Source organism: Rhipicephalus sanguineus, chromosome 5 (assembly GCF_013339695.2).
Source record: "Rhipicephalus sanguineus isolate Rsan-2018 chromosome 5, BIME_Rsan_1.4, whole genome shotgun sequence".
Taxonomy (NCBI): Eukaryota; Metazoa; Arthropoda; class Arachnida; order Ixodida; family Ixodidae; genus Rhipicephalus; species Rhipicephalus sanguineus.
Window position 1 is genome coordinate 16,962,542 of NC_051180.1, and position 122,209 is coordinate 17,084,750.

At 44.6% G+C, this 122,209-nt stretch overlaps 4 protein-coding genes and 1 non-coding gene across 8 annotated transcripts; 2 read left to right on the plus strand and 3 right to left on the minus strand.

Annotated features, from left to right (window-relative positions):
- Positions 1–3,377: 3,377 nt before the first annotated feature.
- Positions 3,378–6,996, minus strand: LOC119393409 (prostatic acid phosphatase). The gene is made up of 2 exons (XM_037660408.1): positions 6,676–6,996; positions 3,378–4,328 (listed from the first exon to the last, which is right to left on the minus strand). Exons 1-2 carry the CDS (start codon positions 6,994–6,996, stop codon positions 3,378–3,380), a joined length of 1,272 nt encoding a protein of 423 aa, XP_037516336.1.
- A 4,856-nt stretch (positions 6,997–11,852) lies between these two features.
- On the plus strand, positions 11,853–21,906 carry LOC119393293 (cyclin-dependent kinases regulatory subunit). The gene is made up of 4 exons (XM_037660230.2): positions 11,853–11,986; positions 12,363–12,432; positions 14,082–14,209; positions 21,814–21,906. Exons 1-4 carry the CDS (start codon positions 11,890–11,892, stop codon positions 21,855–21,857), a joined length of 339 nt encoding a protein of 112 aa, XP_037516158.1. The 5' UTR covers positions 11,853–11,889; the 3' UTR covers positions 21,858–21,906.
- A 3,427-nt stretch (positions 21,907–25,333) lies between these two features.
- Positions 25,334–105,000, plus strand: LOC119393292 (protein capicua homolog). 4 transcript variants are annotated; one of them, XM_037660228.2, is made up of 21 exons: positions 25,334–25,449; positions 28,274–30,507; positions 42,858–43,007; positions 43,701–43,837; positions 46,605–46,790; positions 47,900–48,071; positions 48,668–48,717; positions 50,463–50,595; positions 51,740–52,047; positions 54,553–54,850; positions 62,264–62,357; positions 65,068–65,223; positions 66,504–66,568; positions 67,788–67,946; positions 73,924–74,079; positions 75,619–75,707; positions 83,178–83,764; positions 85,141–85,277; positions 86,625–86,786; positions 88,590–88,736; positions 95,292–105,000. In XM_037660228.2, exons 2-21 carry the CDS (start codon positions 28,506–28,508, stop codon positions 95,531–95,533), a joined length of 5,430 nt encoding a protein of 1,809 aa, XP_037516156.1. In that variant the 5' UTR covers positions 25,334–25,449; positions 28,274–28,505; the 3' UTR covers positions 95,534–105,000. The 4 variants fall into 4 exon arrangements, with proteins under 4 accessions (XP_037516156.1, XP_049272151.1, XP_037516155.1 ...); XM_049416194.1 differs by lacking the exon at positions 25,334–25,449 and adding an exon at positions 25,512–25,714; XM_037660227.2 differs by lacking the exon at positions 25,334–25,449 and adding an exon at positions 25,602–25,841.
- On the minus strand, positions 37,744–37,816 carry Trnat-ugu (transfer RNA threonine (anticodon UGU)). Its single transcript has one exon. It is a non-coding gene; the product is annotated as a tRNA-Thr (tRNA).
- Positions 105,001–109,380: 4,380 nt separating the features above from the next.
- On the minus strand, positions 109,381–111,799 carry LOC119393295 (uncharacterized). The gene is made up of 3 exons (XM_037660234.1): positions 111,574–111,799; positions 111,080–111,135; positions 109,381–109,807 (listed from the first exon to the last, which is right to left on the minus strand). The coding sequence occupies exons 1-3, from the start codon at positions 111,782–111,784 to the stop codon at positions 109,661–109,663; spliced, it is 414 nt and encodes a 137-aa protein (XP_037516162.1). The 5' UTR covers positions 111,785–111,799; the 3' UTR covers positions 109,381–109,660.
- Positions 111,800–122,209: the final 10,410 nt, after the last annotated feature.

Genomic DNA, 122,209 nt, shown 5'->3' on the forward strand with positions numbered 1-122,209 from the left:
GCATCGGCGCGAGCCGCCGCCGCTAGCGATATGCCAAAAGGGCGCCCGCTTTTGGTAACATTATTGTCAACTAGTTTGTTTTCTGGCGAGTATTTGAGAAGCATTACGACGAGCGCACGTGTCCAAGTAACCACCTGGCTTTAACGAACGTGGGCCGATTATTCACGACACCCAGGTTGTCGCGCGAAAAAGAAAAAAAAAGGTGCGGTTGTCATAACGCTACCTTAGTTATCGTCACAATATTGTCAAGTCGAGAAAGAACGTGCTCTCGACGAAACGTTCGAGACGCGTACCTGCGCCAAAGCACACATGTCATGCAGGCCTTTCTGTTATGTAGACTGGAAAGTGCTAATTCGATAACCTCGAAATTGCACGCACAAAGATGGAACATTTTCCAGCCGCAGGCATTGTAAATCATGTGCTGTAGCATAGATATCAGAGAGGTTGATGTTATGAGAAAACAACTGTTGGCCAAACATTTTGTTTATTAATCGTCAGCCTTGACATTGGTTCTCTTTGGTGCAGATGATAAAGTGTACCAGCACCCAAGCACAATCACAAGCTGGTGTGATGACTTGAAAATGTGGCCATAAGTGAAGACACCACATATAATACACTATTTGCGGGAGAAGGCGTGCGACCTGAGAAAAGCCAAGTCATTTAAAAGCATTGTGCACTTCGCATGCCTTGGCTGCCAGTCTTTCAGGCTTCCGTTGCTGTTGCCGCAGCCAAACACAGCGCAGTGGTAGCTTGTCGACTTGTTCTCGTCCGACATTTCGATTTGCGGCAGCACAATTGCTTCAGCGCGTCGAAAAATGGAAACACGCTGACCTCTCACGCTCCACGCAGTGCAAAACTCGGGAATCCGCACACACCAGCGGCAGCGGTCGGCCGAGGTGGAGAGAGAGAAAGCGGTGAAAATACACCGGTTCGAGGCTGCGCTCCTCCTCTCCGTGAAAACGGTCTATAGGTGGCGCGCCGTGCTTTTCAAGATGGCGCCAGGAGGAGGGTCAACTAGTTTGTTAGCATAGGAACAGATAGGACGTGCGGACGTACGGCCCGTGCCGCTTTCACCGGATGAAGTCATGAGCCGTGCTGAATTGGATATGAGACTAAACTACTTTCCCAAACCATTGAAAGTGCTAAGTACTCGCCGCCTAATTATTTGCTGTGGTGTGAAAGGTTATATTTCAGCTCCCTTACCGTGCATAATGATGCTTTGCGAAATCCTGTGCGTGCTACGTAAAACTGCATGAACTAAAATTGACGTATGAGCAGAACGGCACTCCGAGGTAGTACGTACCGAGCCAACGTTTTACCGAGCCTGCCTTACGGATTGCCGCAGTAGTAGGCCGCCAGCGAGTAGCGTCATCGCTGCTGCACGGGACCGCACGCTTAACGTGGTGATGGTTTGCAAACATAATACGCCGTCGTCATTACTTGTGCAGCCGTGTGCAATTCACTTCACTCGCATGTTGCAGGCTCGATCAGCACGATCGAAACACGAATATCGAAAAGAATGCACACGTATCCTTTTCGCAACGTCGAAGAAGTTAGCCGAGAGGCGTGGATTGTGGCTGTGACTGCACGTTCCAACGCTCTAACCATTTCGCTTCTCTGGTCGAGCTCGAGCGTGTTGGCGGCATGCGGCGCTTCATAATATCCACAATAATTGATACATGCAATGCACAAGAGGAACTATGCTTTTATTTTGATCTCACTCAAGGATATTAGACATTAAATACAATCAAAGTGACTTACGAGCGTGAAAGAACATTAACGCACGAGGGGACGTGAAGTGCAACTCGCTCCTCGTTAGTTAGCAGCTGATCGTTCACCGTCGCTGTCACTCTCGGTGCCTTCACAGTCTTCTACGTCCAGTGAAAAATCCTCGTCGTCAAGATGGTTTCTTTCAACATCACTGCTGAAAGCAATCTGAAGAATTTCCTCCGCCGAACAACGCGGAGAACATTTCGCTCTCAGATCGGTCAACGAGCAAATCGCTTGCAGTGTGCTGCCACCTATCAACAAACGTACAAAAATAAGCGGCGCAGCGCTGGCTATGAAACCAACACACTGGCGAAGGACGGCGTGGAAAGCGTTCGCTCCACGAAGGGCGTGGAGCAGACGCGTCCTCGAATGATTGAAACGTCGCTCGCACGATTAGTAACAGCGCTTTGCTGACAAAGGATAGAGGCATATTTTATTGTATCGACAACTTGAGATCGCTCAGTTTTACAAGAGCACATCGCGAGCCGGCGCGACCTCCCGCGTACAGTGTTATGGGATTCATGCACTACAAGAAACACTGACCAATGCTATATACAAGTAAAACAGGGTGAGCTTCAACTGAATATGTCAGACGATAACATTTAACTAACCTACGTGGCTACAGAAAGCCTAGCGAAGCTGATAGTTGCGTACGCTGTGGGCTAGCATTGAAAGCGCAAGTTGCGCAAGTCGCCACGTATTTTCACGAAAACTTCGCGCCTCGCAAGTCACGGAGGGCCCGGTTTGTTCACTGATGCAGGGAATATGCCAAGTCGTAGTGTTCCTTCCTTGCCAACGCGTTAACACTGAGGTTAGCACAGCCGAACAAGGGAGCGACTGCGTAGTGCTGCCATTTTGTCGTCTACTAACCCTCCTCGAGAGGACGCTCCTGAATTCCGCTTGGCGGCGCGACAGTCTATGGGCATTGCGAATAGAATAGTATAGCAAGGGAGTAGGAAAGGGAATTGAGGGTGAGAAGGACAGATGTGAGGGTAAAGAGGAAGGAAAGGAGGAGGGATGACAGTAAAGCAAAGCATATAAAGAATGGGAAAGAGAGAAATAGAGAGAATGAAAGTAAGAAAAAGAAAGAAAGACAGAAAGAATCAAAGAGAGAGAGAGAAAGAAATAGAGAGAGGGAAAAAGATCGAAATAAATTGAAAGCAAGCGAGAAATCGAGATAGAGAAAGAAAAGGAAGAAAGAGAAAAAAAGATAGAAAGAGCAAGAGAGAGAGAAAGTGATGGCGACAAACAAAGAAGAGAGTGAGAAAGGGTAGTGAGGGTGAGGACATGGAAAAGGAGGAGAGGAAATAGCAAAGCATAGCGCAGACAGAATGAGCAAAAGAGAAATAGGGAGAAACAAGTGTAGAAAGAGAAAGAGAGTAAAAGAGAATCAAAGGAAGAAAGAGAGAGAGGGACAAGATAGAAAGAGGAAACGTGACAGACAGAAAGAGAGAGAGAAAGGGAAGAAATGGGAATAAAGAACGAATAAATAGAAATAAAGAGAGGAAAAAAGACAGGAAAAACGGAAAAAGAGAAAAAGATAAAAAATTTAGAATTTCCTACATTTCTCGTAAGCGTGCCAATGTCCATATGTTCCGTTATAAAGCTCACAAAAGAGGCTGGTGCTCGCTCCAACCACACTGCGCCCTTGTCACTGGCTTGAATTTGCGCTCAAGGATCTCGTTGAACTTCTGCAGAGGACAGGGGTCGGCGCAGCCCTCAACGGGAATGTTAGTTGCATGTTGGTCACCCGCCTTGTACAAAAGCCTGACGAATTTGTCGGCGGCGGTGTCAGAAGCGCCGCTGCGAGCAAACACTTCGAGTATGATGGCGGCTCCGCACGAAGGCCTGCCACTCAGCGTGCCATTCAAGCCCACAAGGGCGCCGGCGACGTTCATGTCGTGGTAGGAGTAGAGCGTCACCTTGGGAGCCTTGTTGGTTTCGTCTTGTCCCTGCGTGAGCATCACGCCTCCGCCAGCATGTCCGGGTTTCATGCTTGCTACGAAGTCCTTGAGCAGGGCGCCCGCCATGTTGTCCTTCTGGTACTTTCCGATAAGCTCTACCAGCATCTCGTTGAGCCAAATGAGCTGTCGAATGTGCTTCGCGCCCCACTCAGGCAGTGGCAGGCCGTTCTCGCGGATCACGAGTAGGGCATCTACGATGCGAGCAATGGCCATGAATCGCGCCACACCGGGCTTGTCGGTGACGTTGGCCGCAGTTGCCACGAACTCCAATATGTTGCTTGCGGTAGCGAAGCTTCGCGGTCCCGCTGTCGCCGGATCGGGTTCTGCGCGAGGCGATGGCGGTCTAGCTGCCTGCTCGCCAACCAAGGACAAAGGCACTTCGGTGGCGTACAGCGCGCTCAGGCTCTCTAGGAAGCGCGGCAGACAGGGCGTGGCGTACTTGTCCGTACCATCTGGCACACTCGTGATGGGCACCGGCTGCCAGTCCTGGCCATGCTTCCATTGTCTTTCCTTGTCGACGGCTGGGTACAGGCCGTACAAGAGGATCGCCACACTGTCGAAGCATCGAGGTACAGGACTACTTCTGGCACTGACCTGCGCGAATCGAAGATCCTCAGTGCATCTTGATAGGAGGGCTGATTGTTAATGCGACAAAGGGGTTGTTAACATTCTCAGAAGACTTGACAGCGGAGCTACAAGAAAGGAAGGAGCGGAAATTTAAGTACATCTGTAATGAAAATAGCAGGGCTGGGCAAAGATACTTTGAAATTGTATCGCGATACGATACAAGATACACGGACACCAAGTATTTGAGATGCAGATACAAGATACTACCACAATTATTGTACCCGATACGATACTTTCCAAATATACATTAACGTACATTTCATACATTCGCAAACTTGTTATTACAAATCTATACGTATGCACACGTGAATGCCCAAAAATATCTGCTTGAAAATGTCTTAACTGCGACCAACTTTGTTTCATTTGAATTAAATGTCTGTTAGTATCTCAAAGGTTTTGCATTTCTTACTCAAAGTATTTCTGTTTCATTCCGACTCAGCTTATTGGGGTTGATTTGGCTGCTTAACATGAGAGCTCTTCACACTGTGGTGTCAGCGTCTTTTTAGTAAGTGATGGGAGCCGCTGCTCTGCTTACCGACCCGCTAGCGGGTTGCGATCTAAATACAAAAAACTTCAAGGAGAAGCCTTCGAATGATCACTCGAATACCTGTGTGCAGCTTTACCTTGTCCGTAAATGCCCTCCCGTTTATGCAACACTGGATCACCGGACAGGTGTATACAGCAGCAACAACGCCGGCAGCGACATCTTTTGTGATGCATCGTGTATATGTGGAGGACGAAAAACTGCAATGGCTTTTCATATTCTACTTATCTGCTAGCGTAAAGAGTTCATTACCGACGTACTCACTGTGGGGATTCAACCCCCCCCGAAATTTTTCAGTTTTGCTTGCGTATATAGGCACGCACACATACAAACGCACGCACGAACATACACAAATTATGGTTGAACCCCCCCCCCCCCCCCCCGAAAAAAATTTCTGGCTACGCCCCTGTACCCTGCGAAAGTGGACACGCACGTATTCCCATTTGCAGTACATACAAACGGAAGACGACCATCAAGAGACCATTTGAGGATTGGTAATAAAACACTCCAATGCACAGGAAGCGAGAGATTAATTAAGGGTGAATGCAACTGAAAAGGTGAAAATCGCCGGAGTTCGCCCCTGATGAACCGAGTTTTGTACCACTGATCGTAAGATGCATAGCTAAGTAAATTGATCGTGTATGTAGGTACTTTATCGCTGTGACATACGTATATACCCGATTTTAACGCATTTAGGCTCTAGAGAACGGATGTCGGAGGGCTTGCCTCGAACTCGGTGTCGTGTGATACTCGTTTGTACTTGCGAGTTGCAGCGCGCGGGAATAACTAAAACTTATTTTGCATTGTAATCGCAGTTCGCTTTGATCAGCTTCCTTTGTTTCTGAAGCGTGGATTGGCGGAAGAAGCTTTCCAGGTCCTTGATTTTCAGGAAACCGCGCCTCGACACCAACGAAAGAGGAGGGTTATATTGCGGCCTATGCACATTCGCTTGCGGGCGGCTCTCTTTGCACTACCCAGTTAGTGCAAGGGCTACGATGAGGGCGCTGGTGGCGGTGTTTTTCGCAGCGCCGCCTGGGCAGAGTCTGACGTCTATTGCGCGGGTTTTTCGCCTATTTCTGCCATCCTCATGTCCGATCATGTCGCTCCCCTCCTCCGCCGTCCTACGGCGCTGGGCGAGCGGGGGTGACGTTAAACCCCCTCACCCCGGCGCCGGATCGCGACGGTGGCGCCACGTTCGAGTCTCGCGTGCTCGCGTCTCGCGAGACGTTGCGCGCGGCGGGGGAGTGAGACCCTCTCTGGACCTCGTAGGGTAAGCACGCATTTTCTTTCCTGTCCGTCGGCTCCTTTGTTTGGGCTCGCTCGGACGGAGTTCGCCAACGGTGCCTTGCGCCAGCGGCGAGCGCTTACCTTACGTTGTCCTTTCCGAACGCTAGGCCGAAGAGCGGTGCGGTGCATTCGTGCGTGGTCATACTACGCCGAAACCGTACCTATCGAAGCCAACGCGAGCGGAGTTGCCCTTGCTCGAGCGATCGGGCCCTGTTTTGGTCGCTGATCGTGAGAGCACGCAGCATAGTCGCGAGGGAACGTTTCTCTCAGCGGCGTGTCCCCGTGAGCCCTTTTGCCCGCGGAGACGTGCTCGCGGCACCCTTTGTGTTGTACTTTCGCCCGTGGCGTGGTTAAGCCTGTTTTGCTTCTCCCGCCGCCTTTGGGAGCGGGCGTTGTACTGTGCGCATGCCTATGGGTACACCAACCGACCCTCTAGCCAGGTCTTAGAACAATGCGAGGAATAGAAGTTGTCAAGACCCTCACCTCTCGCACGTCACTGGTGAGGAAGTGCGCGTACCGCGCTCGCAGCCATTTTCCGAGAGCCCACATGGTCTGGCGACCCCTGTTGGTGAGCTGCCCGTGTCCCATGGGCCACGTGTAGTGCCGGTTGGGGTCTCCGGAAAACGACGTAAGCGGCGCGCGTTCCCCGTGACGGAACAGTACGGCCACATGCACTAGACGCAGCTGGGAACCGCTCCCGCCGACGTGGGAGGCCGTGGCCCATTCTGGAGTCGTTTCAGCTAGTGCGATCGGCAAGACATGAAGCGACGACAGCAGCAGCAGCAGTGGCATGCGAGCGTTCATGTTTCGAGCGCTGTCACAAAAGTGTCAGACCGGTTGTCCTTGAAGATACTCTGCGACGGTGGACAGCTATACTTGCAGTATTACACCGTGCGAGTTCTTTTCTGTGCGTGTCCTGGTAGAAATGCGCAATGACGAGGGCTTGACGAAGGAATGCAACCATAGCCAATTTTGATTATGATGATGATGATGACGATCCTTCACATATGGCTCGTAATCACACTGTGGGAGATTGGCCAAGAAAATTTCATATGAAATTTTATCTGTGGAGTATTAAATAATGATTAAACAGTAAAGAAAAGCAAACATATACAGGAAAGAGTGCAATCATTATTTACCTGCGCATTCAGACCAGACAGCTGAATGGTTATCTTAAAGATAAATTAGAATAATTTGCTTGGTTGGTTGGTTGGTTGGTTGATCCTTAGTAAACTGGCGCGACCCACCGCGGGGGATCGGCCAGGAAACAGGCGGTGCCTTGTGATATAAATGAAATCGTTTTTGTTATAAATATGTTTAGAAATAGATAGCTTTTGAAATATCTCATTAGCTTAAATAAGGAAAAGAAAAGCCGAAAAAAAATAGGAAAAGATAAAGTAATATAATGTCTGCTTCCTCTTCTTCTCAGTAAGAGTGGCTCATACCCAGTACAGGGGATTGTCTGCCCTTTCCTTTTTTTCATCAGGCGGTCGCAATAGATCGTGTTGTTCTTCATGGTCAGCTATGCCGTTGATTCCGGCTATTATTCCTTGTGTTCAGGCTGGGGGAGACACCCCTTGCAAGTGTCCCCCCTTGAGATTTATCTTTCAAACGCCATATACTTGAACTGCTTCATCGTTAAGTATTGTGCAATCAAGTTTTTTGTTTATGGCTGTTTATTTTGTAGTGTGTAGGCGTGTGTTCAATACCTCTCAGCTGTGTGAGACTATTGAAATTGCAACTGCCGCGCGACCGCTTCCGGAGAAGACTCAATAAAACAACGCAATTATATGAGCTCAGCTGGGAACCCATGCTCGTTTTTGGCCACCATGGCAAAATGGCCACCATGGCAAGATGTGTGTCCCCCCTTGTGATTTTACTGGATTTATGCCACTGGTTGGCGAGGCAGGCGGGTACATGCAATGGTCTATGCTCTTTGGTTATCTCTCGGGGAATTATAAAATTAATACAACTGAGCAGTTCAGAGCAGGATATTATACCGTGAAAAAGCTTGAAAAGAAATAGCAGATCAGGGCGATTTCGTGATGATAATACTCCAATAGTATTAGAAGAAGATCCAGAGTCATTTTTAGCAAAGCGATGGTTATATATGCTTGCTGGACTAGCTCAGTGGTGTTGCTGCCAGAATTAGCAATGCCATTCCAGATCACAGACGCATATTCAAGTTGTAGAACACATAGTGTGGTGTACAATTCGTGGAAGGGTGCAGGAGAACGGAATTCTCTAGATATTCTGCAAACACAGCCGAGAGAACGAACACCCCGCATGCAACATGCTTAGTGCGAACACAAAAGTGTAAGGTGCTATCAAAGAGAACTCTGAGATCATGACTGATTTCACAAACCTTACATAACGACACAGAATTAACAGAGTATGAAAATGGCACGGAAAGCTAGAAGTTTTGCGAGTGAAACTCGTGATCGACTTTGGCCGTCGCAGTATTCAGGGAGAGGATATAGTTCTGGCACCATTCAGGAAAGCAAAACAAATCTGACTGCAGCAAAAATAATAATAATAAAATAATAATAATAATAATAATAATAATAATAATAATAATAATAATAATAATAATTTGAAGGCAAATAAAGCGACATTGTTATAGTAAATGGTTATTAAATGCAGTTAAACAAGTGGCAGTAATAGAGATAGGCGTGCAGTCACGTAGTAGAATAAAAAAAAAAAGAAGTAGAAATTAATAGATAGTGATGCCGGTAATACAATGACTGCAATATGACCACACGTGTCTTGTATTCACAGGCGCAAGCGTCAGTTGATCACTCTTCATGGTTTTTATTTTTAATCGTGCAGGGTAGGTAGTGTTCCGAGGTACTATTTGAGTATTGATAAGGCAATTGTTTAGTATCGGAAAGGTGTCGCCACATTGTATGTCTGATTAATCGCATCAGACTAATAAGACGATTCATAGAGGCGATATATCATGTGATGGGAGAATGTTCTTTTGCTTTCTCTCTCCTTGTCATCGTGTCCTACTGCGCAACCCTTGACTCAAAAATATCGAGCAAAGAATGAAAGAGATCTGTCACCACGATTATTCAAAAACGAAAATAGACAATGTTTTCCTGGGTTCAATTATCGGGACAGCCCTGCTGGCGCCTGTCTTCGAACGGTCCTGTGTGTACACGTGTTTAAATACCCGACCGGTTGGGTTGTTCCAAAAATCTCGAAAGTACGAGATGCGAGGCGCGTGCTTCCACTTACGACTGTCATGCAATGCGCACCAGCTAGAATCCCTGCTACAATTACGAACACGGGAGAAAGTTGTTTTTTGCATGTGTGCGGCATTGAAGGCGCGCACTGCAAAAAAATGCATGTGTGCGGCATTGAAGGCTCGCACTGCGAAATTGCAGGCAGAGTTTTCGTTGCATATTACGACATTTGTTGGCGCTTAACAGCCTTTAACTTTCACAGTGATGCATTCCTTCTCTCGTTCGTCCTTCCTTCTCTCGTGCGCAAGCGGAGCTCATCCGCAGTCGAAGCGGCACTCATGTAAGCGCCCGCAGCATCGAGCGGTCGCTGCTGCGGGTTTGTCAAGCGGCTGATCGCGCAACAAAGCTTCCTGAACCATGACACCTGGCGGCGCATTTGTTGATGTGGAGCTGTTGATTTGTGATTGTGTCATGTACAAGTACTTTGAACAACGTATATCCGAGTTGCAGCACATAACGAACGATGCGGCCGCTAGGCTGACTTGGTCACATTTCACGCATTATAACTTGTTAGCAACCAAAATAATGCAATGTTTATGCAGAATGATAGACGACGTCCTTGACTTCAATCAGAGGGATTAAAAAAAAATTAAAAATGGCCTTTTTGAGAAAAACTATTTTCAAAGTTCGCCGTTTTTGGTAAATCACTTACGTTTCAGCCCAATTATCGAGTAAAAGAGAGCGCGATAAAACCACGAAAATTATTTTTAAAAAGAGCGAAAGTATCAAAGTTAATATATGTACCGATTTTTATTATACTCACTTAAACGTGTTTGCAGCAATAAATTCCTCAAACACAGGTAATTTGTGTGATTTGCCAAGTTTGTGATGTTTTTCTTCAAAAGTGCTTCGACAAGCAAGGAAAATAATAGACTCACAAGATTGTATTTCACTTGTTCTTTGAGGGGAATAATTATTGTGACCAAGAAGTGCGCCGTTTTTTCCCTAGGTGCGCTCAAAATTCAGAAATCGCGAAATTGGCGGAAAAGTATGTTTTGCAGCCGAAATTTGTAATTTTTTTTTTCAGGCAAACGAAATTTTTTTATCGCGAAACTAACTTCGAAACCATTGTTCTGGGTGTAATGTCTAGACGTACAGCAAGTTTCATCAAAATCGGAAATGGTGACCGGGACCTCGTGTTCGATCTTATCTGGACACACCCTACAGTGTGCCCAATCTGGCAATCTCATTGGCCTTAATTATTTCACGCGTTAGTTGGGTTCTGCGTATTCAGACCGACAGGTACAGCTTATTTTATTTATTTATTTTTATTTATTTATAGGATACTGCAGGCCCATTGAGCGGCCCAAGCAGGAGTGGTTACATATGCATTCAAGTGAACATTATACATTGTACACAGTTAGATCCGTGCAACAACAACAAAAAGGCAAAACAAATCGCCATGCATTGTAATACACACAACAAAGGCAGAATGTATATGCACACATACAGTAATCATAAAATACAGTAGGTAAGGTAACATGCAGTAAATACAGCAGGTATGGTTACATCAAAACAGAACGACATACTACTACGTCTATTTAAAGCGCCCGTCCTGCCTTGTGTTTCTTCTTCTGTGTAAATGTGAATTTGGCGCGAAGTTGACTATATAATTCAGACATGTACCAACTAGCCCGAGAGCGAGTTCTACTAGTCTATTTAATAATTTGCTCTATTAGTTCAGCACTATACAACCATGTCAATGGAAGGGCATTCCACTCGTTTATCGTACGATCGTTTATCGTACCGGCCCAACGCTGTTGCGCGCGCACTACCAAGACAGGGATAAGCAGAACGCTCATACCCTTGCACGTGATGTGTTCTGCTATGTTTGTGTCGCTTCGCTCGCTGCAGCGGCCCCGTTTCCTTACGCCAGCGTTTTGTTGAGTTACGCCAGGTCGGATGCTAAAAGAGTTTGCTGCCGCGGAATATTTCCATGACGTCTGCTGCGCGAGGGGATCATCGTTTTTATCTTCTTTATCATTAGCCCACGCTTTCGCAAATACGAAGTGAGCGCATGAAGTGCGCGCTCACTTCGTTTTCTTTCTTTTTTTTACGATTTCGAGTTGACGCCGCCTTTTCGCAAGCGACATAAGCGACATAGGGCTTCCGCAAACTGTATGAAAGGTGGTGTCGGTGTGGCACGGGATCGTGAGATCACACGATAAAGCGTGATGATCACTGCCGAAACATGTGAATAAGAATAAAAGTTCTGGTCAATTATTATTGTTCACAAAGAACCAATCAGTCATACTGTGTGTGAGGGAACAGTTATATCCTTGTTATGTAAACATGTCGTTTGGTGAAAACTTGTCCGTCGCCTTCGAACCGGCACGAACGTTGTTACATCGTTTTCCGTGTTTTCCACTGATCTCCACTCAGCATCAGCTCAGCATCAGGTCAGTGGTGTTTTCCGCCGCTCGAAGTTGGCCACACTGCTGTCCCTGTAATGAAGCCAAGACGAGCCCAAGTTCAGCCGAAGTCGCATGGGGCAATTCAAAATAGCCGCACTTATTTGAATAGCGCGTTTTCTACGGAAAGCAACGGTAATGTGCTCTCTACTTGACGTCAAATACTTATATTTAGCGCTACGCATCGCATTTATATAGTTGAGAAAGCTAAAGGGAAGACTCGAAGCGTTTTATTCGCGGAAATTGCTGTTCAGGCACTTCTAATCAGTAAAAGGCGGTTTTGTGGCCTACGTCCGATAGCCACATATCACGCATATAAAGCGCTGCGAATATACACATTTTCTTTCTACGTTGTACTTTGGTTCTATCTTAGTGCAATGTGCTATTGCTGAAAATATTGTTTGCTGACCCGCATTTCTTGTGGAATTTGGAATTGTACTGGGCTCCCGTAGAGGCGTAACTGGCGGTTAGAACCACTGACCCCGCAACGAATGTTGATTTGGTCGTTCAGGTCGTCTTGGGATGCCGGAGACCGCCATCCAGTACTCCGACAAGTACTACGATAACAAGTACGAATACAGGTGAGAACGCTTGTCGGGTGCCCTTGTTACAGGTGCCACGTCAACCGAGCGCATCAGGCTTAAGCAAGATCATAGTTCAACAAGTAAAATTACTGAATGCCACCAATTTCGCGATTAGTAAAAGTACTCACAGCATGAATTCTATGTTTGTGGCATGTGACAGTGGTCTAGTTAATTTGTACTCAGGTTGCCTTATTTATATCAAGAATAAACGCCACCTTCTTTGCCCGCGAGAAAGTTAACGCGTAGGTCGGGCCCGATTGGGATTGTCTCGTTCGATCGAATCGCGATTGAAGGATTAATAACAAGATCAAAAGTAGCGGTATGTAGTGGCTGTTAAATCGCTCGAGCACATGCGACCACCTAGGAGTGCAGGTCGTGTGGGAGTTAGTGAAGCCGTAGTCTCTGAGATAAAACCCGACACAGTGCATCGGATTCCGAACAGTCATGAAGCATGGGGGAACGTATGCCGAGAAGGGTGCTAAGAAAATTGCCGATCGCTGCCAGAATTGGTGAGCTGCTTTAGGGGCAGGTTTGTGCCCGGATGATATGAGGCTGACCAGACTGTTTGTCGACAGGTTCGTTTGTTTGCTCTACGTGCGTGGTATGGTAAATCGTCCGTCACCGGGCCGGTTTGTGTTATCTAAGAATTTTATAAACCACCACGAGCGATCGTGTTTGCTGATGTCTCAAATCATAATTAAGTGATACACCTGATTGTACGTCGTGCTGGTCACATCATTACATCTGTGCCCACAAAGCCCAAACGCCATTTGCATTTTGCATGATGGAGACTCGCAACTTGATTACCCTTATTTCTGGACATAGAGACCACATTTATACACCCCCCCCTCCAAAAAAAAAGAAAAGCAATAAAATGATCCTTAAATAAAAATAATTAATGTAGTAAATAACTTTCCAGAATGCTGAAGATGTTACTGTGGCCTCTGCATTAAGTTTACTGCAGTTAACTCATAATTCTGATGTATGAAACAGCATGATGACACATTGGGCTTTGTGGGGTTAACTAAATTCATATCTGGGAAACAACAACTTAACTTTGTCTCTATGTAGGGATGCAAGCACGTTTTAATTTAGCTGCTGTTATGGATACAGTTACAGTTGTTCACATCATTATGTTATCATTACTAGTGTTTTTCTTATTAGACTGGGAATGAGTAGAAATGGGGATCATAAGCATTCTATTTATCAGTTCTTTATAAATTGCTTCCTTTCTTGTAATAAACTGCACATGACTGTCAGTGCTGTGTGTTGCCTCGTCCATTTCTTAGTCCCTGTCTAGTTGCGCTGCTGCGGCCATGAACCTTTACCAACTTGCCAAATTTTTAGTCTTTTTCATTAATTCTATGTACTGCAGTTACCTCCTCTCTGCATATACCTGCCACGGTGGTCTAGTGGTTGTGGCGCTCGACTGCTGACCGAAAGGTTGCAGTACCGTATCCCGGCCGTGGCAGTCGCATTTCGATGAAGGTGAAATGCTAGGGGCCCATGTACTTAGATATATGTGGACATTAAAGAACACGAGACGGTCAAAATTTCCAGAGCCCTCCACTTCGGCGTCCCTCATAATCATATCATGGTTTTGCCTCTCTGCATATTACAATCCCCTTTTTCCCAACAACCCGTAGACATGTGATCCTGCCACCTGAGATGGCTCAGTCTGTGCCCAAGAATCACCTGATGACTGAGACCGAGTGGCGCAACCTGGGGGTGCAGCAGTCTCTTGGCTGGGAGCACTACATGCTTCACTTACCCGGTGAGTTGTCCTTATTTGTTAGCCCGCAATTAGCAGCCACTTAAAGGCAAGCGCCAATTAATGATTAAGATAGTAGCCGGTGTACCAACACGTAGGCATCGCTTTTATTGTGGACAATACTTTCAGAAGTAGCAAATTGACTTAAACCCATGATGAGATGCAGAACCAACTTCTGATGACATCTCATGACCTGATTTTGCTTGACCACTGATCGAGCACTGCACGGGCCGCAATTTTTGACCCAGCCTGCGCCCGGCAGTCGTTGAAGTTTAGCTGATGAACTCTGCAAATACAGATCGGAATCGTCATGAGCATTTTGTAGCAGATATTGTAGCAAGGAAAGTGATTTGCATCATGACTTCAGTTTCAATAGGGAGCGCAATAAAAACAGAGCCACGCTCTGTTCCCTTTCTGTTTTTATTGCGCTCTCTATTGAACGTTAAAGCATGCTCTACCGACAAAACCAATGGTACACTTTTCTGGATATGTAGCACCTGTCTTCAGCATAGTAGCACCTTGCTAGAGCAAGAAAAATACAGGAAAACAGCCAAATTTAATACCTTTGTTGTAAATATGTTAACTGAGATAAAGATTATAACAAACCACATGCACTGCGTGTACTTTTCAAAAAACGTATGGACCGCCGGAAAGCAAGAAATACTATTTGTGATGCCATTCGTTTCACGTATCACAACACTGCTAGTGTTTAGACTATAGGTTCTTTTGTGGCATAGTTCACAGTTTATTTCCTCACATGTCATTGTGCAAAAAAGCAAATTATCAAGAGATTCCAGCTTTAAGCATGCCCTATGCTATTGCATCACATATTCTGCCACGCTAAAGTTTCTCTCACTGATTGCGCTAGCCGCAGGGGTGCACAAAATCAGCCCTGCGAGGTGTGAAGGCGTTGGCACTCATTTTTTTAGGCTTCACCATTGGAGCAAATTTCAGGCGTCTTTGCGGACCTTTACAGAATGAGTATAGCTCATTCCCAAACACCGTGCTACTCTTCAATATCACCCATAGAACTCCTCTTTGTGGGCTTCTCGTCGCAGGATTCAGTTGTGCACGGATTGTGCCATGCTCTTTTTTCGCTATTATAATGGTGTGTGCCTTCATAACAATGTTGTACCAGTAGAAGGTGGCTATTGTACTACGTGGGTAGGAATGACAGGAGGTAGAGGAAGAGATTTTGATTTATTTTTCGGCTTCATTCCAATTTGGTGATGAAGGGGTGAATAAGCTTCTCGACCCTTACTCATTGGGTGCATTTAGTTCAGGGTAAGGGGACGTCACCCGGCACAGAATTTGTAATCGTCTTTTTTTTTTCTTCTTACAAGCCAGATATTTCGTCCAGTGAATATACTTTGCCCCACACCTTGTTTGTGTGAATATTGCTTTTTTTTTCTTTTCTTTTCCTCATACTTTTTGAGATGTTCAAGGTGTTATTACTTGCGTGCTTTGCTGTACAAATTAGACACTGTCTTTTGTTTTTGTTTTTCCTTTCAATGCACTGTGTGTAAATGTGTCTATGTATTGCCTTTATGAGTACACTTTTGCCCCTCCTGCTAGGGCCCAAGACGGGCCTGCAGTATCTTGTAAATAAAATAAATAAAATAATAAACTTATGCTATTCCTGCATATTTCAACGCTGTTGCTGCAGTATCATGTAGCTCACACACCATATAGCGGAACAAAACGAAAGCTCAGATGTTAACAGTGTGGACACACAAAGCAGGCTGTGCAGGTCCATCTCACATCACATCACATGACCACTGGGAGCCGTGACGGAGCCACAGAAAAAGAATGCTTCTCTATAGTGACTCTATATAACGAGACTCTGCACAGACCTCTTGTTTAAGTGGATTGCTGAAACTTCCAAGAACGTTCCCCTGCTCTGGAGCTCTGTAATCGCTCTTGTGATGATGAGTTATAGGTATAAATTCATTTATTACATTTAGTACTGCGATTACAAAATAACATTTGGGATATAAAATGATAATGAATGCAAATAAAGCACATATCAACGAGATGTTAACTATATAAGCGTCTGGTCTATTTACTTTTAGCTCGCCTGTTTCACATCGATCAACTAGCTCCATGCAATAACCAAGAGAAGTTCAGTATTTGTCCCTCATAAAACTTCTCTAAATAGCTTGGCACATGTAAAAATAGTGTTTTTTTAGACAAAATGAGAACTGAGCAAAGTCCAAGCCCGGCCTGACTTGAGCCAGCCACCTCAAACCCAGGCCCCACCTTAACCCCGGAGCTTCAGGCCCAAGCCTGCCCTGGGCCCGCCATTAAAACTACTATACCCAGCCTGGCCCACGGGTAAGGCCCAGGTTTTCAGGTAGGCACGAGCCCGTGCAGCGCTCTTGTCGGTGACTGAACAAAAAAAGAAAAGAAATAAAGAAAAAACGTACAACTAACTACCTATAAATATAGATTAAAACATGGAATACAATAAATACAGGCAACTTCATTAGTTTTCCTTTGTGAGAAAGTCACTTGTGCTACCTCTTTACGTCTTTCTGGTAATGCTGTTTGCAGTACTGTGGCACCATCTTTGTGTAGCCTCTTGACAAACAATGGTCAGTTTCAAGCAATGGAGCATGTTCTCCAAGAGTGCTGCCACAACTCGATTCCTGCGTTGTGCTGATGTGTTGATGTATTCCTCTTGCTTTCACAAGCAGTCTAAGGCAGCACTTCTTAGGAGAAGACTTGTCTAAAAACTACTGTAGATTTATGAAGCGTTGTCCAGCTTTATAGGACCCTGCCAAAGCTAACAAGATTGCATGGTTTTTCCATTGCCAGCCGCATCTTGCAACAAAACTGAGATGGAATCTTTTGCAAGCTTCTGCCATGGTTATAGTGATCATCAGAGAAGTAGAATAAACTTTTAACAAGCTGAGATACACATGGAAAGCTTATGTCATCCTGCTACATCCAGTAGTGTTGCATCAGAGGCATGCTTGATTAAGAACCAACTCCAAAGCATATGTTAGTGTCAGCCACATGCTAAGAACACAGTACACAGTGGCAGAAATTAAGAATATTTAGATCCTGGAAGGTCATTGTGTCAACACCAACTAGAAAAAGAAGTGACTTAATTTGCTCACTTCTTTCAGCTCTACTTGGCCAAACTACTACCATACATGTGGACATCATATTGATGTGATATTGCAACGTAAAGAACCTGAGTAACAGCATCACATTTGAAAGGAAATGTTTATGACTCTAGATGTGTCACTGCTATATGATGAAGAAATGTACTAATATCCGAATGAAAGTGCGGGGCCTTCCAGAAGAAGTAAACGAATTGCTTGACGAGGCTGGCAATAGTTTTAGGGCCCAGCACTAATGTGAAGCATTGCACCCATTTGATTTAAGAAAGACTTGTTATAATCACTGATGTCCCATTGCAATTTCGTTGAAACAGCGCATTACTAGACGAGAGACAAGAAGAGGAGTGCATAGGACACGCGCTGTAATGCGCTGTTTCAATGAAATGAATTTCAACCAACTCACCCACTGTACCATCTTGATTAATTGTCCCATTACAGGTCGCAATTTCGCATTAGAATTTCTAAAGATGTTGTGTTTCTGCATTATTTCTCAAGAGTTACAGAAGAAACAACACCATAATATTTCTTACACTTGTCTTGAGGTTCTTCCATGACACCTTAATGATAGTGGCATTCTGCTGCTAAGCAGAAAACTCGTGGTCTCAGATTACATTTCTAGCTATGGCAAGCATGTTTTGAAGGTGATGAAACGAAAAATTCTTGTGTACTTAATTTAGGTGCACATGAAAGGCCAGCTGCATTGAAAAGTCGGGCTGTGTTAAAAGCCTAGTTTCAGTTATTGTAGATATACCCTCTGTGTAAAAACTCTATGCTTGAAATATGAGTAGATGTGTCCCAAAAGGCTCACAAAAGCAGATATTTCTTGGTACTGAAACGAGCATGACTTGCAATGCGCAGCTCCTCAGCAAATCCTCCTAGATTAGGCACCGCCTACAGCGTGCTGAAAAAAATCAGAGACGATGTGCTAGATCTTGTGCCATAACTGCTAAATAACAGGAGTGCGATCATGTATGCGTTCTGTAATAGACTGTTCATTCTCACCACACACAATAGACCGATCTCACCAGACCATCTGTGCATGCGCGAGTTTCCGACAGTGGCACTGCCGCCATCTTAGTTGTAGTCCTCTGAGCGCTGCTGGTGGGGCTGCTTGCTGCGTGTTTCAGGTATATTGCCGTTTTGCACCAATCCTTGACACGCAAGACGATTGAATGCAGTGGAAAACGGTGTCCTCACCTCCAATGTATGTTATCTTATTTCAGGTTAACTGCATCCTAGTGCTAAAAGAAAAAAAAGAACAATTGATAGTGCTTACATGTGACGAGGTCGTCTCGTCGGGTTGATGCGCTTGCGTTGTTTTGCTGAATAACTATTAGTAATAAAAAAAAAAAAAAGAAATCACGTTCCCGTCGTCATGAGAGCAAATATCTTCTTCAGTGAACGCAACCACGCAAGCGACACAACCTACAGTATCCGGAAAATAACTTGCCCAAACTGCGTAGAGCTCTCTGCTATGCGACAACAGGAGGGAAAAAAAATCTGAAGGGAGGAAAAAAATAAGCTTATTGCGCTTTTTTTTTTGTCGAGGCGACACTTTCCATGTGGACTGTGTTGTCAATGCAGGACTTCAATCACAGTAATAAGTTAAACATGAATGAAGATAAAACGGTCGCCGTGAAGCAGGTTAGAGGTGCGTCCGCTGAACGGTGACTGGCCGCTCATGCCGTTTGCCAAAGGTTAACATCACAAAAATCTCGTGAATGGCATAATATTTCCTGCTGTACAAGGGATCGATGAGTCAGTAAGAGATTTTGGCGACACACGCAATGCGGCGGATAAGCAGTAGCTCGCTCCGGCTGGCGGTGGCGGCCTCAGCTGATGGCTCGGCGCCGGTATCGTCGCTAGGCCTACCGCTTCGAAACAGCTGTGTACTAATAGCCTGCACTCATAAAGAAGTTCAGCTTTGCTACCGCTGTTGCCCGCTTTATGATGCGTTCACAATAATATCGCATATTGAAAGGAATAGGGAAATCCCGGCGGCAGAGTTGGCTGCGATGCCGGCACGGCCGAGTTTTCGCCGTGCGCTCCATGGCGCGAGCTGTACACAGCATGCAGTTATAATCTTGGCTTGTGTTACAGGTCTCGTTCATAGGTCGGTTTAGGTCTCCCTATATATTAAAGCGATCTCTGTTGAGCCCGGAAAGGACGTTGTATCCAATCTGTCGCCACTGGCGGCGATCGCCCCAGCAAGGGGATCGAGCTCTCGTTATATGAACTTTTTGCTGTCGCTGATCGGTCCATTGTTCGCGCAGCAAGGTTGTTATGACGCAATAGGGCACTGCTAAACCACGATGCATCACGCACAGGGAGTTCACAAACACGTTGAACAAGAAAGTGCGCGGTAGTTGCCTCTCTGTCTGACTTCGTTGACTGTCGCACACATTCCTGTCAGAGCTTGAAATCCTTTGAGGACAAGTAAAACCCGAGTCGTTTTGCTTCAGGCTCGTGTTGTAGCATCCCCGCACACAGCACGTCAACCCAACCATCACAATTTATTCAAATAAGGCCACTAAAGCTCGTTAATGCAGCTGGCCAATGCACCAGCTGTAGGCAGCTGAACGTACTGAGTACTACAAGTACCGGCATGCACTGCGGCAGCGGTGGCGTAGGGCAACTCGCGGTGAGATCGGTCTATTGGTCAGCGGTCACGCATATGTCCCCCATTCGTAATGGTTACTTGAGCCTCGACCAATCGCGTGCAGCGAGGACGAACATTGTATTATAGAATGCATGCAAGGTTGTGCCCCAGGTGTACTATGCCATACTGCCAACAATCTTCAATTTTCAGTAATGTTTATGGATTTGGACTCATTCCTTGATTTCGTGATTGTTGTGTCAAGTTTTATGAGAACTGAATCTGTTTGCAAAAAACATTTGTATGGTGCTGAAAGAAGGGGCGACAAACCTTTGGAAGCCTACTGGTGATGAAAGTGGGCCAGTCACTTCAAGTATGGTTATTCGGACAAGTTAACAAAGCAAATGAAATTGGTCACAGCGAGGTCCCTGAAGTGAAAAGGGCACTATGATCAAAAACAAGTGTTGTTTCTCAGCCTCTACCTCCTGAGCTGATGTGGTCATTTACTTCATAATACTATTAGCTTAATTATTGGAATACAAGGTATTGCATCTTAACACCAATGTCAGTAAGTCAATGTGATGTCACATAGTTCAAAGTAGTATTTCATATTTTGGCCTCATTAACTCAACAAAAATTTTCAACACTTATGATGTTTAGCCTTCTGCTCTTCCAGAATACGATGTGGTAATCCAATTTTACCGTTAAAAAATTAGCTAGGCCTTGTAGACATCGTCAAAATCCACAACTTCTTAGCGTGCTTGTCTTTACGGTTGTGGCACCACCAGGTGTTCCTTTTTGTGCCGCTGTTGGGTTATCAAGTGTTTTCCTGTGGTAAAAGGAGTGTCTTTAGAATCTGCTAATACAGGTGAAATGATTTCTTTAGTGCCCCTAAGGTGAACGGTCTTGTTTTTCTTTTCCTCTTTTTTTATTGCATGGTGCCTGCTATATACAACAGAAAAAACTGGAGGATCCTCAAGCTTCACTTTTAAGAGTGGGAAGCGATATTTTTTGAAACATGGGCTTTATAATGCACTATCATGGGAGGGCGGTGGCTTCTTGCCGTAACGTACGTAAACACAATTTCCACTGCTCGTGAAGCCCACTAGAAGCTGTGCTGATGTCAGCGCAAGCCCTGAGGTCACAAAGCGCCGGAGCGTGCACTTATTTGCTACATCCCCCTTCATTCAGCTTCAGTCACTGAGCCTGTCGTGGCTGTTTGGGTAGCATGCTTGCCTCATGTCTGAAAGGCATGTGTTCGATTCCCATGCCAACCGAAATTTTCTTTTCAGCTCAATTACTTTACTTTGTTTTGCGGGAGCTCCCCCAAGAAACATGGCTTCTATCCGAATATGCTTTGACTTATTTTTTTCTTTGCATCCAACGAGATTTTTCGCTCATGCCAGTGACACCAAATTTTCTGTGACAGGAGCTTGTTACCATGAATTTCTTACCAAAGGTAACTGCAAAACCACATGGGACACAGAAAGAGACAACACGAAGCGGTATCCCGTGTGGTTTTGTGGTTACTTTTGCTAGTCATGAATCACCAAGTGGCCTACACACGCACTCTTCTACGTTTCCTTAACGTGAAATTACCAGTTGTACATTGGCAGCATATGTTTCTGACAGCCTGTAGTTGTTATTTATGGTACGTTATACTGACATGCGCATGCACTGGAAATAATTTACAATGTACGGTATGACGGGGTTCGCTTCTTCTAACTAGCTGCTCACTGTGTGCATTAACTCAGTATATTTTATGCTATTGCTTGATTCATTGGATTAATTGTTGTTGCTCTTAGCTTTCCTTACTGGGTAAGGAGGCAAGAAGGAGCATAGTGAAAGTGCTGACAGGTGAACTTCTCTTTTATTTCTTTCAGAGCCCCATGTGCTTCTGTTTAGGAGGCCCACCAAAGAAATGTAGACCACGTCCACTGCAGTGCCACTTCTGGTGATACAAGGCAGCTGAGGACTACTATAGCGACATAAACATGAATTTGACCCCCTGGTTTTTTGTTTTTTATTTCTTGCACACATTTGAAAAATATGACGCATGTTGCCTCCTGTCACCTTAGCCTTGACGAGTTCCTTTCTGGTAGTTTCTGGAAGCTTTAGCTCTTGCATAATGCAGCGCAGAGCAATTTGGTTTTAGTGAGAAAGATCATTTTTTCTGTTTGTGACTACCAGGTATGGAATTCCAATAGTTTTTTTCTGCTTCTAATTAAGTGACACACTTGTGTCAGCAATATAGGGCCAACTCTGCAACTGGAAAAGCAATGTGTTTGAACAAGACGAAGGTATGAATGGCAGCTTGATCTAGTACTCGGATGAGCGTGCATTAGCCAATCATGACAGCTGTTGGCACGATCGCCTCTTCTGTGTCAGCATTATCCATTGCTTTAGCATTAGCAGAGTGGCCGAGCAGCAGATACCATGAACCACCTCTTGGTCGTACATTTGAATTCTCGCACTGCAGTAAGAATTTGTTTCTTTCATTGTAATTTTCCTGCAAGGCATTTGAGGACTTCTGCGATGGATAATGGGCATCAACAGGAGCCGAGAAGTGGGGCCATAATGGCTCTCGCTGTAAAACATGAACATGATCAAACAAAGTTTCACAAAAACTTTCTCAGAACTTTTTGAATTCGAAGCTTGTCCAGCTGGGCTTGGAAGCGCAATGTCTTTACCATTCATTCATGACACAAACATAGTTTGATGCTGCAAATCTTAGGTCTTTGCATGTCATTGCTCAGTGACCGATAGTAGCCTCTGTTCTAGTTAACCTCTGCCTTTCTCATCTCACCTGTCCCTCTCTATCAGTTGAACTAACTGGTAGCAGTGGCTCATACACTATAATGTGTGTGTAGGCACAATTCATGCTTCAATCACACATCTGTTAACCAATGACATTCTATTTATTAAAAAACACTAGTCCAATGGAGAAAGAGCACAACCTCTTAAAATGCCTGTTATGGCTCCCTTTGGTACACTCTGCATTGAAAGCACAAATGCCCGACGAAACCAGAGAAGTATTGCTGTACTACATATTACATTTACCCAGCAAAGAAGTGTTAATTTCAAGGGCTCGTTTTCTTTGTTATACACAATATTAATGAGAACTAACAGACAATAATGCCAAGGAAAGTATAGGGGATGTTTCTAGTAATAAATGTAAGGTAATTGTGAAGAAAGCAAAGAGGAGTGCAGCATTTGAGTGGATAAAAGAAAAAAATATATTACCTATGTTCCATGTTGCAGATTTCCAACAGTTACAGCAAAATGAAGAGGAAAGCTGTAGCGAATTGGAGGAAGCAAAACAACGGTAGATCCTCACATTGCTTTTGCTTACCCAGAGTAGAAATAAACCTGAATGCTTTACTAGCAGGCATTAGTGAGGAAAAGAAGGGAGCAAAATTAGAATGCTGTAATATTACCATGCTGTTTGCATACCTATGAAACCTTATATTAAGAACAAATTTGAGGCTGAAAAGAGGGAAAAAAAGAATGCTTTGCCACAGCTGATTCATCTCCATCTTATTTTCACTCGACTTCTGTGGCACCATTCGCAGCCATTCTTGAAATAAGTTGCCTTGGTTTTCATGTGCCTCTTATATTGTTTACGTGGTTTGTACAGGCATATACACATAAGTAGATGTAACCAAGATACAAGTGTATTGATGATGCTCCTGGTGTTGGTTAGAGATGCCGTACACCTCAGTGAATGAAAAGTCGCACATGGAACAGTCTTGGGTGCACACAGTGTTCATACAATATTTTGAGTACGAAGTGACTGCCTTGTTCAAAACCTTCGCTATACAATGCACAAAAAGTGCAGTTCACGCTTTCTCTTTAGCGTCAAAGCTGCCAATTTTTGGAGCAAAATTTTCTGCAGAAATATTGTTTACACTTGACTATCCTGCACGTCAATATATGATTGTACATAAATGTCAACATGCTGCCGCTGAAATGTTAGCATCAGGTCATTTTTATCTGGTATTTGGTCATGGGAAATCTTTTAAGAAATTCAGCAATGCTTGCTTCAGAGTCCACATGGTTTGCAGTGATAAACAATGCAGAAGATAAAAAGACACAAAAAAGGCATTTATCGAAGTGCTGCATGGATTTATTTACATGTGAAATGCTACATTGCTATAGTAAGCACCATTTCTTTGTTGTGTCACAGGTTGTGATGCAGTAATCTTCAATTTCTTCTCTTAACTTTATATTAGTTTCAACACACTCTGATGGGCCATATACATCTCTTTTATTTAATTGCTCGTATACAGAGAGTACGAATATTTCAATAATGGTGTGTATATTTCCATATTACTCCAGCACAAATTCCTTTATCATTATATTGTTCTGTGTTCCCTACACATCAGTGAAATTCGTTTCTGCATTTCTTTTCCCTTTCACGTTTCTTCTGTTTCGTCACATGGCAACTGCACCCAGTTAAAGAGAATAATCACTTGATATTTGAAGTTATATGTTACATTAGTAGATAAACACTACTGTTTTACTTTGGGCAGCATCTCAAGTAACATTGACTTCAGACGGTGTCAATGAAGATGTACTAAAGTTGTTACTCAGCCTGTACAGCTTTGTAGTATGCTCATCTCGTATGAAATTCAACTATTTTCAGCATGCAGCAAACAGCAACTGCAATAATGAGCTGTCCTAATAAGAACACAAGCTTACCTTACGTTACATAATTCTTAGCAGTTTTGGTAGCTAACTCTAGTGAAAACAACGTTTAATGGAAAATTTAGGTGTGACTGTGTAGCTGGGGTTTCAGTGAGGTGACGAATGTTTTCGAGAGCAAAAAAGCGAGGTTTTCAAAAAGAAAAAAAAAATGGAAACTGACCGTTTTACTGTAGGCAGCTACTGTGCTGCGAGACCGCCTCATCGGCTCCAAAGTGCAGCTAATACAAGGGAAATCAAACAGCACAGTTTTGCGAACAAATGTTGAACGATAGCCATCTCGGTTATTTCAGACGGTCTAGGCGCGCGCCGATCCTTCCGGCAAATACGTCCTCGAGTTTCCACCGCTTCTAAAGAAACAAGACTGGGGTGAAATGAAATCCCCTGCTCAGGTGAAACAATGCTGTCTTGCAGCGATCGTCGTCTGTCGGCTAGAGCTTTCAACCAAACAACACACATCTACCAAGATTGTTGCTGTGCGGGCACCGAGGTTTAAATTTAGCCTTTACATATGGACGAGCAGGCACATCGCTGACTGTCGGCGTTTGCAACACGCGGATGCGAGAAGCGAGCGTCGTCTACGTCACCACGGCCGTAGCGTCGTAGTAAACGAAACACTAAAGAGAAAAGGGCAATTGCTTTTACCCTTGGAAGGAAGTTCATGATATCATCAACGCAGACCACTCCGCAGCCAAATATCGCCCATATGGCATTACCTCTCTCCCATTGGCCGTAGTAGATGACGTCAGTGTTTCCTGTGTGCACAAGCTGTAAACGCACAGGCCCTGGGCTAGACGGACCTGCGAGCTACCAAGGTGAGTCGAATACGTGCTTTTAGTCGCTTGCCTGGGAGTCCAATGCACTTGCAACGTAATGCGAGCGGCGGCAACAATTTGTTGCACTTGCTTTAACGTTCGTAGCATTCGCGAGCACTGCACCTATTAAGGTTATTTTTCGGCCACCGAGAATAAACAATGTGAAAGACCCGTGGGTGCACGGCTCGCCAATCGGATGACAGAAATTCTTTCTATGGGTGGCACGTGACCTGTGTGAACCAATGGTGAGCCAGCACAGTACTAGGTAACCACTCATTCACCATTTTTACAGGGCTTGGTTATGCTGTGCACAATTGAAGTATTTTTGTTTCGTCCTGTTTTACTAGCACAGTGACATGCTTGGATACTAGCCTTCATTACTGTCCGCGAAGGTAAGCCTAGGCAATTTTTGCCAGCTCAAACGATTGTCATCCGGTGGTGGCCTGTGTGTCATTGTGCGTGGTTGCTACTTGTGATGACATTTGTGCTGTGTTTACGGCATTATATCTAATGGTAATTGCATTCGAATTATGCTGTTCACTGCTTGCGCAGCGGTTACTAGTTTAGTGATCTTGAATGTGCACTGGCAGTATTTGCATCCGCATCACGGCAAGCGTGCAATTGCGACTTGTTCTAGCGTGCCCCCTCTGCTCTCGCAGACTGCATGCAGCTCGGGAGAAACCCATATCGTAACGCGACAACTTTCGTGCCGTTCTGGCCACTTTCTTTGGTTGCATTCGTATGACATTATCGTGAGCTTCGTTAAGTGCTAATAAACAATGCTCTAATGTCACAGTACAGCGTGCAAGGCTGTTTTGTCAGCTCAGCTGGCAGTTCCTATCGCTGCTCGAGCCCTTGTTTTATTTGTTTGTTGCCTGCGTGCGGATATGGGCCCGTTGTATAACACCTTGTAGCGTAGACACAATGCCGCTTCTAGGAACGTCGCATCTGCTGTTTTTTCGCCGTGAATATTCAATCGGTGGACTAAGCAGTGATTTTCGCGCCCTCGTGCGCGTGGAAATAGGTGTACGCTGCAAATGAGTGCACGAGTAGTTTTTTTTTACTCGCGCACGCGCAACGATATCGTTAACCTGTAGAGCTGGTTCCCACTTTACACGAAACTCTCTTGAAGCTTTTACTCCTCTGATTTTTGTTTCCGTGAAAAAAAAGAAAACTTTTGCACGCGTTGGATTTCAGGAGAGCCTACAAGCGTAATTATGCGCCTGATAATGTACTCGGAGCTGGTGCGTCGGCCTTTTGGCGGTTGTAATCGTCATATTCCTGTTGCGTGATGTGTGCGCTTTATGGTGGACAGCAGTCGCTGACGTTTTACAGAATTGCTCATATTGCGGCTTGCATTGCAGCCGCAATACGAGTTTACTAGTGGAGTTTCGCTTACAGATTGCACGGTAGCAACTCGAAGGGTGCTTTTGATTATGCAATAATATTGTCTGTTAAATAAAATTCGTGAATGCGTGCATGTGATACGTCTTAGCAGGTGTGAAAAGCCTTAACAATAAGCTTGTTTTTGCAACGGTGAGCGGCAAAATAATGTAGATATAAATGTGGCGGTGTCTGGGCACTTGCGAATTCAAGCGAGCGCACCGCAAATTATAATGCGGTAATGTAGAACTTTCTTAGGTGGTTGTGCAATCGTTGTGGCAGTGTAGCTGTTGCTGTGATGTGCACCGTGGTTTCGGGACGTTAAACCCGAACAATTACGATGTCATGCACTTGCGCATTCAAGTGTGCGCACTTTAAATGTTCTTAAACGCACAGGTTGGTTGTAAGGATTATGGTTGTGGAGGTCTCGTTAAGAGCACACAGCCATGTCTTTATCACGAGACACGAATGGCTGTTTTTTTATTTCTCCTGCAGCAGGTGTGCTATCTTTTAATGTCGAGTTTACCAGTTGTGCATAAAAGGTGACTGTAGTATTGTATGTTCAAATGAGGGACTGTGAGCACACTTTGCACATGTGCCTGGCATTTACAACTTTTGCATGTGCGCACACACAGCAGTTATTTATGATAGCATTGCAACAGACGTTTCAAGACGATGCAAGTCGTCGTGTTGGTAGGGTTTGTTGGCACCTTGAAATAGTTATTGTAATGTGCCAGTTCCATGTTTACTCCTTAGCCATGAAGTAATGCTGGTCTTTGACAACAGTAATCATTATAAGCAGTATTTTCATGAGTGATGAAAATTTTTTTTTATTTGATATTCATAAATTTCCACTATTTTTGGCGTTAGGAAATTCTTGTGCCTTACTTTGCTGTTTCTCACACACGAAGCGCTAGAAGTGCAAACAAGCACACTATCATATATATCGACAGTGTTGAAGTATGCTTCCTTACATGACAAGGTCTCACAGGAAGCCTGAAGCTTTAAGTCACGAGCAGTGGTAGAACATTTCAGTATGCTGCTGGAGTCAGTGTTTTGACAAGAGGACCTGTCTTTGCCATGAAAGCAACTGCTTATGTTAACGCTTTTATAGAAATGCTGCTAAGAAAGGCAGTTGCTGCTCTGATAAAGAGAAGCCCGTTTGTTGAAATGAACGCATCATATGTTCTACCACTGCTCATCAAGTAGGCGTCCTTGTAACTTTAGACATGCAATGCTTTACAAATTAATGTGGCTCTCTCTCTGCCTTCTCTTTTTGAAGTTATTTTACATTGCACCACATCGTCTTAATTAGCTTTGCAGCAATTTGCCCAACATAACAGGTAACCTGTATAAACTAATTTCCCAGTTTTCTCTCTCTGCTATTGCTTATGCTGAAATGTGTTGTTTTTTTCTTAGTACTTACCATATTTTCATGCAGGTGAAAGCGGCCATGCCTCAAGAACTTCATGGCATCATCAGGAACTAAGCAGCCACCATGAAAGACCACCGGCTTGAGTGCAAGGTTTGCAGCCCTGGATCCCTTAAGGCTACTCAACTGTGTTCCTTCAAGTCTTTCAGGAGAAAGGTCATACTCCACATGGGAAAGCTTCCAGAGATGAGTGCAAATTGTATGGGCTCATTGTAATCAAGCGTCTAAAATCCCCGCAACCATGGAGAGAGACCTGAGTACTTACCAGGGCTCGCTTGACTTGAAGCGAAAGGCCGAAGAGAAGCTGCTTATGGAAGGTCCCACTGTGGTGCAAAATATTGACCCTTCATACTACCGCAAGAAGTCGGCAGAGTCTGGCTTTGATGAGGAAGAATCGAGGTTAGATGAAGAGTTGAAGAAGGCAGCCAGCAAACTGCCCAAGAAAAGGAAGTTTGACTTTGACTTCGGTGATGTGGACGCTGTGTTTGGTGGCAGAAACAGCAGCAGCACAGCAGAACCCGTGCCTGGTGTAGATCTTCGTGATTGGAAAGGCCACCGAGTTTTAGTGCGGCTCAATGACTTGTATGTGCCAGCTGTGATTAAGGATGTTGCTAGTGACCGTGATGTGGTTGTTCAACTGGACAGCAACCAGCATTCATTGTTTCGTGTTTGCGATGTGTTTGACACAGCACGACTTGATGTGATCGGTGACCACAGTCCCTCACCAGGTCAGGTGACCATGGGTATGCAGTTGTGTGTACGTGTGGAAGACAATGTGTATGCAGAAGGGGTTGTGGCAGAAGTCCGGTCACGCCCCCCTGTTCAGTACTATGTGCGCTTCATCAAGAGGCCCAGTGGTGTGTCGTGTGACGGCGTGTGGGTGGCGCGTGCGGGCTTACGACTTAGGCAACCTCCGTGGTGGGAGGACATGGAACTTGCCTCGTCTGTGTCGTCGTCTCCCATGTTTCAGCGAGAGCCAGTGCCTCTTCTCACATCACATCTGGTTGAGCCCAACATGCCATCTCTTCCACCGCAGCAGCCCATAATTCAGCCACACAGTGTGTCAGTCATCACAGATGGCATTCACAGGGCCATGCCAGTAAATCTGGCAGGTAACCTCGAGATGGACAGAGCACTTGACTCAGTGGGTACACCAAGGGCTCGTAAACTGACTGTGGGAAGCTCTCCCACTGCTGTTGGTGACGAGGACTCTTCGGATGATGACCTCAAGACGGGGCGTATCGAGTTCGATCCCAATCCCAGCCCTTCACGTCTTGGCTTCTGTCCGGACAACCTTACACCTCGTTCACGGCTGGCCACATCGTCTTCTACAGAGATGCGTGTGCTAACTCCACGTTCCCCTGCTGCACAGCAGAAATACAAGAAAGGAGACATTGTATCTACCCCCAATGGCATAAGGAAGAAATTCAATGGCAAGCAATGGAGACGTCTCTGCTCCAAGGAAGGATGCACAAAGGAGTCTCAGCGGCGTGGCTATTGCTCACGCCACCTCTCTTTGAAGGGCAAGTCTGGCACAGCCATGCGCAAAGGCAGTGCGCCAGCAGCAACTTCATCGAGTCAGCAGCCGTCTTTCCCCACTGGTGCAATGCGCACAGGCACAGGGAGGGAGTGGGAGGAATCGTCACGTGAAAGCATCAGCGGCAGTCCCGGCGACAGGGCAAGCAGGGTCCAAGGCCGTTTCGACCTGGACGAGACCGAGGCCGCAAACATGCTGGTTTCGCTTGGAAATTCGCGGTCGGCCACACCATCTTCCTCGGCAAGTCCGCCAGGCAGACCCGAGCTCTTTGCACCTATCCGTCATGCCGCTTGGCCCCCCGATTCCCATTCTCCCGAGGGTGTCTTCCGGCCAACCACAGTGGTGGTGCACAGGCCGAGGGTGGTGAAGACCTCGGAGCCTGTCTCTGTGATTCAGCACTCCCTGCCTCCTGAGAAGCTGATTGGTGAGCCTCAGACCACTGCAGCCCAGATGGTATTGCTCCAGCAAGCACTGCAGCAGGGCCGGAACTCGCTCAGTGAAGCACTGCCCACATACAGTGCCATACAGGTGGCACCGCCCAAGGACATGCATGCTGGCATCAATGGGCAGGTTGCAGTTGTCTTACAGACACCGCAACAGCAGCAGCAGCATCCAAGTCCAGCCCACCTCCTGCCTGTCATGCCTGTGGTAACCTCCAATGGAGAAGCACAAAAAGATGAACGTGCCTTGGATTCATCCGGAAGCAGTGAGTCTCAAATATTTTAAGACAATTATTTTGCAGCACTGTATGGTGTCATTAATAACCTTTACTGTTCCCTCCATTGTGAACTTTGAGCTATGTAAAGCAACAGCTAATTTTTTTCATGGTTAAACATCTAGCTGCTGCCAACAATGATAATGTCATCAACTGCCAAGGGCTGTCCTGCAAGTTGATGTTGTTTTGGCACGCTTGCACTTGTGGTCAAAGATGTTATTATTATTCGTAGTAGTGCCAAACTTTGCAAAGCCAGCCATGGCATTGAATGCTTGATTTCAACATCTCCTCCTCTCAAGAATTTTTAAGGACAAAGGTCAGGTAAAATGTTCTATGCTTACAGTTGAGAACCAGAATAGTGCAATGCCTATCTATTCAAGGTGTTTTGGTTCTCATTGTAACAACCATCCAATTGAATGTGAAAAGCATCTCCTCGTAATGGTTGTTACTAAAAATCAAACCTAAGCAGTAACTTTCAAGCACCAGTGATTACTGGAAGTTGTCAATTCTTCCACTTGTAGCCTGTTTGGAAGGAATTAGCATTGTTTAAAGACCATGTATGGTTAGAGGAAAAATTGGAGTCATCTTTGCTGCTGAGAAAATGCAGTCTTGTGCTCTGTTCTGGCTTCTCAATATGTGTAGCAATGAAAAATAAGGTGACGTATTCATGCACCACCATCATTCAGGCTCATCTTGTAAGACTGCGATATCTAGCCTAAAGGAATACTGACAGAAAACATTTACATCTTTTTTCTGTTTCACTAAGAAGCTGATGACCCACTCATCAAAGCTGGAAACCTTTTTTGCTCGAGCGTATGATGGTTAATTCTTTGGAGACATCTCTACGACACCCGGTTGCAGTTCAGGTTTCAGGAAGTGCCGGAAAAGGCAGGGCCTTTTTTTTTCTTTGTAAGTGTAACTGGCCACGTCACTACACAAAACAGTGCCATGTGTGGCAATGTGTGTGTGAGCGCCACATTGACAACCATGCAGAGAACACATGCAAGAAGTATGGCGGCCAAGACAGATTCGTGAATCAGGTAGTTGTTAATGTTTAATCTTAAAACCAAGGTGATGTCGATTGCAAGGTGCTCCATTTTGCACTCAGTTGCATGGCATACAATTTGAACTTAATTTTAAAAATGTTCTAAGCTATATTTGCTATTGATATGTTGTAGGTAATGTATGTGGGTCCACACAGATCTCTCACAGGTTATGTCCCCTTAAAAATTTTGTGTCAATTCCTTCAAAGGGGCCTTCAAACATGTTTGAACCACCCATTTTTTATTTGTTGTTTGCACAGACGGATCGCTGGGGATAATTTTAGCATACCGTAAGTTCCTGAGCAAGCGCCCCCTTCCCCTTTTTGGGAGATTTGAAATATGCGCCGATGATTGAGGAAGCGCCCCATTCCTTCCCTCCCGCTATTTTTCTTTTTTTTTCAACCTGTTCTCTGCTACAGAATCCTGCAGCAGCAGTTCTAGGAACCCAAGTTCTGGGAGTCTTTAGATATGTGCACGATTTCTTAGTACTTTACCATGTGGTGCATTCAGAGTTGTCACAGATTGTCTGTAGATTTGAAGAACGCCTTCACCCCTTGTCACAACGCACGAAATTTCACACGAGTATTCCCTCAGGTTCAGTAGAAACTGTAAATGCATGTGTATTCAATAAAGCATTTCATTAAAAGCACAGGTGCACATTCTTAGAGGCTGTTCTGCCACCATCTTGAATTTTGGTCCGCGACTTAGCAAGGACCAAGTATTGTCCAATTATCTTTCACTGCAGGGGCGGAGGGTCTTGCTCAGGATTTTACGGCAGGTCAGAGCAGCAATATCAAAAGATTTCATATTTTAATCATGCGATGAAGTCGCTACATTGCTGCCGACTGCATCAGCTCGTAGTGGCGCTCATCAAAACTACTGCAAGCGGAAATGACTGTAAAGAGCGCAGGCCTATGATTGCATAAATGTAATGTTAGAAGTGATCACAGCATTGCATTGAAAAAGAGATTATTATTGGGTTTTGTTTTTCTTTCGCATGTTCTATTGAATGCCAAATAGATGCTGTCACAACAATAAGATCACTACAACTAAAAAACACAGTAGAGATGCTTGCTGCTATTTCGCCTCTGGCTTTTTGCTTGCGTGGGTCGTACATCCATACGAAAGGCTTCTTTCACTTCCCTTCTCTTCTTGCTTGCGTGCGAAGTTTGAGTTTAGTATAGGCATTTCTTTTTTATTTTGACTTTTCATGGCTGAGTAACTTCGGACTCCTTGCCACTATTGCTGCATTAATCTGTCAATCCTTCAGTCTACGCAACGCACCAATAAAAAATGGGGACTTGAATAGTGTTAGAGGATTGACGAGAGCAAACAGCGCTAAACACAGGACGGAAAAGAACGACACACATCAGCGCTTGTGTCTGTTGTTCTTCTCCGTCCCGTGTTTAGCGCTGTTTGCTCTCGTCTTAATCATGTACCAACCAGCCCAGTTAAGCACACTCCTGCAGTGTTAGAGGACTTTTTTGTAACATGATGTTGGGAGTGTATGCTGTTGCATTCTGTAAAGTTTCCTGTGTGGAACATTTTCATGTGACATGGGCCCCATATCAGGACAGCTACGCACATGTTACAGTGGGTGTGCTTTATTAATATTCCTTTTAAGCACATTTGTACTTGTTAACTGAAAATCTAACTGGCCAGGTGCAGTCCGGATTGCTTTATATGAATGCGCTGACTCGTAAAAGACATTATTTTCAGAAGGGTTGACAACACTTATTTGGGGAAAGGAAAAGTGCGGTAAATATCATTATGCTAAGAAGTTAGCAGATTCCTTGACAGATGCATTGAATGTGAGCACAAGGCCCTTCATTCAGCCTTTATGCGCTATGCTCTTAACCTGGCTTCTTTGTGTCTTCGGAGGCCTAAAATGATATCATTTATCAAGCTGATTCATTTTGCACACTACACCTACCGACAGCAGAGCATGTGGGGGAAGAAGTTGGGTAGTTTACTCGGCCATTCAAGTCCATGCACATTGTTGCAGCAATTCATCTGGAAGCGTTGAAAAAATTCTATAAACAAAATTTTTATTGCCAAGCCTGCACATTGCTTGCACAAGAGCAATATTTTGAATCCCTTATTTGTGCTTATTCTGCGAAGGAATTCTACTTTTGTGTGGCCTCTATGTTACAAAGACTGTTCTACAACCTTTGTGGAAGATTACACAGGTTGAAGTTTTGCCAGCTACATTTCTTTCAATCGTTGGAGCTGTGTGGAATTGCAAGAGCATTACTATTCAGTCATGGCCATTCTTTCTGACATCTACACAGTTATGAATCCATTGCATCCTGCACCGAAGCATTAGTGCCAGGCATGTGCATGCATTATTGTTGTCACATTGTGCGTCTGCAAGGCTATTGCTAAGATGGTATGATCTTAATACCTGTGGTGCCTCAACCTTTTCTGCACTATGGTGCACATTTTTTTTTTTCCCAAAGCATCTTGTAATTATGCCCCTGGTGACACGGTCACTTTGCATAATGTTGTGTACCAGGTGATGGATGCTGTGTTTCAACAAAACCTTAAATCTGTACTAGTTTCTGTTAACTTGTGAGCACTAGGTAGTAACAAGAGATGTGGCTTTCTAGCATGTCAATTTCACTGCACAAACTGTGGTAGACCAAAAGCTCCCAGCACTGCCTGTTCATACTTTTTCTATTTGGACCATTTAGTAAGGCCAGTTGTAAAACAAGTACATTTAACTAGTCCAGCTGGCTTCTCTGATGCTTACCAGATCGTGCTGGCGGCAATGTGTAAGGGCATCATCTTTAGGGGTTTCTAGCAAGCCACTGATTGGCAGTGCACTTTCCAGCCGGTGTCTTTTGCTCTGCACGACTGTTTTCATTTATGTTTTTGTTGCAGGTTTTTTTCTGAACACTCCACACACAAGAAGTGTTACAGCAGCAAAATGAACATTTGCTGTTTGATGGTACATCTGCCATCTTTGGCACAATGCACGGAGATGTTTTCTTTTTTTTTTCCCTAAAGGTCTTATGACATGAAGTGGTCTTAAAAACTAGCATGTTGTGAGACGTTCTTTTTTGCTCTTTAATGAGAAATGTCACGGGCTTCCAGCAGGCACCTTTGCAAATGTGGCAGTTGATGCACACGTGTCGACATGTTTTGCTTCATCACCAATCGACACATCACTTCTTTTCACTGCATCGCTCATTGCTGCCTTTCTTGTATAGTACGGAGGTGACGCATTTGCAGTGTATCTAACATTTGCAGTTTGCCCATGCTTACTTGAGCTTGAAAGCATGTGTTCCGTGCACTGCGATGGCTGATTTTCTTTCCTCTTTTTTTTTTTCTCCAAAGCAGAGAATGCAAGCTGCTTTTGAGTTGCAGCCATTGCGTACACTGTTTCTTTGTGTGCACGGCTCGAGAAAGCCCTTTTGTTATAGCTGCCGTAAGTACGAGCAGTGACGCATGTTGGATCTGGTGTATTAGTTCCATTAATTCCATTTATTTGTCTAGTCTTTGAAAGTGCGCCGCCGTAGCTATGGCTGTCAAAGGGCAATCCATTTTCCAGAACACAATGAAAAGTGCGCTTGCGTCGTAGTCTCCGCTGCACTTGGGTTTTGGAGGCATCTTCTCTGCCTAGATTGCAGAGGAGGCCACTGCCTTTACAGACATAAATATCTAACTGCGTAGAGGGCTGTATTCATGCTTTCTAAGTGCGTTGCTTTAATGATTAGCTATGCTAGACTGCGTAGTGTGTGTAGAATTATTTTTAATGCATATCTGCCAACATGGTTTTATCAAAACATTTCTTTCTTCTTGTCCACCTTTCTCCTTTGTTTTTTATGTCGTGTGATGGTAACATGTTCAAGAAACAGGTGTCAGCGAAGTCTTAAAAAAGAAACAGGAAGTGGCTTTAACTTGTTTTTTTGTGTGGTTGTGTTCGTGTTGTGCACTTGTCTTAAAAGGAAAGCATGACTAAAGCACCCTTTGTGTTGCATTAAGGCATAATCTGCAGTTTTTTAGGCAATATTTTTGCAGCTGTGGCATGCTGAAAAGTTGAATTTCTAGGTACAGGTCTGTTTAATACTTTCTGAACTTGCTCTCAAGGCTGCCATGTATCGCGTCTCTTCCGAGTTCAGATTCTGTGAATGTAGTGCACCATTTGAGCGCTCTGTAGCCCTTGCAAATCAAGGAGAAGAAATGCAGCAATGAATGAGCCATGTTGCCTGCTCCAGAAGGTTGGGCTAAGCCTTTCTGACAAATTCGTGTGTCGTAGTGAGAATGGTTGTTTCTTTTTGTTATTGCAACAACCTCTCGCGTGGTAGTGCAACAGTGACAGTAAATCATGGGTGTAACACGTTTTTGTTCAATATTGCACATCTAAAGAACGTCATTAAAGCTATAGTGATTTATATTTAATGCATTAGGAGCTCACATGATTGATTACTCCTTACAGTAGGACTAATCAAACTTCTAAGTTGCTTCCTTATGACAAAGTGAATTGTAGCCAACCTGGAAGACTCCATCTGCAAACTGCTAATCAATAGCACTGTACTATGTCGTGTTATCAGATTGCCTGCATATCGGCTGCACTTCCAAAGTAGCAAATACAGGAAAATGTTGAACTGGGCTCCTACAAGATGTCAATTTTTCAGATAGTGCAGTTAAATCTGTAATGAAAGTGCTGCATTTCCTGAACTAATGCAAGTAGTACAGGCATACTGAAATATGTAATAATTATGTCTATAAATGCCTATATTTCTCTTCTTTTTGCCTGCATATATCCCCACTTTTTTAACCGACTCTTGAAAGCTCTCTTGGGGGCTCAGCAAATCTTACAACTCCGGTTTTTGTAGTTTGTAAGCATCAGATTGTGGATTGCAGACAAGGTATGAACAGGCAACCGTTTCCGCCATAAAAATCTGCTTGTCTACTTTAACTCAAAGCTTGAGAAACTCTCAACAGGGTGCAGTGTCTTGAATGTGTCATGCTCACTTCGTAATGCCTTTGAAGTACACCTCCAAAGCTGTGTTAAGTTCTGAAAGAGTCCTAGACTACTTACTTTGATTTATGCCAGGGCCCATTTTTAAAAAGGTCGGTCTGCTAAGTGATTGGAATTTTGCGAGCCTAGCGTTGTGTGTGAATTATAGCCGCAACACGGCAAACAATCTGTCTTTATGGCACATGCGTAAGAACTTCATGGTTGTCCTTTCCAAAGAATAAATTAGGATTTGTGAAGTAAGTGCATACAGTGAAGCTGACAGATAATTTCTGACAGAACATTCTTCTAATTAACTTACAAAAATACCATTGATTCAGAAGTTGAAGTGAAAGAATAGTTGAAAAAGCAGTTCATGCTGAGTTGAAAGGTACTATACATCCAAAGCATGGGTCAACGTTCTCCTTATAAACGGTCCAGAGAACGCTGAAATTAAAAGCAGGCCTGAAGCATTTGTGAGTTCCTACAAATGCCTGTGTTCTGTGAAACATCATCATTAACGTAAATGCCATGATATATTTGCCCTGGTTGAATGTGTTTCATGGTAGCATGAACAAGGTTCATTGGACGTGTGCAGACAAATGCAATTATTTGTCGAAGCAGTCTTCCGAGGATTGTATACGTGTAAAAGCTTTTCTTTATATGATCTTTGGTGTGTTTTGATGAGGCACCGAGAACAGTTATTCAACCTTTGGGTGTGCTATCACCCCCTGTGAAGTTGTTTGCGTGTCATGGCGCACGCACGTCTCACAGATTAGCCACAGTTAGTTTTAACAGCCGCCAGAAGAGAGGTGGCACTGTTATCGCGTGGTGTAAGGTGGCGCGGTGGTGCCGCCCTGTCGGCGAGGGTAGACCGGCGTACAGAAAACAGCAGCGGGTCTCTTTGGGGTTTGGCGGCGTGTGCAGGCGGACGTCTCCCGCAGTGGGTCCATGGGGACGATACTGCGGCTCGTTTCCTGTGGACCCCTCGTGGTGAGTCGAACGTCGGTGACGCCACATTCGCGGTACTTTGCACATGCCTTATGTTGCTTGTGTTTGTTATGAAGGAAAGAAGTGTTAATTTTAAGGGCTTGTTTTTCTTTGTTATACAGAATATTAATGAGCACTAACAGACAATAATGCCAAGGAAAGTATAGGGGATGTTATTAGCAGTAAATGTAAGGTAAATGTGAAGAAAGAAAAGTGGACGAAAAGATAACTTGCCGCGGGCAGGGACCGAACCTGCGACCTTCGAATAACACGTCCGATGCTCTACCAACTGAGCTACCGTGGCGGCCATCCCCCCGTCCACTTTATAGTGTATATATGTACATTTAAAAGTGGGAGCGTCAGTCAGTGCCACCAGCAGCCATGATGGCAAGTGTGGAACACTCTTTTTTCTGCCTGTTGGCGTCATGTAGCACGTGACGTTATGTTTGTTATGTTTTTATGTTATGTTATGTTTTTATGTGTTTGGTATGTTTTCTGTGTATTGTTTTGGCATTGTATAAGGTTACTTAGTGTGTTACTAGTTATGTTTTAGATTTGGCTGGCGAGCTCGTCGTTATGTAAAAGCAGGTTAATAAATGTGTGCACGTGTTGGTTTGCTCGACAGCGTCTACTTGTCCATGTGCTCCGAGAGCGGCTCATATTCAAACCCCCCACAAACCATATGCAATCTTTCTGAAGCTTTAAAAACATTGCGTACTAATTGTTACTATCTGAAATATGCTGAATGTCATCAGCACACTGGTAATTTTTACCAATGTAACAGTGTTTGCTAGATTGTAAACATGCCACTTGAAATATCAGTTATCTCAGTTTACTTACCCAACCAGACAGACTTCTGTCTAATGTTTACCTTCAACCTGATTCTAGTTTTCCTTTTCTTAAAAATTTACTGCACTCATATCCCAATATTATGATTCTGTGGTTTATGCTTGTATGGGCACATAATTACCATTATATATTAAAGGGGTACTGACACCTTTTTTCGAAGGCAAGTTTACTCTTCCATGCAAAATCTCCTGTATGCAGAGACGGCTCAGAGCAAGTGTGAAGCTCAGCAAATGCTGATAAGATATTTCAATATGATATTAAAGTCAATTTTCCCATGGCGCACCCACTGACATCGACACTAGCTTGACAACAGGCTACAGTACAAATTCTGGTGACTTCAAGCAGCTGTCTGGCTAGTTGTGATGACGTTAGGTGCCAAAACTTCCAAGATCGCCGCTTGTGCGTCATCAAAACTTCAAAAATGGCCGCTTGTGCGTCGCCAACAGAGCCACGGTGCGCAGCGGCCGTAGACACGTCGCCATATATTGTGCGAGCACATGACGAGAAGCTCATCCCGGGTTGTGACGTCAGTGTACAGTAGGAACCGAAACTAGCTTTTAAAAACATACTGTAATTACTTTTTCAGGGCGCACTCGCACTTAGCACTACCTTTTCTTGGCCCTTGAGGGCTTGACTTTTCATTTGAAGCAAAAAAAAAAAACTGAAAATATTCGTGTCAGTACCCCTTTAATACGCTGACCGCGCTGTTTATATAATGTATGCCCCCTCCCCCTCCCTCAGTTACGCTCTCAATTGACTGTGGCTGTATTGTAAAGAAATGTCTTAATAAACGAATAAATATAAAAACATTAGGAGGGCACTCAGATTAAATGGGAAAGTCGCATCGTAACACAATAAAATACTATGTGTATTGTCGAAAAGTAAGGATGAACATGATCATTTGAAGCATATAGTATTGAGGAATTCAGGGATGGTAAAGGTGGCTCCACAGTTTAGTCATGTTTTTGTTTTTTGTTTTTACTTTTGTAGATCTGGGTTTCTCGAGCTTGCGTGAGAAAATTGGTTAGGGCACTGCCATTATGCATATTGCAGCCTGTCCTGAACATTGCTGCTGTATAGGTGACAAATTTTATATTTGCTTCATTATCTCTGATAATTCGTTACATTTTTGCTTGTTACACCAAGTTTGATGTTATGATCCCCATTGTTTAAAGGCACCTTAAAGGCAAATGAATTTTTGTCATAGTGAAAGGTGAATGCTCTAGGACCTCTAAAACATCAATATTATGCACGGAAGCACTTTAGTAATCAATAAATTAACACTTTCGTGACCGCTGAAAAATCGGTTGTTTTTGGCTAGTCCTGGAAATATTTTTTTCCTGCCACAGAATATAATTGATACTAACATGTAGGGTATCAAATGATAGAGGAAGAATTGGTCTTTCCAACATTATTAATTCCAAACAACGGATTTATTTAGAATTCAATAAAAAAATTATCAAACAAAGAAAAATGCATCAAAAAGAAAGAAAGATTCATAAAAACATCAATGCTACTCCACAATGGTAAACATTTAAAAAAATCGAAATATACGTTTTGAACGCAAAGCACTCGTACAATAGTAGTGGAAATATAAGCTCTGCAAGTGCAAAGATTCTTTACATAAATCCAAGAATATAGGCACAAGTGCCCATCATACCACCGCGCGACGCAGGTTCTCGACGCGGTGAAACAAAGGCTGGCTGCGCATGTTCTGGGGAAAAAAAAAATTTTTTTCTGTTCAACTTCCCTAGCATATTTTGCAGTTCTGGTATTTTTCAATTTTCCTGTGTATTTGTTGAAATGAATAGTGTAGCCTGCTCCAAATCTGCAAAAATCCATAATTGTACCCTCATTTGACCTCTTTCTCGCTCATATACTGCCGAATACCATACCGACCTTCACATTTCACCATTTTCTCATCCACTGAAAGGTTCCGACGGGGTTAAAAGATAGCGTAGAAAAATCGTTCGTGTTGCAATAGAGGTGACACATGGTGAAGATTTTCGTGGGATGCGACGGTCGTCTTCTTCAGATCAGAGACACTCAAGAAGCCTTGAACCTTTTCCGTGGCATCACTGACGGTGGACGAAGGCCTCGAAATGTGTGTCGTCGACACCAACACCAATGCAAGCGCGGGACTTGAACGATTACCATGTACACATGGAGTGAGACGAACTTGCTCATCTTCTCCTTGCTCATCTTTTCTTCAGTAACCTCCCTGCATGGATTCGTCCCTCTCACTGTATGTTGGCTTTTCGAAAGTATGCATCCACGCATACTTATCTGTGTGGTTGCATATCTCTCTGTTGACTTCTGCGGTAAAAAACAACACGAAGACGCCGCCGCGCAGCACACCGGAGCGTCGGGTCAAAGTGCGCTGCACGCCGTCTTCGCGAAAAGAACTGCGCTCTTTCTGCAGCCGGCGCCAAATGCTTCCGCCCGAACGAAGTTAACACCTTGCAGATAAGAGCTGTTATTTTTAGAACACACCGGATACGTTTACATCGACGCACGGCAGCGATAAAACGACCCGAGGAGAAGACGAAACTTACCGGCGGATAGCTGCTGATGTTCCAGGGAGGTTTGACGCACTTTCGCCGTCCGTACTGAAGCTTGGCGAATCGAAGTCGTCTTCTGTGTCTGTGGTGCTACCATCATCCAGAGATTCCCGCTCATATTAATCGGAATCCGTCGAAATTCGCCGTTTCTGTGGAGCACTCGCAAGCGGCGTCGACGCGAAGTCCGAAACAACGAGCGCTCACCTACCCGACTGCGAACGAGCTTTAAAAATCTTCCCGCGGTGGAAAAAACAAACTCGCAAACAAAAGTGATAAAAAACATGTTATTTTATGCTTTGTATTGCGTTAGCTGTCCAGAACCGCTCAGAGAGTGCCAAAACTTGATCTTGAAGTCATCGATAACATACTATAGATGGAAATAGGCGCGGTCACGAAAGTGTTAAAGTAAGTATACATAACTTGCAAGTGCGTCACACCACGAAACTCTGGGATACAACCTCGGCATGCGCCGTCATCACGGAGCACATGGCAGCAGACAACGCCTAGTCAAGCTGTGCGCCTCTTGCATTTCCCGTCCACACCATACGTCGCAAGGGCGATTTGTGCTATATTTGACTGCAGCACAAGTAAGTGTAAATCAGATTAAAAAAAAAAAAGGACCAGACACAGGGACGTACTGTTTGCGAAAGGTGAGAAACCCGTGTGACCGCACGAAAGAGCTGTCCGACAAGCAGAGCACATGACTTATGTGCGCATAAACAGGAAGGACCATTGAACAACGTTAGTGTGTGTGGGCATCACTTCATAACAGGCAAGTTATGTTTCCAAATCTCGTGCGAAGTTGTTTCACCCATTACGTGTGACACCATGGACTCGGACACCGCAGACATGGAGGAACCGAGTTCTCCAGTCAACACTGCTTCGCTGCATGCTGCATAATGTCCTGAACGATTCTCCTTCGGCATAAGCACAAGCCAAATGATAAAAACACGTGCACTATGCCGAACGATCCGCCGTACGAATGTAAACACGGTGTGGCCATTCAGACGTATATGTTCCGTTGGCTCGGTGATGGCGGATGGAAGACTGGAACTGACATCACTTGCAAGTTATGTTTAGGAACTTGTGCATTCCAATTTGGTTTCCGGAAAAAAGAACTTGATGTTACCCTTGAGTGTGGTGCAAGTCCGTTTCTGCCGTGCTGTGCTCCGCTGTGCTGCAGCGCTGACTGTCAAGCAGTACAGGGCTGGCATGGGGAATGCTACGTCACATGTCCGTTCTTGTAGGTGGGCAGTTTGAATTGCACAAATATGCAGACCACTAAAACGCGATTCCCTTTCAAGCTAAGCTTTTCCTTGGCACAAAACAAACCCTGTGAGGTTTATGGAATGCTATTGCAGCAATCCACGTAGACTTACTATTTGCCTTTGTGTCCCTTTCAGAAGATGTCAAAATGCTTGAGCAGAATGAGCAGAAAAAGACCATCTGCTGAAGAGCAGCGCTTAAAAGAGATAAATAAAGAAAGGCTCTGTTCCAGTCCTCAGCAGAAGGTCACTAGAAATACCGGGACTTTATGCGAGGCACTTTAAATGTGCATTATGAACTAGTTTGGAGCCCGTGCTTGGGAGGCGTATTGTAATTTTGATAGGATATGAGCTTCTTGTGGATGCTGCAATCTCAGTTCTACCAGAGACACAGATAAATTTTTTCATTTATGCAATGCTTATGGGCAGTGTCCATTGTGAATGATGCGTTAACTACTAGTGTTATTACTAGTGACAGCTATCACCATTACCAAATGTAAGCAATTATTTTACTACAAAACTTGTAGGCGGTGTGTAAATTCTTAAATTATAGTGACTAGTAGTTGCAATTATTATGCACACTGGTTACTAATTTTCTTGGTGCCGACTATCTCATCTAACTCGGCACAATACTTTTGTTTCATGGGTGTGTGTGTCATTGTGTCTGCAGGCTGGAACGATGGCAAGCCCATTCCAGTCTTTCCGTGGCACTCGCTGGTTCCATTTCTAAACACCACCCACCCATCGCCACCCAGCAGTGCACCGCCCACAGTGACTACTGCTCCTGTGCCACCGGATGGCACTCAGCAGTCCAGCAGTGGTAAGGTTCTCTTATGTTCCCTTCATCTGGTTGTTCTGAAACATGGACTTGTAGACTGATGCAGGAAGCGGAACTTGTAGGCAATTCTGACCATAAGGTGACATAAACTGTCACTTTTTCTCAAGTCATTCTGGACATGGTTTATTGCTATATCTCTGCAATAAGTTTCACCTTGCTTAATTCGTTCAGTTCACGAACACATGCTGCTGCCACATTGCAGTACTGAATTTTTTGTGGGACACAGTCAGTTCAGTAGTAATTATGAAGACATGCTGTGGACCCCACCTTATGCTGATCCACCATTCAGCTGGAGCTAGGACTCGTATTTACAATATGCTAAAAGATGAGGATGAAATGCAATGAGCTGGGGTTTAGATCTATGTTGAAGAGCCCCAGTCCGTCAACATGAATGTGTGTGTCCCCCACTAATGAACACGTCATAATCGGATCATGTTTTCGTATGTGATACCCCAGGATGCTATTTTCTTACCTAATGTTGCAGTTGCCACAGCATCAATAGTTGGACTCAGATGAGTGTTAACCGAAGTATTGAATAGGAGATTATCATATCGTTTCCATTGTAATGCCTCAACAGTTATTATATTATTATTGAGTACAAGATGTGGACGCTAACCGGTGCGAGCTCTTGTTTGCTCACAATTGCTATATTGAAATGCATCATCCCATCCACAGTAAACGACCAGGAGGAAGGCGACGACGATGTGTTTGACAGCACAGATTCACCCACAGCGATTGTTGTGCCATCTGCTAAGCGGAGAACACAGTCGCTGGGTGCACTCCCTAAAGATGACCCCAAAAGCCCACGCAAGGTAGTATGACTATGTGACTTTTTGCCGCAGTAAAATCTTGCTTGCCCTGTCGCACGTCAATAACAAGCACAAAATGTAGCAAATGCTGCTGAAAAGGCTAAAGTATTTTGGAAAACCATTTGAGTCTATGCACCAAACTTTAGACCAAACTTTAGTTAAATGCTGCCTTGCAGGGTTATGTGACAAAACCTTGTTTGGCTGCAAGACTTGGTAAGTGTGGACCTGAATACACTGCCTGTTGTGATCAGGCATTTGTTGATTGTGATATTCACAATACCAACCATCAGCAACTGTTTTTCATCTTGTGATTACATTCTTGTCTATCAGTAATGCATCATTCTCATAGTTTAATGGCTTGCAGCCATTAAACTATGAGCTAATCAACTCAGCTTAAATGTCAAGAAAACAAAGTATTTGGTTTTTTTTCCACTCAACAAGCCAGTTGAGTTTGGATCTCGTTTGTTAGTTGCAACCACTCGAAATAATTTCCGAGTACAAGTTCTTGAGAGTACTTTTTCATGAGAATTTGTGATGGACGCATCTGTTTACTATATTAAATGGAAAATAGCACTACAACTTATCGGTATGTTGAATAAATATCGTATATTGTTACCTTCAAAGCTTAAAGGGACCGACAACCAACTTTCGTGGTACCCGTTTTCTTGCGTGCAATGGGAAGCTTACCGGTCAGAGCTTCTAATCACGGAGTGGTAACGCAGAGAACGCCGTAAAACATTTGTAATCAGAGTTTTTCGATCTGCAGCGATTATGCAGTCTTAATATCACATGCTGCAAACAGTGAGAGGTGAGCGCGATAGCCATTATACGCCAGCAGTGGTGACAAGTTATGCCCTAAGTATGAAAAGGCAATGTTACGTTTGCAAATCCTGCGGTGCCGCGACTACTGCTTTCTAGCCTATTAATTTATTTGACAATAGTTATAGCGTTTTTCTGGGGCTTCTTATAGAAGTACTTTGGCCGTACACAGGTCGCTTTATCACATTTTAGTCAAGCCAAGCCAAGCTAAGCCTTCGAAAACGAAACAAGTGGTAGGATACACCAGCAGTGCTGTTCATGAAGTGGTAGCAATCCTCCACAGAACAGTAAGTCGATGGCATTTTGCGAGCAGCAGCGCAAACTCGCGTGCTACTCTTCAAAAGTCCGATACGACGAGAGCAGACGAGAGTCGAGCTACGCGGGAAACGCCGCCGGACGCCGCGCGCATGCGCCGCAGCCTCTGTTTCACTGGAAGCCACGAAAGCAGCGCCGCATCTCACGCTTTACTTCTTTTGCCTTAGAAACAAACGGGAATTGACAATAACATACATATTCAAATTTTCAGCCCTCGTTCTGGTGCGTGTAAAAGCATTAGACTACGTACAACAAAGTGCTTAAGACTGCATACGTCTGGTTCATGGCGCTCGCGCTAGGCGGCGCGACATACCGGTTTTTGTTACTTTTAAACGCGATTTAAAAATATAAATCCTACTCGGATCGCGAAAAGTATTCTGGAATCTGTCACTATAATTCACGGCCTTTTCATTTCCACCAGGATCTAATCACCCGTTCTGGCCAGTTGTCGGTCCCTTTAAGCATCAGTTGTACTTTTTACCGTTCACTCCACACTCCACTATTGCCTGCTTGTTTGGGGTGTGACTTCTAATACCAATATGGAAACCCTATTAAGAATGCATAAAAAGTGTATATTCATGTTATTCATAATGTCTAGTTGTGTGAACACACTTCTGAGCACTTTCAGCAGGATCATATTTTGCACATCAGGATTTTGTATAAACAAAAATATGTGAAAAAGCATTTTTAGAATTTAAAAGTAATAGCGAGAACTTTTTAGACGTACTTTTCGACCGATTGCACGTTAAGATCTAGGAACCTTGTTGAAACTAAAACACGAACCAACTAGGGAAACCAATTATTACAATTGCAAATTCCTAATGTCCTCAATGATGAACATGCGCTATTTGATATTATGGAACATTCTCTAACTCTGTCAACATTCAGAAAAAAAGATCAAAACAGTACTATCTTGGAGAATAATTTGTTTTGTTCGAGTGCTACATAATTTTATTAATTTTCTTTTCATTTATTTATTTGTTGCTATGCTATCAAAAATATCTGGCACCAATTATTCCAGAACTGCGTATCTATATATTTTCATTTATTACGTTTGTACTTATTCTGATTATTACTCTTTGTTATGCTGTATTGAACTAGTACATGTATAATTGTGCCATTTATGTACATGCACATATATATGTATATATGCCTGTGTGTTTCTTTTGTTTTGTGCAGTTGTCCGCTGTTGTCTGTTGTACTCGTGGTGACAGGAGCCTAGTCAGGCGTGTATAGACACGCCTTTTGCTGCGGCACCATGACGATTCATGTCTCATGTATTGTCCAAACTGCAACTAAACTTCAAACTACCCTGTGGAGTCTCCTGTACGTAAATGTACACATGTTAAGATTTTCTCCTACAATTTAACCAGTCAGTGGCCACTCATTTGCTCTTGTTTGTTGCTTTATGTTTGTATGTCAGTTTCATATAACTTATAACTATGCTCTGCACCATGTTTGAGTCGTTTTCAGGTTGTTCAGGCACCATAGTTCAAGCAAAAACACTGGATCCCCAGGGGTTTGGGTGAACTTTATTCAGCTGTAACATTGTTTGCCCTGCTGGCAGTTGCCTGAAAGGCACATCAATGCAGATCCAGATGCATTCCTTTCCCTTACCGAATCGCATCTAATGCAGGTCAAGGAGAAGGAACACATCAGACGGCCAATGAATGCATTCATGATCTTCAGCAAGCGGCATAGGGCACTGGTGCACAAGCGCCACCCTAACCAAGACAACCGCACCGTCAGCAAGATATTGGGCGAGTGGTGGTATGCACTCAACCCATCAGAGAAGCAGCAGTACCATGACCTTGCCTTCAAGGTGAGTGATGTGATCGTGTGGATGTGATGAGCCTGTGGAGACATAATGGCTAATTGTAACAAGCATAGAAACTGTTTGTTAGATGACATTGGGCTTGCGAAAGGGAGAGGTACAAGTTGAACCTATAGCAGTTGTGTTGATCGAGCAGCTTTCGGATTGAGTGAAACATCCGATAGAATGTACAGTTCTGGATAAACTGGCATTTCTTGTGATTGTGCAGCTGGAGAGTATTGCATGCTTTGATCGCACCCAATAGCAAGTGGCTCATTGTAAGGCAGCACTCATGATAGACACAACCAAGCATTGGTGATAGAATATTAGCACAATATTATCAGCCTGACACCATGAGTGTATTTCGCACAGAAGTAGAAGTGTGAGAACTCTTGCAGCATGCAGGTGCCAGGCACTATGCACTAACACATTTGACTTGGATGAGTTCGCTTATACAGCTCACAAGCCCTGTGATGTGGCTTCGTGTTTCTTCTTGTCTTTGTCTGATTTGCACTGCACTTTTAACCAAGCACTATCCATATTTTGCTCCTTGCACACTTGTTTTTGTACTGCAGCTTCAAGGAAAAAACTGGTTTCTTAGTGGAGGGCAGTCTTCTGTATAAGGACTGTAGCTTTATCTGTCGAGCCGTAAAACTACCCTTGCGCTGCCTCTAGGAGCCAGTCACCAAGCTGTCCCCCTTTGTAGGACGGACTGAGCCCAGTGCTGCATTGCGTATATGGTGCAATAAGGAAAGGCACATTCAGCATTGCGTAACGTCATCCTCCTCTTTCTGTGTAATGTCTTACTTGCGCGCTAAAGATGCAGTTGACTTACGCTCTCTTTCTCCTTATTGACAGTGTGTACTATTACAATTGGGCTTGCCCAGCACCTTTTAACTTTCTTAACAGAAAAATTAATGGTTGCTGAATTTTCATGCAAATTATGCTGCAGCGTCTGTATTTAGCATCACCGACTTTTGGCTCTCTAGTGGCACAGGAGCAAGGGATGTCCCCTTACCAAACTGCAAGCTCTGTCCTTGCGCTGTTTGCAGCATGTGGCTTGGCATTACTACTAGCGTGACCACACTTTTGATCATGTCTCTTTTCCATGTGCCCAGGTGAAAGAGGCGCACTTCAAGGCCCACCCCGACTGGAAATGGTGCAGCCGGGATCGCAAGAAGTCCAGCTCTGGATCGCAGTGCAAGGATGCCACACGCAAGTGCCTCAGCACCTCAGATGATCTGGGCGCCCACTTGGCTTCTGGAGACAGCAGCGACCGCCAAGAGACTGGTAGGCTGGGGATAGGAGGGCTTATCACCATGTGCAGGGGATAAGCAATGCTTGGCGGCGAAGCAACTGGCACACTTGCAGTCATATTGTCACATTCACCTTGCACCCCATACCACCTGCCACGGTAGCCCACTGGCATTGAAGTACTGAGCTCAGGGTTGCAGGTTTAATCCCAAGAGTTGCGGCCACGTTTTGCTGGGGGCCAAATTAGAGTGTGCTCTTGTGCTATCCAGACTAATTTTGACCATCTGGAGTTCCTTGGCATGCACCTATCTAGTTGAATCTGCTTAGTTGTTTATAAATAAAGATATCCCATACTGCCCTCTAAATAGATCAAAGATTTAACCTAGCTAGATTTGAGATATTTTCCTCTGGTAATAGGTCAAAATACAAACAATATAAACCTAAGTTTTTTAATGTCAGAGTCGAATAGTGTTGTATCTATTTTCTCTTCAGTGCCTTCGACTAACAGAAAAGACTTTTAACAGAATGCTTTATCGCTCTCACTTAATTGAACATTCCTCTTTCAGCATCCCTTTATTGCAAATGTAATTGCGCTTATTTCTTATTAACTAAAACTGCATTTACTTTTACAGATAACGTCAAGGAAGAGACCACTGGCTCTAAAAATGGAGAAAGTGGTGATGTAAGTTTTTAAATTCCTTTCTTGCAGTTGTTGGTGATGGTTTCTTTAAGTGATTTAAGTGTGCATCACTTACACATTAAAGTGTCTTGAAATATTTATAATGTACCTACTTGACATGTCTTAGCATTGATGAACAATTGAGGGGAGCATATCTACTGGTATATGTAGTGGTGGAAGTGCTGCGCCATTTGCACCACGCTGTGCCAATCCGCTTCTTCTACGCCATCCTGCTCCAAAACTCATTATTGTGCCAAAACTGCTCCCAAGCAGTCTTTAGTGCCTTTGGTGCAGTTGCTGCTCGAGCGATGCAGTTCCCCCACCCCTTAGCTCCCCCGGCTCCCTTCATGCTCCTTTGGCCGTCGAAAGACAGGCGGGGCGGTTCCTCTGCTTGAGGAGCAATCGACGGCAGGCGGGCCACGTTATTGCATGCACCCTTCGTGCAACGGAGATGGCCGGCTCGTTTGATCTCTGCTTCAGCCGCGTTCACCCCAGCGCTTGCACGGTTTTACTTGCGCGTAGAACATACGATACGCAGGGCAATGTTATCGATTGGGACTTTATACGGAAAATGACTGCGATGGCAAACACCGCCGAGAGCATACAGTTTCATATGCATGGGGCCTATGGGAAGTTTCGCAACTCGTATGATTGAAGAACTCTGAAAACCACTGGAATTTTTTCTTTACTAGAAATAAAATATATCCATTAACAATGATGTCTGACCCTAGAAATCTGCTCCAAAATTAACTTGCATTGCTCCAAAGCACGCCATTAGATGCTCCAAAGCTCCTCCAAAGCTCCTACTTTACCACTCCAAAGCTGCTCCAAAACAAAACGTAATTTCTTTGCCACAAACAATGACATGTTTCAAAGGGTGGTGTATTGTGCTGCGGCCATTTCATTGCAGTAACAATGCGAACTGCTGGGCTAGGACTTGATGCCTTAATAATAATGCTCAGTTTTGTGAAGATTGCTCAGATAAGGACCAAACTTCTCTGTCGAATAGAGCATTGGCATAGCCAGAGAAAATTTTACATTATGTATGTATATATACATGCATACATACAAAACAGATGCATGCACATACGTTAGGGGGTACCGCCTAAGCTTGCATAATGATTGGACTTTTTTTTTATTTATGCAAATGTAGGGGCGCAATAATTACATTGGGTGAATTTTTCGCAAAAAAAATATTTTATGTTGGTACTGCATGAATTGCCCTCGACCCTTTTATTTATCTCTCGTTCTATAACTGACCCCACACTTTTATTCAGTCTTATTCCTCACTGCCGTCACTGTAAGATTCGTTGTCGGGGCCAGCAGTATCATCGCTGTGGGTATCATCGCAGTCCCACAGAAAGTCTAAAAACAAAAACTGTGAATCATGGCCTGGTGCATTTTAGCCATGCCCGATCAGCACTAAGTGGATTTTAAGTGCCTGCAGTGCCATAACTTCTTATCTAGTGCCACTACAAGCGATGAGAACATTGACTTCCACGCCTTTTAAAGTCTGTTCATTATGTAGGCAGAAATCTAATTTATTGCACATTACACGAACCACGCTGCTCCCAAGGATGTAGAGCCAAATTGCCAGAAACATCTCTTGCTGTCTTTTTTTTTTTTGCATTCCCATAACTTCCCACTTAAAATATTGCAGCGCTATTTTTTGATGAGGACAGGATGTAGAAGTGCATGACAGGACAGGCACTAATAAACCTGCTTTACATGTCGTGAAACCTTTCCAGAGTCTTGCCGTTGCACTTCCCTGGACTGAAAATACTTCGGAGTCTTCCGTAGGCAATGTTGGCCCTGGAAACAATGACAAAGACGGAGATGCATCCAGTGATGACGAACGTATGATAATCTGCGAAGACGAAGGTAAGCAAACCACTGCTTGTTGCAAGTTCAGCTTGAAAAGCATTGGCAAAATCTGGGCAGCACTTGCTGATAATTAGCACATGATGACCTGTGAGGAGGAAGTCAATGCACTGCCAAGAAAGCTGAAAGCAGAAAGCTAAGTTTTCTTTTTACGGGGGGGAGGGAGGAGAAGAATTGCAATAAAGTATATTTCAAGCTCAATATTTTGTCGGACCTTTTGACATCAGAATAAATTGGCCACCTACTGTGCCACTGTGTCCAGTTGATGATGTTGAGACTTGATGATCGACCTCTTATGAAATAAAACATCACGTTCAGTCTGGCCATGTAGCTCATCAGCTCACAAAGCTGTGCAAGTCCTGCAACACCTGAAAGCGACTGACTTTAGTGCCACACTGTAGATGGGCTGCGCCATGCTTTTGAACCACCTGTACTCATGCCTTCATGAGTACAGGTGGTTCCTCATTTCCTTCCCCATGTGTAGGGTAGCTAATTGAGAAAAGTTCAGTTAGTGTTCTTGCCATTCTTTCAATTACTCATATCCTATCTCTGTAAGCACAGGTCTGCTGATGAAAATTCTGATAATTTTCATAACATTTGTGGCATGTTCATTATGAAATGCTATAGTACTGACTTATATCGTGGTGCATGTGACGACGTGGTTGAGCTGTACAGGTTTGCAGATTGTGTGACGTGATATGTAGCACTTCAGTGTTACAAATGAAACAAGGTCAAAGGAGCACTAACAAGTACTACAACCGATGCAGTTGGCTATGCGACTTGTCATATATTCCATTCTCTTCTTACCACTTTTTCCCACAGGGAGGGAAATGCCTCCCATGTTTAAGGGCAAATTTGACATTTTTCCTGCGATCCCATGGTGTTCCCTTATTATGTAAAGAAATACGAACCAATGTGAAGTAGAAGCTGAATAAAATGCCACTTTTGTAGTGTGCTGTCAACAAAAATTGGAGAGCCATGATTGTGCTCAAATTCAGCAGCAGTTGCATTCGAATGAGTGCATGAGCTGTACTCTTGAAGGACGTGAAGACTTGCTTATACAGCTTGGCTGTCTTTGACGTGCTACTTGCACGATTTGCATTAGTAAAGGAATTTAAAATTTTTTCCCTACTCCTCATCCTAGGCGACAGTGAGCCAGTCATCGACCTCCAATGCAAGGAACGGGTGGTAGAGAGCGATTCGGAAGGCGGTGCCTCGGATGCTTCACCTAGCCTGTCACCCGTGGGGGCTGGGCCATCATTGGCCGAGGGCACCCATAGGCCGACACCCATCATGAGGGAGCCCATGCCCTTATTGGAGGCTGCACCACTGGGCGCGCCTCGGCCTCTCGGTGCTGCAGCCACGGCCTTTCACCCAACGGGCGCCGTCTTCAAGGGCGTGCAGTCTCCGAGCAAACGCAACTTGGCCCCAGAAGAGAGGCAGCGTGAATCTGTAAGCATTTGTTGACACAGCCACAGCCTGTGCATAGAGTACCGTGTACAGTCAAGCCTGGATTTCTTGTTCACTCTATGAGAACCACAAAATAGTTTTATATCGAAATACAAAAAACAATGCCTGCCTGAGGCTTACCTGAAAACTCTACAAGTCTCCGGACAGTTTCTTGGGAACATGAAACGCAAGAATTAGGGGTGTGCGAATATTCGAAATTTCGAATATTTTTCTAATAGTGTCTGCTATTCGATTCGATTCGCACTGGAATTTTACTATTCGAACTTCCCAAAAACAAATAGTCAACGTCCAATTGAAAGTGACCCCTTCAGATTTTCAAAATGCTTCACCTCATTACACTCTCGTATTGTGGCAAAGCTGCCTTTCAAGCTCCGTTACGGTCGAACTTTGCCAAGACACACCAAACGTCCAATTGGAAGTGGTCCCTAGATTTTCAATATGCTTCACCTCATCACACCCACGTATTGCGGCAAAGCTGCCTTTCAAGCTCCGCTACGGTCGCAAATGTATTAAGGTGGTAGGCCACTCAAAAAAAAATTTTTTTTTAGGAGAGCCAGCGTTGAAATAACTTTTTCTTCAAAACAAGCATGTCTTATTTGGCTTACCCAGCCATTTATAATGCAAAACATTCATTATTTTTTGGGAGGTGATCTTCGTGAAAAGTTGCCTTAAAAGTGGTAGTCACGCCAGCTGTGATAAGTGACTAATGGGTGGCTTAATTCAGTAAAGCTTTGGTATTTGTGTAACTAAAGGTCGGAGCTGTGCAATGAACTAGGATAAATATTATGCAGCAAATATCAAGGAAGTAATGTTAAGAAAACCAAAAAAACGGGGAAAAAGAGCCAGTTTAGACAGAACCTTTTTGAGAAATTGGCTGTGAATTTAAAAATATTCCATCAATTTTTTTTATTCTAGTTCATTGCACAGACATATATGTTGTAAACTATTATACAAAATTTCAGTTCGAAGTACACACCGAGAAAAAAGTTATGAATGTTGGCGTCACATGACTTGAAGCAAATTCTTATTTTGAGAAAAACGCAAAGAAAGATTTCCGAGCTTGCAAGAGGTGTGCGTCCCCCTGTGGCCGTTTTTAGAGATTTAAAAACAATTAGAAACACAAAGTTATATTTAATGACATCCTCTTATGTAACAGTCACAATAAAATTTATAAAGTATTTTGAATATCACATATATATATGAAAAAACACTTACTTTCGAAAAAAAGACAATGTGATTTCGGTTTCGCTATACAAGCATGGGATATGTAAAACTTGGTGTAACTTGCAAACTAATGATGATAGGAGGATACTTTTTGTTGCAACATATTTTTGAATGTTTGGGCGTTCACAAAAAAACAAAACACTAAAAATCGACCTCGTGAAAAAAATTCGACTTTTGAAGGCGGCCTCACCTTAAACTCAAGAAAGCGCTGGTTCCAACATGGAGATGAAAGATGTGGCAGAATTGGGGGCTCAATTAATGCTACTTTGGGCCTGAAATTTGCGCAGGAAGTCCGAAAAATCGGAAGCTGAAGCTTTTTAGCATCTAAAATTTCAGATGTTCTTATATATCGACGTCTACGGGGCAGATTTGGAACTCCGAACTTGAAGGGAGCACACCCTTGTCCGCCACATCAGTTGGGCTTCCAAAGAAGTTGAAAGAGGAGGAGAGGCTGAGGAAATGGCATCTTTGCCTATCACGTGTAAAGTGTTGTCGGCAACACTTTGATTGCACCAAATCATGTACATAAATAGAATTTGGCCTCTACATTGCCTCATTCTTGATAAGACAACTATGAAACACCACCCCGCCAGTGCTTCATCAACCTAGTGAAAAGAAACACTTTCATATTGCTATCTCATGCGAATATGCTTAGGAATCCTCTCTAACTTTTTTTCTGCAATTTCACTTCGAAGTATTCGAAAGAAATTCTAGAAATATTCGAGAAATATTCGAAAAATGTTCGATTCGATTCGCACTCACACTTCAATACTCGAATTCGCTTCGCACCCAAAATTTTGCTATTCGCACAGCTCTAGCAAGAATCTGCCAATACGTTTAACGAAGGTTACATAGCAGGCATTAAATTTTACTTATTTTTCCTTTGCACCTTCTTGTGAAATGTGCATATTGGACCTTGAAGCCTTGTGCGTTCCCAAAACAGCGTTACATATAGGTCTTCTTTTTCGATAACGAATGGGTGAAGGTAGAGTGCTTGACTGCATGGCAGTTAATTATTACGTGTCTTGGCTTATGACTCCATGAGGTGGTTTTGTCCTGTGCTGATAAGCAGAACCCACTTTTTTTTTTGTTACAGTGTAATAGCTACATTACATTATAAAGAAATAAAAAAAAAGTGGCCATTTCTGCACACATGTTCCAAGCTGCTTTGAAATTTTCATTTCGCATTTTTCTTTCTGGCCAGCAAGATTTTCGCATAATGGTGAAACCAGTAGTTTACAAGCATGACTGCATTCAACCCAGGTTTCTCCACTGCGTCCAATAGCATCCAAGCCTCCTGCAGGCATGGAGACCATGCGACATGCATTGCTGGTTCCACCCACCTCCACAGCGCAGTATGCCATTCTAAGCCCGCCATTGAGCCGGGCCGAGGGTGGCACTGACCTGACGGGGCTTGTGCTGAGGGGCCCTTCCTTTGGCACAAGCCCACCCAAAGGACCCGGCAACATCTTGAGGCCCATGCAGTTGCCTGCTGCTGCTACGCAAGTCCAATACCTGCTTCCTTCTTTTACTGTTCAGCCTGGATCTGTAGGGGTCAAAGGTCAGTGAAGGCTTCCTATTTGCTTTTGTCAGGAGTAGTTCTTGTGCACACGTCGGGGACAGTTTTTTCGTAACTGCATTAAGACACCATTAATTTGAACTTGGTTATTTGTAGGCTTGTGCAAATAATAAATTTCAGGTTCGAAGCGAATAGTGATTTTGTCGAATAATTTTGAATAGAATTCGAACTGTATATATATCGCATGTTATAAAGAAAAATGACCATATTTGTCATGACCCAGCTAACCTGCACAATATTTCTTTAAAAACTGAAACAAGGCATGTACAAATGTCATTCTTTTTGGTTCAAAAGGAAGATGAAGCAACTTTAAACAGTACAGTAGAATGCGTTAATTCGGCCCCAGTTAATTCGGAAAAACGGATAATTCGTCATTCCTACACCCTCCCTTCAAAAATATTCATAACTCTATGGCAACAACTGCACACGCACTGGTTAATTCGGACTGGAGGCAAGCCAAAGACTGCGAAACTGAAACTGAAACTGCGTCTCAGAGGCCATAATATTTATCGCATTGCATTTTCTTTGCCACACATGTGCAAACTTATGGTCTTCGAGATGGGCTCCGGCAGCAACGGTGCACTGTCGATGCCGATCGTGGAGGCCAAGGAAAACAGCATCTTTTTTTCGAAAACTTATGAAAGGGGACGCAAGGTGGCGTTTTGGAGCACGCATGTCATCGGCAGAGAATGGATAACAAAGGAACAAGGCCTCCGACGGATAGCGTGCGGACTTGTAGACAGACATCGGTCGTGCTTTTTTTCCCCCTCTTCGGTGTGTTGTTCGGCGTATCAGAAGTGTCGGTGCGCGATGTGGTGGTCGGGCCATAGTGATGGTGTGATATATCACCGTGCCGCGATGTCGGAACTGGTGAAACGCGCGAAGTACGCGGCGAAGGACTTGGCAACTAAAGTGAAGATACTAAAGGCACTGAAAGACGGTGCTTCCAGAGAAGAGGTGATGCGTCAGTTCGACGTAAAAAGAAGCACACTATTGACGTACGTGAAAAACGAGGCTCAAATAATGGAAGCGTTTGAGGGCGAGAAATTTCATACCAGACGAAAGCGATTGTGCACCGCAGCCCACCTACAACTGGAGGAAGTGCTGTTGCAGTGGATCGTTACTGCACACTAGTCGAAGCTGCCGTTGAGTGGACCAGTTATATGCGCGCAAGCAGAGAGGTACGCTCTACAAATGAACATACTTCAAGGCATTGGTGAGACGGATGAGGCGTCCGACGAAGACCCGAGCGATGAACTACGCCCGGTGCGTCATACCGCACAAGAAACCGCGGACGCTCTCATTGTTCTAGAGGAGTTTCCTTACGATGTCCCAGGCAATACTCGTCACTGTCGTCCGCGCTTTGCCGTCTTGCGCCACGCTGCGGGTTCGCAAGACCTTGGCTTCAGATATTGGCTCCAGCAACGCAACGGCGCATTGCCGGAGCCAATCTCGGGGGCCACGGCTAGACGATGACGGAGCAGGGTTATATTGATGTCCTACAAACATCCAGTATTGCCATACCTCACAAACAAGCGATAGAGCAAAATAGCACTGTTTTTTGCCACTAAATAAATGTTTTGGGTGAGCTTTGCCTTCAATTCCCCTTGTGTTTAATTTGTGCGTTTCTTTTCAGAATTTTCGTGCTGAAACTGGATACAGTAGAACCCCGCTGATACGTTTTTGAAGGGACCGTAGGAAATAAACGTAAGAGACGGGAAACGTAAGAGCCGAAAAACAGGAAAAACTGCAAAATATTTAGTGGTACAGAATTTTATTTCAATTCTTACGAGCAGCACGAAAATTGGCGCGCTCAGCCGCGATCTAGTCGATGGATAGAAACGTGGAGCTTAGGACGGCCTCATCCACAGAAATGTTATCAACGTATGTGATTTTTTTAACACCAACAGTTGTAGGCATGAAAGAACTAAGCACACGCAATCACGACCGGCGCGGCGAGTCCGACCGCGAACCGCACGCACGACCATGCGAGCTCCAACCAGCTCGAACTCCTCCCGTTCTCCGACAAATAACGATGATGATGAGTCTACGCCAACGCGATGGCAGAAGTGAATGCCAATCTCGAAAGCCTTGCTTTCGCAAGCAATTACGTCATACACGCCATGTTTGTGCAGTACAAATCTCAAAGGCTATGCTTTTGTCAATAGTAAATGCCAATCTCGAAGGCCTTGCTTTCGCGAGCAGTTACGTCATAGACGCCATCTTTGCAATTTGAATCTCGAAGGCCATGCTTTTGTTTGCATCAATTGAAAGATTCTGTTGCTTGTGCCTCTCATGCGCCTAATATTACGGTCAAACGAGGCCAAGCTGCGTGAAAATGCACCATGGCCGCTCTCTTTGGTAGTCACTCGGTCGGCTCCGAGCGCACTTCGCGACGTATCATACGGGAACGGTCCGACAGTTACGACGTAACAGCGGGGTTCCCAATACATTGTATCCTATGGGAGTTACGCCGGGACCGGCGGAAAACGACGTAACAGCCAGGAAAACGCAGCAGTGAGGAACGTAACAGCGGGGTTCTACTGTATAACAAAAACCTGTTTGTAACGAATTTTGGGGGGAATTTGTCAATTTCGTTATATCCAGGTTTACCTGTACAACGATCTATCGGTTATAACGACCATATTTTGGTGCACTTTCCTATGCTACACATTGAAATTGCGTCTACATATAGCGAACATTTTTCAAAGCCTCCTACTTTTACAACGAACACTTTAGGCACGTTGCAGTAAAAATATGGCGTATACGAAGCAAAAAAAATTTAAAACAGGCCTTCTAAAGCATGAGAGGCGCGTGCTCATGCGTGCCCCACTCTAGTTTACTTGCAACGAAGATGCCTTAGATCGGCGAGCACCGCACGCTGATTTCGGACGCTGCGAGCAAGGTCGCTTACTTTCCAGGCATTTCTTAAGTGGCAGAATGGCAGTTAGAAATTAAAAAAAAAAAGAAAGAAATAGGAGGCAGCATGAAGCCTTGTGGTCAGCTTTCGTACGGCAACCTTTTCTGGCACCGTTCTCTGCAGCTACTACTGCCTACAATGAACCTATGCCTTAGAACGCAAGAAGCCATAAAATGCAATAAGTGATGACCACGACAACTTTTTGGCACTTAAAAGTTGACTTCATCAAAGCCACAATGTGCCGCAAAATGTCGTTCGTCTTTTCGGTAACAGCAGAGATCGGCCGATCAATGGTTACGACTTCCGCGCGATTGCGGCGATGCCTTCACGAATAAGCTATCGGAAGAGAGCGAAGGCGATGTGGCAGCCGGTGATGAACATGCCATTATGACTTATTGCTGACAACCTTATCACAGTCATCTGCAGCTATCTGCTCGGCTGCACATGGCGTAAACTGTTCGGATTGACAGCGGTACAAGCAGTACAAGCCCGCGATGCTGCCGTTCACAAGTTCGCCGCCACCGCACCGTGCGAGATAGAGTGCGCGTCACTTCGTGGTAACGAAAATAGCTTGCTGGTGTTGAGCAGCACGGGCACCGAGAAATGTCGATACACTTGCAGCGAGCGTATACTGCGTGTTTTATTAGGCGACAACCCAAGTGCGCCACACCTGTTGTGCAGGACAATCAGGGCATCACAGAGACATAGAGTGCACTTTGCTTGCGAAATGCTTGTCTTCGCCACGTTGAACAAACAGGCTACTCGCCACACCCGTGCACGGTCCGAAGTGAAGCGGGCATAAAGAACGCACAAATGCACGTAGTCAGCAAGCGGGCTGGCAGTGATGGCATGAGCTGAGTAGGAGATGCGCTGCACGCAACTAACCAGGGATGATCAGCTCCACGTGGTGGTACCGTGGTTCAGTGAAACGGTGTCAGTTCACTGCAAAGGCTGTTTAATTCACTCGTGCACTCAGCGGGCATCACTTCACAATGCGAAAAGGCTTAAAGGGAAGCTGAAGTGGTTTTAGAATTCGGTAAAACTTTGTTGTAAACAAGGACCAAGATTATTGTCGACGATGGCGTAACTTTTTCCGCTGTTGTGGCAGCAGGAGCTTTAAAATACATTAAAGAAAAGTTTGTCTTGCTCCGCCCACGCGAACCTGCCGAAAGTGTAGGCGGGGAAACGAACTAACCGGAACTACGTCATCGTCGGGGAGCCGTGCAGAACTGTCGTATCTCCAACCGTGGCCTCCGCGACTAATTCCGGCTGCATTCGTTGGCGAAACTGATCGTGAAGGCCATGCTTTGATGTTGCCGATGACGTGCACATCAGAGATGATGTCACCGCTTTGCTCGGCATCTCAAAAAGCCCTGCGGCTGCAGCTGCTGTTTTTTGCTATTTGCGTTCACTTCTCTGAACTCTTACATTGGTTTTCGAATTCAGCAGGGATGAAACTATGTTTATACAGTCCAAAGTCATTTTTTTTTTAAAGTGCTTCAGCTTCCCTTTAATTTAACTTGTCACCAGAGGGGTTGTTGGCATTCTTCAATAAAAATGTGCAGAAAAATAAAAGTGGCTTGGTCGCTAAGTGCACGTTTTTGAGGGCGAGTCCATTTACAACGAACTACTGATATAGCGGTCAATTTTGGCAGCACTTAGAGTTCGTTATAAATGGGTTTGACTGTACTTAGAGCATATAAGCAGGCATAACAAGCTTTTAAACTTCAGAAAATGATGAATCGATGTGAGCGTAATATGTTCATTTAACCTTGAAGGTGGGGCTTTGTGGCAGTGTGAATTTTTCCTGGAAAAGTGTATACACGGTGTAGCACTCCTCCACTGCAGTGAAACCACCTTTATAGGGGGGGGGGGGGTTTACAAGCGGACTAATATACACCTATTCGTTCATTTCGAATATTCGAAGTGCTCGAATATTTGCACAAGCCTAGTTATTTCAAAAACTTGCTTTTAATTTGAAGAATTTCTGGTTATTTTGAACAAAACATCTCGCACCTACTGACCACCTTTTGGAAGAAACCCTCATCACGTTGCTCTTGCATCAGTGTGCCCCTGACACTGAGGTAATGCGACCGCCTACACTGGGCGTGTTGTGAGGCTGCGCGCATGTAGCTACCAGCCGTCTCGGCTTCCCCAGCCTTTGTACTTTCAGGAGGTTGTCTGCAAGATAGAAAGTGCTGGCCTCACGTGCTCAGCTGCTACGACTGTAACTGCCAGGAGCATGTACGCACTGCTAGGCTGCCTGATGTTCTCCTGCATATACAGCTTACAAGGGCGTAGCCAAGGGGGGGGTTGGGGGGGTTCAAACCCCCCCGAAATTTTTCAATTTTGCTTGCGTATATATACACGCACACATACAAACGCACGCACGAACGTACATAAAGTATGGTTGAACCCCCCCCCCCCGAAAAAAATTTCTGGCTACGCCCCTGACAGCTTATAATGGTGCCTGACAAGGTGCTCATTATCAAAAAAGGCATGGTTGTTTCCTCCGTCATAGGAATCGCTATAACACGAAAGTAAAACATTTACTTACAGAAGTAGTTGAATGTTTACTGTACATTGATATATGAGTGCTTGCACAATGTCTATTGGTGTTTGGCAGCTATAGCACCATTTAACGTGGATGCACCCACGTTGACTCTTGGTAGTAAATCTCCATCCCGACAACTAACGTTCATGATCAATGATTAAACAAACCTTTGTGGTAGGTGTAATAGTTAACGGTGAGAGCGAAATCAGAGAAAGCGGTGTGACAGCCAAAGGAGCATCACCCATTGGACGCAGAACTTGGGCTAAGGTCGCCATCCTGCGGCACGTTAAAGAGTTATTGAACACCATGGCCGGACTTGAGGGAAATACAACGCGCATCATGTCTCCTTTCGAGCCCAGCCGCAATTATTCTTGGGGCAAGCCTAAGCGGGGAACGCGGTTACACCAGGCGAGGCAGGCATGCGTCGCAGAGCTATTTTTAAGGGGAGATGCTCCTCGGAAAATCTTTTCTTCAAGTATTTGTCACAGCTCAATGAAACTTTCACCATTTATAGAGTTTGAGCTCCGCTTTTCAAATCTGCTTTTATTTTTTTTATAGCTCATTTGGTTAATTTTTTGCAGACAATGCATTTGTGAAAACAGTGCATTTTTGTGCAAGCTTAGGCAACAATAGTGAGCACCAAAAACACTAAAAAAATAGCTCATATTGCTCCTAATGAATTGAGGAATTCAATAAAGCAAGAAAACATAGGGTAACATATGTGCGTTAGCCTAGAAAAAAATTCCAATGCTGAGTTTCAGTTTTACCATTCTCATGGAAGAAACTTATCAAATCATCTTGCTGAATATGCTTGTGGAAAACCGTGAAAGTTGTTTCTTTGGATTGAGGACATGTTAAACTATAAACATGCCAAATTTCATTACGATCCGACTACGTAAAGGGCACAAATGCTAGTGCACAGACTCTAAAAATGCAGTAAAACGAAGAACTGAGAAAAACATGTTTGAAAGCTAGACTACGGTGGACGCTACGCTAGACTGCGGTGGGGAAGAGATTTTTTTTTCTGTACTTTCAGCAAGAAAGCCGCGTTGTCGAAGTGGGCTCTGGGAGAAGAGGGTTAGGTCTACATGCTCGCGAAAATTCAAGAGCCGGCAACGCCGCGGATTGATATGCTGCGTGCATAAAATTTGGGTAAATTCACGCTTTCACAAGCCACCATGAGGGCTTTTATTGCACTTTTTCTCAACTTCTAGTTGATTCTTAGCTTTGATTCTTTAATATATTAAAGAGGAGGCTTGGGGGAATACAAAACACAACAAAACACAAATTCAACTTTTTCGAAAAAAATCGCTATTTTTCGAGTAGCATCTGCCCTTAATATGGATGAGCGAGGCCGAGGCTTGGGCTAAGGTCGCCACCTCATGGTGTGTTAAGGCGTTGACAAAACTGCACTTCTCCTATTGGAAACGCACTGAATGGGGTGGACGCATAGCAGTGATGGAGGAGCTAATCGCGGATGCCACGGTCATGATGCATAACTTCACTTTACCACTCCCAGACGCCGACGCCACCCTGCCAACAAAGGGCAAGGAAAGTGTGAGATATGAAAGGCACTTTTGTAAAGCCTCCAGAGTCTGTGATCAGGGCGCAGTGGTTAGTGTGCCCGGAATCTGTTGCCACGGACTGAGAGGCCGTGGGTTCGAGTCCCATTGACAACTTTCTTTCTTCAAGTTTTGCTTTGCATTCTGATCGTGTGCATTTTTTCGACGTCGTTTCCGTGATGGAAATATGTCACTGAAGTCTTGGTGGACCCCAGCATAAAACACTTTCGTGTTTAAAAAATTACTTTGCTTTGTTTCTACACGAGTTCATTTTTATTTTGCTCTTTAGTGTTTTCATGGTGCACTAGCACTTGAAACATTTTTGCATAATGGTTAACACATACTAACTTGTGTTGTAGGAGTGCTGCAAATGGCCATACCATCTGGAAGCATCCAACTTGGCACACCCAACACAACAACTGTTGGCAAGGTCCTGGCGTCGCCACCAATTGTGTAAGGGATTTGTCTGATACTGAAATTCGTCTCTTATGCCATGCAGTCATCTTTATATTGCACGTAAAGTTCACAGCTGTGTTGATTGATCTCATTGTATTAGTTGTCAGAATGCGCTATTATTGCTACAGTCAAATCCCACTACAACAAAATTGACCAGACGTGCAAAAAATTTCATTGTCGCGGAATTTCGTAGCAGCGAAATTTCATGTATAGACCACAAAAAGAAAGATCTGATGATTATGACTTGTCCTTTGGTCTCAGCAAGCGCATGCATTGTCTTTTGCATTGAACTCTCGCTAACTCAGACGTACTTGGCCGCACACCGAGTGAATGTATTTTCTCGAGTATAACACGCACAAAATATACACAAAAATCAGAGCGAAACTCTGAGTGAGTGCAGGTTATACGCGAATTTTGGTGTGCACGTTGTCTTCACGGCACGGCTTCACGGTAATGCAAGGAAGGAGCCTTTGCGTCAATACGCGAGTATCTAACGCAGTGCCGCAAACGAGCGTGCCGAAACGCTTCATGCCATTTTATGACTTTATTGCCTTTAATTTTTTTTCTGATGTGTTAGCTGTGTACTTTTGGAGCTTATTCGCTATCAATAATTGCGAACATGGTTTTCTGTGCAACGGTTGCGCCAAACGGTAGTTCCGTTTTCAATCTGTGCGCGTGCCTTCAGAACTGCGTCGTTGCTATCTCTGATCGCGTCTACCGCGGTTGTGACTGCAGCATTCCTTCAAGTCGGTGCGCGTACTTTGGATGCGCGCGTACTTTCGTGGTCGCCCATGATTGCATCGACACGACCGCATTTGTGTTTGCAGCGGTTGCGGCAGAACGTAGTTACGCTTGGACTAGGTACACACTGGCCGCGCGATTGTCATTCACGATTGCAGGGCTTGTGACAACGAGCAGTAGTTTTGTTTTGAGTGCTACGTCAAAAGCATGGTGGGAGTTCTTGAAGAACGATTCTTCCACGGCCCGCACGTGCATCGAACCCGCCGGCAACATCATAGCGGATGGACGATGTTGCCAAGCTTCTCAATGGCGAAAAGTTTACCATGATGTGCGTGTGGTGGCAGAAAGCATTTCTCCGATGAAGACACTGGTCTTGTGATGCAGCCGCACGGCTCTGGAAATGACAAATGGTCGAGTTGCTAGCAGAATTTTGTGGCAGTCCTAGGCAAGCTGCTTTTCTTTGTGTGGTAGCACTCGGGAAAACATCGTTCAAGAGGAAATATCCAGAAAAAGTACTCGTTGTTACGAGACATTTTTAGCATTTTTTTTCTATGGGCGGCTGACGGGGAATCGAAAATCATTGGTTGTGGCGGAAATTTCGCTGTAGTGGTATTCGTTATAGCGGGATTCAACTGTGTAATGTAACGGGTCCTACTGCTTCGTGCTTAAAGGGACCGACAACTGGCCAGAACGGGTGATTAGATCCTGGTGGAAATGAGAAGGCTGTGAATTATAGTGACAGATTCCAGAATACTTTTCGCGATCCGAGTAGGATTTATATTTTTAAATCGCGTTTAAAAGTAACAAAAACCGGTATGTCGCGCCGCCTAGCGCGAGCGCCATGAACCAGACGTATGCAGTCTTAAGCACTTTGTTGTACGTAGTCTAATGCTTTTACACGCACCAGAACGAGGGCTGAAAATTTGAATATGTATGTTATTGTCAATTCCCGTTTGTTTCTAAGGTAAAAGAAGTAAAGCATGAGATGCGGCGCTGCTTTCGTGGCTTCCAGTGAAACGGAGGCTGCGGCGCATGCGCGCGGCGTCCGGCGGCGTTTCCCGCGTAGCTCAACTCTCGTCTGCTCTCGTCGTATCGGACTTTTGAAGAGTAGCACGCGAGTTTGCGCTGCTGCTCGCAAAATGCCATCGACTTACTGTTCTGTGGAGGATTGCTACCACTTCATGAACAGCACCGCTGGTGTATCCTACCACTTGTTTCGTTTTCGAAGGCTTAGCTTGGCTTGGCTTGACTAAAATGCGATAAAGCAACCTGTGTACGGCCAAAGTACTTCTACAAGAAGCCCCAGAAAAACGCTATAACTATTGTAAAATAATTTAAAAGGCTAGAAAGCAGTAGTCGCGGCACCGCAGGCTTTGCAAACGTAACATTGCCTTTTCATACTTAGGGCATAACTTATCACCACTGCTGGCGTATAATCGCTATCGCGCTCACCTCTCACTGTTTGCAGCATGTGATATTAAGACTGCATAATCGCTGCAGATCGAAAAACTCTGATTACAAATGTTTTACGGCGTTCTCCGCGTTACCACTCCGTGATTAGAAGCTCTGACCGGTAAGCTTCCCATTGCACTCAAGAAAACGGGTACCACAAAAGTTGGTTGTCGGTCCCTTTAAGAAATGCGGGCAACTCGACCACTAGGTTACTAAGCTTTGTGGTCACAACCGTATAAAGCTTCCTGCATAACTGTGCCCTTCTGAGCCAGGAAGGTCGCGGGCGTGCCGGTAGGGAGTGTGTAGCCCAGCACACCAGAAGTCTCTAATTGGTCTAACAACACTAGGAAAGTAGGGAGGCCGCTACTCCAATATATTGTTTGCTTTATGTAGCAGTATTATTTATAAAATTTTCATCAATCACCCCTACTCTTGCATCTCGTAGCCTCTAAAAGCTTCTTGGATCATTCCATTGCGGCACTCCGTTCTTCCTCTCTGTGCTAAACGCCTGCAGGGTGTCGTCACCACATAGCCCGTCGCTTCAAAGTGTCATCGTGGATGCTGCTAGCACACTGCAGCCCCCGCAGATAAAGCTGACTCCTGCTGAGCAGTCATCCTCGCCACGTATGCTGGCCTCCCCGAGCGCCCAGTGCCTCCTCCTGCCTGAAAGGTGGACACTGTTTGACTACTGCGGAAGAGTGCTAACTTGGGCCAGCTGGTATGTCTAGTAAAACTGAGTGACCGTGCAAGGATGGTATGAAGGAAGGCGCAGATGGTATTCTGACTGCCAGCCTAACTTACATTACAAAGGACAATAGATAAAGCTGCCAGAAAGGAGAAGCGAGGAATAAATAGCCGAGTAAAATACTAGCCATTTCCTCGCTTGCTTTCCTTTCTTCACTTTTGTATGTTGCTTTGGGCACAGTAAAGCTTGTTTGGCAGCCAGCACATTGGGCTGTAACATGTGGACTGTAGAAGTGTAACATGTGGGACAGATAAGCAGCAGTCGGCTACAGCAACGGAACATGTATTGAGAGACAGGAAGCACAGCTGAGGATGCAAGAGAGTTTGGTGGAGTCATGAAATTAAAAAAATTCACAGCCACAAAATGGGACCAGCTCTCCTGGGATGGGGTTAATTAGAGGTGTTTGGGAGAGGACTTTGTCCTGTAGTTGAAAAAATGCTGACGGCGGTGATGACATTGTTCCTGCTTTTTGTTTGAACTGTCCCTTTGCTTTCACTCTTTCTAGCCATTGCACTTACCAACCAGACCAAGTTAGCACTCTTATTGGAAATTCCATGCCCCCATTTCAATATTTAACAAGGCTGTCAGATTCAGTAGCAATTTAAATGGGAGAATTTTTTAACTCTAAATTCTTGTACCTCATAAGTTCTTGTACCGCATTTTAGATGGAGGCGAAAATGCTTGAGGCCCGTGTACTTAGATTTAGGTGCACGTTAAAGAGCCCCAGGTGGTCGCAATTTCTAGAGCCCTCTACTACGGTGTCTCTCATAATCATGTTGTGGTTTTGGGGCGTTAAACCCCAACAATTATTATTGTTACTCTTCACATGTGGAACGTAATAAAAGCTCTGAAATAAAAGTTCTGCAGCAGTCTGTTCTTACATTCGACAAGATAACGGGAGGACAAAAAGTGTGCTTCGCGTTATAAGAGAAGCAACCGCAGTGTGGACCATTTTTATCTCTGCCTGTCGAGCCCAGTGAAGTGCAGAGAGATTAAATAATGTTTGACCTGGCAGTGGAACGCTTATGAAGCAGGACGAGGGGATGACGCCTGCTGTTGATGTTTGGAGAGAGGGAAAGGTAGAGACGGGGCTACATTAAATTCATAATGGCTTGATGAGGTTGTGACAGTCATCGTCATAGCTGTGCTGTAAATTCACACAGTACCATTGCTTCTCTTGTTTTTCTTTCGTCCTTTCTCACCAGGTGCAACAGTTCACCGTCTGCTTCTCCTAATCCTCCAAAGATCCGTTGTGTCATTCCATCCAAAGGTATTTCCAAAAGCCTTTTCATCTCTGCTGTGTCTGATGCTTTGTCCCAGTGCATTCTGTCTACTTGCAGGTCACTGTACCCAGTGACAGCTTTTGCATATAGTTCCACTGTCTCATCCTAGTTTCTTGTTTTAGAGGGACACTAAAGAGAAAAGCATATTTTTTCGTGTTACTATATTACATTTTCAAAATACCGAAAACGTCAGTATTACTGAGAAAAGATGGTTGGTGAACGAGAAAATGGGCCAAAAAAAAAAATACAGGGGGTGCCGCTGCCTTGAAGCTGCCACACCAGCTCACCGTGACGTCATAGATTTTGCCGACGTCTGCCAGGGCCGACGTAATCATTTTTCGCTAAAAATTATTTACCTTGTGTTCGGAGGGACACAAAGTCTTAACGTTAAGTTTCAGAAAATTTCATTGAGCTAATGTTGCCAAAATACTCAAAAAGATTTCGAAATGCTAAAGTGCTAAAGTTTCGGCGGGAAATTCAAACATAAAGCTTTGACCTTCAGTTTCTCTTCAAATAATTAACCTATGTTGGTGAAATTAATTACAGTAGAGTTCTGAAAGCATAATTTATCTGTTTAAAACTGATTTGATATTGCACTTTAGTGTCCCTTTAAGCACAGGAAAGTCTTATTACAGCTATGCTTTTAAGGAAAGTTTCACAGCCTTTCTCATGTGGCAAAAGCCGGCATGCAGCAGCTGTTTAATATCAAAGCATTGGTTCGGGCCTGTTGGTAGTTCATAACTATCAGCTTTTTAGCGCAGAATTTGAACACAGACAAGGAGACGCTGAGACAAAAAAGACAAAGAGTGCTTGTACTTTTTGTGTCTATACGTTCTGTAAATTCTGCGCTAAAAAGCTGACAGTTCAATATTAATTGGTAATGTTGCCCATGTCAGTGCCACCAATTAGGAAAGACCACATTAGCATGCTGCTTATCTGCCCAGTTCAGATGCACTAATTCCAACTATTTTCATTGGCTCCTTCTTACTGACTAATAGTTACACCTTAACCCTTTGGGTGCTAACAAACTTAATTTTGGTCTACATAGCACATCAGCTTTATTTATTAAAATTTTGAGTGGGCACGGCAGCTGATGGGTTAAAAACTGTCAGTCACTAACTCTCTTCAGGAGAGCGTGCCACATCGTGGTGGTGGTTTCTCATGACTGCAGCTATTAAAGCCTTATCAATGGGCTCCTGCTTGCAGATGGTCGGGGCTCTCCACTGGCCATGCTAACCCCTCCCTCTGCCGCAAGCACACCACTTGGCTTCAACAAAGCACTGGCTTCCTCGGGGGGCACTCCCCCAACCAGCTCACCGCTTGCTTCTTCGCCAGCGCGATCTCGCGTCTCACCATTTTTCACGGGTGAGTAACACCCTCCAGTGCAATTCTTTTTACGGCAAAGCTGTCTCTGTCTACCCTGTGCCGTCGTCGTTTGTCTTAGTAGTAGTAGTAGTAGTAGTAGGCCTCATGTAGGTCACGTGACCAGAGGGGGGAGCGATTAAAGAAATAAATAAAATGAAATAACAATGATTATGATGGTGGTGGGGATGATGCTCAAAATGATGGTCGTGATGCTAAATGATGATGATGATGCTTGAAATGGGTAAGCGCTAGGCTTGTGCGAATATTCGAGCGCTTCGAATATTCAAACGAATATTATGGTATTCGAATTTAAAATTTCCGATATTTCGAAGTATTCAGGGTGAACAAATATCAAAAATGTGTGCAAGTACAGTAGAAGCTCGCTGATACTTTTTGACGGTGAGAGCTGGCCGGAAACTGTAAAATCCAAAAAACAGGAAAAATGAACAAATATTTAGTGGTACAGAATTTTATTTCAATGCTTACCCTTGAGAAACTTGTACAATGTTACGTGGAGTGTTTACTCATACCCGGGCAGCACGAAAAGTAGTGCCACCACGGCCGACACCCTGCAAGCGATCACTTTTAGCGATACCTTTGCGAGATTGTCACCGGATACGTCAGCATCTACGAGTGATAATGTAGCACTGTTGGCATGGCGTCGGACCCCCATGGCTCATTGTAGACTGCTGAACACCTCGTGAAAGTACCCCCGAAAGCACTCGTCGAAGAAAATGACCCCTGCTCCACCAACTCCTAAACTTCATCACTGGTGCGGGCATTGGCACACTCAGCGACAATCTAGTCGCCAGATAGAACCGCGGAGCTAAGAATGGGGTCATCCACAAAAATGTAATCAACGCATTCAATTCGTTTGGCTCCAACCGTTGTAGGCGTGGAAGAAAGCACACACAGCACAACCAGCGCAACAAGTCCGATCGCGAACTACGCGATCTTCTTTGACTAATGACTACGATGATGAGTCTACGCCAATGCGACAAGGAAACTAACTTTTGCAAGCGCTAAAAAAAATTTAAGGTCAATTACGTCATAAACGCCATGTTTGCTATACGAATATCAAAAGGCTATGTTTTTGTTCGTGGCAACCGAAAGTACGTTACGCGCGTAAAGAAAGGAGTGAGATTACGTCACCCAGCCAGCCCCGGCAAGCCAACCTGTTTTGAACCCAGTGTCAGCCCAATGACTGTTTGCGTCGAGATCACGCAATCAGTGAGATTCGCCGAGACATTCGGGTTTTGTGCTCGGTACTATTTACAAAAAGTTACTCTATGCTTTATATTCGAAGCGCACTTCTTCGGGTGTGTACTTCGGGCATTGCAGCACAGGTCGGCTGGCTCACAGGGGAGGTTCAGAAATGGAACTTGACAGGGAGTACTACAACCTACCGCTAAATAAACCTACCGAAACAGAAAACCTGTCAGTACAGAAGTTTTTTGTGAAGGTCCCGCCAGGCCAAGAAGGACAGTGTCTCAAGTGTCACGCTACTCTGAAGACACCAACGAGGACTACGACGACTCTGGTGACACATTTAAAGAGGCTCCCGGATGTCCTTGTGGCATACAAAGAGGAATGTTGTGCGCGGATAGTGCGAAGTGTGCTGCGGTCGCTAGGTCTAATGTGCAACAGCCTTCAGTCGCCGACTGTTTCAAGCCAAAACTGAAGTCTACAGCGCCAAAGGCGCAGCAAATGACCAAGGCTATTGCCGGATTCATAGCGCATGGGATGCATTCCTACAATGTGGTTGAGAAGCCGGGCTTCATGGCTGTTATGAACGCTGCTATGCCCAAGTACATCGTGTTTTCGTGGACGTTTTCCAGAGTAACAGTACCTGAGCTCTACGCTTCTAAGAAGCCAAGCTTGATGGACAACCTTCAGGTGGTGATTGACAGTGGAGTAGAGGCAATTTCAATAACGATGGACAGTTGGACATCACGTGCTAATGACAGCTACTTGTCGGTTACGGGCCACGTTATGGGCAGCTCATTTCAACAGCATGTGCATGCACTGGCATGCACAGAAATGGCAGACGCTCACACAGCCGGAAACTTGGTGGTCTTTCTCAAAAGCGTGATGGAGTGGGCACTTCCCGAGCCAGGTACTGTACCAGTGTACATTGTTACAGATAACGAGAGATATTTCACTATGATTGGTTTTGTACCTGAATAATGCAACCCTGTTCATATCTTTGTAAATGGACCTTCTGTTAAATGGAACATATTTTCTTAGTCCCCTCAGGTTCCGTACAAGAGTTTACTGTATAAGAGACACTGATGTCACACACATCTGGATGATAGACACCATTGGCGACATGGCTGGCCATCCTCTCTTCCATGAATTATCTCTTTTCTAACAGACACTGGATTTACAGACTAATTGGTGATAAAGGACAAGCTATTCTTCAATATTGGTCAATAACATCACTTGCAGCAGACATTTGAACTTAACTTCATGACCATTAGCTGCTAACTGCAGTTGCATCTATAGGGAAGACCCGCTCAAGTTTGCCCGCCGACGCCAGCGTTTGCCATTCCCCTGCCGGAAAAAGCGTACACTAGTACAGTAATACCTCGTTAACTCGAAGTAGTAAAAACCAGAAAGAATTTCGAGATAAGCAGATTTTCGAGATAAGCAAAGTTGGGCAAATTCCATTGAGAAGTTCAGTTCTATCTAGAAACGTTATCCCTACTGACCAGTTTCTTAACAGGAGCGCCAAACTGGCTCTTTGTAAAGATTTTGAAAAAAAATAATGACATACCAGCGCTATTAACCAGCTGTGTTTTTCGGCACTGCCTTTTTATTTAGTGCAGAGAGATCGACTAAGGCTGGTCTGCCTCTCAGTAACACTTGCACCTAGCAAAGCTTTCTTTAGTTGCTTAACACATCGCATGTGCCGATCATCCGCGCCGCTGCACTCAAATTTATTTCGCATCAAACGAAGCATGTTTCTTGTTTCGGCGGATGTCGTCACCCCTCGAGTAGCTGCGTCGACGCTGCCGCGATCACTGTGCGTGACGCCACGTTGTTTGGCTTAAGAAAATGGTCAAACCAGCCGATGTTGCAGGCTAGATCAGTTTAGCCCACCGCTAAGTCCAGAGAATCGGCCTTATCTGTCGATGTGACTGGAAGGGGCTCCTCTCGCACGATGCCACACATTCAGCGCCGTTTTGACGTCCGGAAACTTTGAGCCTCGAATCCGTTTCTTTGATTAGGGCTACCTTTCTTTGCAGCATCAGTGACTTGCTTTGCTTTGGTGGCGTTATCCTCACCACATCGCACGGCTGACGAAAAAATCCATGCGATGTGCCTTGCATAAATAAAATGCTGAAATCGCATCTCTGATGGTAAACAAAACGTGTACGACCCGACCTATTTTGCAGGGCCTGCTTATGTGCACGTCTATAGCGTCACATGACGTGACACAGGGTTGCTCGGCAAAGTTGGTATGCCGCTAGGTTTCGACTTTACTTTCGGGAACAGTGTCCACTTCGTCGTAAACGCGGCAGCCTCGCGCGAACCTTGTGAAACGTATGACATTTTGCCACTAGTATTTTGTGAAACGGTTCGGCGGCGAAATTTTGGTTCCATTCTCAGTCGAGATTTCGAGATAACCGAAAGTGGGCACGGAAATACTTCGAGATAAAGGGCAATAAATACATTGCACCTATGGGAAATTGTTCGGTACCGCGGAAAACTTCGACTTAGCCGATTTTTCGAGATATGCGTGTTCGAGTTAACAAGGTATTACTGTAGCGTGTTAGGACCCTTCCGCTCCCCTTGGCTCCCACACATTTGCGAAGTGCGCGCTGCACGTGAAACGCCCCTCGTTCCGCGATTTCACCCCGACAGAAAGGGGGGAACTATTGCTGCGTCGTCAACTGTCACAATGGCCATGCAAACACGAAGGGGTTGGCTCCACCAGTGAAATTCTACCGATTCCCAAACAGACGGCACGAAAAAAGCAGACGACAGGCATGGATGCGAAGCTCACGCTTGAGTGGGTACGACCACGACAACTACGAAAAAAAAAGCATTAGCCGTTGTTGCACGTCCATTGGTTTTTTTTTTGCAGATACAGTGAACTATTGTTACTGAGTGTGCAGGTACAACTAGTACAACACGGTGCACTTTCGATAGTGACCAAGATAAAATGCCTTCTAAAAAGACACCGTTTGTGGTGTCCTGACTTCTTTCTTGTGTCCGTGTTTGCACACCCTGTCTTTTTAGAATGAATACTTACCAACTAGCTCAGCACTGTTATTATAAAATGCCTTGGCCGCAATTGGCTCTTCCCCCCCAGATTGCACACACAAAAAAAAGTTTTTCTGAAAGCTGGGTGCTAGTCATTTCCCTATTAATAATGCTATGTCATGTTGATAGTACACACGCTGTTCGTGAACTCGGAGTACCGGCTATGAGAACGGCGATAATGCAAGGAAGGACACGCGAGATAGATGTCAATTTTTGTTGCGGGGAAGACAGAAGCCCAAAATAGACCATTTATTTTTGGAGTGTTGCGTACCGCACGATAACTCGAATGGTTGCTAGTAAATTAAGGTATCCCAACTAATAGCAGTCACAGTGCCAGGGCCACTTAACCTAAAGCACGAGAAGTGGCCTTACCCATGCATCGAGTAACAAACATAGAGAGTGCGTAGTACACACAGCAAACCAAATAAAACAGGTACATAATTATGAATGTACAGAACATTGCGCTAACTTCACGTCGTAAACAGCGTCGTCTGCCATCACTTGCTCCGCATCTGCTACATGGCTGAGCAGACTCTGCCCTTTCACCAAATTGCTGCCACGCGGACAGAAGCGTGCACATCCTAACCGCGCGCGATGCGAAATTCTCAAAAACACGTGCAGAACGCGGTCAGCGTGCGAGCAAAGCAACGCGTTTTCAAGGCAGCTTGAAGGGGACAGCGCAGGGGTCAACACTCGAGTAACCAGTTTTCTCCCCACATTGACAGCGCCAGGCACTGCAGCCCCTCCCACGGCGTGGGTCTCCCCTATTGTGGAAATTAAGGAAAACGACAGACGCGTGCACTCATCGTTTTGCTACAACTTATTTTAAGGAAATGCAGAGTGGATTAGTCGGCTATAAAACGAAGACAAGTTCTTGATTGGAAACATGTTGTGGAGAAGCACTTCAAAATCTCCAAGGTTACAAGTACAGCAGCACATGTGGGTGTCTGTTGAGCCAAGAATAAGTGGGAGTGCGTGGTGGGCTCTCCCATTAGTGCAGCCCCCAATCAAGAAGCATTGCATATGTTGTGTCCACAAGGCTGCATTTTTACGGACCCAACATACAACGACAAATCTGCCTGGCAAATGCGAGCAAAGCTGCTGTGAACTAGTCGCCGTGCCAACTTCCGAGAAAGCAAGGCAATAGCCAAGTAGTTAAGCTGGAGAAAACATGTAATCTTTTCTCTCGTAACAATCGACCAAGCAAATTGCATAGTATTAAAACAAATTGTATATAATCAACATATTGCAAAGAGCTGTAGCCTTCTTTTAGTCGCAGTGTGCCTACATCGAAATAAGGGTCGATCAGAAAATGAGACCCTCATATTAGGGACAAGAACTGCTTCATCGTGCATGTCTCTCATAAAGGGGTTCAACTGTATTGCATCTAAATGGGCAGAACACATTTTTGATCATATAGCTTGCTTCACTTGACAAAAAATTGCACAAATTGCCTGTGAAAGATGACTGTCATTTATGCAGCTAAGTTATACTAAATATAAATCTGCCCAAATAATGGTTCTCGTCTTTCTTGAAGAAAGAAAAGCAACACGCTCATTCAAAATTTTGTTTGAGTACCTCCTCAGACAGCACCTTAGTCTAAAGCACTGTGTTCTGTATATTCACAGAATGCATTCTACTGCTTTTCTGCTGCATGGCTTGTATGTAGTTGTCTTAAACAGCTTCCCTGCTTCAAACAATATTGCAGGTGTTCTGTCCATGAAGTCTGGGAACTTGACGCCCACCGAGCCAAAACTAGACTCGAGTCCCCGGTCACACCGTGGTTCTAAAGGTTTGGTTGCGTCACCAGCTACGCCTGGTGCAGAAGCTCGAATGCCACCTACTGAGAACTTGACCGACGCAGGTAAGGGGACACAGTTGCATAACGATGCTCTTAACTGGAACTGCTGGAGATGTTTGTGATACCATATATTATGTGTATAAACTTGCAAATAAAGATTAAATGCAATTTCATTTCGCAAATAAATCACCGTAAAGTCAAGGGGATGCTTTACTGTCACACAGTTTTGTGCAGCTAACTCATTAGAAGCATGCAGCATGTCGTGTAGCTTCAGTATAACGTTGGTGGTTCAACTCACAACCTACTCTTTTTCAGAAATTTTATCACATCTATTTTCACATGGCACATTCACATTATCATGTGACATCTGCACTTCAAGGTGACCTCACGAGGGTTTTGAACCAAAGCTAATAAAAAAAAAAAAAATCACACTATCTCCCACTTCGCATCCCCATGTGGGGATGCGAAGCAGTGCATGGGTCGACTTAAAGTTCCGTTCATCACGGGCACCTTGCCCGATGTTAACGCATCCTTGCAAGTGGAGCACACCATGAATTCACTGTAGTTACTGTTGCTGTTACTCTTCCCGAACTCTTGTTCGAGCACGCCACGTGGGTTCATCGTGCGTCTGCAAAATCTCGTTCCCCGACGCCATCACGTGATTGCTGAGAGAGTGTAAGGGGGGGAGGCCACAGCATCTTACCCAGCCCCTTACACAGGCCCGAACGCGCTAGCACGTGCCAGCACACATGGTTTTGTCTGCGTTACGCCAAGCTAGGACAGCATACGGCAGCCCAGGCTCCTAAAGTGCTCTGCACGTATCATCATAAAGGCGGTCAAAGAACAAGAGGAAGAAGACTTCTCCTTGGCACGAGTGCACGCTCAGGTGGCTATGCTAGGTGGTAGAAAGCAGACTGTCGGCAATGGAACTACGGATACAGCCCCGAGCAAAAGCTGCTGCACATCTAAAAATTACACCATCTTTCCATAGGGAACCCTGAGTAGTATGCGAAGCAGCATGGGGTCGACGCAAGTTCCCATTAGGTTCAGTTCGTCGTTTCCGTTAAGTCGAGGTTCGTAGCTACCGTTATATTTACCGTTTCGTTTCCATGAGGGGAGCGGAGCATGCGCGCGCATCATTTATACCGCGGAGCTACAGTGGCGCTCCCAGCGGAGTATGCAGCGCTTACCGTCGTGCCTGTAACTCTTCGCAGTATCGCGCACGGAGCTGCAGGTTCGTTGCACAATCCCGGAGAGGAGATGAGAGGGAGGAGGATGCGCTTGCACAGTGGGGCTGTGGACGCCGCACGGCGGAGGGAGGGAGTGCCATAGCCCCGACCATAAGCTGCTTCGCATCTAAAACTGCAATTTTTTTTTCTTTTTTGGAATAGGTAGCTGAAGCAAAAAATGTGACAACCTTTTTTCTCTTTGAAATGAACCAAGAAGAAAACTGCTTTTGGTTAAGCCTACTCACTAGTCAACCATTGCAAGACAGCCATGGTTGATTATAGAGAGGCATAGGCACATCTTTTTATTTTTGTTGCCCACTGTGCACTTCGTTTTTCTGATTTTTCTATTTCTTTTTAATTTTTTGGTGTACAGATGCAAAGGCACACAGCACTGGACTTTCATCAGACAGGTTGCTCAAGGCAAGCAAGACCAAGAAGCTTTTGGAGCCTGGTGATGGGATGGTGAGAGTACTTACTTTATCAGGCTTGCTGCTCTCTTCATTGTGTTTCACAGTTCTTTTTACTGTGCTTTTTCTTTTGCCCGATTGAAGGAGAGCGTCAGAAACTCAGCCTCAACATAGGTGCTATTATTGTGTATGGTAAGATTTTAGAACATTAACATCGAATACTTGTGCCATGAACAGCAAGTGCAAGAATAGAGATGCTACATGATTCCACCTAATTGCTGCTCATGTCTAATTAATGTTAGCAATTGTAATCTAGAAACAGCGAGCCCATGTTGGGAATTAGAGGGTGCCTTTGCTGCTACTCTTCTTTGCTACGAAGTGCGACTGTTGGCCAATTTTTCGGACACCTGATCTTTTGAACGAGCTCCAAGATTCATGCTTCACCACAGCACCTCCACATACTCCTCAAAATTGTCACGGTGGCCAAAATTTCAGATGCCACAGATGCAAGTTTCCTCTTTATTGTGTGCTGTACCACCAATCAAAATGACCCCTACTACTTTTCAAAATGTTAACAGTGCATAGAACAATTAGGAAGGGACGGGACAACAAAGGTAAAGAGCGCTGACCTTCAACTAGTTTTATTTCGATAAGAAGTGCATATATACATGGCAAGGGAGAGGGCGCTTAGACAAGAAAAGAAAGGATGTACAGGTGCTGCCATCGTTGCTTCATCTCCAATACAGCGCGCATATAACCATGTGTGCCCTAAAACCCAGCCAGGTAATCAATTTCTTGATTTAGAAGTGCAATGGAGGGAGCACTAATGCACTTATCTCCTAGCTTATGTACCAGATCAGCTTCAATAACTTCGCGAGTTAGCTGATCCCTATGCCTTGCCATCACTTTGCTTTGATTGAGGCTGGGTGTACACCCGCAGTCACAGCAATGAATGCCGATGTGACCCTGGACCGTATTGAAGACATTGTGGTGTTCGCGCAAGCGGGCATTTAGGCATCTACCCGTTTGAACAATAGAGTTAAACCTGGATATAACGAAATTGACAAATTCCCGAAAAACTTCGTTATAAAGAGGATTTCGTTATACGGAGGTTCGGCACGAAAATTCGAAAAAATAAAAGCTTAAGTAAGCAAAAAAGTAACTGACGGCACAACTCACCCAAAACATTTATTTCGCGGTAAAAAACTGCGTGATTTTGCTCTGTTGTTTGTTCATAATGGACGGCAGCACTGACCGTTCGTACGACATCAATGAACACAATGCTGCTCCGTCATCATCCAGTGAGCCCGCGGCACGGCGCAAAAGGTCGATAGCGTCCAGCACCTCCTTCGGGGAGGGCAAAGCGCGTGCCGAGTCGTCCTCCAAAGGTCCGTTGTCGTCACTGCGGTCTCGGACAGTTTCTGCCAGAGCCTGATCCGTCATCTCCTCAGTTGTGACAGCGCAGTTGTCCACATATAAAAAATCGCAAATCTGCACATCGTCTGGGGCTCCTCCATTCGTGCGCAGCGAAATCCAAGCTTCGGCGAGATCGGGCGGACATGATGGTTCCTCCTTTCCGGCGTCGATTTCCTCAGCCTGAACCTCTTTTGAGATTCGGGCCTTGCGGAAGCAATTCGCAACAATTTCAGCGCTTGTTTCTCGCCAGGACGCTTCAAGCATCTCAATTGCTTGCACAATGTCCACCTTCATATCTTGCTGCAGACGAATGTTCAGGAGCAGTTTTTGGATTAGTCGCCGACGGTATGAGCACTTGACACTGTTAATAACACCTTTATCAAAGGGCTGAATGAGCGATGTACAGTTCGCGGGTAAAAACTCCAGATCAATGTTGGAGAGCTCGAGCCCTTCTACGTGGTGAGCATTGCAATTGTCTATGAACAGACAAATCTTGCGTCCTTGCCTCTTGACGTCGTCGTTGAAATCCGTCAGCCACTCACTAAATATGTCGCGCGTCATCCAGGCTTTCGTGTTCGCCACATATTTTACGGGCATCCTGTGGGTTCCTTTGAAACACCTAGGTCGGGCGCTTTTGCCGATGACCAGCGGAACTCGCTTGTCGCTTCCGTCTGCATTTGTGCACAGTAGCACCGTCAAACGACGTTTGCTCTGCTTACCGCTGTGGCAGGCGTCGCCTTTAAGTGTAAGGGTACGGTTCGGAAGCAACTCGTAGAAAAGCGCCGTTTCGTCAGCGTTGTACACATCCGACGCTTCGTAGCGCTCCAAAATACCCGGTAGTTTGTGTTGGATCCACGAGTCGGTGCCATCTCTATCCGCAGAGGAGGACTCGCCATTGATCACTTTGCCGACGATCCTGTACCTGTGTTTAAAACCTTCGAGCCACCCGTTACTGCCTTTTAAATCATCGCAGCCCAAAATGCAAGCATAATCCCTTGCCTTTTGCTGCAAAACAGCGCCGCCGATGGGTACATTTCGTGCCCGCATGTCCATAAACCATGTGAACACAGCTTTGTTGACGTCGGCGTATGTTGCCGACTTCAACTTCTTCTTTTTGCTGTCCGTGCCACGCTCCACAGCGCTGCGAATCGCATCTTTCGCGTTTAAAATCGTCGACAAAGAACTAGCTGCGATGCCAAATTTGGCAGCTACATCCTTCTTTTTTGGCCTCCAGAAACGGCGTCCAAGATGGCCATATTGTCCTCAAGAGTCAGTATCTTGAGTTTCTTCGTCGAAGCATTCATCCTTGGATTGTCACCACGGGTACTGGATGCGTGGCCGCGTGTCGGTTCGCACAAGCGCGAGGCGTCTGAAACGAACAGCGAGCAACACGATGCGTCGTACCGAAGAAAACAAACAAAGAAAGACACCGAGAATGCAGAAAGCCACAGCGCCAACGGCGCTGCTTGCAGCTCCCCCTTTTTCTTTTTCTTTTTCTTTTTAAGTAGTGTCACCTAGTGTCAGGTTAGCTAAGTGAAGCGCAGAGACTTGCACAATAACCAAAGAGTGGCGCTGCCAGCGCGTTGAAAAAAAAAAAAACTTGTTTTTTTTTTCTTTCTTTCTCTCTTCGGCAAAAAGGAGCGTGCCGGCTTGGCGGGCTAGGCCAGCTGCAGCTAGTGGCGGGATCACGTTTGAGGGGAGGGGGAAAGGTCACGCCCGCGGGCCCGCAGCGGCAAGTTCGCCGGGTCGAGAGGTGCAGGCCCGCCTCGCGCACGCTCGCACGCACACATGCGCTCACTCTCACCTCGCAGTCGCCGTGCCTTCGAGCGCGCCAAGCACGACGCCGCCGCTTCACATTCCGTCGCGGCGGAGAAGGTGCTTCGGGTTGCTGCTCGCACAAAAATGACAAAATTTCGGCCAAATTCTTTAGGTCGTCATCGGGGAAAATTCGTTATTTCGAGGGGGTCTCCCGCTGCCACTTCGTTACGTAGAGGTCTCAAATACATGTGCTTCTATGGAGTAACGGTGCGGAATAGAAAAACTTCATTATATCCAGGAATTTGTTATATGGAGGTTCGTTATAAGCAGGTTTAACTGTATAGCTATTCCCACACGTCAGTCGGATTGAATAAACGACCCCCACTGCGCAGGAGACGAAACGTGTCCTGTGGTTCACAGAACGCACAGGAACCCGTGAGGGCTCAGCATTCACCATTTTGCATAGCTTCTGAAGCTTCTCGGGAGCCGATAAAGCCACCTGCAAGTTGTTGTGCGCTCCACTCTTCTTCAGCCTATGTGACACATTGTGCACGTACGGCAGCACAACGAGGCGCTTTTTGTTGGTGTTTTCACACTCTTTGCATTCGTCTTCTTGCCGAACCTGCTTCAGTAGCTTTTCAGCGACAGCAGTCAGCAAAGCCTTACGGTACCCGGCGTCTTTGAGCCGGCCTACTTGCGCTTCAAAACTATGTTGCAGGGCATCAGGGCAGGACTTTTTTAGAGCACTGGCGAGGCATAGGTTTGCAGTGCTGCGCTTGATTAGTTTCGAATGCGCTGAGCTGTAGGGCAAAAGTCGTTTACCATTTCTTGGCCGATACATCCAGCATAGATGAGAAGAATAACATGAAAGTTCCAAATCAAGAAATCTCGGCGAATTGTTTACAGGGAACTCGCAAGTCAACTGCAACAGTTGCAGAGAGCTCTGGAAAGTGGCTACAGTTTTGTGTCCTATGTCAAGAAAATGTTCTTCTGCACACTTGACAAGAATTAAGAAGTCATCCACAAATCGGCACACTTTAACAACGGAATCATCTAATTTGGATGCTATGACACGGTCATTATGTGCAAGGTAAATATCGCTCAGGATCGGTGCGAAACATGACCCAATGCAAATCCCGCTCTTTTGGATGAATTTTTGATCATTCCAAGTGACGAAAGTTGATTTCATGTAAAAGTGCAACAGTTCTAATAATCTGCTATTGTTGATCCCTGAGCAAGTTTGAAATGCCGATGACCCAAATGTGTTAATGCATTCTCAGTGATTCCACTCCTGCGCCAACTGCGCCAAAGTGTGCCAAATTGTATTTACTGCGCCATCCTGATAATATCGACGAAATTTGCGCCAAACTGCGCCAAAGTCTCGGGTTTGGGGGCGTCTATCACCGGCAATCGCACCGCCGGCGCCTCAGAACATGTGCAGCTCGATCTTGGGGCTGCCAATAAAGTCTCAATCATGGACCAAGAATTCTTCCGCTGAATAAATGGCGCTCGCGCGTGCGTTCCGAGTAAGCCACGATGCCATGCACGGTGCCGACGCAGCTTCTGTTCCGCAAGTCAGCTCGACAACAAAACGCGCTCTCCGAGGGGCTCGTGACGTCTAGGCCTATCGGTAGCGAGAAAGTGTGACGGCGATTCATCGGCGGACGTCGTCAGTTCCAGAAACGCTGCTGATAGCTCGTTTCAAGCGTCGCACGGCACGTAAGGAAAGCAATGTTCAGTAATAACTGCATGAGTGCCGCTAAAATGTCTGTCACTTCTGTTTCTGGACATCTCGGAATGAAATCTGGGATCGCTCGCAGTAGATATATGGGACAATATCGAATTTTCCTTGCTTCGCGTTTATGGAAGAGCACGCGAACGGTGGAAAGGCGTTGACATGTTCCTCAGATATACTTTATCCATGGATCTTCATCCAGAACAGCTTTTTCGTCATTCCTTCCGCCAGCACGTCCGAGTTTGTAATCACTCTGCGGTAAATACCTCCTAAAAGGCCCTGCCCTTTCGAGCTCACGTGCTAGGGTTCCAATTCGAATTGTTTGCTTGCTTTTTTAAAAATGTCATCTCATTAGTAAAATCATATCTCCTGGTCGGAGCAGCCTCAAATGCGCAGCTGTCAGTAGCGGGCGCCCGTCGCTGACGGCCCACAGTGAAGCGGCTACGCCATGTTACACGACCGCCCCTCGCTTTCGGGGGTCAATAGCTAACGGTTAAAAAAACTCAATGAATGCGATGCCAAAAAATTGTATTGTGAAACGAAGTAAGACTAGCAGCTAACTCTTTTGGATCCGATCTCGCGTAACTCAACAAAACGCTGGTTTAAGGGAATATGGCCCCTCCAGGAACCGAAGCGTTTTCTTGCTCCGAGTTCTCTAAACGCGAAGTAAGCGTTGAGAGCACAGCAAGTTTACGAGCCGTCTGCTGATGCCTCGAGATAGCGCGCGCGCAAGCGACTGCGCCCTTCGAACGATGCCCCCCCCCCCTTCCTCTCCCCTGGCGTCCCTTCATGCTCTTTACGAAAGACGGGCGGGGCGTTTCCTCTCTGTTTGATGAGCAATCGACGGCAGGCCCGCCTGCAGGAAGATGTTATCTCATGCGCTGTCCGTGCGACGAAGACAGACGGCCGGCTAGTTTAATCTGCGCTTCAGCCACGTTCGTCGCCAGCGCTCGCGAGCTTTCACCCGCGGCTAGAATGCGTGTGGTGATGTTATTAATTTGGACTTTATACGGAAAGTTACGGCAACAGCGACGGCAAAAATCCGCCGAGAGTGTCCATATAATTGCTATCGCAAGAGTCAATGTACGGGGCAGATTTTGCGCCCCCCCCCCTTCTCTTAGGTGATTGTGGGGGGGGGGGGGGCTGCTCTCTTCGTGCGCACGCCTATGCTCCCGAGATGATTTTTTCTATGAGATTTGCAATGAATCGAAATATTTCTAGCCTTCATAAGAGCCCCATAATAATACTCAGGTGCTTGAATGTTAATGCAATATGCTTCTGTATTGCACTCCAGGATGTAAAATTCGCTGCTCCAAAGTGCTCCCAGATGCAAAATTATCTGCTCCAAAGTGCTCCAAGATGAAAATTATCTGCTCCAAAGTGCTCCAAGATGAAAATTTTGCTGCTCCAAAGTGCTCCAAAACGGAAATTTTGCTGCTCCAAAAATTGCTCCAAGTCAGAAGTCCTCGGTAGCATCACTGCATTCTTCGACGTATAAAAGCAGCTTGTCATGCAGGAGCGAGTAGTATAGGTCTTTAATGTCAATTTATAGGGCTTGAAGCTGTCTATCACTAGTCTTTAAAAATTCAATCACAGTCTGGGAGCTCTTCACCAAAAAAGGATCATCCACAATTAGCAAGTTTAGTTTTTCTTGTAAAAACAAGCCGACCGACTTCTGCCAGGTGCCACATTCAGTGGCAATAACTCGTAATGGACAGTCAGTTTTATGGGTCTTGGCGGTGAAAAACATCTCCAAGCAGAGCTTATTGCTTTTTTCAATAGCTTTTGAAAGCTTGGGAAAACCTAGAGCTCTGCATAACTTTTTTGCTTGTGATTTGACTTTGTCAACACGCGTAGCATCGTCACGTTTAAAAACGGAATGCACTGCCTCTAAGGCCTTAGCATTAAACGACGAGTTAGGCATGACAACAAAACCACCTTCTTTATCAGCTTTATAACGTCTTCAATACGGTCCAGGGTCACATCGGCATTCATTGCCGTGACTGCGGGTGTGCACCCTGCTTCAATAAGAGCAAAGTGATGGTGAGGCATAGGGATCAGCTAACTCGCGAAGTTATTGAAGCTGATTTGATACATAAGCTGGGAGATAAGTGCGTTAGTGCTCCCTCTATTGTGCTTCTAAATCAAGAAATTGATTACCTGGCTGGGTTTTAGGGCACATGTGGTTATATGCGCGCTGTATTGGAGATGATGAGGCAACGATGGCAGCACCTGTACATCCTTTTTCTTGTCTAGTGCGCTCTCCCTTGCCATGTATATATGTACTTCTTATCAAAATAAAACTAGTTGAAAGTCAGCGCTTTTTAGCTCTGTTGTCTCGTCCCTTCCTAATCGTTCTATGTGCTGTTAACATTTTGCAATGAATCCATACCAACTTGCCTAAGCGTCAACCCTTGCAGATCCCTACTAGTTAGTACTCCTGTTGATTCGGACAGATTTTCTATCCTCTTGGAATTCGAATGAATGAGTTTAAATTTTATTTGCTTAAAACGTGCCTTTTACTAGATAATTTTAGTGAGAGCACCCCATCTCAGTGACCTTTTCGTATTTAATGGCTCAGGGAGGCCGAATTGTTACTGTCCGTTTCTTTCGCAGCATGCGGCCAGCCCTCGTGAAGGTCCTCCCAGTGGCTCCAGCCTGCTTCGACCCAGCTTGGACGAACAGCAGTGGCGGCTACCCAAGGTGCCGCTAGAGCCGATTTACTCTGGCTCCACCTCATCCTTGGTGCTTGAAGCAGCAGCTGCGCAAGAAGGGAGCCCCAAGCAGCAGCCATTCGTGCTCGCACCAACACCAGCGCAGCTGGGACGTGCGCCGGGTCAGCTGCACCAGCGCAAGAACAGTGGCGCTGCATCATCCTCTCAGTCGTCCTCACCGTCCGAGCCACCACCCTGCCTTACAGATCTCAGTGACAACGCTAGTCAGCCGCAACCGCGCACCCCTCAGCCACCGCACCCACCGATGGTGAGCACCGTGGCTGAAGAGGGCAGTGTCGTCAACAGGGAAGAAAGTGCTGCGCCCAGGGAAGACAGTGCCACAGCAGTGAAGGACAGTCAGTCGGAGCAGCCACAGCAACAGCCTGCAAAGGAACCTCTGCTACCACCACCTGTGGCCAGTCCAGCTCCACCTTCCAAGGAGACCAAGAAGTCTGTGCTCAAACGAACCGTCAACGATGGAATGGACAAGTGCGTACAGCTTTCTTCTTCTTCTGATTCTGTGTTGTATTATGTCCAGTCACACTTCAAATCACTTTCAAATGCAGTGGAACTTGCTTGGGCCCGTTTCACGCAGTGTTACTGCGAGGTTCCCATAAGACCTTGAAGTAATTATAAGCCTCGTTTCAAGAACATACAAGTGTGTCATGGTTGTTCTGAAAATAGCAGCACCCTGACTTGTACCATCACTAAGCCTCTACATAAACAAATAGAAATCTTAAATGTGTAACTTTTTTCTTGTCCACATTAACAAAATTTAGACATGACATTTTTGAGCCAGTTACAACTTCATTGTAGCATGGGTGCAAGAACTATCACTGGAAGCACTGGTCCTGCTGTGGTTGCATATAAAACATCATCCAGCATATAAAACAATCCGATCTAACACTCTCTCGCATAAAAATAACCTCCGCAATAGGTTGTGACTACGCACCCATACATGATCGAACTTACTATCTAGACGCGCGATATATGAAACTGATAATTGAAACTTTCGGCATATTTAAACAAATCACAAATTTTTGGTTGGCCCGCTATGTTTTCAGTGTATTTCAATGCCACTTAAATTAAACTGCTCCATTGCATCAGTTTGGTTAATTCATATCTTTTTTTGCTCGTCCGTGCGGGAAGATATCTACTGCCTTCGTCGCTTCTAGCTGAACATTCCGTGTGCTTATATCAGTAACAGTAACAAAAAAACCTGATTGCCTGCCTATGAAGCGGCGGAACTAGTCAAACTATGCGCACCAGCATTCGCATGTTGGTTTAGGGGGAAAAAAAGAAAAAAAAAATACTCTTGCACATGCTGCGTAATAAGGAGTACCAATGTGATTAACTCAGCCCAAAAACCTTTGCTGCCAATCATTCAGAGCTGTCTGTGACGTTGCTGTGGCCCTGAAGAACACTGAATGAAAATGAAACAATGAAACTGGTGACGTGCTGATTTTGTTTCACAAGCTCACATCAAGAGAAAGTTATTTTGCATGCTGAAGACAGTTTTATTTTTATTTTGAAGCTGGGAAAATTGGGTGCACGTTAGATCTGAGTAACTACGGTATTTTTTTTCTCAGATGGTGCCAGAGAGGTGTCATACGGGGCGAGCTCTGCATAAAATTAAGTCGTATAATCGAGGTATTTAATGCATCATTTCTATGGGGATTTTGCCGGGACCAAACCAATTCGTCATAGAATGCGGGTCGTCGCATAACCAGGGGACGAATAATCGACATCTTGCCGTATGTACTTTTTCTTGCCGCTTCTTCAATGCTAATCCTCTTCACTAGCCTTCATTAAGCATTTGTCTCATCATCACTGTCACATCATCATGATCATCATCATCACAACAGGGTGCTGGAAGAGGTGAACTTCAAGGCCCAATTTGCGAAGCTTCCCGAGTACAAGCCAGAGGAGTCACCCTCGGGAGCAGCGTCTCTGCCTTCATCACCATTTGTGCAGACCTACAGGAAGCGGCCAAAACCTTCTGGTGAGGACAACAGATGCGAGCATATTTCATCCTCTCTGCAGATTTGAATTCTGGATAGACTATCCCCTGTGACTCGGTGACTAATGTACTGGCAACTTCAACTGCACTGTTTTCTGACTGTGACACTGCAGCGCCATTTAAGTGCTTTCCCTCTCCTTTCGTACCAGCGAGCGTGCTGAAAGCTATGCAGGGAGGGGGATGACAAGGGGTCAGGAAGATGCACCCCTTCGTCAGCGCACATCATGACCTTTAGCACGTTCTTTTCATTTTTTTCTTCGAATGCTCGGCTTACTTTCAGTGTGATCGCGCGCGCGCGTGCCCATGGCAGCATCTCGCGGCGGCCACGATAACTATGCAGTTCATGGTGCTTACTTGAGCCAACAGCAGTGAACTTTGGGTGTATGGTGCAATAATTTGGGTATATGACATCATTTGTAGAAAGAGAAGAGGGAGCGATTTCTAGCTGACTTTAAGAATTCATTGTAAATTCCAAGCCACATGCTGTGCTGTAATGTTTGGCTCGCGTGTTGTCAGGAGCCTTGACTAGCGATCGGCAACATTTTCTGACCATGCTGAAAAAGTGTTGGAGGGCCTCTTTAAAGATCCTTATTAAATGGCCAACATTGATTTAGAGCTATTCGTTACAAGGGTCTGTTGTAAACAGGTATGCTGGATTAGGATATGTAACGCACTGCATTTATAAATTATGAATGGTTTCTTGAGTCGTTCGTTTGTTTGTTCACTTGCTACTGTATATACAGAACCTCGTTATCAATTAACCTTGTTCTTCTAAAACGCGAATAAAATACAGCAGTTTTGCAAAGGTAGATCTGTAGTTTTTTAAGGTACCTTTTTCATCTGTCGTAAGACTGAGCAGTTTCGTACCTCAGCATCAAATAATTCTGTTATTGTGACAAAGGTCCCATTCTTGTAGGGCTCTGTGTGCATACTTGCATCAGCAGACGATGCTGCTCCTTGATTATATTGTTACGGGTACGGTTGAATTATGTTTATTTACAGGGCGAGGTTGATGGTTAGGTAATGATGGCGTCGGTAGGCTCAACCAGTTCACGTCCTCCTCTTCTTCTCCTCACTCGGCTCATACCTGTTGCAATATTTCAGTCATGGAGATGTACAGTAGACTCTTGTTAAACGGAATCTAAAGGGACCAAGATTCTTTTATGGTCCATTTAACAGGAGTTTCATTTACTGAGAGATAAACAAGGTTGCAGTATTCAGGCACGAAACCAATCATGGTAAGGCAGTTGTTCCGTTTTGTTTACTTAGTCTACTGTATTTCTAAGCCAGTGACAGTGCAATGACAACACTACTAACCTGAAAATGCAGATGTGGCCGAAGACTGTGGTGATCCAAATGCATCCAAGTGCACCAGCGGGTCATCCCCAGTGAGCACACCTCGCACACCTCAAACGGCCGGCCCAAAGCTGGAAGGCACTAAGTTCTTTGGACCCAGCTTCAACCTCGATGCTCTGGCTGACACTCGGAATGGTTAGTAAAGAAAGCCCTTGTTTTGGATCTCGTGATTGCTTTTGTATTTGTTAGTGACTGCAGGAAAGGGATAGGCATTGGCTGATGCACTTGCCCGTGCTTCAGCCTAAGGTGCGGATGTTTAGAGAATATGAGTGTGCAGTGGTATAAGGGGGTGTGAACGTTGATTTAAGTGAGAACAAACAAGTGTCAGTGAACTTAAATTGTTGACTAGCAGGTTGCAGGATTGAATCCCAGCCACGGTGGCCACGTTTCGATGGAGGCAAAATGCTAGGGGCCCGTGTGCTTAAGTGCACGTTAAAGAACACCAAATGGTCAAAATTTACGGAGCCCTCCACTACAGCATCTCTCATAATCATATCATGGTTTTGGGGCTTAAAATCCCAACAATCATTATTATTATGAACTGTTGACTATAAGATGGCCTTTATAATCAGATACATTAGAGTTTTAAATTAATGTAGTACAGCTATACTTTTCGTATTGCCCCTCCAGTTTAATGTTTTCACAGTGGCAGTGCTAAACCTGTCTCATGTTTATTATGGCGTCTCGCGCAGCAATAAAAGCCCTCTTTTTTTTTTTTTTTTCCGGCAACAATGACACTTCATACATCTTCAAGCAGCACATGATGACATTAGTATGAATTAATATTCACCTTTAGTATCTCTTTAAAATGTTGCTAACTGTGGTGGTGCACCTAGGTAATCTGTTGTACACTGTACTGAAATGCAGTAAATAATATTCATTTTTCATTCTTCAGTTGATTCATGATTGTCATTATCTCCATTATCTCGACAGCTTAAAACGCAAGTATACTTTTTTGGCATGTATTTTGAACTACTTCACCTAGACTGCATGTACTAAAAAAACCTCCCTGAACAAGAGCTGTCCATGTATACCATATGTAGCATTATACGATGGTCAGCATGGTATTTGTGTTGTTGTGGTACGATTAAAGGTATACATTTACACATATTGTCTTATTAACATTCCTTACAAGAATCTTTGTTTTCCTTTTCCTTCTTACACATACCTTGTGTTGCGTTTTCACTGCACTTCCTCTTGTGGGTGTTGGGTCCAAGTTTGATCTAAAGGGATTTTCGGGCTTCACAAAAAAGTTTTCAACTGACTTAGCATGTAATGCTATGAATTAAAACCTATGTCAAAGTAACCACATTCTATGTTGCTGCTTTGTTAAAAAATTATATCTAAAAATCCTGAGCTAGCATTCTTGCATGGTAATGTGTATCTGAATAACAGCACATTGAAAAACTGATTCCAGAGATGCATCTGTTTTCTTCTTGAAAACACTGCCCCTTTTCTTTAGATTTGTCAACATTTAGCACTTGTCAAAATTTTATGTAAATTCTAGTTATTTGAACTATTTGCTTCAAAATTATTCAGTGCTTACTATTTTCTTCAAGTTCATATTGAACCAAGAATTCGGTGTTCACACAAGCCTTGACTCACCTGAAACCATGGACTTAAGAAAATGAGAATGTCCTACTGTTTGGCAGATCAGAACTATTGCTACTTTCTGACTGTGCTAAAGTCACTTTTGCTTGGAGTGGTGTAAATTTTGAGTTCGTGTTAAGTTAAACAAATCTTTCTACTTATTGGCAAATACAGTATTTGCTGTTTTCTCGTCAAGCTTGCATGTGAGGCAAACTAAATAATGTAAATCGTTCAGTCTTGTTCATTTTGCTTCGGTAATTGAACATTGGTACACTGATGCCAAGCTGAATGGCGTGTGACTTGTGTGTTTCAACAGCCGCTTATTCACTCACAATGGCCTTCATGCAGATGCATCGGATGGTGATGTAGGCTCTCCACGAACACCCAAGACGCCAGCAGAAGGCGAGAAGAGCCATTCTTCATTGCGGCGTACACTGGAGCAACGGCGCCAGCTCGTCATGCAACTTTTCACTGAGGAAGGCTGGTTCCCTTCAGGTAAATGCTGTTGATAGCGTTTGCTGTCGGGCTAGTTGGTGCATAGCTGAACTTCAATTGATGGCGCAAATGTTAAGACAGGAACGTAGAAGACACGTAAGACACAGACAAGTGCGCTTGTCTGTGTCTTACGTGTCTTCTACGTTCCTGTCTTAACATTTGCGCCATCAATTGAAGTTCAGAAATGCTGTTGACCATGTTTTTCATGTGCTGGTGAGCTACCTTAAAGGCTAGGCCTCTACTGAGAGCCAGTTTGTCATGCAGTGCTCGTCTTTGCTGAGGCACCTATTCAGTCATTGTGCGTTACACTTGGCTACAACCTAAGAAAAAAATTTCGGTCCCGCCCACAGCCCCTCCCTCAGAGAATTTGCATAAATGCTCCATCCAATAGCACTTACTCATTTTTGCGACATCAAGCACTTCTTTTGTGGTTCAGATAGTTGACTTTTTCATGCAGACACATGTTTGTGTCGCTGGTATTAGGTGGGAAACTTGAAAGTCTTGGTGAATTTTGTCAGGGATTCTGACATCGCTTCTCAGTAGAGCTGTGCGAATAGCAAAATTTTGGGTGCGAAGCGAATTCGAATATTGAAGTGTGAGTGCGAATCGAATCGAGTATTTCGAATATTTCTCGAATATTTCTAGAATGTTTCTTGAATACTTCGAAGCGAAATTGCAGAAAAAAAAGTTGGAGAGGATTCCTAAGCATATTCTTATGAGATAGCAACATGAAAGTGTTTCTTTTCACTAGGTTGATGAAGCGCTGGTGGGGTGGTTTTTCATAGTTGTCTTATCAAGAATGAGGCAATGTAGAGGCCGAATTGTATTTATGTACATGGTTTGATGCAACCAAAGTGTTGCCAACAACACTTTACACGTGATAGGCAAAGATGCCATTTCCTCAGCCTCTCCTCCTCTTTCACCTTCTGTGGAAACCCAACTGATGTGGCGGACAAGGGTGTGCTCCCTTCAAGTCCGGAGTTCCAAATCTGCTCGCCGATCTAAGGTATCTTCGTAGCAAGTAAACTAGAGTGGGGCACGCGTGAGCACGCGCCTCTCAAGCTTTAGAAGGCCTGTTTTAATTTTTTTTTGCTTCGTATACGCCATATTTTTACTGCAACGTGCCTAAAGTGTTCGTTGTAAAAGTAGGAGGCTTTGAAAAATGTTCGCTATATGTGGACGCAATTTCAATGGGTAGCATAGGAAAGTGCACCAAAATATGGCCGTTATAACCGATAGATCGTTGTACAGGTAAACCTGGATATAACGAAATTGACAAATTCCCGCAAAAATTCGTTACAAGCAGTTTTTTGTTATATCCAGTTTCAGCACGAAAATTCTGAAAAGAAACGCACAAATTAAACACAAGGGGAATTGAAGGCAAAGCTCACCCAAAACATTTATTTAGTGGCAAAAAACAGTGCTATTTTGTAGAGCTGTGCGAATAGCAAAATTTTGGGTGCGAAGCGAATTCGAATAATAAAGATTGAGTGCGAATCGAATCGAATAATTTTCGAATAATTTTCGAATATTTCTCAAACGTTTCCCGAATACTTCGAAGTGAAATTACCAAAAGTTGCAGAGAATCCCTAGATATGTTCTTATGAGATATCAGCATGACAGTGTTTCTTTTCGCTAGGTTGATGAAGCGCTGGCGGGGTGGTGTTTCATAGTTGTCTTATCAAGAATGAGGCAATGTAGAGGCCGAATTGTTTTTATGTACATGATTTGGTGCAACCAAAGTGTTGCCGACAACACTTTACATGTGATAGGCAAAGATGCCATTTTCTCAGCCTCTCCTCCTCTTTCAACTTCTGTGGAAGCCCAACTGATGTGGCGGACAAGGGCGTGCTCCCTTCAAGTCCGGAGTTCTAAATCTGCCTCGTAGACGTCGATATATAAGAACATCTGAAATTTTGGACGCTAAAAAGCTTCGGCATCCGATTTTTCGGACTTCCTGCCCAAATTTCAGGTCCAAAACAGCATTGAGCCCCCACCTCTGCCACATCTTTCATCTCCAATTTGGAACCAGCTTTTTCTTGAGTTAATACATTTGCGACCGTAACGGAGCTTGAAAGGCAGCTTTGCCGCAATACGGGGGTGTGATGAGATGAAGCATATTAAAAATCTAGGGACCACATCCAATCTGTGTTGACTGTCTTGGCTAGGTTCGACCGTAACGGAGCTTGAAAGGCAGCTTTGCCGCAATACGAGAGTGTAATGAGGTGAAGCATAGTAAAAATCCGTAGGGGTCACTTTCAATCGGACGTTGACTGTATTTGTCTTTGGGAAGTTCGAATAGTTCGAATAGTAAAATTCGAGTGTGAATCGAATCGAATAGCAAACACCATTCGAAAAATATTCGAAATTTCGAATATTCGCACATCCCTACTTCTCAGCCAAACGTAATGTTTTATGTAGTAACGAAGAACCTTTAACTCTTCACATGCGTAGTAGTATTTACATTAGCTGGGAAAAAGTACTTACTAGGGGTGTGCGAATCTTCTAATTTTGGAATATTTTTCTAATAGTACTTTCTATTTGATTCGCGCCTGAATTTGACTATTCGAAGTATTCAAACTTTCAGAAAATAAATATGACGTTTTATAATAATCGAAAAGAAATATAACGACGAAAAATCGGCGTGAGGCGTGCTTGGTCTTGCCTTTTGGGGCGCCGACATGCGGAACTGCTAGCCGCTTCCACCAGTGCTGCAAGTGGTTGCTGCACGATGAAGCTTTACCGGGGGCTCCGTAGCCGATGCGTGAAATGCTCATCCACGGTTTCAAAGAGCCAGTGAGCGATGCGATTCAATGCTTGCGACAAAGCGCATTACAGCTTCCTCGCTTTCGCATGGCCGCTAGCACGATGTTCTTGCCTGCAAAGTTTGGATTCATCTTGTACATCGGCACCGTGAGCTGATGTTAGGCCTCGCCACAACTCTGAACAGTAAGCTTGGTTGTGTTGTGCGTGGCCGCGGAGCCCAATGTTTCAAAGTTCCACATGCTCGTTCACGAGTACAAAGAGCCTTCCCGCGATCATCTTCGTCACGAGGTCCGAAGTATTGATTAGCAATACCTCTAACCGCGTGTTCCACAAGTCAACACTATATACAGTCGGTCCAAGACGCACGTCTGCAATGTTCGCGGCGAGCGCGGCTTGCAGCTGCCAAACTAAAGGGAATCTAAGTGATCGTCGACCCGTGAACACTGAAGGGGTCCACTCTACGTACGGCTGGTGCAGACGCCTAGCTCCGGTCCCAGCCGCAAATAGTCGTACCGTGCACGTGTCAACGTCCCCTTCCCGTAGCGCGAGTCATCGCAGCTACGACGGGTTCGGGCGAATAAGGCAACAGGCTAGAACAACAAATAACACTTTATTGCTGCACTAGCAATAACGCGCGAATGTCGCGTTGAAGGATAGTCCACTCTAGTAGAAAACAAAGGGTAACGCTTATGCCTTCGGTCGATGGTCGGCTGTCGGGTCTTGGGGCGGTGATGTGGTACCTCGCAGGTCAGCAGAGCAAGAGAGACCGTCCCTCTGCCTGGTCGGCAGTTTTGTTCACCTCCCGTCTCCCTCCCCACCGCGAGGGTTGTTTCCCTCGCAGGGGCAAGTTCCCTTTCCCGCGAGCAGGGACGCGAGGATTGGTGCGAGGAGCGGCGGGAAAGAAGGGGTTGGTGCTCCTCTCCTAGTAGCTCCTTGGCTCCCACCGTCAGTTCGCGATCGCGCCAGCGTTAAGGAAAGGAAATGGGCGCGCGTGCTCTCCCACAACACTGAATGAGTGCGAATGCGTCACTAAGTTGTGCGATTGTCGACAGCCGTGACCTCGCGACACGCAGGCAGCAGACATCGCTTTCCTGGACTGAGTATCAGACCAGTGGCATAGCATGCTGGAACAACATGGCAGACGCAGCCAATCGGAGGCCTCGAAACGAACTTTAAAGATTTGCTTTTTGTACACTTGTTTCTGAATGGAGGACCTAGCAGAAGCGGAAAACTTGAGGACTGAGAAATGCACCTTCCGACTAGCCCAACATGGCGGCACCCAATTGTGCTGTTGCGGAGCGATAATTTTTTTTAGAGTATAATTTAGAATATGCTTAGGGATCCTCTGTAACTTTTTTTCTGTAATTTCGCTTCGAAATATTCGAATAATATTCGAGAAATATACAAAAATCATTCTATTCGATTCGCACCCAAAATTTTGCTGTTTGCACAGCTCTGGTACTTACGGTTTGAGTGGAACCCACCTAGCATGACTGCTTCACAGGTGAAGGGCAGGCGCACCGCAGTTTTGTGGGCGTAGCTGACATTTTTTCTTAGGTTGTAACCAAGTGTAGTATGGCTAATGACAAGCTTCACAGGATTTTGAAAAGCATGCGCACGCTGAGAAACCATCGATGTGAAGGAACCGAATTAGTCGAGAACTGTCACATGGCCAGTACCTTTGGCACTCTTTGTGTACCCCTTTTTGAAATCAAAGCAAAAATAGAATTTCTATTAGGAATGTCGCAACAGCAAATGGCACCTTAAAGTTGTGTTAATTTGTAGGGGTGTGTGAATATTCCAGTTTCGAATTCGAATCGAATAGTTCCTAATCGAATAATTCGATTCGGCTTTCAGGCAGCCAGTATTCGAAGTTTGGAATAATTCGACAGGACGAATATCTAAAACGTGACAAAGGCCAATGGTGCCACTTGGTTAGGGTGGGGTGGCTAAAACTAACGCTAACGTCGCCGTTTGTTAAACTTTCACCGACATCCTGGTTCAAAAGCAAGCGCATGTTGATCTTAATTAAAGGAGATTGTCATTTCCATTTGTAGAAAAACACATGAGAAAACTGTCAAGTCCTTCAATACATTGCTCCCAAAACAAAGGCACGGACTTCTTGCGTAGTTTGGTCGCATATACCCGCAAGTGCCGTAAAACGACCTCACTTTGGCCTGCGAAACCCTCGGTGATTGGCTTTGCATGTAAAAATTTGTTCACGCTGGGCAGTCGCCACTGCCGCAGTGCACCACTAGTTCAGAAACTCCCATTGTTCCGGTGCGCACTTAAAACGCTGCTGTGAACGGGCGCCCGAAGACTTTTGGGGCCGGAGCACACATGGCGATGAAGCACATTACCATTGTCAGATGAGCCATATTGTGCGACCATAGGGAAAGAAAACTAGCTACCCTATCCCTCTCTGTTAGGAGGTTAGGAGTGGCGCTGCTGACTAACGGCAGCTAGAGTCACTGTATATGCTACCTTTAGGTAGCAGAGTAGCACATAGGTCCTGCTAGCAACCACAGCTATGCGGTGAAGTCGCACTCCATTTTTGCAGGCGGCATGCATACCGCGTCGCCGGTGAACATGTCTGGCGTGTCGAAGGCCGGCGATAAACGTTGGCTGTCGATGACTAGTGTTAATTGAGTGAGCTGCAACGGCGGCGTCGAGAAATACAAAAATTGGCCTGAGCGTCAGCTTCTCTGCAATGCATGGTTGCTAGCGGCGTTTGGAAAACAGATGCTCAACTCTGCTGCCTAAAGGTAGCATATACAGTAACTCTAACGGCAGCTCCCCTGTCAACATGCCTGCGTGCCCATAAAAGCTGAAACAAAAGCCACTCCCGAACAAGTGCGTAATGGAGCCATCAGCACGCCGTAGCGTCCCCGATTTTTCCTTTGTCTTGCCGTAACTGGCAGTGCACATTTCGTGTAAATATACAATTCGATATTCCATATTTTTGACCACTATTCGGCACTATTCGATTCGAATTCGATTCGAGATGAAATTTCACTAATGGCACACCCCTAGTTAATTTTTTCCGTCTCCCATGGTGCCCTCCTGCCGGAACGCCACTGCAACCTAGGCATTGAAACCAGCCATCAACTATTAAAGAATTTTTGCAGACCAAACATGGTGGTTATTTAAACATCTCGTGTTTTGCTGCAAGGACTGATGGTGAACAAAACATCATCATGTCTTACTAATTTTATAATCTGCATGTATAAAATAGATCGCTAGATACACGGCAAGATTTAATGTAACAAAATACTGTGTAGTCCCAGGGATGTGTCTGGGTGTTTGTGTGTTTGTAAACATATAGAAATACCCAGCGAAGTGGGAGCAGGGAAGCGCCTTCTGTTATAGCTCAATTGGTACAGCATCGGGCACGTAATTCGAAGGTTGTGGGCTCGGATAGCACCAACGTAATGGGTGATTTTTCGTCCACTTTGATTCACTTCAATTCATGTCATTATTACTACACTACAGTTAAAGACAACAGTTAATGGCCTCTATGTTTTCCGCGGCTTAATTGTCTGTTAGACTCATTTGGTTGTGTCTAACACAGAAACGAGCCCATCAGAAAAAATTTCCCTTCTTTTGTTCATTCATTTTCATGAGGTCTTCTGTGGATGTCAATCACGAACACTCCTGCACTATTGACATCGCTCGCAACACACATCCACACCACAAGGCCAATAATGCATGTGGTGCGTTTAAATTTAGCCACTTGATAACATAAGTACTACATGTTCAGTGTAGGACACCATTTTGTTGTCGTTGCAGCACAAGCTACGGCTGCCTTTCAGCAGCGGTATCGGGACGTGTTCAGCAACAAAAACACACTTCAGCTCAAGATACGCGAGGTGCGTCAGAAGCTGATGGCTCAAAACAACCAGGCCAACATTGCCACCACACCGAGTGCTCACGACACCACCACCACCACCACCACCACTGCTGAGACACCTCCGGCCAAGTCGGAACCACCAAAAGCCCCAGAACCCCAGACACCACGGACGGGGACGTGAAGGACACACACAAAAGGAAAGCTGTTGGGCAATGGTGTGGGGCTAGAGATGTTGTCAGGCAAGCTGCGCATTATTTCCGCTACTTTGGGGCTCAATTTTATTTTCTGTTTTTATTGCCCAAGCAGCATGCGCTCTGTGAAACAGAAGCAGCTGTGGGTCATGTGCTGGTGAAGCAAGGTTTTTATTTTTGCTGGTTTTTAAGAGTTCCAAGAAGCGTTGCCTCTGCGAGGGAGTTGTGTGAACAGTCCCAGCGCCACTTTTATATTTGTGTCTGATTTTTGAAGGCGTGTTTCGCATCCTGCTGTCAGATGCGCAGTGAAGTAGTAGCTAGATCGTCGTGCACTTCGTGCAGGTCATCAGTGCAGTCTGTGTTGTGGAAGGAGCTTGCAGACTTGTGATGTCGAGGCTTTCTGCTTGTGGACATTGCTGACAAACAGCATACACGAAATCATCGCAGCGTATTGACCTTCCATGGATGCTTGTTTTGACACTTGTCTTGCGTTCGGCTGCACACATAGAGTTGTGTTGCACCTGTGATGTGTACAACACTGCGTTCTTCGATGGTTTTCGAGGTCTGTGTCACACTAAAGGATCTGAATGGCCCCGTTGCATGGTTTAGGTCTCCATTGTTGAAAACATAGGCAGGTAGAACTGCACTGTGTCCGTGTAATATGCGCGCATGGTGTCTTTCTTTGCTTTGTGTTTCTCCATTTGCTTTATTTCATCACAGCGTTATTGGTGTTGTTGATGGAAACAATTGGTTTGCCTTGTTGACTTGCACCATGTGTTGTTGCTAGTATTTGGACAAAGCAGGGCAGTACTGTTTCATGCTATTGAACAGAACTTTTAAGCAGCGCTTCTTCTTTTTAGCAGATGAACCAGGCAATTTAAAGCCACTGTTTGTAAATGATGTGCCCAAAGCTGCAGTGAAGTATGCATCATAGGGCAGTTTTTGCGCCTACTGTACATATGTGGACTAGATATAGATTTCTTTATTTGTTGATTTGAACTGGAAGTGTGAAAAGAAATATAAATTTGCAGTCAGTCAGTCCAATGAAGCTGCATAGTACATGGGGTTTCTTGCTTTCAAAGAGCAAAGGATACAGTACACCATAGTGCAAACCAATAAAAGGGCATTTAAATGCACCTTTTTACGTAGTGAGCCCACTAGCCGAATTATACAATTAATTGCATGCCAATGTAACACGCTGTGGAATTGAGGATATGCAGCTCTCGCTAGATTAACAAGTGAGTAAAGTTTGCCCCGTGTCAGAAATGCGAGTCTGTGTCATTTGCAGGTCATGTCTCTTGAACAGAGGCATATACGGGGGAACAGGAAGGGGCCCATGGGATAGTCCCAGTGAACCTCCCCATCGTGCACGAGTGAATCAACTGCACGACCCTTTCCAAGAGCACCCGCTCCTCTTGGCCACGTGTATCCTCACTGTCAGGAACACTAGCGCCCTCTCTCTTCCTGTGGTGAAACTACACTGAATTCGGCTTGGCCCGTGTCTCGTGGGGATACAGCCATCCCCTCGAGCGTAAGCTTGCATTTGTAAGCTTCATAAAGATGATGGTTAATAGCATTTGGTGCAAGCAGGAAGCACCATTGGCATAAGCAAGATACAGTACTGCCTTGCCAAAATTGGCCCTTCCCGAAGAGCTGAACTTGCATCCAAATTGTTGTAGGCTGTGTGTTTGGCCATGTGTGCTTCAAGAAGGTTTGTAGAAAATTGGCTCGGTTATGCTTCTCTAGATAGAAGTTTATATTTTAGTAAAAGCAGAACAGTTGCTGCTTGAAGAGCCACCTTAGAGTGAGTGTGGCATGTTATGGGAAGTACATTGTGTTCACATTATTTGACGCTATGTTTTCAGTGTTCAGAATTTCGAGCCTTGTATAAAAGCTGCCTTTTGTGAGGATTTGTTGTGAAACCGAGATGTCCCTGTGTAATGGTTTGTGTCCCCACCCCCCTTTACCCTCTCCTGTATTGATGGACAATATGTGGAGCTGTCAGTGTACGTTCGTGTGCCTTCTCATAAGGACATCCATGTGGGAAGTCCAGTTGTTGGACGACGATGCATGAATGTAGCACATATTTGTTGTGTTCACTACATAACTGCACATGCATGTTTTGTTTCCATGTACTGTATTCCCATTGCTTGTTTTTATCATTTTGTTATACTTTTGTGCATAGCACCATCATTTTGTTTTACGTATGAAATATGTACTTCATAACTCCTGTTGCAGGTGTATTGTGTATTGTTCCTGCCTTCTTTTTCTAGCTCCATTTTACCCGCTATCTCGCGCGTTTTCCTCTGTTACTGCGCTTCTTTCCATTGCTTTACATCATTGTTTACTCTCTAACCTGTCCCAGATTCTTGCTCAAAGCAGACACATTACAACCCATATTTTTCTTTTTTTTTTTACTCTTTGCTCAGTAGTTTGAACTGTCACCGAGTACTGGCTTTAGGACAGCAAAGACAGTAACAGTAATGTTCTTTTAATTTCAAATAATTTATCCCAGTGCTTTGGCCATGTTGGAATGTTCTTCTGGTGAAGAGTTGGCACCCATAGGCACCATGTATTTTTTTCAGCCCCTTATTTCTAGAAGTTATTCTGTGCCAATTCCAAACAATAACCCTGGTGACTTGTAAAAAAGGCCCCTAGCACGGGTGTTTTATGATGCTGAGCAAACTTGAACTCTTAGACTTTTAACTCATGGAAAACACCACAAATTGCCACAATAGCAGCAATTAAGAAAATGTAATAGGGTTAATTTCCTTCCAATTTTATTGTGCAGCTGACAAAGGCATGGGAAGAAAAGAAGGAAGAATAAGTGAAAGTTTACTCTTAAAAGTAGCCCCCTCTCCTGGTGGAATAAGATGCCAATTTTTTAGTCCCTCTTGACAGGTTCTTTGCTGAAATATTAAGTCTATATTGACAATGAAGTAAGAGCCTGTGTTTATGTGGCGGGCAAGTAGTATGTTAGCAATGAACTGCACTCGTGCATACCATGAGCATATATACAGGGTACTTGATAAATGCAGCCAGTGCTACTGCCATAGGAGCTTTGTGAGCGTAAGGCCTGTGCACAAGGGCGTTTAAATAAATATGCATGGTGTGCGGCATGATGTCAAATGTCAATAACTGGAATCTGCAGCTGCATGATAACTGAAGCTTGTAATTTGCAGTGCATGACTAATGCATTGAAATTTTGCTTAAAGCATCTCTGAAATAGATTTTTTTTTTCTTAATATAAGTCGTTCAGCTACGAATATAGTAAATCGTTGTGACTATAACTTAAACGAAGTGTTTGTACTAAGAGAGCTGTGGGCTATTAAACATTACTCAAGCTGTGCTTTTTCTCCTCGACTTCTTCACCGAGTGGTTGGAGCTAAGCTATGCTTTTTGCAGTCCCCCACCTGAGCACCGTTAATCATGGAGGCCACACTCCGTGTTTTTTCTGGTTGATCTCTGTGCCACTAGGTGCTGCCACATATCTGACCGCCCACATTTTCTTTTGCCCACGGGCTAAGGTTCTCTTGCCATACTAAGGCGAAGAAGCCACTCAAATCGTTCACATGAGCGACTTCGCAAAATAGTGTCACTTCTTAAAATGGGTGACTAATAACATGGCACAGCGGCGCACTGCTGTCTGTAGTGATGCACGTCTTTAAAACCTTATAATAAATAACGTACTTTATGCAGAGCAGTTCCGCTGGTCTGTCAATTACCTAAAAGACATCATTACTGGTTCAATAGGTTTGTAAAATATTGTCAAAACTGTTTCATGTCCCCTTTAACTAAAAAACGAAAACTCCACTTGTCACTTAATTTTTATAAGGATTATAAAAGTTTAAGCTAAAAACAGATTGCTGTAGTTAGTACAAATGAATTCAGGTTAAGCCAAAGCAACACATACCATAGGAGACTAAGCATTCAAATTGCACTTTGTTGCAAGGTCTGATGATTGCAGTCTATTTAGATAGTAAATAAACTGTTTGCTAGCAAAAGCTTGACAAGTCAGTAGTCATAGGCTGGTCAAGCTGTGAGACATTTTTTTTCCACCCAATCTGGCAGGCACAGCAAGGTCAGTTAAAATGTATTTCACTTGGTTTAGTTTTGTTTAGTCCAAGACTTTCATGGGGTGGGGGGAATTGAAAGTGAGGCTTTAAGCATTGCACTTCCACCTCTGCACTGCTAATCATCAGTCTCAGTCATTAGTGAAATTGAAAAGTAGATACATTCTGAGCTTATTCTGACATTGCTCATGTGTTACCCACCCTGAAACACCTTGGAAGGTGTGCTGGGATGTCTTTGGTTAATGACATGTAGCTCAATTCCCGTTTCGGAGGTTCCCAAAAAAAAGCTTCCCTATGGAATAAACAAAATAAAGATGTTCAGATGTAACAGCTATGTGGTTATGGTCAGAAGTATACTTAAACTTTTTCGCAAAACTCCTCTTAAATGAATGCATGCTTTTTTAACGCTTTAATTCATCAGCGTCTACAGGAGCAGCGAGACCAAATAGCTGAATTCATTGGTCTAAAGGCACAGTAGCGATTGGCCTTAGTTCAGAATTGCAGCGAACAGGTGAAGCAGAGAATGCTTTGGTTTCCTTTTGTTTAAATTTTAAAGTTGGGTGGTTTTATTTGAACGCTGCTGTTTTTGCACTAGCTTGTTTTGGTACACTTTTGACCCAACTTGGCTCGATTTTGCAGTGTTTGGCTCCTCCAGAGTAATGGACCATGCAGCATGCTACCGCAGAAAACCAGCAAATGCTTCCGGTTTTTTGTTTTAATGGGCCTTTGAAACACTTTATGCTGTTCTAAAGCAGCTAATGTAATAATGGTTTAACGAGCTAATAATTTATCACGAAGTGCAATGTACTGCACCCACGCGTGTGATTGCTCTCGCAGTGTTGCTTGCAGCAGTGATTCATTAGTAGCTCTGGCATCCTGGTACCCAGCTTAACGTTGTAGGTTTCATTCCCAGCCTTGCAAGCATGTTCTGGGAGAGACCGATGTACTTGGAATATTATGAGGAATAGTTTATCGGGTGGTACTGCGGTGTCCACTGTGGCATTCCTCGTAGCCCAGTTTTAGGTTCCTGCAGCGTTCAGAAAGCCGACTTTTGGCATGTACACCACACTGGAGTTAGGTGGAGTGGGGAATACCTTTATTTGTTGAATGCTATGGCATTAAAATTTGTAGTGCTTCAAAAAAAAGCAGGTCATTTAATGTTTACATTGAAAGCCCTTGAAAATGTTGTTGCTTTTTTTTGTTGTTGTTCATCGTTTATTGTCTTATTTGAGTAGAGGTGCATGAATTAATGTTCCCACCGGGCTATGTTGGTGCAGGCTGCTTCTTTAGTGCTGGAACCTTTAAGTAATATTTCTTGGCACTTTGTGGGAGCCAGCAAGCTTTATCCGGATATGGCAACATTGTTTCAGAGTGATGATTTTAAACTTAACGGCTTTGAAAAGCTGCAGATTGCACTGTGGAGCCTGCCAAGTTTATGTACTAACTCACCCAGTACACGACGTGGCTTTTACTGTAAAAGTACTTTTTAGAGCAAATGGGACAATCAATATTTGTTTTTTTTTTAACAAAATGATACATTGCTTATCGAAACAGAGGATGGTGTTGCCCTGCAGCATGGCTTCTGTTGTTCTTGCATGGCTTGAAAGCCTTCAAAAGCTTGAGAATGCATTGCGTGGACAGTCTACAGGCATGGTTTTTGTTAACAAGACTTGCTATGCTTAGCCTCGAGGTAGCGGTAAGATGACATGTGACTGGTTTAAAAAGTAGCGTGCAATACCTGTATTATCTTGCTCGTTACTGAACCCAAAATTCTTGCTTGCACGGGAAAATCGAAATTGCAACAGCCTTGTACCTCAGCTATTCGGAAAGCATTTGCGTTTATTCCTTTCAGCAAAGCAGTTCCTCTTGTTCTTATTTGCCGTCTCGCTGTGGGAACCAGTACTGCGTGACATCTGCACTGTTACGGATTGTCAGCACAAGAACTTATCGAAGAATGGGGTGGGCGTGTTATTGTATTGCTGGCTTGTGCGGTGTACGTTAGTCAAGGAACTGGAAAAATTTTCACTTGTCACATTGATGAGAAGGATTCTTCCACACACACATATAGATACATGTGTCCGACCATGCTGACCACAAAAGCTGAGCACACTAAGCCTGCTCATATTGTTGCACATAATTTCTATTGTTTGCCAACATCATGTTGTTAATATGAATGCCTGTCGCTTAGGAATTAGCAAACTGTTGATAAGAGAAATGAGGCTACACCCTGTTTTATACCATTCCCCTTGCATTTTCTCCAGCATTTGCTATTGTGTGTGCATCAGCCCTGTGTAATCGTACTGTCCTCGTAGCACAAAAAGCTGCATCCAGATTAACAAAGCACTTTGCTGTAAGGACTCTATTGCGGGCCAGTCCATTTGCCGTTCTCGTATCTCGGTCGTAATTGGTTGGAGCTCTGTCATAAACTGTTTTTCCTCCTTGCATGAATGCAGGCCCTGGTAATTTTTACTGTGTGCTGCCTTGAGTGCAGCCGCGAAAAAATGTTCGTTCTTGTGCCATACATAGACAGGTGTCACTGCTGACTGCAGCAATGATTCAGATTTTTTTTTTTTTCACTGCACCTTTCAGGCACACAGATGCTGCTATGGTTGTAAAGTGTAGTTCAAGCTTTTTAGCAGTGCACTAGTGAGACAAATTTTATATTGAAAGAAAAAAATAAGTGTGGGCAGCTAGAGAGAAAATTTTGAAATGTTGTTTATGGGAAGGATGCTGGTAGGACATGTCGGTTGCTAGGTTAGTTGATTCATACTCGGAGTATAGAAGCACACAACTTAAGAAAGTTCAAGAACGGTGGAGCGCTTGTTTCGCATATCCTTCGCTGTCTTGTCCTTAGCTGTATGCTTTTCTACTCTGCAGAGATAAGAAGCTGAATACTTAACGAAAAAAAAAATATATTTCTCATAATTTGCCTGGCCTGACAATATCAGGTATAGTACATGTCACAGTTAAAGAGAACAGTCAGTAGTCATTCCGGTGGTTGTCACATTTCCGATAAGAAAGACTACCATAAAAATATTTGCCTGACTGATATGTTGGATCACTCTACCAAAATGCTTCTGCATACAACCCAGTGAATCCCATAGATATCCATCTTAAACAAATGAGGAGAATTGTGTAGGAACGAACTAGTGGACTGGGTGCAAAACGTTTCTGTAGAGAAGCGAGTTATTTGCAGGAAAACCTGGTGTGTAGAATGTCATTGGCACTCTGTTAAATGTGACTTGCAATGCACCGCTCAGCTTTCAATGATGTAGTCATGTAGGACTGTTGTGTAAGGCCTAAATTCCAGGGTTATAAATTCTTTAATCTTATTGCACATACAGTTGTGACATTTGCAATATCTTTAATATGCAGAGGCCTTTATTTCTCCTAGCTTTTCTATTACTGTTGCCACTATCTTTACGTCTGGTGTCATCCACAGTGTTCTGCTACATGTCCCAGAATGCAGTCTGAGCTTGAAAGCCGGGAGTTATGCGTGTGTTTGTGTGTATCATGCTGTTGTACCTAGCACCGAGACACTTGTGCACACTATTACACATTTACCTGTAGCTACCTACCGTGGAGAGATGCACCAACTCATATTTTTCAGACAAGGTGGTGTTTTTAAGACATTTTAAACATTTTGCCGTGTACATATTGACAATGCATAATTTTTTTTTCTTGTGGTTGTTGCTAGGGGCTGCTAGGATTCCTTGTAGGGAGCGGTCGATGGCAAGAAGGAAATAAAAGAAGTCTTTCTTTTTTTTTTTTTTCTAAATCATGGCTGTTTGCATTGTGGAAGTTGGATTCAGGAGTTGCATTAAGGTGAAGTTTCATAGCATGAGGCCAGCATAGACATACCGTGGGGTTGCTGTGGCCTGCTGTGTATGCGGTCATGTTGTCAGTTGTGCAGTGCTTGCAAGTGTTCTCATGTTTCTTTTGCTTTCATAACGAAGCCAGGCTGTTTGTGGAAGCTTGAGCCTGCTTGCAAGAGGAATTATCCATTAATGCTCATTAACTTATACTAAGCTTCTTTCACTAAAACATCTGGCAACTGTTTTGTAAGTCAGCATAAAGTGGCCAGAACTGCTATCTGTGAAATTTCCTAATTCATCACTCCAACACTAGGTGTGGACATCTGTCACACTTGAAAATTGGTAGTGGATGAAGTAAAAGCTAACCTATAAAAGGCAAGTTGGCTGTGTAACAAGTCAACTCGTGGCATCTCGGTGGTTGTGGCATTCTGCCGTGCACGAGGTCGTGGGTTTGATTCCCATGTGCATTTCAGCAAGGGCCGAATGTGAAAACACATTCACTGAGCTGTTGGAGATCATTAGAGAAACCCACATATTCAAAATTAACCTGAAGCCGTCCACTGAGGTGTTTGAGCATTTTTGCTGCAACCCAGATCAGTCGATAACAAGTCAGACTCATTATCATTTGTATTGTAATGGCCCTCAGGTGCAAGTCAAACTTGACACATGCATACTCTGGCATTAGCTTCTACCTGGACAACAGTGTAGTTTTACATTTACAGAATTTTAGCCAAGTGGGGGTTAGATTAAAATTTTATCTAGAATATTGCACGTCGTGCATCTAAGGAGGAGTCCTGTGGCGAAAATTCTTGTTACTTTCTGTCGCACGAAACTTTGGAGTTGATCATAGGAATGAAATCTTCTTGCAAGCAGGCTTTGGTATTTCTGGTAAAGTGAAAAAATTGATTGGTAGGTTTGGGTGTGCACAATAGAAATCGGCAATTTAAAAAAAGACAAAGCAGAGGTCACGTCTTGCAAGTGCCAATTCTGTTTAATACTTGTTCTGTTTTCCCATGGCATCAAACTTGAAGTAACAATCAAGTCGGGAGATGTAAATAGATATGATATATGATAATGGTTAAATGTATGTTAAAAGCACCTCTCCATCTGAAGGGGCCAATAAGAAAATTGTTTTACCGTCTCATACAAAGAGTCTTTTTTGGCATTGATATTGTTTGTGCGCTTTTTTGACTTGTCATATTTTCTTCTTGTTGCTTTATGTTGTTCATGTTGTGTATGGTACAGTTATGTTTAGTGGTGAAAAAAAATGTGTTGATATGGCAGATCTGTTTTATTCATCTTTTCTGTTCAAGCTCTCACAAAATCAGCATTTTGGAACTCTTTACTGCTCTCTTTTTTTTTTCTGTGATACTTTTTTTCAATACAGATCTTAAGTGTAAAGAAGGGGTACTGCATGTGTGAGTCATGTTGCCTTTCCATTTATTTTGCTACTTGTGTTATCATGTTTTAATGCTTAATTCATTCAGCTTAAGAAAAAAAAACACTCATGACAATTGATATGTACAGTGCATGTAAGTATGAATAAATTACCCTTCAGTGCATTGTTAACCCCTTGAATATTTCATTTATGCTCCCAAAGAGGACAGCTATGAGCTGTTCATTGTGTCTTGGTATGCTGCTAATGGTACCCATAAGGAGTGCATTTCCTGCATCTTAATTGCTTGATGTCACCAAGCATTCACATTCTTATTTTATGCAAGTACAAGACAGATACACGTAAAAAAAACTTACTATCTGTTGTGACACAACTGTCATAATTGTGTCGTCACAACCACATCGTAGAAGTAATTATCATATTCGTCATGGGCATTGTAGTCGTTTGCATCGTGCTGACACACAAAATGCATGCTCATCAGACAGCAATCTGACACTGTGTGCGGTGTCCTTGCAATGGAGGCCAGAAATCCAGATTCAGCAATGTGGCTAGTGGTAGGCACGTAAATGCCCTTGCATTTAAAATCAAAGCTGTGCTGTCTTAATGCCAGATGTGCTTGCATGCTGGGTCGTATTGGAAGCACCCCGAGGCTACTATATGGCACTGCACTAGATTACAGATGTACTATTGAGCAGTATGAGCTGCAACACCGAATTCATGTTTTTTCAAAGATTACTTGTAACGTACTGATATGAGAGTGATGTGTTCAATTTCCAGAGATACCTTTATGCTTGATCATTTAGTGTTGCAAACACTTTTGCTCTTGCCAACTGCGTTTAGCCGCTATAAAAGGTAACTTCAGTCTTCCAGGTCATATAGCTCATGACCATACACGCTGGGAATGTGGCTACTGCATTAATGTGATATGTTAACGTTACGACGCATATTAGGTCCAGTGCCTGGCCCTTCAATACAATGACGGTTTTTAGAGTCGCTATTGTGTCGGGAGTCATCACAGTGCTTCGGTGTGCTTACAGCCGCCATCTCTGGTGGTTGACAGAAACAGCGGCCTTGAAGATTCCTTACGGTTGCTCTGTGTCAGATGGTATGTGGAGAGAGCAGCACTTATGATCTCGGGTCTTGGATGGAGCGGGCTTTAAATATCCAAGAAGCGCATGATCTACTTGGGGGGGCATTGGACGCTTGCCTCGCATCGCGATGTGATGCATAGGGCATCACCCAGTCAAAGTAGCGTTAGAGCTTTGAATAAACCAGTTTTATAATTCAACTCTACAATGCATCACTGTAGAACAACTATTACCTGTCATAAACTGGCATAATCGGAAAGCTTTAACCCTTTGCAATCCGTTGTCGGCCACCGCCCAACAACACAACATGGTCGTAGCGATCCGTGGTCGGGCACTGCTAGACAAGTTGTTTAGTGGTTGGTTCACGTGCGCGTTTTCTCACTGCATTACGCGCCATCTATAAAAGAGTAAGTAAACTCCTTTTACTTGAGCTTTGAGTCTTTTAGTTTCGGACTAGAACGGATGTAAGGTGGGAAAAGGTTTCGGACCGCAAAGGGTTAATGACTATTTCATATGAAAGGACCTAAACTTGCCTGACATATCAGTTGTAAATATTAGTATTGGGTTCACTTGTGCATTTCATATTTGGTTATACTGTTTCTTTCATTATTTTCTTCCCTCTCTTCTGGAATCCTTTAATCCCATTCCGCATCCCTATACAGAGTAGCATGCCAGCAGTTATACACATGCCAGCAAAAATTTTTTTTTTCTAATAAAGAGCCTCTCTCTCTCTCAGAATCTAGAGTGGTATTCTTACATAGTCACTATTGGAAATGCAGTCATTTTCGTGGGGTTTTGAAAAAGTGACCTTATCCCTAAAATTTAGGGATCAAGAACTCACTCCTACTACAAGGCTAAGAAGAGGATGCCTCCATGAGAATGGTGTCAAAAGCATGAAAAGAAGCTCTAAAGAACCTTCTTCACATCTACCAGCTCTTAAAATGTTATAGGTATAATTTTCTATTTTTACAGGTTGATAGTCATAGTAATACCAGCCATTTTGCAACAATCTGCCTTCATCTCGAAACTCATTTCAAAAGAATACGAGTATCTGAGGGGCTGAATTTTTGAGGTCAGCTTGGTAATTTGGGCTTAACTAAATTGCTCATACTTAATAGAACCAATGTATATGACAGTTTCTGTAGTCTCGGCTGTCATTGCATGTATATTTTGGCATAAGTACATTGCTTTTTCTGCTGTGCAGATCTTTTTATAGCTGTGTGTGTGCATGTTTATGTTTTCCTTGTTTAACAGAGGATGTAATATCTTTTAAAAGAAATGGCAACATCTTAATCTGAAAAATAATGTGTGGTGTGTAACAGTGTTTTGGTAAGATAAGTGTATTATGCATCTATAAACTAAAGCCACCACCTTATGAATTCCTGCCGAATGGAACTTGTCTGGATGTGCATCACGTGAGCAACGTTGTTAGGAATAAAACGCTACCTAGTCATACATCTGCGACCCTGCCTTCATGTTATTGCTATTGTATGTGAATCTGTGTTCACACAAAGCGGGCGGCACTGCTTGGCCCATTGTGGTGATGACGTTCCAGTACCATGGCCACAGAACACTTGCAACCAACTAGCATGGTATCCAAGATCGAACAGTTTACCTAAACCTGAATGCCAAAAATTGCTGGTACAGAGGCATTTTTCTGTCGATAGCCTGCGACACCACATCCCCCCCTCCCAATCGCCAATTGTCTCAGCCATAGGGCGCTGCTCAGTCGCCTGGTGCACTGCTGATCGCGGTCGAGCCCAATTTGGATCAAATTCCTTAACAGTGATTGGCTCCCTTCAGCAGTTTGTGTAAAGGAGCCAATCACAATTGTAAAATTCGATCCGGATCAAGCCCAATGATCATCAAAAGAAGCCATGTGACACCAGTATTAGTCGTGATAGTTAATAAGATCTGGGCTTTAATTGTAAATTACAGGTCTTGAAGTTCAGTATGTCCAACAGCACGACTCTTGCTGGATATAAAGATACAAAAAACTACTGTCTAGCAACCGACATCTGGCCAGAACATGTGATTAGATCCTGGTGGAAAGACCATGAATTATAGTGACCGATTCAAGCATCTGTTTCGCGATCAGAGTAAGATTTATGTTCTTAAATCGTGTTTAAAACTTGAAAGTCACAAAAAGATGGTATGTCACGCAGCCTAGCAAAAGAGCCTTGAAGCTGGATTATGGAGTCGTTCACTTTGCTGTATGTAGTCTGATGCTTTCATGTGCACCATAATTAGTGCTCAAAATTAGAGTATGCATAATATTATCTATCCCTGCTCTGTTTTGTGCTGCTTACGAGGTAAAGAAAGTTGCTCGCCTTCGTGGCAACAAGTGAAACATGTCGAGCCACGGCGCATGCGTGCAGAGTGCACGCATGTGCAGCAAATCGCTGCGCACAGACATGAACCGCTCTTGCGCTCACCTCTTTGCAGCATGTGTTGTGTGTATACAACTTCATAGTCGCACAGATAAAAAATAAGGCGTTTTCCACGTTTTCATTCTGTGATTAGGCACACTGACCAGTTAGCTTTCCGTTGCACTCAACAGGTACCATAAAAATTGGTTGTCAGTCTCTTTAACAGTTTGTATTGCATAGTTGAGGCACGGTATCTTGCAAAAAACTTTTGTTGCATTCTTTTATGCCTTTCATTGGCTTGCACTGACAGCACTAACTGCCCATGGATCAGCCATTTGGCTGGATTGGTGGTCCACAGCAAACTGAATCTGTTTGAAAAGAAGCATACTGTATTTTTTGACGTGCTTGAAAAACAAGGACACAGTGAGGCACACATAAACCACAAACGAAGGTGCTCTAGCAACTGAAGTGTTCCTTAACTCGATGGTGCGATACCATACGCCACTTGGTTCAAGTTTGCATGTATAAGTGTAGGCAGGATGCTCAAATAAACTTCTCTTGCTAGAGCACTTTCGTTTGTGGTTCATGTGTGCCTCACTGTGTCCTTGTTTTTCAAACGCATCCAAAAATATCCTACTCCAACTAGCCCAAGAAACAGCACACTTGAAAAGAAGGCTACAGAGCATGACATCTCCAATTAAGGGCAGTTTAAATAGCAGTTTGTTTGAAAGAAGGCTATCACGTAACGAATCCAATATGTTAGCATTTTCTCATTTCTATAGGGCAAAATGTTTCTGTGAAGTCACTTGTGATAATAGTTACATAATTGTCAAATGTAATGCACTCCAGCACTGGACATTAGTTAACTGAGGAAATTGTAAAAAAGACTTGAAATGTGGCGACATCTGCCAGCCACAGCATCATAACGACAGCAACGAACCATAGAATGGCATGTCACCAGACTAGTTGTTGACACCAAAGCCGCAAATGCAACACAAGAGTGCCAGTTTCCTTTTTCACTATCAATATTCAACCACTTATTTGAAGTCCGGATACCGTTTGTACAGTCTGCAGATTCAGACATAGAGCACAGAAATAACTTGAGAGACGAGGGTTTATTCGACATAAATCTAACATTACTCATTGTAACGTTTGAACAGATCATTACGGTCATAAATACAGGACGCTGGAAACTTTGATGCAAGAAATAGGCGCTACAACAGCAAGCTTTCTAAGCACAAGAAGTCCTTGGCTGTCAATGTGATGATGGCGTAATTCATGCTGAGCTCCACTGTTGAAAGCAACGTGCAGGGGAAGGGCCGCATTGCCTAAGGGTGGGGAGGCAAATTATTTAGACTAGAGTCATTTCGGTGTCGTCAGCCGCGCTCGATCCATTTCTGGTTGTGACCCATCTGTCGGAGGCCGAAGGCAGACAGCAGAATGCCCACAGTAGACAGTGCAAATGCCGACGATGACACGACACGGTCCTTCCCCGTTTTCAGCTGGTTGTCAAAGTAGACATTCTGTAATGAACACCAATGTACTGGAGTCAAGGGCAACAACCAAATGGATATATGTTTGAAAAAGCTCACCAACATGTTACTTCATAATTCATTTCCAATACTGCTCTAAGCCAGACAAGCTTTTCTATTGACACCCGTAAACCCATCGAAAACAAATGACTGAAAAGTGGGCAAGCTGGTTCGGATTCATAGACATACATAGCGACGGCCATGTTGAAGGAGTCAAAGATGAACAAACATATTTTGGTAATTTTCCGCATTAAATGACTGTTCCGGAACTCTAAACCCCCCAAAAAGATATGAATGCAAACCTCAAAGCAACCCAAATAACTTAAGATAGCATTTTACAGCCAGACTCAGTTGAACTTGTACTGTTCCACAATGGAGGTGGTGGTCAGGTGGATGGGTCTGACACTTGCTCAGAGTTTCCTAGTCATCTGTTGTGTTGCTACAGCGGCACTCGTGAATAGCAGCATAGGACGAAACTGACTGAAAACTTCCTGAGCACCTTCTACATCACATCGTGACACATTAACACCCTGTGAAACAAAAACCAATAGTGGCAGGGTAAAAGCCATTATATGAAATTACTTCGGGTGCTCCAAGGCTTGGCAGTATTTTCAAGTGTTTGAAGTCCGTGACGTTCATTTAGCGCAAGAAAAAAAAAAAAACAGCCTTGCGCCTAGTACAAGGAAATGGCTTCTAGTTTAGATGCAACTACATAAATTCCAAGTAAACATTCCCCTTCTCAGTGTGTGGTTCCAGCTCTTCCCAATACGAATTTCATCCCCATCCCCCGCCGTCTTAGTATGACGAGCTTTCGACGTAAACAGCCCATGTGGCGTCGTACCACGGTGTCGCAGCAAACTCTTACAGATATTAGAGAGTTTTAGTGCCGGGGACCCCAAGCCACCTGCGTACGCACGCTCTTGCGTTCCTTTGTACTTCCAGCCGCACCTACGGAGAATCCAGCGCAAGGGCTTACGTACGCAAGCTGCTTTGGGGCCCCGGCACTAAAACCCTCTATTGTTGCTCGTAACAACGATTACACTTGCCCCCAGAAGGTGCAATAGATTACGCTGACAAGTGACATCGTGCTGGCTTCATCAACTAGCCGCTAATTTTGCGAGCTACTGGGGAAGCACGGGCAAGTATCGTGTGGGAAACAACTACGGCGGTTTTAGCATCTCTTTGCACAGCAACACGTGTTAGCGCTCGTGTAAAACGTGCTACGGCGTGTGCGGATTCTTGCCATCTATGACGCATACTTACGTGCGAAATCCTGAAGGCGTAGCGGCTGGCTTTCGATACAAACATCCTCCAGTGGCCTGGAATAAGAACAGCGGTGACAAGCGGTTACAAGCACGAATGAGGCTAGCACAGTACGTTCACTGCACCAACGACCGAATGAACATCGCGCACTGCACCAAAGAGCGCGGCGTAACAAATAGGCCGCATAGAGCACAGAGTGAATAACCAAGTTATATCTGTCACACGCTTTTCACGGAGCCGATTTCCTCGTGAAACGTTTTCTATAAAAATGAATTTAGGCTACTAGTCACCCAGTCTGAATGAAAGGTCACCAGGGCGAGCGCCGAGTAACGGGTACTTGTTTAACTGCTTGTTTTCGCGCTACAGAGGGGATATGCCGAACGTCAGCAGAATGGATTAGAGCACTTTATATCGCGACGATACAGGTGAACCAGTGACGAGATGATAAAACACAAATAAATCATTGTGAACCGGGACACCTGCCCTGCACTCACCAGCTACGTTGGAGAAGACCCTCGCAAAGAAACGCTGCAAGCGTTGTTGCCAGATCACGAGTGCCAGATTCCAGAAACTTCCGGATTCTCCGCTTGTGAGCGCTTCGATCGGCCCGTGCCCTACCGCATGCCTACCGCCTTGTCGTCTGGCTGTAACTGGATTTATGTGGCGCGTCGGAATCGTAGGAATCGTAGCAGCGCGAGCGGTCATGGGAGCACGTGAGTATTTCACGACGCGTGCTCCCTTGGCTTGTCCTAACAAGCCTGCTCGTGACGCCAGCAGAAAGGACGTTTTCCTTCCTCCTCGTCATGGCGCAGTTGGTGTATCATCGCTCGGATAGGGCGTACCCATTGTTTGTTCAATTTGTTGCACGGTCTTTCAGAGGCTGCGGGTAAACTGAGCGTCCGAACTAGTTGTAACGTGTTAATTCCGATAACCATTGTGGGGATGCAACGCGTGCGCGGAAGGCGATTAGCGGCTAGAAATGTGGGTTATCTCGGGCATCGTTTAGTTAAACATGTAGCCCTCCCTCCCTATGTATAATACCCGAACTAGAGTGTACTAGAAGATTCTATAGTCGGTGACAAGCTAAGAATAAAAAGTAAACTGTACCACTGTCCATTTGTATTATGCGCGTCCAACTACGGCCCCTCTTTACCATGACGTAACGGTTAAGATGAACCAATGAAAAACGCAACATGGCGCCGTTCGCGACGAGAGGCGAGGTACCGCTATAGTGGTGCCTAGAATATACTTATATTCTAGGCACTATAGTACCGCTGCACCGAGACCGAGATCCATCAATTCGGATTTCCTGCGGTGTTGGTTTCTTCCAGAAGAAGCTATTTCCTACTGTTATCCGCACGTACCCACCATCATCCTCGCCGGTCGTCATCCGATGCAGTGGAAGCTTGTGAGTGCCGCATCTGGAGTGCACCGAAGCGGCAGCAGCTCGGAGTGTTTTACAACGCTTTAGCGCGTTCCGTCGTTTCGGCAGCGTCAAGTTGCAACACGGCGTGTGTTCCCTCCATCGCTGGGATATGCCAAGCACATCGCCTTAGGGTCACTACATCGGCGATTGTCATCGCGTTCATTCGTGTGCAGTGAGCTGAAAGTGAAGTCGGAATGTGCGCGTCTGTGTACGATTCACCGTCCGCAAAAGGCATGGCATTAGCGTTGCCACATGTGCGCGTGTGTGTGTGTCTGTTACTTGGAGCTCGCAACGTGGGAATCTTGGTGATCTATTGTGGTATGCGCCGGGCTGTGTGCCTATATAAGTGACGTATGTGCGGACGAAGCGTGAGAGAAAGAAAGCGACCGACATAGCGCGTTAGCGCAACACAATGCGAAAGTAAACAAACCGCGTGTGGAAAATATGCAGTGGTGTGTGCATTATAAGAAGATAATTGTGGTCATCTGGTGCGTGTGTGATTACGTGACGTGTGCCTATTGGCGCAGTTGCGTCGTCTTAATGGAATTCAGTTCCACCAGCCCATAATGATGTGCTAGGTTGAAGTGCTCGTCGCGTAAGTATTGCGCTCGATGCACGAACGCCTTGCGATGAGAAACGCCGTGCGAGGTAATCGTTGTCTACAAACTGTCAAAGGATGTGCTCGCTGTTACACGTCAATTGCATGGATCGTGATCGTAACTGAAGTGACGCCGCTAAAACTATTATTGAGTGAAAAAATAAAAGCTTTTGTTTTTATTTACATAGTTCCTGCAACGCCGTAGTGGCATTACTGCAGGGGGGTATACATAGGAAGTCAATATTGTTGGTAACATTTCTGCGATAAGACGCCAAACATAGTGAAAAATTCAATTATAACAACATATAACAATTAAAATAAAAAATATTTTAGTACAATATTGCACATGACAAACAGGTACAAAAAGAGAAATACCTATGTCACAATTTCACAACGATGACAAAAAAGCACTGTTGTCACTCAAGTTCACTATACCTTCGGGAAGTTCATTCCAGTCTCTAATTGTTTTTAAGAAGAAGGAGTTGGCAAAAGTAGTGGTTTTGTATGCGTATTCTCGTATTTTATGTTTTATGTTTTTAAAGGCGTTGCGTCGTACGACACGATATCATATTTGGAATTCTTGTTTTTGTCTAACGTGCGTTTTTTTAGCATTTCGCGTGTATTGTGTGCATGTATTACGCAGTGATAATGTGTTTATATTAAACTCGTGAAGCCTATAGTGCATAGACCCTTTTTTTTTAAGCGCTTATCCCTTCTTGTGAAGCCTCGCCCCATCACTATGCTTCACGAACAAATGAGGAGGGGGAGCCGGAGAGCTCGGGCTTGGCAATGTACGAAAGGAATGTACTTACTGATTGTGTCCACCGAGATTACCTATGTAGACATCTATATGATTTCCTTTTTTTTTTCTTCGAGGATGTCCGAGTGAATATTTGTCATCTTTTGGCTCCTGATTTTTTCATTTCTACATTTTTTCTTATTTATTTTTTTGTCGCTCTACCTGCACGGAGGACGATGCTATAAAAGCGCATCGAAGCCTCGTAAATTTTCCCTTGATAAAGATCAGTCTCCGATCAAAACGTTGACAAATAAACTCTTTTTGAGAAGCGTCTATCCTTTTCCTATTTGTCTTAAGGTAACCAATGACAGCCTCTTCACAATCTACGTATAAATATATATACCTTCGCACAGATACACACATATATAGAAGGTAGGGGCCCCTCTTCTAGCAAAAGTGGGCCCCCCTGCTGTAATTCCCATGGGGGTGACGCAGGTATGTAATAAAGAAATAATAAACTTACTAAAAACTTGAACGTTCAAGGGCTTAAGGGGCAATGGCGGTGTCAGTGCAAGTTGTCGAAGCGAGAAACAATCCCACGTAAAGCTTTTAGTCAATGCCAATTTAGCCGCGTGCACCTCCTTGGCGTGAACGGCAACGCACGCAAAGGCCCCGACAGTTAAACGCCATGTGTGCAACACGCTTTTATTTCGATGAAACAAGACGTCAAATGAAGCTTTGGCGTCTTCCTCAAACACGATTACAAGCACGGCGACAACAGACGCAAATGCGGTACTAACGGCAACACAAGAGTCGAAATTCACAGAGGCAACCTCACACCACTTCGCCATGCTTCCTTTAGAGTCACAGTTGTCATAGTTACAGCAGGCAGTGGAGAAAGCTAGCGGCGAGAGTTTCGCAAAAAAATTACAAACGACCTCATTAAACGTGATTAAGGTCCCCGTTTTGTTCTGTGAAACCGTAAAATAACGATTCCTTTATTTTAAGTTTTATGTTAAATCTGGCATTCTTTGTTTTAATATCATATTAGGTACTGCTCAGAAACATTGCCTTTGAGATGTACATTCCTTTTCCGCATAGACTCCGAGATGAACGCGGCGGGGGGTGCGATTTAAACAACACATATATTGTTATGCTGACGCTGAACTCCGTGCCTTCACAATTTATTTTATCTAGCGTTGCTTTCTTTATTTCAATATCAGCGCAGTATTGCAAAATAAGGTTTATATGAGTGAAAATTATTGCCATTGTTTAGGAACTACTTCGTTTGTAGCGCGGAGGCATGCAAAATATGGGCAATGTGGCCTCGTGGGCGGAGCTTATATTTATTCTTAGGTTGTCACCGACTATAGTACACTCTACCCGAAGAGGGGCCTTTAAATGATGATGATGAATAGCACGGGACGAGGAAGAAACACACACGACGCAAGCGCGATCAGACGGGGGCGGCGCCAGCGGTAAGCATGGGGGGAGGGGGGGGGGGTCATTTTGCGGCCTCAAATACAAAAATATTCAAAACACAACGATTGCAGGGCCTTGAATACACAAAACGTGATTCGAAAAAACTAGACAATAATGAAAACGCGTTGACTGTGCGCATGGCAGATGCTGCAGCGAATTAGTGTCGTGTTTGTAGCTAACCTATATATGTGCTTCCATTGTCAAATAAACCAACTTATTGAAAGTGAGCGCTCGTGCTGTGTTCGTCCTGTGTCTCTGTCCTTCACGCGCTTTACTGTTAATACAACGCATAAGTTATCCGCCTCCCTGCCCCCTTGAAGGAACTCGCTTGTCATGAGTGCCCCCACCCCCTAATTAAAAAGTCCTGGCGCCGTCTCTGCTATCAGATGACTTGTACTGAAACACAACAGCGCGAAGTTCCTCAAGCCACGATCGTGTTGTAGGGTGGCATAATAAGGCTGCGCCTCCAGTAAAAACCCCAGTAAAACTGGTGGTTCATGCTTGGTTCATGCGCGAGCGCTTTCCTATATAACATGATCGAATGAATAATATAAGGTGTAAAGTACGTATTGCGCTTCTTCTTTCTTTTTCTTCGTGTTCATGTTTATGGACAGCGGTGTCCAAATCAACCGACACCACTGGTTGTTGCGCACATACGTTACTCAGTCACAAACCGAAAAGGTACATGGCAGAAAGGCAAATAACACCCATGTACTATAATTTATAAACTCAGGTGCTCGAAATAAATCCGGAGTCCCGCACTATACTTCGTACCTTATAATGATATCCTGGTTTTCGCACGTAAAAACCCAGAAATTATTACGCTGTACTTGCTCACTAATGCGTTCCGTTCCGTTCCTAGCAGTGAGAGATCTTTGTGACATCTAAATTAGCTTATAGCAGGGGCATAGCCAGGTGGGGAGGGGGGGGCTAACCCCCCCCCCCCCCCCCCCCGAAAAAAATTTCTGCCTACGCTTCCGGCTTATAGGTCAGGTGTGCACCTGATATAGAACTGCGAATGCCAGCTCGGGAAGCCGCTGCATGTTGACGGCACTCGGTTCCTATCGATGAGGCCTTGCCACTTGGTACGCAGCATAACCTTGAGCAAACGTGTCAGCGGGAGTCCGGCGCGAGGTGACACTGGATCGCATGACAACAGACACAACAAGCTCCGGTTGACTGCTCCTATAGCGCTGTGAACGCATCAGCAAACGTGCAGCGTCCATAACTATAGGATCTGTGGACACGTATTCACAAAGAACGCGAGCCCGTCAGTCGTGATTGCAAGTATATCACTAAAGGCGAAGCCGTACCAACCTTTAGTCAAACAGCAAATTAGTTTGTACTGATAAATTATAATCTGAAAACCCTAGTGTCGGTGATTTCACCGCCATATGTTTATTAATGGGTAAGAAAATCCATGTCAAAAGTTTCACTTTTAAATTTCCCGTTGAAATCTCAATTAGTGACGTCACGGATTTAAAAGCGTTTTTTTTTTTTCGTATTTTGGCCACATTGGCTCAACGAAATTGCCTGAAACTTGGTATGTCAAGTCTCTGGCTCCTTGAGAAGACAATGTACTTCATTTTTTTTTTTCGATTAAGGACTAGGCCGTAGCAGACGCCGTCAAAATCTATGAAGTCACGGCGACTGGCGCGAGAACTTCAAGGTGGCGTCGCCACCCGCATTTTCTTTTTACGCGTTTTCTCACTTACCAAGCTTCTCCTCGCGACAAGTGTGGTGTTTTTTTGGTATCGTGAAAGGGTAATTTACTGATACCAAAAAAAATCGTTTTCTTTTTCTTCTTTGGTGTCCATTTAAGAGCGAAAGGTTTGGTAACAGCTCATTCATGACAATCATATTTAATGACGGAAACATTGCTGTTGTAATAGCGATAGTGAACGTTAACGAACACTAGCCAGTCCTGTTAATATGCAAGTAAATACAGTAGTATAGCTTAGTCTAGCCTGAAATTAGCATCGACATAACTGCATTCAATTTATTGATTTCTTTTCTTTGCCATCTTCTGCACCGTTTCACGCCGGAGTTTTCGTCGGATGAAGCATATAAGGCTTTCGCCTTGATATTTCCGAAGCATGTACTACAAAAGCTTAGTGCACCGTTTCGGCGACAAATGGGAGATCAGCTGGACGTCGTATATCATGGAACGGACTTCTCGAATATGTTGCGCGTGCGTATTTTCAACGCTTGTTTTCTTTTTCTTTAGTTTTCACTCTGTCCTTATCAGGGGCGTAGCCAGGGGGGGGGGTGGGGGGGTTCAACCCCCCCCCCCCGAAATTTTTCAGTTTTGCTTGCGTATATATACACGCACACATACAAACGCACGCACGAACATACAAAAAGTATGGTTGAACCCCCCCCCCCCTCCCCCTCCCCGAAAAAAATTTCTGGCTACGCTCGTCCTTATCTTGTGTTGTGCGCTAGGTGCTGAAATGGAATGCCGGCATGCCCAGACCTATGCCCAAATCAACGCCTCTTTTATTTTTCGAAAAAAAAAAAAGATAGAGGAGGCGTTGCCCAAGCTACGCTTTAGAGGCTTTCCTCGTAACAGGTGTAGATTTTCTCGTGCGTTCGAATTATGGTTAGGTGTTATCATAGCTGAGGCTCTTGAATGCTTGGTATTTTGCGTATTTTCAGGCGTAGTTCATTTTGCAAACTTCAGTTAATTCGTTGTACCACTTGTGTTTGTCAGAGGGCGTAGAATAATGAGGCATACGCTGCACGGCGCTGTACAGAGGTTGTGCGAAATGTGCGAAAAGCGCCGAAGTTTTCTCAACGCTGAATTGTTATTGATATTAACTGTGTATGATGTTATAGCGGTAATAAGTTCTGCTGAAGATGAAATAGAGGAAAGCGTTACCTTTACAATAGGAACAGCACGCGTGCTTTCCCCTTAGTACTGTGCGTCGTTTATTTAGCTTTCTGAACACAACAGTTATGCCTTGGGCATCGTTGCAGTGTAAGTACACCCGTAGAATAATATTCGGCACGGTCCCGCTGCGACGCTGAAGTTCCTATGGTGGCCAAGCTTCTCGCACTGTCTGAACCTGAATAAATAAATAAGTTATGTCACACACTGTCTACTTTAAAAACGCCAAAAGCAGCCGCGGTCTTGCTTATCTAATGTCGCTCATGATTTCTATTTATGAGTGTACGTTGACTCCGAGTGGCTGCAGTTCATGGTTGCCACCTTTTCCCGAAAAAAAAAAAACTGCCCTTCGACAAATTAATGTTGAACAATAGGCGCTATGCCAAGTCTTCGAAATGCAGTGCCATTTAATATAACATTGCTTTCCTTGAGGCAAATGAACCTAATGTACAAGAAAAAACAGCACATTCAGCTGACCAATTAGTCTAATTGCTGGCATAAAAATACCCGTGATTGGAATGGCGCTTCGCTTATTGCCCTGAGTGTGCTGCACTGAAAAGGAACCGCAATACTTCGTCCATAAAACGATCTTCTTTGCATCTGTATCCAACAGGAAATGTACAGTCCATATATGCCACAAAAATGTCGGATATTCACGCGCAATTTTATATGCTCTATTTCAATGGTCGCTACACTTGAAGGGATCTTAAAAAGTGGTTGACTAATGGTGTAAGAGTTTTGGTAAGTGACCATAAATATCCCCAGAAAATAAATATTTGCGATATTATTAAAAAAAAAAAACTGGCCAATGGGGACGAGTGCGGACCGGCAACCGGCCCGCTATCTAAAAAACCGGCCGGGGTGGTCTAAAACCGGACAGGTGGCAACCCTACTGCAGTTTCGAAGTGTTTGAACGGGACGCACAGCTGTTGGGTGCTGCTGATAACGCTCGGGACGTCCTGTGAACATGCGCAGCTGATTTGAACGCATAGCTGATTGAATGCGTCACGGGCGGCTTACGACGGGAGAGGGTGGAGAGGAAGCGGCAGCCATAGCCTCAGCCATCTTATTGTCACAGTGTGTCTGTTGACGCTAAATCTTGTTATAGTCCAGCTTATGTTGCCTGAGGCTTTTAATGTTAAAGGGCCCCTAAACCACCCAGAGGTCGAAATTTAGTTGTGGTGTGACAGTTGTGCACGAGTCTACTACGAACATGTAGCCGTGTTCCGGAAGGGTTTACAAAGCGCAGAGAAGCTGAAATTCAAATGCAGCCACCTGGGTGCAACGTAGACAGACCTGAAATACATCTATAGGCGTCAACATATATTTTATAGTAATTAATCTAACCAAAGCAGCAAAATCAAACACCAGCTTCGCTGCCGTCAAAGTGCCATTTTTATAAATCAATGATTACCCGTCATGGTGCATGGCTTAGTGACTATGGCATAGCGATGCTTAGCTCGATGGCGTTGGTTCGATTCCCGATCTCGGAGGTGGTAATTCGATGGGGGGCGGGGGGGGGGGGGGGCGAAATGGACAAAGGCCCGTATACATAGATTCAGGTGAACGTTAGTGAGGAACCCCGGGTGGTTAAATTGTAGCCAATGTATCATGCAGAGATGTATGTTTATGCATGACCTTCTGTGTATGGAAACAACTAACGAAATGTTTTATTCATTTGGTGGCTTCGTCATATATTGTATGTCAATTTTGTATTTATGGTAATGGACTGCCAAAGTGTACGACAATATAAACAAAATGCCTATGCTGTATTTGCCAATAGGGAGGCGAAGGACTCCCTCAAGTCATTCTTGAATGGCTTTTCACTTCGCCTCCCATAACACGTGTTGTGATAAACAAACAAATCAAATCAAATCATATATTCTGGACTCTCCAACTACGGCGTGCCTCGCAATCATATCGTGTTTCTGGCGCGTAAAATGAACTTTTTTTTTAATCGAGAATTTCTGCGATCGCATTGCAGGTAACGGGTTCGAAGGAACGTCGGCGTGCGGTGAGCTCGAGGATAGCAACGTCCCTGGCGAGCTGGAAGCGTTTTTCCGGTCAAGCGCACCGGCGAGGCTGCCACGCTCGCGCCCTTGGCTCGACGCGTCGCGCCCTGAACCCCGACGAAGGCTGACAACATCCTCATTCGAAGCTGCTGCGTAAACGCGAACGTTGGCGACCTTCCGTTCGGAACGTCGATCCTATTAGCGTGGTTAAGGCGTAGCACAACGGTGCTCTTCGCATTGCAATGGGACGTTAAACCCCAACAACAATTATCATTATATCTTCGCATAGCAAGTACACCCAAAGAACAGTCGAACGATCCAATAATAACACAATAATAATTTTAGGGGTTTTACGTCCCAAAATCACGATATGATTATGAGGGACGCCATAGTGGATGGCTCCGGAAATTTCTATCATCTCGTATTCTTGAACATGCATCTAAATCTAAGCACACGGGCCTTTAGTATTTTGCCCCATCGAAATGCGGCCGCCGCGGCCGGGATTCGATCCCGCGACCTTCAGGTCAGCACAGTGGCGTAGCCAGGGGGTGGCACACGGGGCCTGTGCTCCCCCCCCCCTCCCCCCGAATTTTTTTCCATGGCGTACGCAGCACAAAACGACACTCGACCACATCTGTCTGCCCAGCACCTACCTCAGATCAAGGAGGTGCCCCCCCCCTCCCCCACCCTTCCGAAAAAAAATTCTGCCGCCCCTGGGTCAGCAGTCGAGCACCACAACCACTAGGTCCCCGCGGCGGGTCTCGTGAAGGAAGCAGGGATTCCGCGTTGAACAAAAAAAAAAAAAAATGAATGTACGGGAGGTAGGTCACAAATCCGGTGTTATTGAAGAAATAATAATGCTGTTTAATGGTTGATTGATTGAAATAACTTTAATGAGGTTCTGCGGGTCGCGCCCTAGCGCGCAGTGGGCGACTCCCACGTCGGGACCGTCAGGCCAAGCCTGTCGGCCGCTTCGCGGGCCTGCTGGACAGCCCAAAGCTGGTCGGCCGACTAGAAAGATTTAGCGTAGCTTGCACTGGAGGCGATATATGCTAAAGGGTCAGCGGAGCAATTGGGCATTTATGTAGTCCTCGCTGTTGCTGCATGTGTTGCTAAGTTTTGTTTCTTTCTTGCTCTATTTCTTTGTTTCTGTCACTTTCTCTTTTTTTGTGTATGTCTTTTTGTCTCACTCTCTGTAGTTCTCGCTTCCTCTTTCTCTCTATCTCTTTATCTCACTCTCTATATCTTTCTCACTCTTTCTTTCATAGGCGTGCGCAGGGTTCCTCATTAGGGGGGGCAAAGGTTCGTCGCAGCGCCCCCCCCCCCACCCTAAAAAAGTCCATGTATGGGGCAGATTTTGCGCCCACCCCCCTCTTAGGTGACTAGAAGGGTCAATGTACGGGGCAGATTTTGCGCCCCCTCTCCCTCTTAGATGATTAGGGGGGGCGGCCGCCCCCCCCCCCCTGCCCCCCCTCTGCGCACGCCTATGCTTTCTTTTATTCTCTCTGTTCCCATACTTTCTCTTTCTGTCTTTCATTCTCTCAATTTCTCTCTTTCTCTTTCTATGCTATGCTTTACTCTCTCCCCTCATCCTCACCCTCACATCTGTCTTCCTCATCGTCACTTCCCTTTCCCACCCCTTGCTATACTATACTATACTATACTATACTATACTATACTATACTATACTATACTATACTATACGAGGCCATGCTAGGCTCTGCTAGCGTGCTTGGATAGCCGAGTGCTTAAGACGCTCGCTTCGGGATCGTGGGTACGCGGGCTCGAAACTCACCTCGCAAAGAAATTTCTTACCCTAGAATTTCTTTCTCTCTCTCTCTCTGTACTCGTTGTCTCGCCCCTCAGAGTTATATTAAGAAGTTGAAATACCTCCAGCCACAAATTCTTGGAGGAAACCCGACGTTTCGAGACCGGCTTGGTCTTTCAACTTCTTAATTCTTCTACCCAGCCAGACAGACTTCT

Coding starts and splice junctions, on each gene's coding strand:
- LOC119393409 (XM_037660408.1), bottom strand. CDS start 6,996: ATGAACGCTCGCATGCCACTGCTGCTGCTGCTGTCGTCGCTTCATGTC. Junction 4,329..6,675: donor TCACCAGTGACGTGCGAGAG/GTGAGGGTCTTG, acceptor CGATTCGCGCAG/GTCAGTGCCAGAAGTAGTCC.
- LOC119393293 (XM_037660230.2), top strand. CDS start 11,890: ATGAAGCCAAGACGAGCCCAAGTTCAGCCGAAGTCGCATGGGGCAATT. Junction 12,433..14,081: donor GATAACAAGTACGAATACAG/GTGAGAACGCTT, acceptor AACAACCCGTAG/ACATGTGATCCTGCCACCTG. Junction 14,210..21,813: donor CTACATGCTTCACTTACCCG/GTGAGTTGTCCT, acceptor TATTTCTTTCAG/AGCCCCATGTGCTTCTGTTT.
- LOC119393292 (XM_037660228.2), top strand. CDS start 28,506: ATGGAGAGAGACCTGAGTACTTACCAGGGCTCGCTTGACTTGAAGCGA. Junction 43,838..46,604: donor ACCCCAAAAGCCCACGCAAG/GTAGTATGACTA, acceptor CATCTAATGCAG/GTCAAGGAGAAGGAACACAT. Junction 85,278..86,624: donor GAAGCGGCCAAAACCTTCTG/GTGAGGACAACA, acceptor CTGAAAATGCAG/ATGTGGCCGAAGACTGTGGT.
- LOC119393295 (XM_037660234.1), bottom strand. CDS start 111,784: ATGACCGCTCGCGCTGCTACGATTCCTACGATTCCGACGCGCCACATA. Junction 111,136..111,573: donor GGTCTTCTCCAACGTAGCTG/GTGAGTGCAGGG, acceptor TTCTTATTCCAG/GCCACTGGAGGATGTTTGTA. Junction 109,808..111,079: donor ACGCCTTCAGGATTTCGCAC/GTAAGTATGCGT, acceptor TGTTCATTACAG/AATGTCTACTTTGACAACCA.